Source organism: Hemiscyllium ocellatum, chromosome 15 (assembly GCF_020745735.1).
Source record: "Hemiscyllium ocellatum isolate sHemOce1 chromosome 15, sHemOce1.pat.X.cur, whole genome shotgun sequence".
NCBI classification, from domain to species: domain Eukaryota; kingdom Metazoa; phylum Chordata; class Chondrichthyes; order Orectolobiformes; family Hemiscylliidae; genus Hemiscyllium; species Hemiscyllium ocellatum.
Genome location: NC_083415.1, coordinates 54847153 through 54969048, shown reverse-complemented (window position 1 = coordinate 54969048; position 121896 = coordinate 54847153). Strand labels below are relative to the sequence as shown.

Below are 121896 nucleotides of genomic sequence, written 5' to 3'. Positions count from 1 at the left end.
AACTGCAGGAAAAGCTCAGCAGATCTGAAAGCATGTTTCTGGCTTACAACATCCGCAGTCCTTTTGGTTTTTATTCAGTATTCCTATAAAGTAATACAAGATTAAAATACTGCTGCAAAATCTGAAATCAGAACAAAAATTAACCCAGCGTGCCAGCCAGTAACAGTGGAGAGAAGCAGAGGTAACCATAAAACAGAAGAGCAGTAATAGGCTATTCGGCCCGTCCAATTTGCTTTGGCATTCAATGAGATCAAACTAATAATCCTCAAAAATCACAACGATGCTGAAAGTTTGAAACCAAAACAGAAATGGGATAAATTAGCAGGTCTGGCAGTATCTGAGGAGGAAACAAAAAGCAGAGTTAATGTTTCCAGCCCAGTGGTTCCTCTTCAGAACTGACAATCTTCAAATCCATTTCCTGCCTTTTCCCCATTACCTTGTTCCCTTTCCTGATTAAAGAAAAATCTCTCAGCCTTGAATATACTTAATGAGTCAGCCTCAACAAACCCCTATATTAAAGAATTCCGCTCTATAACCCTCAGAGAGAGAGAGAAAAAAAATCCTAATTTCTGTCTTAAATGTGCGCCCCTTTATTCTGAGATTATGCCCCTGTCGCCCTAGACTTGACCTGAACTCCAGGCGACTCCGCACTAAATATTGCAATTGGAGTTAAACTCTAAAAGGACTGGTACTTGTCCACGTTTTTATGTCCCGGAGTGGATCAGATAGGAAAGCACAACTTCTCTCTGTTTAAAACAGTCAGTGGGCGGAAAAATCCTAGCTGTTTTTGGATGAATTTAAACCAGCAGCCAATCGCGATGGGGCTGTTGTCAGAATCCGTTGAAGAGTAAAAGGGAGAGAGCTGAACTAACAGTGGGTGGGAGGTGCAGCCGGGAAACTGGTTAGACGGCTCTCGCTGTAACCAATCGCTTCTCGTCGGCTGTGGGTTTGAATAGTCTGTCGGTGAATTTCAATCGTGGAATGGAAGACCAGCGGCGAGCGAAGGAACGTGGCTGCTTTTGTTAAAAAAAAAGTACATTAGGACTCCTGCCTCTTCAAACCAGCAGAAGACTCCCCGTATCTGTGTGTGTGTGTGTGCACACCAGCAGAAGACTCCCCGTATCTGTATGTGTGTGTGCACACCAGCAGAAGACTCCCCGTATCTGTGTGTGTGTGCACACCAGCAGAAGACTCCCCGTATCTGTGTGTGTGTGCACACCAGCAGAAGACTCCCCGTATCTGTGTGTGCACACCAGCAGAAGACTCCCCGTATCTGTGTGTGTGTGCACACCAGCAGAAGACTCCCTGTCTCCGGAGTGAAAGGGGACGCTGATAGCAGACTCTGGGTCTGAAGTCTCCAGCCTGAGGTGGACCGTGACCATGAATGATTCCCAATGCCTGGATGACCTGCCGATCGTTTCCAGGTGGTGCGGTGCTCCCAGGCAGGAGCTGGGACTACGGGAGTTTTACAGCGAGACCCAGCGCCTGGCTTTGGAGGAACTGATCGCCGGCGGCGAGGGGGCTTACAGCGCCTTCCTGAAGAGGGAGAGAGCACAGGGCTTCCTCTCGGCCGATGAGATCGCCAGCATCCTGCAGTCCACCATCAGCCCCCCTGGGCTGGAGAGTCAGACACTGGAGCAGTCCTTCACTGGGTCCAATGACCTCTCCTCAGGGACCTACTTCCCCGATGCCTCGGACACTGAGGTGCCTGTTCTGGACATTGGGTGGCCAGTCTATCCGAGCAACTGGTACCGGGGGGTGACCCAGGTGGAGGTCTATTTCCAGCCCAGCTATGGGGAGCTCATCTATAGCTGCAAGGAGGCGATAAGGAAGCTAATCAGAAAGGCAGAGAAGGTATTGGAATGGGGGCATATGATGAACCTGGTATCTTCCCCACCCCCTTCCCTCTGTGCAGAATTTGTTTCATTTTGGACCTTTCATTTCAATCTAGAATCTTTCGTAAGTCGAAGCTTTAATATACGTTATATACTGAAGATGGAAACTTTTTTTTAAATATAGAGCTACATTTAAGAGACTTGATCTAGCCAGTGGAAGGAAAGGTTGACCGGAAACAGCCAGTGGTGTTGGTGGAATGCATAGAGTCCCCCAGAGTTCACTTTCAGCACTTTACTTGGTCCACTTTAGTTAGCAGGGTCTGGGTGTAAAAGCCATTATTTCAGGCACAGAATGAAATTCAAGCTCCCCAGTGCTCGAATGATTAGGATTTCTTGTTTTTGCCCACTACAGCCCGGGTGTGATTCTGGACCAGGGAACAATTCCCCACCATTTCCTCAAAGGTTTAGGTAATGCAGAACTTCCATACTGTGGAGAAATAGGTTCAAATCCCACCATGGCAACTGGGGCAATTCAAATTGAATGTCTAAATCTGAGAATATGAAATAATGTCTAATATAACGGTGGCCATCTAGTGTTGTAAAAATCTTTCTTGGTCAGGAATGCATCTGCCAACTTTGTCTATTTTGGCCAACGCGCACTATGGCTGGCTCTGAAATGGGTCAGCAAGCCATTCGCTTCAAGGGGAATTTATGATCCGTAAATAATACAAACCTTCATAATGGGTCCCGCATTCCCTTCAAAGATTAAAGGGGGAAAAATTTCCAAGACAATTAAAGCTAAATACCAGGAATAGCTCGGGCATAGTCTGAGAATTAGGCCAGACAGTTCAGGAGAGATGGTAGAAAGCACTTCCACACACGCACGGTGTTAGAGGTATGGAATTCTGTTCCACAAATGGCAGTGGATGCTGGATGCATTGTTAACTTTAAATCTAAGATAAATATGTTTTTGGTAAGCAAAGGGATATAGGCTAAATACATCATATGCAGTTCGGCCAGACATCAGCCATGATCTCATTGAATGCTGGAACGAGAATGGCCTACTCCTGTTCCTTTGTTCTGATGAGGGGTGGCACAGTGGCTCAGCGGTTAGCACTGCTGCCTCACGGTGCCAGGGACCTGGGTTCAATTCCAGCCTTGGTTGACTGTCAGTGCGGAGTTTGCACGTTCTCTCCGTGTCTGCGTGGCTTTCTGGGTGCTCCAGTTTCCTACATATTCCAAAGATGTGCTGGTTAGGTGGATTGGCATGCTAAATTGCCCCAGTGTCCCCAGGGATGTACAGGCTAGGTGGATTAGCCGTAGGAAATACAAGGTTACAGGGATAGTGTCATAGAGATGTACAGCATGGAAACGGCCCCTTTGGTCCAACCCGTCCATGCCGACCAGATATCCCAACCCAATCTAGTGCCACCTGTCGGCACCCGTCCATATCCCTTCAAACCCTTCCTATTCATATACCCATCCAAATGCCTTTTAAATGTTGCAATTGTACTAGCCCCCACCACTTCCTCTGGCAATCCCTTCCACACACGCACCACCCTCTGCGTGAAAATGTTGCCCCATAAATCTCTTTTATATCTTTCCCCTCTCACCCTAAACCTACACCCTCTAATTGTGGACTCCCCCACTTCAGGGAAAAGACCATGCCTATTAACCTATCCATGCCCCTTATGATTTTATAAACCTCTATAAGGTCACCCCTCAGTCTCCAACGCTCCAGGGAAAACAGCCCTAGCCTATTCAACCTCTCCCTATATCTCAACTCCTCCAATCCTGACAACATCCTTGTAAATGTTTTCTGAACCCTTTCAAGTTTCACAACATCTTTCTGATAGGAAGGACACCAGAATTCCAAAAGTGGCCTAACCAATGCCCTGTACAGCCGCAACATGATCTCCCAGCGTCTGTACTCATTGGATCAGTGTTTACTGTGGAAAAGCACATAGAAGATGTAGAATGTAGGAAAATAGATGGTGGCATCTTGAAAAGTATCCATATTACAGAAGAGGAAGTGCTGGATGCCTTGAAATGCATAAAAGTGGATGAATGCCAGGACCTGAAGAAGGGCTCATGCCTGAAATGTTGATTCTCCTGCTCCTTGGATGCTGCCTGACCTGCTGCACATTTCCAGCAACACATTTTCAGCTCTGATCAGGTGTACCCTAGAACTCTGGGAAACAAGGGAAGTGATTGCTGGTAAGAAAAGGTTTAAGCGGGATATGGGCCAAATGTAATTTGATTAATTTATGATATTGTGTCAGCATGGAGGAGTCAGATCAAAGAGTCTGTTTCCATGTTGTATATCTCTATGACTTTATAATCGCTTTAGGTTTTGTTTGAGTCACAGATGTTGACCAGGATATTAGGGAAGCAGCTGCAAATGTGTTGCTGGTCAAAGCACAGCAGGCCAGGCAGCATCTCAGGAATAGAGAATTCGACGTTTCGAGCATAAGCCCTTCATCAGGAATAAGAGAGAGAGAGCCAAGCAGGCTAAGATAAAAGGTAGGGAGGAGGGGCGATGGAGGTGGGATAGGTGGAAGGAGGTCAAGGTGAGGGTGATAGGCCGGAGTGGGGTGGGGGCGGAGAGGTCAGGAAGAGGATTGCAGGTTAGGAGGGCGGTGCTGAGTTGAGGGAACCGACTGAGACAAGGTGGGGGGAGGGGAAATGAGGAAACTGGAGAAATCTGAATTCATACCTTGTGGTTGGAGGGTTCCCAGGCAGAAGATGATGCGCTCCTCCTCCAGCCGTCGTGTAGTTGTGTTCTGCCGGTGGAGGAGTCCAAGGACCTGCATGTCCTCGGTGGAGTGGGAGGGAGAGTTAAAGTGTTGAGCCACGGGGTGATTGGGTTGGTTGGTCCGGGCGGCCCAGAGTTGTTCTCTGAAGCGTTCCGCAAGTAAGCGGCCTGTCTCACCAATATAGAGGAGGCCACATCGGGTGCAGCGGATACAATAGATGATGTGTGTGGAGGTACAGGTGAACTTGTGGCGGATATGGAAGGATCCCTTGGGGCCTTGGAGGGAAGTGAGTGTGGAGGTGTGGGCGCAAGTTTTACATTTCCTGCGGTTGCAGGGGAAGGTGCCGGGGGTGGAGGTTGGGTTGGTGGGGGGTGTGGATCTGACGAGGGAGTCACGAAGGGAGTGGTCCTTGCGGAACGCTGATAGGTGAGGGGAGCAGAACACCTCTGGGCCGCCCGGACCAACCAACCCAATCACCCCGTGGCTCAACACTTTAACTCTCCCTCCCACTCCACCGAGGACATGCAGGTCCTTGGACTCCTCCACCGGCAGAACACAACTACACGACGGCTGGAGGAGGAGCGCCTCATCTTCCGCCTGGGAACCCTCCAACCACAAGGTATGAATTCAGATTTCTCCAGTTTCCTCATTTCCCCTCCCCCCACCTTGTCTCAGTCGGTTCCCTCAACTCAGCACCGCCCTCCTAACCTGCAATCCTCTTCCTGACCTCTCCGCCCCCACCCCACTCCGGCCTATCACCCTCACCTTGACCTCCTTCCACCTATCCCACCTCCATCGCCCCTCCCCCTAGTCCCTCCTCCCTACCTTTTATCTTAGCCTGCTTGGCTCTCTCTCTCTTATTCCTGATGAAGGGCTTATGCTCGAAACGTCGAATTCTCTATTCCTGAGATGCTGCCTGGCCTGCTGTGCTTTGACCAGCAACACATTTGCAGCTGTGATCTCCAGCATCTGCAGACCTCATTTTTTACTCCAGGATATTAGGGAAGACTCATCTAGCTATTCTTAGAATATGCCTTGGGACCTTGTCCACTCATAGGGGCAGCTGTGTTAGAAGGCACTTCCTGCATATCCATTCCTCCCTTGGTATTGCACGGAGCATATCATCCTAGATTTTGCGCATTTATTTCTGGACCTGGGTTTGAACTCTCAGCTCTTTGACTCAGAGGTGAGGGGGCTGCCAATAGGTAACTTGCTTATTTCCTCTAAAAGGCACTATGTAACGTGTCATTATCTGCTTCCAGCATTTTCTGTTTTTGCTTGCTGGGCCTCTTGCTGAGATATTTGTATCATCGATAGTCACAGGTGAGGTGCTGGAAGACTGGAAGTTGGCTAACCTGGTGCCACTGTTTAAGAAGGGTAGTAAGCACAAGCCAGGGAACTATAGACCAGTGAGCCTGACCTCAGTGATGGGCAAGTTATTGGCGGGAATCCTGAGCGACAGGATGTACATGTATTTGGAAAGGCGAGGACTGATTGGGGATAGTCAACATGGCTTTGTGCATGGGAAATCATGTCTCACAAACTTGATTGAGTTTTTTGAGGAAGTAACAAAGAGGATTGATGAGGGCAGAGCAGTAGATGTGATCTATATGGACTTCAGTAATGTGTTTGACAAGCTTCCCATGAGAGACTGGTTAGCAAGGTTAGATCTCATGAAATACAGGGAGAACTAGCCATTTGGATACAGAACCTGCTCAAAGGTAGAAGACAGAGGGTGGTGGTGGAGGGTTGTTGTTCAGACTGGAGGCCTGTGACCAGTGGAGTGCCACAAGGATCGGTGCTGAGTCCATTACTTTTTGTCATTTATATAAATGATTTAGATGTGAGCTTAAACTTCGTTAGTAAGTTTGCAGATGACATCAAAATTGGAGGTGTAGTGGACAGTGAAGAAAGTTACCTCTGATTACAACGGGACCAGATGAGCCAGTTGGTTGAGTAGTGGCAAATGGTGTTTAATTTAGATAAATGCAAGGTGCTTCGTTTTGGGAAAACAAATCTTAGCAGGAGTTATCCACTTAATGGTAAGGTCCCAGGGTGTGTTGCTGAATAGAGAGATCTTGGAGTGCAGCTTCATAGCTCCTTGAAAATAGAGTAGGTAGATAAGATAGTGAAGAAGGTGTTTGGTATGCTTTCCTTTATTGGTCAGAGTATTGGGATAGGGTGTCTCTGGTGGGATGCTCTTTGAAGGGTTGGTGTGGACTCAATAGGCCGAATGGCCTGTTTCCACTTTGTAGGGATTCTACTTTTTTTAAAAAAGGTTTACACTGAATAGCATTCCAAGAGGTGCAGAATTAATCCTGAAATTTCAGAAGAGAAATATTTGGAAAATATATGTATTGATAATAGTGAATGTGAGGAATTTAATTGATGGAGCTAGAGCTGTTGTGGTTGGTAAATTAGTATATTGGATTTATAATGAGACAAGTAACCTACTCATACCAATCTGTTTTGTCACAAAACTGACAGATTTGTGCTCACGTAGCTCAGATACTGTGATACCCTTATCCTGCAAATGAATAATATTTTTTAAAAACTATCATCTGTGCATTTGGACATGGTAAGATTGCAGTTAAAACATGTTAAGTCAATGAAAGGCTGATTTGCTATTGTGTCCTGATTAATTGATGACCCTCTTGTGGCGCAATAGTAACGTTCCGTCCCCTGGACTGGAGGCCAGCTTCTAGTCCCACACTCCAAAAGTGTGCAATAATATCTCTGAACAGGTTGATTAGAAAAATAGGTTAATTGCCCAACAGAACCTGCTGTGCACAATAAGGTCAGAACGTCTTTAGCATAAATTTTGCAGGTGACGCAGAAGCTATTGTTCATTTAGTCATTTAACACCTGTAGTGGAAACAGATATGGCTCATGTTTCTTATTCAGTGTCAGCTTTGGTTGTTTTTCTAAACCGTGAGTTCTTATGAACCAAGCTGATGTCAGATATTTAAATGTTATTTGCATGGTTTTAAAACTGTGAAGTTAGTTATTCTGTGCCTCGGGCAAAATGTGTGGAGACAGATATTTTCTGCAAAACAAATGCAAAATACTAAAGATGCTGGAAATCAAAAGCAAAAACAGAAAATACTGGAAGCAGATGATGACACGTTACATAGTGCCTTTTAGAGGAAATAAGCAAGTTACCTATTGGCAGCCCCCTCACCTCTGAGTCAAAGAGCTGAGAGTTCAAACCCAGGTCCAGAAATAAATGCGCAAAATCTAGGATGATATGCTCCGTGCAATACCAAGGGAGGAATGGATATGCAGGAAGTGCCTTCTAACACAGCTGCCCCTATGAGTGGACAAGGTCCCAAGGCATATTCTAAGAATAGCTAGATGAGTCTTCCCTAATATCCTGGTCAACATCTGTGACTCAAACAAAACCTAAAGTGATTATAAAGTCATAGAGAAATACAACATGGAAACAGACTCTTTGGTCCGACTCCTCCATGCTGACACAATATCCTAAATTAATCAAATTACATTTGGCCCATATCCCTCTTAAACCTTTTGTATTCATATACCCATCCAAATGACTGTTAAATGTTGTAATTGTACCAGATTCACCACTTCTACAGCAGCTCATTGCATATATGCACCAACCTCTGGGTGAAAACGTTGCCCCATAGGTCCCTTTTTAAATCTTTCCCTTTTAAAAGTTATGTCACTTTTGGAATACTGTGTTCAATTCTGGTCTTCCAACTATAGGAAAAATGTCGTCAAATTTGAATGGGTTCAGAAAAGATTTACAAGGATGTTGCAAGTGTTGGAGGGTTTGAGCTATAGTGGAATAGGCTGGGGCTGTATTCCCTGGAGCAGAGTCTGCGGGGTGATCTTATAGAGGTTTATAAAATCATGAGATGTATGGATAGGATGAATAGTCAAGGTCTTTTCGCCAGGCTAGGGCAGTCCAAAACTACAGGGTACACATGTCAGGTGAAGGGGAAAGATTTTTCCATGATGCAGGATACTCTTAAATATGAAAGTAGGTAATTAGCTTGTTTGACTCTGAGTCAAATGTCTTGTCTTTAAAATTCTCACATTTGTTTTCACATCATTGCATGAATTTGCCCCCCTCTTTATCTCTGTCACCTGTTACAGCCCCACAACCCTCCAAGATGTTTGTGCTCTTCTAGCCTTTTGTACATTCCCAATGAACCTCCAATGCTTAGGCTCCAAGCTCAGGCATCCCTCCCCACACATGTCTGCCTCTGTATCTTGCTGTCCTCCTTTTAAGAAGTCCCTATAAAACCTACCCATTCAGTCAAGCTTTTGATCATCTGACCTGATAGCTTTTTTTGTGGCTCATGTCATAATTCTGTTTTATAATGCCTCTTGGGATGTTTCCATATATTGAAGACACTTTATATAAATTTTAAAGAACTTTTGGACATCCTGAAGTCATGAAAGGAATGTGGAAATGGCATTACATTCATTCTTTAGCATGAACAGAATCCTGTATGATGCCATAAAATGATCTTGATTCAAACTGCTCTAGAAGGTAAATTGACCCACTAATGTGAAAGGAAGGAGTGGAAATGCTAGCTGACTTGATGGCAGTAACAGGACAAAAAGCACAATGCCCTTAAGTTCCAGTTACTGGAATCTGCTATTGTTGCCAGGGAGACAGCAAGGTTGATCGTAATAATTAAGGAACATAGGGTTTGGGTGTGTGTGGTACAGAGGTGATTCTGTCTGTGGGAATACAGTGAGTGCAGTGATTCACTCTTGTGTAATAGATGCGCTAACGGACAAAGAGCAAAGCTTATAAGGTTTCCGTCATGTGAGCCTTCAAGATTGGATTTCTGCTCTCTCAAAACCATTGTAAAATATCAATGTACACATTGATCAGCTGCCTTAGAGAAATGGTGTACAATAACCTCAGGCTGGAATATCAGATTATTAATTTCCTTGGCTCTCTCCTGTACCTACACCATTAACAGTAGAGACAAGAGTTGGTTGTTCGGCCCATTGAACCTGATCCAACATTCAATAGGATCATGGCTGATTCTAAGTTCCTCACACCCATTTTTTTTACCCTCGCCTCATAACCCTTGATTCTCCAATGGCACATGTGACAATAAACTAATTCAATTCAATGAAGTAGATAAAGCACATGCTGCCATCCGTTTCCATTGCTAGTTTCTCCTGGAACAAGCTGTCACCAGTGTTACAGCTGGAGTTGAATCACTCCAGATCAAGTAAACTGTCAAGGAGACATTTTTCCCCTGCCTCTTGCCATCCACCATTGGCAGACCATTAGGATTAATATTGGCCATGTTATTGATGCACTCTCTGTCACCACCAAATCCTAGTGTGGGACTTGAATCTAGAGCTGCTAGCTCACAGCCAGTGCCACAGGAGCTCCTCATGTGGTTCTTTTAGGAAGGCGTTTTCCCACTGGTTTATTGGATATAAGAATTACTGGCAAATTGCCTTTGAGAAGGGGACGGTGAACAATGGTTCGGAATACTGCAGTGAGTAATTCAACTCCTCATCCCTTTGACGTATCACCAGCATTTACACGGCATAAAATAGGATGAAATATTATCTCTTGCTTCAATTAATTTGTTTCCAACAACATTCAAGAAGCTCAGAAACATCTGGGATAAAGCAACCTGTTTGGCAACACATCTAACACCCTCAACATTCACTCGTTCTACCACAGATGGTCAATAGCAGCATGTGTACCATCTTCACTGCAGCAACTCAGAGGCTCCTTTGACAGCACCTTCCAAATGTGTGATTTCTGCCACCTGGGACAAAGTCCTTCCATGTGTGAGATGCAACAATACCACTGTCTGCAAGTTCCACTCCAAGCCATTCATTGTCCAGACCTAGAACTGTATCACTGTTTTAAAATCTTGTTTTTGAAAGCTTGGGACTCTTCTTTTCTTAACCCCTGCCAACACTGAGTAGCTGGAACTACACCTTGAGGAGTGCAGCAGTTCACAAAAGATGAAAAACCACACTGTTCTTGGGGGTAGCTGGAGCTGGGTAATTAAATGCTGGCCCAGTCAGCAACGCCCACATCCAATAATTGATGTAATTCAAACTATAAAGTACTGCAGTCTGTGTGATGTTGAGGACTAAATTCCAGGATTTTGATCCCATAAGAATTATTTGTAACTTGGAAGGGAACTTGGTAAGGTCCGATGCTCATTTACACTTATTGTACTTCACGATGGTGAAGGTTGTGGATTAGGAAGTTGCTGCAGAAGAAGCTTTGAATTGCTGTAGTGCATCTTGGAGATTAATTCGCTGCTGGTGGTGGACAGAATGAATTCAAAGTGTAGTGCATTCAAACCAACTTTTCACTATGCAAGGTATTACTGCATTCACAATAGAACTCCACGAGCAGAAGTGGGAAGCAAAGGCTGATGGGTGAAAAAGAACAAATCCATGTACTTTCTTGATGGTATGAAGTTAAATACAGTGGATGTCCAAATAGACTTATGGGTTCAACTGCATGGATCGTTTAAAATACCACAATATAGGTGCAGAAAATAATCAAGGCTCCTAATGAAATACCAGCTTTTATATCAGAGGACGATAGTATAAAGATGCAGAAGTTATGCTGCAGTTATACAATATCCTGGTTAGACCCCACATGGAGTACTGTGAACTGATCTGGGTACTACACCTTGGGAAGGACATTTAGGCCTTGTTGTGGTTCTGTTCGCTGAGCTGGGAGTTTTTCTTGCAAACATTTCGTCCCCTTTCTAGGCCTTAGAGTAAAACATATGTTTCCAAGATTGTTAACTTAACCCCCAAAGTCCAGGGGTTATGAGGAGGCCCGTTTTCTTTAGAATTTACAAGTTTAAAAAGTGACCTGATTGAAGCCTTCAAGATATTAACGGGAAAAGATAGTTTATCATTATCTATTCTCTTTTCCCTTGAGGATTCAAGAACTAGGGGACATAATCTAACAATTAAGGCCAGACCATTCAGAAGAGATGATAGAAACCACTTCTACACTCAAAGCATGGTAGAGGTTTGGAGCACTCTTCTACAAATGTCAGTGGATGCTGGATCAGTTGTTAATTTTAAATAAGCAAAGATATTAAGGGATATGGGCCAAAGGCCACAGGGATATGGAGTTGAACCACAGATCAGCCATGAGACGTTGCTGAACAATGGAGCCCCTTTATGAAGGTGCTTTGTAAGTGCAAGCCCAACTATCCTTTGTATGAATGAACTGTTTATATTTTGGCTTGAGCTGGTACTCATCCATTCATAGAGTCATAGAATTCACTCTAAATAAATTCCCAATCTAGAATGAATGACCTTCTCTACTCTGACCTGTTGATTACAGGCCAGGTAAGTGATGGCCTCCACCCTCTGTACATCAGTTAGCTATGTGCTGGCTTGGGTTTAGCACTTTCACACCAAGGCCTAAGTTAGCTCAATATGAGTTAAGCCATCACCTTCTAATGGCCCACACAGTGAATAAAGTCTGGGTTTTCTCTTATCTTATGAAGGCTGAATGAGTTATGGCCTCTTTCTTAAAATATAATTTAAAAGATTGCACTCTTCAAACAACTGGGGTCAAACAAATAAGAGGTGATCAGAGTTTAGCTATCTGATCATCTTGTCTTTTTTTTCCCTCTTTTTGCAATAGTTTTTATTACACTTGCATAGTTTACAACCACATCTGTGTCCTGAGAGTGGCAAGTCACGTTGTAAGTTCAGGGAAGAAGAATGCACTGCTTCGTTCAGACTTTTTGAGTCTTTCTGGGGAGCGTGCTGGCTGGCAGAAAATATGTCTTGTATTTTATCAGCTAACTTTTAGCAGTGGTTCAAATTCTGAAACCTTTACTTGAATGAGGTAGCCTGTAGTATCCATGATAAATTATACAGGAGAGAAGACCTTCAGTAGTGATGTGCTGTGATGGTTCTTGCAGTAAATGCTACCCAAATCACCTTTCCTGCAGTCCCAGTTGCTACTCTCCCCATAAGGTAATGTGATGCACTCCTGGGCAATGTCAAACTTATTCTAGAGGAGTTATGGCTGTAGTTGGAATGGGCTTGGCTATTTCTGATTGCAAAAGTACATCTCCTTTATCTGTCTACCATCCACCCAAGCTAAACTCTGTACAAAAATTTGAAATATTAAATTCTAATATTGTCTTCCTCCTCTTTGGTCCTTTAGGTTATTGCCCTGGTAATGGACACCTTCACCGATATCGACATTCTCAAGGACCTCCATGAGGCTTGCCGGAGGAGACGTGTCCCCGTTTACATCCTGCTCGATCAATCCAGCTTCCCACTCTTTCAGAAAATGTGTCAGGATGCTGGTGTCCAGGTGGAGGAGGAGAGGGTTAGTCTCTGTTTAAATGGAGATGATATAGGATGCCACCTTTGTCAGAAAGCGTAGCCACTGTGCATCGAGAGCATGTGCAGGACTTCAAAAGGTTCAGGGCAAAGAGGAAAAGACGGGGAGATTTTTGAGAATCGTGGTTTTGTGCACCAAAGAATTATTATACTGTACATTTTCTACCGAAGCCCAGAGATGGAGAGGAACTAGACCAGAAACTGAACTTGACCAGTCACGTAAATAGCATGGCTAGAACAGCTGGCCAAAAGATAGAAATTCTAAGGTAACTAACACATCTCCTGATTCCCTAAAGCCTGTTCATCATCTTCATGGCCTAAGTCAGTGTGTGTGATGGCAAGTTTCCCACTTTCCTTGATATATCCAAGATTCTTTAATGCTTTAGAATAAAGCAGCCTGCTTGAACAGCATTGCAACAACATGCCAAGAGTTCACTGATACGACATTCCAATTCCAGGGCAAAGGCAGTGGGTGTATGGAAACACCATCATCAGCATGGGCCCCTCCCAGCCACTCACCATCTTGACTTAGCTATGTAAGAAATAGGAACAGAATTAGGCCATTTGGCCCCTCAAGCCTGCTGTGCCATTCAATAGGATCCTCTATCCCTCTTTCTTCACTGATATTAGATCAAAGTCCTGGAACTCCCTCCCTAATGGCACTCTGTAAGCACAGCATGGACTGCAACAGTTTTAGACATCAACTCCACCACCACAACAAGATAGCTTGGGAATGGGCAATAAATGTTAGTTTTGTCCACACAGTTCACATCCCATAAATAAATTTCCAAAAAGTTGTGGTCCTATGATAATTCCTTATGAACTGGCAAAGGATTGGCTTTTCACTATGGTCATTGTGACAAGTAGGAATTGGAGACTATATAGCTTCTGTTGTTTGTCTATTATAGTATTTTTAAAAAGCAGCTCTTTTCTTTTCTAACCACTGTTATTTTACTATATGTCTAACTGATTTGATTACTTTCCATTTGCTTCCATTGAAATCCTGCTTTCAGTTGCCTCCAATTGCTTGCTGCTTTGAAAAATTAACTTATTCTTTTCACGTCCTCTCCTGACATTATTTAAGATTTTGGCGTGTTAGAAGAATGAGCACAAAACCTGATCTCCCACAGACCAATGCAATACCAATGTGCTGTGCCTTATCTTCTGATGAAGAGTCACGGAACTTGAAACATTAACACTGCTTTTTCCCTACAGGTGCTGCCAGACCTGCTGAGTTTTGCCAGCAAATTCCTTTTCTTTTTGTTACTGTGTCTCTGTCTTCAATTTTAGCCGACCACAGAAAAATCAAACTTGCTTAAAACTTTAGATTTTTTATTTAATTAAAACAGAAACCACCAAAAATACTCAGTGACTTAGGGGGTGGTAGCCATGATGTGGAGGTGCTGGTGTTGGACTGGGGTGGACAAAGTTTAAAAACCACACAACACCAGGTTATAGTCCAACAGGTTTATTTGTAAGCTCTAGCTTTCGGACTGCTGCTTCTTCATCAGTGCTTGTACTTCCAAATAAGCCTCTTTCAACTTTAACCTGTTGATGTGTGATTTTTTTTTAAATAAAGGGGATGAGAAGGTTCACATTTTCAAATAAATGACTTTTTGCCAGAATTGGGGAAAAATTAGTGATGTCATAGGTTTGAAGCAAATGGAAGGGCTACGGGGAGAACGCTGGTAAGTGGAGTTGAAATGCCCATCAGCCATGATTGAATGGCGGAGTGGACTTGATGGGCCGAATGGCCTTACTTCCACTCCTGTGTCTTATGGTCTTATGGAAGGGATGGGAATGGATTTGCAAAAAAGCAAAAGGAAAGGTCTGTGATAGATGGGAAGAGATTTAAATAGCGAAAAAAGGTTGTGGTGTAATCAAAGGCAGTGGTAATGGGACAAAAGTTGGCCGGAGGTGGTGTGACTGGCAGAATGAAGGGGAGCTACTGTCTTGAAACAAAAACAAGAGGAGAAAAAGATAAACGTGAAACATGTGAAAAAAGGAGTGGGGAGGGAAAGATGGGACAGAGGTTGCAATATGAAATTGTTGATCAAAATGTTGAGATCAAAAGCCTGATGCAGGAGGCCAAGGAGAGAGTGGGAACCAGTTCTGGGATTGAACATTGGAGTCAAGTTTATGGAATGCATAAAGATGACCCACAAAGTGAACTCCCTGCAATTGAGGAGATGGTATTGTGAGCAGCAAGTACAGTATACTGAACTGAGAGAAATACAAGTTATTGTCAGAGAAAATGGGGTGATGCCAGTGGCTCAGTGGTTAAAATTACTGCCTCACAGTGCCAGGGACCCAGCTTCGATTCCAGCCTGTGTGGAGTTTCCACAGTCTCCCTGTGAGCGTGTGGGTTTCCTCCGGGTGCTGAGGTTTCCTCCCATAGTCCAAAGATGTGCAGGTCAAATGAATTGGCCATTGTGTTCAGGGATGTGTAGGCCAGGTGCATTAGTCAGGGGTAAATATAGAGTAATAGGGTAGGGGAATGCATCTGGGTGGGATACTATTCGGGGTGTTGGTGTGAATCTGTTGCCAAATGGCCTGTTTCCATACTGTAGGGATTCTACGAATTTGTTGGGGTTGCATACCCAGGGCAAATTCCACCAACTGGGCCCTTCGCCTGAGACCAATCATACTGTACAGTAGCATCTCGTCCCAGCTCCCAAAGCTCTCTAGCTTTTCCTTCTATTCTGTTAATGACTCATAAAGCTCCTTCAACAGCAAAAACAAAGCCATGGAGAAACCCAGCAGGTCTGGCACCATCAAAAAGCAGAGTTAACATTTCGAGTCCAATGACTCTTCTTCAAAACTGGATCGTAAAACTCCTTTGTGGTAATGATGCCTTGCAACTTCTGCACTGAACCAAAAATAAAACACAAGATGCCACCCTCATCTATTCAAGGTGACTCCTCCCCTTGATTTCCAGTTTTTACCAATGCTTGGGGCCTGAGGTTGTCACCCTGATTTTCCCTACCCTACCCTAGGGGCTGTTCTAGTCATTGCCTCCTGTAGAAGGATTGTCTTAGGGCTTGGAAGGTGAAACGCCAAGTCCTCAGCTAAGGAAAGAAGGAATATTCAAAATATTAGTCATGTGTTATTATAGATGTGCAGCAAAATCTGAGATGTTATTTGATTATGCTTAGGAGGAGAAACAGACTATTTTACCATTCCCAAATCCCAGGCATCAAGGTCTAATGATAGTGGCCTGTTGTTCTCTGGCTCATGTCCAGCATGACTCTGTACACAGTCTCTTATATCCCTATCGCATTGGATAATCACAAAAGTGTGTCTCTGTGGTTTGCTCATTTTGGCCTGGTATCAAATGCATTTGTTTGCTTTCCTTGCAGAAGATGAGAGTCCGCACAATAACGGGATGCACTTATTGCACAAGAACAGGAGCTAAGGTTATCGGCAGAGTTCATGAAAAATTCATGTTAATTGATTGTGATAAAGTAGCCACAGGCTCTTACAGGTGAAAATTAAATGTTATTTTTATTTTATTCTCTGTATAGTTTGCAGTCAGTCAAATAGCTGGTTCTGTTCTACTTTAGTTCCTTTTTATATTATTGTCTGATTAGCCTCCCAAAGGTGGTCGGCCATTAAAAGCTTTTTAATGGGTGAGGGTGATGAAAGAAAGATAGATTCTAGGAATGCTCTTTGTCTGGAAGTGTGAGTGATAGATATTCTGCATCCACACCCATATCTGCTGCTCGCTCTCTTTAGGTTTACTTCTCTCATGCAAGATTTTTTTTTTTACTCGTTCATTCAATATTATGTATAACTAAGTTGGTCATCTGATTGCAACATTGAACGCCACAGCTGACTTTCTGTTTCTTGAAACGGGAAGCAGGAAGTCAGGTTTGGATGTCTTCAGTGTGTATGATTCAATCTCAGTTAAGAGTAACCACTTGGAAGGGGCATCCAACAGCCAGTGGTATGAGCCTCAGAAAGAGTCATCTGCTCCTGGGCTAGATTTGGGACAGAGGAGCTGGAATTGCTTTGGAAATTGTTGGTTAGTTTTAAGGTTATTCTGCAACCAGTCCTTGGAACAATCATTGCATGTAACTTGTATAATCAGTGTTTGTCTTTTTTCTGACCTTATATGTTTTTCTGGCTGTTGTTTTCCTTCTGCAGTTTTACTTGGACTGATGGGAAGCTGAATCGCAGTAATTTGACTGTGCTCTCAGGACAGTTGTCTGAGTTTTACGATGAGGAGTTCCGAATCCTGTATGCCCAGTCGCAGCCAATACCAACCCAGTCAGCAGATTTCAGAAATTGTGCCATCTATGAAGAGATTGCAGCAAAAAGGTTGGTGTCTGGACAGCCCACTGCCAGCAATGCCTTCAACAGACAAATAGTGCCACGTTGTCCATTAAAGTGTAAACACGAGACTGTGGACCAAACAGCTGAGAAAAAGCCATGCTCACAAACATCTGTTGGCTCAGCAGATAGCCATGTGTCAGAAACATCTACTCTCAGTGACAAAGCCCCTCATAGAACCAAGGATGTGAAGAGTGTTTTTATACAGACTGACCTGGAGGCACAGCCAGGGACTGTCATGCACAGCACTTCCACACAAACCTGCATTGTGCTGAAGAATGTGGAAACCCAAACTGCACTCCTGTCGAAATCGAGCTCCACTCAGACCTACACTTGTACCAGAATTGGTGCACAGGCTGAAACTTTCACTGCTCCTGCTCCATTGTCAGTCACTGAGCAGTCAGATACAGATGGATGTTCAGCCATTGGAGAGTCAACTGACACTCCTGATCAGCCTCCTCCCTCCCCAACAGAGTCCAGTGATGGTTCAAGTCGTTCTTCATCTTCCACGACCTCTGAAGGTCAGCAGTGTCATAATTCTGCCAGCTATCATCACGCAGGTCTCCACAGCACCAACTCCACACTGAGGAACTGCTTCCAGAAACTCGCCAAAGAACGCCAGTTCCATTACATCACCATTCGTTCCAAACTGGACAGCATGGTTGCCATTCTCTCGAGGAGTCGACACTTGAACAAGTTCCATAGCCACGAGCTGGACTGGTACAATGTGAGAGGTAGCAGAGAGTTAATGAGCAGGAATAGAGTTTTGGGATTCAGGGAGGTATCTGCATTGGCTTCGCTGGCGCTGCGTAACTAAACATTATTTCAATTCGCATCTGATTTATTTTTCTCCATGTTGTGTGTGGATTATTTAGTGATTGATCAAACTTTGGTAGTCTTTAGCCAAGTTTTAACATCAGTAACCAGGATGTTTTTTTTCAAGAAGGATTTGTGATTCTATAGAATGTTCCGTTATCAAGTCAAACTATGATGTTTGTTCTTACTAGCATTGCTTTGTATGAAAGAGGAAGACTATTTCCACAGGTGACACTTTGAGCCCTCTAAAATAAAAGTTGTCGATTTTTATTTTTTTGAATAAACTACCTTTGTCACTGTTCTTCAGGTGGGTAGCAGTATAGCCTCTGAGTCCTGATTCAAGGCTCACTCAAGTCCTGAGTACAAAGTTTAGGATGATACTTTAATTCAGTATTAAGGGAGCATTGACTTAGTAACCTGCTAGTTAATGGAGAGTTATTAAAATGAAGGCTTGTCTGCCCGCTTGGGTGGATGCAGAAGTTGCTGTACAATGAGTTAAAGGCATTGAGGTCCTGAAGATATATAAATGCAAGCCTTTCTTTCCTTCTGAATCTACAGTACCTTGTTAATATTTTGATTTTCACAAATTATGGGTGTGATAAACGAGGACTGAAAAGTGACGATGCTAAAATATGAACCGAGAGAAGCAATCCTAAGAGCCAGTGATGGTAGATGCAGCAAGCCGAAAAGAAATTGGATTCATTCTGAGTTGGTTGTAAATTCAAATTTTGTATTTAAGGTGGTTCATTCTTAAAAAATAAAAAAAACCCTGTAAAGCTTAATATAAAACATGCATATGAAAATATTCAATGCGTTGTCTCATTAGCAATTGAAGATTACAGTTTTGATATTTAACTCTTCTCTTGTAACTTGATGTACTGAAATTGACCATATTGGTTGACTAAGTTTCCAATTTTTAAAGGAGAGGAATTTTCTTTAGTCACCACAACTGCATTTCGTTCCTAAATTCGGAAACGTACGTATGTAATTCCTCCAGTAGAAACCCGAAGGTGCTTCATATTTTATGTACAATAAATGACATGTTCATATCTCTCCATGTAGAATTTAGTGGACGGAACTGGCCGTTTGGTCCAACTGGCGTATGCTAGTGTGTGGCTCGTGAATCTCCTTACACATTACTTCTTCTGAACCTATTACTATATCCAGCAAATATAGCACCTAGTTTTCCCCTGAATGACCTGTGCTATTTGCTTCAACCAGTCTATGAAGTAGGTTCCACATTTTCATCACTGAATAAAGAATTTGATTTGTTGTTGACCATCTCATTTATAACCCCTTGCATTCAACAATCCCGCTAATGGAAATGCCTTTACCCTAACTTGCCCAATGTTTCTAATCAAATGGCCTTAACATTTTTCACTTATTGTGAATTTTATGTGCAAGTCATGGAAAATTTGGTTTTGGACACTTATTTCCAGTATCTGGTTAGGTAAAGGCTGAAATCCCAGTTAACATCAGGAACAAAACTGGATACGGCTTTTAGACAGCAATGGAAGAATTGCTATCCCATTTTCAAATTCCTGTTTGGATATTATATACCTGCTAGACTGCCCCAGTCACACAGTACAATCCTAACTTCTGCACTGTGAGAGAGATGTTTTATTTTGTCTCATGTCAACAATTCTGTAACTTTTTTCTAAGTTGAAGTAACAGTTCATGTGAATGTATAGAAGATTATTTTGTACATAGCCACGGGAAATGCCTTGAAGTGCCTTAATGTTTCATTAGCAGGTCCTTACTAATGAATTCTGAAATGGATGCTGGTGTCAAATGAGCTGCATGAGCTAGAAATTCCTGTCAAATTGTTCTGGCTCAGCATCAGCTTGTGATGGACTCAATCTTTTTTTAAATATATTCTCATTAACATTAAAAATGTAGCAATATTGATCAGTGGGAACATAATGTTCAGAGATTTTGAAGCACGATTTATAATGCCTTACATTAAAGTAGCCCCGAATCAGTGCATAATCCAAGCTGTCAAAGCAACCACAACAGATTGTTGCCCACTTGCCATACACTCACTCCTAGCATTATCATTTAAGGGGTTTGCTTATAAATAGTATAAAACTGAGAGTGCCTACAGTACCTTCCCTAATGTTTTAAACTTGTATGTCAATATCTTAAACATTTAAATTGGACTGATGATGTAAACTTAATATCCATTTAATTTGGTGGCTGGGATATCTGATGGTATTTGTACTTTTGTTTATTGACTGTATTATTATCTGCTTTTTGTATTGTCTTTTTAAATATACATCCTTATGCTGTAAAATTAAAGAATTGGTCTAAGTTCACTGCCACTCTGGGCTGCCAGACTGAATCTGGCCCTTGGTTTTTCAAATGATTGAATGAAATCCTTCATTTGAGGATTGTTGCTATGGGAAAATTATAGAAATGGTGTTAATATTTGATCTATAGACATTTGCAGCATTTATCTGCAGGTCGCAAGATTGGCTATTGTGGAATGCAATAAAAGATTTGTTTAAAAAAACTGATGACATTTTTAATTCAGAAGTGTTTTTAAATGGTGTACAGTACATCTTGTTTTAATTAGTAACTCTGAAGCTGAGAATTATTTCTCATGATTTCAGAATTCTGAAGCAGAAGAATATGCCACATAGCAATTGTATGGTTTTTTTTATTTCCATTTATATTAATGTACTTGAAGGTGGTGGATCAATTAACCATATAAATTGCCATACAGGCAGATTGTTAATTAAAAAAAACTTTATAGAAAAAGTGTCACTTGTAGTTTTTAATTTCTTTCCGTGATGTGAAATGCACTGAGTGTTAAGAATGAGAAACTGTTTTCACCACTAGAAAGCATGGAATTTGTTGTGAGAAACATCAAATAACTACAATACTGTAAGTAATTCTTTTGGTGATTGAAGTAAAAAGATATTCGTAATTCATGTATTGTGTTCTTGCATACATGGATTCCATGAAATAACATACTTAAAATATTTTTGTTACATTCAGGCCTTGAATCTTTCAAAATGATGTTTAGTGAACCAAACTGTGTAATTGATATTCTGTTGAGACACAATTCACTTTCTTCCCACCTTGTTCGAAACAGTTCAGATTATGATTGAGTGATTTAGACCCAGAAATCAATTTCTCTTTATATTTTAATAGGCAGATTGGTAAATGGAGTCCTGATCTATATGTTTGTCAATGGAGTTCTGGTTTGAATACCAGGCCTCTCGGACTTCCTGTGTGTGTGTCTTTGTTTGGCCGGTCCCAGGCTGACTGCATTGTTCTCACTACCACACAAAAGCAACTACTGATGAAGTGAAAGGACCCGATACCCACAGCCAACAGAACGAACATCAGATGCAAAATACCCTGCAACGACTGCAACAAACATTACATTGGACAAACCTGGCAGGAAACTAGCCACCAGGATACATGAGCATGAACTAGCTGCCAAAAGACATGACCAACTAAGAGCAACATCTGTTCTACTGGGACAGGCTAAACAAAGACAGTGGAATTCCAAGAGGCCTGACATTCAAACTGAAACATTCTTAACACACACATCGATCTGGACCCCATTTATCAAACTCTCAGAAACCGAACCAGAAATTATATCACCCACCACAACAAACCAAGACACACAAATAGCAAGCAGGGCAGAACACCAACGCTTCACTAGATGATGCCTAGCATGGTGACAAACCGTCTGAGAATGAACCTATCAGCTCAGAGAGCCAACTGATGACGTCAGCCACAACCTGAGCTACAAACCGTCTCCAAAGCCTCAAACGTCGGTAAACATTCATTATTTGCCAGTGATTTAAGTGATAAAATAAATCCCAAACTTAAAAATGAGTGGTATAGTCCGTAAATCTCAGATGGTAACATTTCCAATAGAAAGGAGACCAGAATTGCACACAATATTCCAACAGTGGCCTAACCAATAGCCTGTGCAGCCGCAACATGACCTCCTAACTCCTGTACTCAATACTCTGACCAATAAAGGAAAGCATACCAAACGCCACCTTCACTGTCCTATCGATCTGCGACTCCACTTTCAAGGAGCTATGAACCTGCACTCCAAGACTTCTTTGTTCATCAACACTCCCTCAGACCTTGCCATTAAATGTACAAGTCCTGCTAAGATTTGCTTTCCCAAAATGCAGTACCTCGCATTTATCTAAATTAAACTCCATCTGCCACTTCTTAGCCCATTGGCCCATCTGATCAAGATCCAGTTGTAATCTGAGGTAACCTTCTTCGCTGTGCACTACACCTCCAATTTTGGTGTCATCAGCAAACTTACTAACTATACCTCCTATGCTCACATTCAAATCATTTATATAAATGATGAAAAGTAGAGGATCCAGCACCAATCCTTGAGGCACTCCACTGGTCACAGGCCTCCAGTCTGAAAAACAACCCTTCACCAACACCCCCTGTCTTCTACCTTTGAGCCAGTTCTGTATCCAAATGGCTAGTTCTCCCTGTCGTCCATGAGATCTAATCTTGCTAATCAGTCTCCCATGGGGAACCTTGTCGAACGTCTTACTGAAGACAATATAGATCACATCTACCGGTCTGCCCTTGTCAGTCCTCTTTGTTACTTCCTCAAAAAACTCAATCAAGTTTGTGAGACATGATTTCTCATGCACAAAGTTGTGTTGACTTCCTAATCAGTCCTTGCCTTTCCAAATATATGTACATCCTGTCCCTCAGGATTCCCTCCAACAACTTGCCCACCACTGAGGTCAGGCTCACTGGTCTATAGTTCCCTGGCTTGTCCTTTCCACCTTTCTAAAACACTGGCACCACATTAGCCAAACTCCAGTCTTCCAATACCTCACCTGTGACTATCGATAATACACATATCTGGAGTGTCCAAGGCTGAGGGATGACCTTATAGAGATTTATAAAATCATGAACGGCATGGAAAGCATAAATACTCAAAGTCTTTTCCCTGGGGTGAGGGAGTCCAGAACTAGAGAGCTTAGGTTTAGGGTGAGAGGGGAAAGATACGAAAGAGAACTAAGGGGCAAACTTTTCCATGCAGAGGGTGATACATGTATGGAAAGAGCTGCCAAAGGAAGTGGTGAAGGCTGATACATTTACAACATTTAAGAGGCATTTGGATGGGTATATGAATAGGAAAGATTTGGAGGGATATGGGCCGGGTGCTGGCAGGTGGGACTAGATTGGGTTAGGATATCTGATTGGTATGGACGTATTGGACCAAATGGTCTGTTTCCATGCTATACATCTCTATGACTCTGTCTAAATAGTATTTGTGAATTAACCTTTGGTTTCATAGATACTTAATGTTATGTACTAAATCTGATATTCTCTTGCAAAATCCAGTGAAATAAATCATTGGTGGCTCCAATAGTAAAATTTTCTATCAGTCAGTAAATTGTGCAAGGTTATAACTTTTTAAATCCCAATTTCAGAAGAATTTGGAATTTGATTCTTGTTTTTTGATATTGCCAACACTACCTGCATTGTTCTGCTACATGTCTGTTATTAGTATTGCCAATTCCTACAATTATATCTGGAGAACGACCACATGTCAAGATTTTCATGTTAAACATTTTGTGTGATTAACACTGAACCTTCCTGAAGTGTTGATTTTGCCTCCTACCTTATCCAATGGTGGTTTCTCCATTGTCGATACCTTTTGTTTCTCAGATTCCTCCATCCTGCTTTTTCCCATCCCCACTCCCACCTACATCTTTAAGTAAACAGAGTCAGAGTCATACAGCATGAAAACAGACCCTTTGGTCCAACCAGTCCATGCTGAACATAATCCCAAACTAAATTAGTCCCACCCATCTGCTCCTGACACACATTCCTCCAAACCTTTCCTATTCATGTACTTATACAAATGTTTTTTAAACATTGTAATTGTACCCACATCCACCATTTCCTAAGGAAGTTCATTCCACACTGTGTGAAACAAATTTGCCTTTTTTAAAAAAAAATCTCCCTCATCTCACCTCATTGCTCCCCCCAATCTTGAAATCCCCCTCCTAGGGAAAAGACACCTACCATTAACTCTATCTGTACTCCTCCGGATTTTATAAACTTTATCAAGTCGCCTCTCGATCTCCTACGTTCCAGTGAAAAACGTCCAAGCCTATCCAACCTTTTTTTTAATAAGTCAAACCTTGCAAAGGTGGCAGCAACCTGGAAAATCTCTTCTGAACCTTCTGCAACTTAATAATACCCTTACTGTAACAAAGTGACCAGAACTGGACATAGTACTCCAGAAGAGGTCTCATCAATGCTCAGTGCAACCTCAACATGACTTCCCAACTCCTATACTCAAAGGATTAAGGAAGGAAGGCAAAATGGCCAAATGCCTTTTTAACCATCCTGTCTAGATGTGATGCAAGCTTCAAAGAATTAAGATCCTGTACCCCTAAGTTTCTCTGCTCTACAACACTATCCAAGGCCCTAATTATCTAACTTCTATCCCCTTTTGTTGTACCAAAATGCAGTACCAGAGTGAAATCCATCTGCCATTTTTCAGCCCATTAACCTATTTGATCAAGATTTCTTCATAGTCTCCAATACCTTCCTTCGCTGTCTACTATGTCACCAATTTTGGTGTTGTCTGCAATTACTAACCATGCCTTCTATATTCTCATCAAAATCATTTCTATAAATGACAAACAAAAGAGGACCCAGAACTGATCCCTGTGGAACACTGCTGGTGACAGGCCTCCAATCTGAAAAACAACACTCCACCATCATTCTGTACCCTGCTATTAAGCCAAATAATATCCAATTGGCAAGCTCATTCTGAATCCCATGTGACCTAACTTTACTAATTAGTCTGCCATGTGGAACCTTGTCGAAGGTTCTAAAGTCCATGTAAACAACGTTGCTGCTCTACAATCATCAATTGGTTTGATAGCTTCCTCAAAAGATTCAATCAAGTTGTGCAACATGATTTTCCTCACACTAAACCATGCTGACTATCCCTATTCAATGTTTACCTCTGCCTCTCTTAAATGTTCATAAACCCTATCTTTAAAAATCACCTCCAATAATTTACCCACAACTGAAGTTACATTCACAGGTCATAAAGATGTAAAGCACGGAATAGACCTTTCAGTCCAATCCGTACATTCCAACCAGATATCCCAACCCAATCCTGCCAGCATCTGGCCCATATCCCTCCAAACCCTTCCTAATCATATACACATTCAAATGCCTTTTAAATGTTGCAATTGTATCAGCATCCTACACTCTTCCTCTGGCAGCTCATTCCATACACATACCACCATCTGTGTGAAAAAGTTGTCCCTTAGGTCTCTTTTATATCTTTCCGCTCTCACCCTAAACCTATGCCCTCTAGTTCTGGACTCCCCCAACCCAGGCAAAACACTTTGTTTATTTATCCTATCCATTCCCCTCATAATTTTGTAAGCCTCTATAAGGTCACCCCTCAGCCTCCGATGCTCCAGGGAAAACAGCCCCAGCCTGTTCAGCCTCTCCATATAGCTCAAACCCTCCAGCCCTGGCAACATCCTTGTAAATCTTTTCTGAACCTTTTCAAGTTTCACAACATCTTTCCGATAGGAAGGAGACCAGATCATTTGTTTCCCGATTTCTCCTTACCACCCTTTTTAAAGTACAACATTAACCACCCTCTAGTCATTAGGTGCCTCACCCATACTTATAGATGATGCACATATTTCTGCAAAGGGTCTTGCAATTTCTTTCCTTACCTCTCACTTCTGGGATACATTCGATCAGTAAAACCTTATTTTTTAACTTAGCCAGTCATCTTGATGTCACAATGTAGTCAATTCTGTTTCTTAATCCAAGCAGATAAACAACTATACTGCATTCCAAATACTACACAAACTTTATTGGAACAGAATGTATAACTCAAGTACCTTTCAATAAATCTTTTAAGCACTCTTTGAACTTCCTTTCTGTAAATATCTCAAACTTAAGTATATTTTCTTCTTGAATCCACTTGAGAGATTTTCATTGTAGTCAACAGCTGAACATTTAATCTGCTAGTGATAACAAAGATGTTTTAGGTTATTGTCAACAATGTGAAAATGTGTACAGCAGCCTAGGATTCTTTACTCTTTTTGATCAGACTTGAGTTTATTTTGACTGCAAATTTGCATTGTACATCCCAATCTATGTTGTGGATTAAATGTCTTAAACATGAAGCATTATTACTGTAGTGTCGTAAATGTAAAGTATTCCTCATCACATTTTTTTTCTTGACAATATCTCATTCCTATAAAACAGTGAGTAGTTAAGGTCTGGAATGTAATGCCCAGAGACTCAGGTTAAAGCATTCAAGAATAAATTGGTTTGTTATCTGGAAAGAAAGAAGCTGCAGGATTACAGGGAGGATGTTGGGAATAGCACTTGATGTGTTGCTCGCCCCGAGGGCTAGCACAGACATAATGGCCTGAATGGTCTCCTTCTGTGCTGTGACAATCCTGTGATAAAAAGATGCTCTGACTTGTCATTAATATTCAGTTGAGGAGCTTTCATTTAATGTAATGAAAAGCTGAAGCACTATTCACAATCATCTAAGTTAAAAATCACACAACGCCAGATTATAGACCAACAGGCTTATTTGGACGTACAAGCTATACTATAAATTCTGTGTCCTATGATCCTGTCCCACCAGCTACCTGATGAATGAGCAGTGCTCTGAAAGCTTATACTTCCAAATAACCTGGTGTTGTGTGGTTTTTAACTTTGTCCAACACCAACTCCTCTACATCACATCATTGTCTAGGGATTCTTTCATCCCAAATTCTGATTTTTAACCTGATAACCCACTTCCAATCTGTACAGCAAGTAGTCCCTCATTCCATGGTTCTCTATTTAGACATTTCATATACGGTTCCTTATCAAATGCCTTTACAGGATTGATTTATATGTCAATCATTGATCCTTCTGCATCCAAATATATTATTGACTATCAAAGAAGCCCATTCAGTTAAATTTACCCTCTGGCTAGAAGACCAAACAGGCTCTTCTAATCCATTTGCACTTTCCAAGCACTCTCAGATTCTGTCCTTAGTGAAACAATTTAAGCAAATAGACACAATGATGTTGTTTGTCTCTCTTTTTAAATAAATAATTTGCCACCATATAATTTAGTTATTGAGAGTGTAAAGTACATTTTAAGATCAATATCTAATCATTTCCCTTTGACTATGTAATTTTATTAATTTCTATAATCTGTCTTTGTTTCTTTTTATCTCTCGCTTCTATGTACATTTACTATGACATTTTTCATCTTTAGTGAAGAATGAAGCAAGATAACTGTCGAGCAATCTACTTAGCATCTCTGACTTTTAATGATCAACTGACATTCATTTGGGGTTTTGTCATTGTGTGTGGAACTTCTTACTTCTGAGTCAGAACAGAAAAGCATTTGTGATACCTACTAATCCTTCCAACACTTTGCCACCAATCTCCGAAGAAAGAAAATGTGTGAGAAGATACAAAATGACAATTTACATTCAACTTTGTTTTAATTAGCCCACCTTTTTGTAACACCTTTTGCTGATGCATTTATTATCCTGACTATTAACCTTTATAAACATCTTTTCATTGGCCTTTATAGGTGATGATTGCTGTTCAACACCACTGTTCATCAGAACCAATAATTTATTTCAATATATTCCACTCCCTCGACTATTTAATTCCTTTGTTTATGACTTATTTTCTATTATTCAAACCTAATGGTGCATCAATTATTTTACTGTTCCCAATATGTTGTTAGTACACAAGAATGAATTCTTTCTAATGTCACTACAAGATAATTATGGTGATTCAGGGTTGTTTGGCCCATCTTAATTAATCATTCCAAGAACTCCAGTGTTTCTGACTTGAAATATCTAATTGTTTCTTAACTGATTCCAGAGCTTTTACATACACTCTTCCATCTGGGAGTCTTTTTCAAACATTTTGTCATAATTAAATCAGGTGCTTCTTGCTCCCCATGTTAAACGAATGGCTTGTGCTTTTGAAGGTTACTTTGAAAATATTTTGTACACATTCTGTTATTTCTGTCCAAATCAATGTGTAGATACGGCATTTCTCTTGCCACAAGCTTTCATGATTTGCAATACATTTCTCTTAAATTATTATTCAACTGCTGTATAAAACATTCACCAAAGTATTATGCACTCTTTGGTTTGACTGGAATGATTCCAGGGCTGACACTAATGCACATATGGATGATTTCACCATTCATAATGTCAATTATTATTAATATAATCGCTCCCTTCTTTCATTTCCTTTCTAAAATATCCTTTACATACCATCCGAACCCCATTTAAACTGCAACTGGGACCGTGCAATTTCCTGCCATGCCTTTCCTTGCTCCATTTTCTCCCTCCAATTCCACCCTTTGGCTGTAATACTGTAAGCTTTGTCACAAAGTTAATTTGTTTGGTTGGCCGCTTCCTCAGAACTATCGATGCAATCACTTCTAGTGACTTATCATCGTTACCTAAGGCATCTAATGTCTTAATCATCACTCTACCCTCTATGACCATTTTATATTTCAATTTGGTCCACCCCATCTTACTCGTTCAAATTCTTCTGCCAGTTCAAACGTTCTGGTCACACCTTTCTTGTTTAAAAACAAAAGTCACTTTCAGATATTTGTTTGGCAGTTTCAGTGTTTTCTTTTGTTTGAATCAGTAACCCAACATTTAATGTCATGAGATAAATCAGGACCTTCTATTTCTCCTCTTCTAATTGGTCTACTATGAAGCAAACCAACAAATGCAATGCGACCTTTATGTATATTATCCATTTTTATGTTTTTTTAAAAAAAAATACCAAGGTTGGGTTAACTGGGCTGACTGTGACCCAATGCAGCTCTGCAAAGAGGGAGCTTGGCCGTCCTTGAGTGACATCATGATGATTGACAGATCGCCCGGTGACCTTTCACACCAAGATGGCGGCCCCCATGTTAGTGCCGAAGTTTTGGAAACCAGGTAAAAAAATGAAATATTGAAAGGAATGAGTTAAAATCCGGAGCGGCGGCGGCGGGGGGACATTGCTGCGCAGCGGCAGGTAGCCCGTAGAGCCATAAATTAAAGAAAAACTTTCACATTTTAATACGGAGAGGACGGCTGTCAGCTGCTGCAGAATGGACGTTATTTCAATTTGGAAAAGGGACTATCGCAGGAAGGTGCCCGGGGAATTGGTTATGGTAACTTTGTCTCGACGTTTAAACACCCGACAGGGTTTCCTGGTCGTTCTCCGTCCCCAGTGTCCTTTTGTTGCCATGTTTATTCTTGCCCTGGCAGGATTGAGTCCCTGACTGACCCCTTCCTGGTCTGAAGGGCTTGTGATGGCATTACAATAAAATAAAAGAAAATCACTGCGAATGCTGGAGATCTGAAGTAAAAAGAGGAAATACTGGAGGCACTCGGCAGCATCTGTGGAGAGGATAACAGAGTTAATATATTAAGTTCGAAAATTCTCTGAAGATGCTGTTGAGTGCCTCCAGTATTTGCTCTTTATATTTCAGATCTCCAGCATCTGCAGTAATTTACTTTTTTTATGCAATTTCCTTATAGTGCGATCACAAACAACAGTTTGCAAATTGCTTTGCCTGGGGTCCATAACGAAATTATTCATATCAAATTTAAAATAAAACGCTGAAGGAACTCAGCAAGTCTGGCAGAATCATTTGGAGTGCTGAAGAAGAGGCACATTGAACTTGAAACATTAATTCTGTATCTCATTCCACAGATGCTGTCTGACTTGCTGAGTTTCTTCAGCACTTTTTTTGTTTTTAATATTTAAAATGAATTTATGGTTAAGAAACCTCAGGTACTGAGCAGTTTGTAAACAGTTGAATGATTAAAAACCCAATGGAGTTCAATATGTTTGTAACTTGCCTCTTCTGAGATTCTTATGTTGCAATGAAAGATGGAGTTTTCCTTTTCTGACTGACTTTAATTAAACATTTATGTCTAGGAGCAGCAGCAGTGGACTCACTGTGTTTCCTTTGTTCCATGTGACTTTCTGGAAATGCCCTAGTTCTCTTTTCCACCAGTGATGATTACATGACTGAGAGTGTGATTCCCATGGTTAATCTTAGATGGAGTTCCTGTCCTACTGTCATTGTATGTCTACCTAATATAAATTGGCTGTAATGTTTCAAGAAGGCAGCTTCTCAAAGGTTGCCATAAGTGCTGGCCCACATTCCATGAATGAATAAAAGCCCCCATCCTATTGCTTAGTGAAGCAATGTATTGGAGTATCATCATGTGGGGAATGAGAACATAGGGGCCATATTGTATGATGAGTATTTTAAAAGACCAAACTAACTTTGGAGACATGAATTGAAAAATCATGATGAAAATTAGGGAAATTAAATTCAATTAAGTTAATAAATCTGGAATTTAAAAATAGTATCAGTAATGGAGCTACTGGATTGTTGTAAAATTCCATCTCATTTACTAATATCCTTTTCGGAAGGAACTCTGCCTTCCTTAACTCGCCTGGCTAACATGTGACTCCAGGTCACTGCAAAGGACTGTAGTTTGCTGCTAACAGATTAGCCTAACACGCCATTTGGTTGTCTTCAAGATTCCAGCTCACCATGACCTTCCTAAGGGAAACTAGAGATGGACAATAAATGCTCTGTGAACAAATTGAAATAAAATATTTTGGTGAGTTTGGATTCCAAGCCACTTTGAAACATGAATCCTAGCAATCCAACTGAAATTTCCTTGGTTGGTTTTCTGTCTGGCAATAAAAATGAGTGTTGACAGTGGAAAGAATTTATATTTGTGAGATGACCTTCAAGAATGTCTGAAAATACCTTTATATCCAATCTAGACTTTTCAAGTCTAGTCGCTATTCTTATGTAGGAAACAGAGATTTCTCACTGGGCCTTGGTTTAAAAGCTCATCTAAAAGAGGCACCACTGACATTGCAGCACTCCCTGAATGTCACCCTAGATTTGTGTGCTCAGTTTTCTGGAGAATGAATTGAACCCACTTCCCTTTTGATTAAGCAACACAAATGATGAATTTAAACCAGGGCTGATGCTCTTAAAGAGATCAGGACTGGCTATAATTGTAGGATTATGCCTTTAGACTATAAAGGTATGAGGGGCCAAATGGTCTTTGTTCCTTTTTCTTATGGTTTGTAAGGTCCTATCTTCATTCAAATCTGGGACAGTGGAGGGGAAAGCCATATTTCTGACAGGTGACACGTTATGACCGTAGTGAATAATGGGTAAGACTGAAAAGTATCTTGTGATCAACTAATCAGTTAAATACCTCCTCTAATTGTTGAGGAAGTTCACAGGTTAAAACACATTCTTTGGCAGGAATGTGAGTTCTTCAAGAGGGAAATGAGAAGGATTACATTTTTATTTCAAAAAGAAAGGCTGATTTTAAAATTGGGTTTCACTGTATCCCATTTAGGTACCGAGGGACCTGGTGTGGGTTTATCTGAGGAGCGAGTGAGTTCTGCAGAATCAAGTGGCACTGCAGTGATTTACAATCGATATGCATCCCTCTCGATAGAACAACAGAGGCAAAAGCTTCCTATCTTTAAGGTATATTGATAATAATTTATATTTATTATGTCTGACATCCATTCTTAAGTTTACTTCTAAGAATGTAATTATTTCTGCTGGTTCTGTTTCTCTTTTCTCCCCACTGATGCAGCCATACCTGCTGAGTTTCTCCAACAATATGTATTTTTGTTTCAGATCTCCAACATCTGCAGTTTTTTGTCTTTTTGTATTATTTATGCGTGTTTGACAGATGAATTATTTTGGCTAGTTTTTATCTTTTCCTTAATAAAGGACAAGCAAGTCTTTTTTAGTTTTATTTTCTTGAGAGGAGGCTTTTTAAAAATGATAAATATTTCAGTTTTATCATATTTTCCACAAGGATGTAGCATTTAAATTATGGCAATAAACAGTAAGAAATATCTGACAGCTCCACGTAGCCAACTCAAACGTTTTGTTGTGTGCCATGGACAAAAGGGAAAGGGGGGTGAATTTAGTTTATGATTGCTTTTTCACTCTCAAACATGAGACAGCAAGCTGGTATTTAGTTGAGTCCTTTCAGTTTTTACTCATGTCCCTTATTGAGATAAGGCAAAGCATGTTCTGTAAACCAGTTTTTTTCGGAATCCAACTTTGAAATAAACCTAAGGCAAGGTCCTTTTAAGTTAAAATGAAATGTAAGGTTTATTAACAAAACATTAAAATTGCAAGGTATTGCTTAGCTATTTTATTCACAGAAAGCACGCAAGGTAGAAAGAAAGGGAAGGAATGACAACATATTGTTTATTTTTTAAAAAATAAATCAATGTTTGTGTTCATTTATATTAATTGGAGTCAAAGGACAAAAAGCCAACTATCAATGTTCTATGTTCCAACTGCATCGAACTAGCTGTAGACAGAGGGAAACATCATGACCCAAAATGCTAAAAAGAGCACTGATGCTTTTACAGTTACTTGGTCACTAAGAAATGGAAGTTAATTTCTTCCAATCGGGAGTCAGTTGGCTGATCTCAGAATAATTCTTTCCCTAGGAACTGGGATGCATTTGGATGGCACTTAAAGTTTTTTATTTATGCAATACAATCTTTGTATTTTCTTTCTTATACTTAGGGCGGCACAGTAGTTCAGTGGTTAGCACTGTTGCCTCACACCACTAGGGTCCCAGGTTCGATTCCCGCCTCGGGGAACTGTCTGTGTAGAGTTTGCACATTCTCTCTGTGTCTGCGTGGGTTTCCTCCGGGTGCTCCAGTTTCCTCCCATGATCCAAAGATGTGCAGATGAATTGGCCAAGTTAAACTGCCCATAGGTTAGGTGCATTAGTCAGAGGGAAATGGGTCTGGGTGGGTTACTCTTCGGAGGGTCGGTGTGGACTTGTTGGGCCAAAGGGCCTGTTTCCACATTGTAGGTAATCTAATCTAATCTAATCTAAAAGTAATCTAATCTAGTCCAGTTTGGCAGCAGGTATCTGAGACATTTTCTGATGCTTTTGAGAAAGAAAGATGAATGGAAGGCCTTTTAGCTGCTAAAGCCTGGAGCTGCTCTTCTCATGATGTTAAGACAAGATTTAGAATTCCAGGGTTGTATATTTAAGCAATTCAACAAGCTCTGATTTCAGTCATGTGACAAAAACATTTCATAGAACAGTTCAGCACAGTACAGGCCCTTCGGCCTTCGATGTTGTGTCGACCTTTTGTCCTACTCTAAGATCAGACTAAGCTACATAACCTTCATTGTACTATCTTCCACGTACCTATCTAAGAGTCGCTTAAATGTCCCTAATGTATCTGACTCTACCACCCCTGCTGGCAGTGCATTCCACACACCCACCACTCTCTGTAAAGAACTACCTCTGACATCTCCCCTGGGGCGGCATGGTGGTTCAGTGGTTAGCATGGTTGCCTCACCGCATCAGGGACCCGGGTTCAATTCCTGACTCAGGCGACTGTCTGTGTGGAGTTTGTACATTCTCCCCATGTCTGTGTGGGTTTCCTCCGGGTGCTCCAGTTTCCTCCCACAGTCCAAAGATGTGCAGGTTAGGTGGATTGGCCATTCTAAGTTGCCCATAGTGTTAGGTGCATTAATCAGAGGGAAATGGGTCTGGGTGGGTTACTCTTCAGAGGGTAGGTGTGGACTTGTTGGGCCAAAGGGCCTGTTTCCACTCTAGGGAATGTAATCTAATCTAATCTTCCTCCAATCACCTTAAAATTACGCCCCATCATGATAGCCATTTCTGCATGGGGGAGTCCAGAACTAGAGGGCATAGGTTTAGGGTGAGAGGGCAAAGATATAAAAGAGACCTAAGGGGCAACTTTTTCATGCAGAGGGTGGTATGTGTATGGAATGAGCTGCCAGAGGATGTGGTGGAGGCTGTTACAATTGCAAACATTTAAGAGCTATTTGAATGGGTATCTGAATAGGAAGGGTTTGGAGGGATATGGGCCGGGTGCTGGCAGGTGGAACTAGATTGGGTTGGGATACCTGATCGGCATGGACGGGTTGGACCAAAGAGTCTGTTTCCATGCTGTACATCTCTATTACTCTATGACAGAAGATGGTAGTAGATGGAAAGTATTCAGCCTGGAGCTTGGTGACCAGTGGTATTCTGCATGGATCAGTTCTGGGGCTCTTGCTCTTTGTGATTTTTATAAATGACTTGGATGAGGAAGTGAAAGGGTGGGTTAGTATATTTGCTGATGACACGAAGGTTGGTGGCTTGGTAGATAGTGTGGAAGACTGTTGGAGGTTGCAACAGAACATTGACAGGGTGCATAAGTGCCACAGGGAGTTCAACCTGGAAATGCTTGAAGTGATTCACTTTAGAAGGTCAAATTTGATGGCAGAATACAGGGTTAAAGGCACAATTATTGGCATTGTGGGGGAACAGAGGGATCTTGGGGTCCATGTCCATAGATTCCTCAAAGCTGCCACCCAAATTGATAGGATTGTCAAGAAGGCATATGGTGTGTTGGCTTTCATTAGCAGGAGGATTGAGTTTAAGAGCTACGAGGTTATGCTGCAGCTTTACAGAACCAAGGTTAGATCACACTTAGAATATTGTGAACAATTCTGGTCATTACAGGAAGGATGTGGAACCTTTAGAGAGGGTATAGAGGAGATTTACCAGGTTGCTGCCTGGACTGGAAGGCATGTCTTAAGAAGAAAGGTTGAGGGAGCTAGGGCATTTATCACTGGAACGAAGGAGGAGGAAGAGGTGACTTGATAGAGATGTACAAGATGATGAGAGACATAGATAGAGTGGATAGCCAGAGACATTTTCCCATGCACCATGCCCCTCATAATTTTGTAAACCACTATAAGGTCACCCCTCAGCCTCAGATGCTCCAGGGAAAACAGCCCAGGCCTATTCAGCCTCTCCCTGTAGCTCAGATTCTCCAACCCTGGCAACATCGTTGTAAATCTTTTCTGAACCCTTTCAAGTTTCACAACATCTTTCCAATAGGAAGGAGACCAGAATTGCACGCAATATTCCAACAGTGGCCTAACCAATGTCCTGTACAGCCGCAACATGACCTCCCAACTCTTGTACTCAATACTCTGACCAATAAAGCAAAGCATACCAAACGCCGTCTTCACTATCCTATCTACCTACGACTCCACTTTCAAGGAGCTATGAACCTGCACTCCAAGGTCTCTTTGTTCAGCAACACTCCCTAGGACCTTACCATTAAGTGTACAAGTCCTGCTAAGATTTGCTTTCACAAAATGCAGCACCTTGCATTTATCTGAATTAAACTCCATCTGTCACTTCTCAGCCCATTGGCCCATCTGGTCCAGATTCTGTTGTAATCTGAGGTAACCCTCTTCGCTGTCCACTACACCTGCAATTTTGGTGTCATCTGAAAACTTACTAACTGTACCTCTTATTTTCGCATCCAAATCATTTATGTAAATGACAAAAAGTAGAGGGCCCAGCACCGATCCTTGTGGCACTCCACTGGTCACAGGCCTCCAGTCTGAAAAACAACCCTCCATCACCACCCTCTGTCTTCTACCTTTGAGCCAGTTCTGTATCCAAATGGTTAGTTCTCCCTGTATTCCATGAGATCTAACCTTGCTAATCAGTCTCCCATGGGGAACCTTGTCGAACGCCTTACTGAAGTCCACATAGATCACATCTACCGCTCTGCCCTCATCAATCATCTTTGTTACTTCTTCAAAAACCTCAGTCAAGTTTGTGAGACATGATTTCCCACGCACAAAGCCATGTTGACTATCCCGAATCAGTCTTTGTCTTTCCAAATACATGTACATCCTGTCCCACAGGATTCCCTACAACAACTTGCCCACCACCAAGGTCAGGCTCACCGGTCTATAGTTCCCTGGCTTGTCTTTACCACCCTTCTTAAATAGTGGCACCACATTTGCCAATCTCCAGTCTTCCAGCATCTCACCTGTGACTATCGATGATACAAATATCTCAGCAAGAGGCCCAGCAATCACTTCTGTAGCTTCCCACAGAGTTCTCGGGTACACCTGATCAGGTCTTGGGGATTTATCCACTTTTATGCATTTCAAGGCATCCAGCACTTCCTCCTCTATAATCTGGACATTTTGCAAGATGTCACCATCTATTTCCCTACAGTCTATATCTTCCATATCCTTTTCCACAGTAAATACTGATGCAAAATATTCATTTAGTATCTCCCTCATTTTCTTTAGCTCCATATAAAGGCCGCCTTGCAGATCTTTGAGGGGCCCTATTCTCTCCCTAGTTACTCTTTTGTCCTTAATATATTTGTAAAAACCCTTTGGATTCTCCTTAATTGTATTTGCCAATGTTATCTCATGTCCCCGTTTTGCCCTCCTGATTTCCCTCTTAAGTATACTCCTACTTTCTTTATACTTTTCTAAGGATTCACTCAATCTATCCTGTCTATACCTGACATATGCTTCCTTCTTTTTCTTAACCAGACCCTCAATTTCTTTAGTTATCCAGCATTCTCTATACCTACCAGCCTTCCCTTTCACCCTGACAGGAATATACTTTCTCTGGATTCTTGTTATCTCATTTCTGAAGGTTTCCCATTTTCCAGCCGTCCCTTTACCTGCGAACATCTGCCTCCAATCAGCTTTTGAAAGTTCTTGCCTAATACCGTCAAAATTGGCCTTTCTCCAATTTAGAACTTCAACTTTTAGATCTGGTCTATCCTTTTCCATCACTATTTTAAAACGAATAGAATTATGGTCGCTGGCCCCAAAGTGCTCCCCCACTGACACCTCAGTCACCTGCCCTGCCTTATTACCCAAGAGTAGGTCAAGTTTTGCACCTTCTCTAGTAGGTACATCCACGTACTGAATCAGAAACTTGTCTTGTACACACTTAAGAAATTCCTCTCCATCTAAACCTTTAACACTATGGCAGTCCCAGTCGGTGTTTGGAAAGTTTAAAATCCCCTATCGAAACTACCCTATCATTCTTACAGATAGCTGCGATCTCCTTACAAGTTTGTTTCTCAATTTCCCTCTGACTATTGGGGAGTCTATAATACAATCTCAATAAGGTGATCATCCCTTTCTTATTTCTCAGTTCCACCCAATTAACTTCCCTGGATGTATTTCCAGGAATATCCTTCCTCAGCACAGCTGTAATGCTGTCCCATATCAAAAATGCCACTCCTCCTCCTCTCTTGCCTCCTTTTCTATCCTTCCTTTAGCATTTGTATCCTGGAACATTAAGCTGCCAATCCTGCCCATCCCTGAGCCATGTTTCTGTACTTGCTATGATATCCCAGTCCCATGTTCCTAACCATGCCCTGAGTTCATCTGCCTTCCCTGTTAGGCTCCTTGCATTGAAATAAATGCAATTTAATTTATTACTCCTACCTTGTCCCTGCCTGCCCTGACTGTTTGACTCACTTCTGTTCTCAGCTGTGCCCATCTTCTATGGGCCAGCCAATTCTATATCCAGACAGCCAGATTCCCTGTATCCCATACCTCCTTACTTTCTGAATGAACCCACCATAAAGAACCTTATCAAACGCCTTGCTAAAATCCATGAACTAACACATCCACTGCTCTACGTTCATCAATGTGTCATGTCACGTTCTCAAAGAATTCAAAAAGGCTTGTGAGGCATGACCTGCCCCTATTAAAACCATCTTGACTATCTCTAATCAACTATGGTTTTTCTATCTCTCTGAATTCTCTCCAATACTTTACCCACTACATATGTGAGACTGGTTGGTCTATAATTTCCAGGATTATCCCTATTCCCTTTCTTGAACAAGGGAATAACATTTGCCATCTTCCAGTCATTTAGCACAACTCTCTACTGGACAGTGAGGATGCAAAGATCATCGCCAAAGGTGCAGCAATCTCTTTCCTCACTTCCTGAAGTAACCTAGGGTATATCCCGTCTGGGCCAGGGGATTTATCTATCTGATTTTCAAAATATTCAGCACATCCTCCTCCTTAACATCAACTGTTAAGTATGAGTTTGAGTATATCAGTCTGTCTCACGCTGTCCTCAGAAACATTAAGGTGACTGTCAGTAGTGAATACTGAAGCAAAGTATTCATTAAGGACCTCCCCTATCTCCTCCGACTCCTGCCATAAGTTCCCTCCACTATCCCTGATTGGCTCTACTCTCACTCTGGCCATCCTTTTGTTCCTCACATAAATGTAGCATGTCTTACAGATTTCCTTAATCTGACCTGCGAAAGCTTTTTCATGCCCCGTTCTCGCTTTCCTAAATCCATTCTTCAGTTCCTTCCTGGATACCTTGTAACCCTCTAGAGCCTTGTCTCATCCTTGCTTCCTCAACCTTAAGTAAGCTTCCTTCTTCCTCTTGACTAGATGTTCCACAAGGTTTTTTCAACCTACCATTCCTTCCTGTCTCAGTGGGACAAACCTGTCCAGCACTATCAGCAGGTGCTTCCGAAACAACCTCCATATGCTGAGGATCCATCTCCCCAGGCTAAGAGAAGATTGTTAAGTTAATAATGTAATTTTGTCTCCCCCATTACAATTTCCATTGCAAGGTGAAAAACTGTAAAAGCATTAGTTTTTAAAAAGTATATTGGGTCTTGATGTTGCCCTTTGAGACAGTTAATTGGGGGCAGGTAGCTTGTCTTTGTAGGCAAAGGTGAGGACTGCAGATGCTGGAAACCAGAGTTTAGATCAGAGCGGTGCTGGAAAAGCACAGCAGTTCAGGCAGCATCCGAGGAGCAGGAAAATCGACGTTTCGAGCAAAAGCCCTTCATCAGGAAGAGAGGCAGGAAGCCTCCAGGGTGGAGAGATAAATGGGGGGTGGGGTGTGTGTGTGTGTGTGTGCTGGGGCTGGGAAGGAGGTAGTAAAGAGTACAATAGGTGAATGGGGGTAGGGATGGAGGTGATAGGTCAGGGTGGGGGGGAGGGGGGGCGTGCAGGGTGGAGTGGATAGGTAAGAGGGAAGATTGGCAGGTAGGACAGGTCATGAGGACAGTGCTGAGCCAGAAGGTTGGAACTGGGGTAAGGTGGGGGGAGGGGAATGAGGAAACTGGTGAAGTTCACATTGATGCCCTGGGGTTGAAGTGTGCCGAGGCGGAAGATGAGGCGTTCTTTCTCCAAGCGTTGGGTGGTGAGGGAGCGGCGGTGGAGAAGGCCCAGGACCTGTATGTCCTCGGCAGAGTGGAAGGGAAAGTTGAAATGTTAGGCCACTGGGCGGTGGGGGTTGATTGGTGCGGGTGTCCCGGAGATATTCCCCGAAGCGCTCTGCGAGGAGGCTTCCAGTCTCCTTTTCTTTGTGTCCTTTGTGTTTGCTTCAGTTGGAATGCCTACATTATACATGGGCTTCAGAAGCTTCTGGAAAAATGATGTGGTCAACATTGGTCATTTTCAGTCCAACAGAAACAAAACTTAAATCCAAAATATCAAAGAGAATACAATTTTCTTTGGTATTTTTCTTAATACCCTCAGCTGTGTCATGTGTGATTGCTGTTATTTGTGATGAAAGCAATTACACTAACTCCAATTGTACATACAAACACATATTTATATCATACTTGTAACATTATAAGATTGACTAAGTTGCTTTACAGGAATATTATGACAGGAAATTTGAGACTCAACTACTTAATGTGATATAAGGCAAATGACTGAAAGCTCAATCAAAAAGTCAGTTTTAAGGAGTAGAAAAAGTAGAGAAAAAAAAGATAGATAATTGGCGAGGTATAAGGAGGGAATTCTTGAGTTTTGGGTCTTGGCAGCTGATTATATGGCCATTGCTAGTGAATGGTTGAAATCACAACTTCTTGGGAAGCCAGCAATGATAATGTTGCTGATGACATGAACATCGGAAGAACTCCCTATTCTTTGAAAAAGATTACTGAGTCTTTTATATTCAGCGAAACAGAAATATGGGCCTCAACTTAACATCTGATCTGGCATCTCTGAATCTCTCAGTACTGTCAGTTTAGATTAGTTGTTCAGGTTCTGGGTAGGAGCTCAAATACATGATTTTTTTCAATTGCTACCACTGCGCCAAACTGACACTTTAGAATAGAAATACAGAGGTGGAACATTCAAGGGTTCAACGGTCTCTTATTTTTCAAAACCTTCGGGAAACCTGTGTTGAAATCCCCCCATTTTCAATGGGTACTGAGGCTGTTTGCGACAATGAATAAATACCTGTACTGGTTTTCTGATGGCTCTTGTGGTCAACTGTCAGTATTGCAGTACCAGAAAGCCTGAATATGAGAATGCTTTTACATTCTGTATTTTATGTTTTCTTACTGTCAAGGCAATGGTACATGATGTGGCAGCAACCACTTTGCTTCTGGTGGGTGCAATGTTGATGTCACAGCTAATCTCCATCTGAAATCTATGAAATTCATGACTTCTGTCAAATATAATGTCATTAGAAAAAAAGAGATTGAGGGGGGAGCCTGACTGAAGTCTACAAAATCATGAAGGGTATAGACAAGGTAGATAGAGATCAGCTTTTCCCCAGGGTGAAGGATTTAATAACAAGAGGTCACGCTTTCAAGGTGAGAGGTGAAGAGTTTAAGGGGGATACACGTGGCAAGTACTTTACACAGAGGGTGGCGGGTGCCTGGAACGTGTTGTCAGCAGAGGTAGTAGAGGCAGTCACAATAGATTCATTTAAGATGCATCTTGACAGATGCATGAGTAAGTGGGGAACAGAGGGATACAGATGCTTGGGAATTGGGCGACAGGTTTAGATAGTGGATTTAGATTGGCTCAGGCTTGGAGGGCTGAAGGGCCTCTTCCTGGGCTGTAAATTTTCTTTGTTCTCTATAATTAAATAACTAACGTTCTACATCTGGATGCTGGTGACCTGGGAAAATTGACCTCGTGAAGTTCCTGGCATTGTTCATTCCAATTAGCTCGCTCTATATGATATCGAGAAACAACTGAAGATTCTTGATACTGAAAATTTTAAAGATTCTCTCAACATCCCGACTTTGGTACTGAATACCTGTGCTCCTGAAAAAGTAAGCCCCAAGCAAGGTTGTTTCACTGCGGTTACAATCCTGGGTTTCTATCTGACAATGTAGAAAATTCCCAGTGTATATCCTGTTCTCACAAAGCAGGACATTTCCATTCTTGTCAATTATCACACCGTCAGATGCTGTCAGCATTTCTCAGTTTGGGTTCCACCAGGGCTGCTTGGCATCAGATCTCCCAGGACATCACTGTGGAAGTTCCTCAGGACAGAGTGCTCAGCCCAGACATCTTCAGTTCTTTCATCAATGATCATCCATCCATCTTCAGGTCACAAATGGGATATTAGCTGCTGATTTTGTGGTATTCAGCACCATTCATGACTCCTCAGATATTGAATCAGCTGGTATCTGCAAGATCTGAACACCAACCAGGGCCTTTGGTCATAAGTGACAGAATCTGACTGTCTCTGCTTGACCTTCAGTAGCATTACCATCTCAGAAAATTGCCATCAACATTGTTAAAAAATATAACTGGATCAGCCATATAATTACTGCGGCTACAAACACTGGGAATTTTGGGGTGAGTAGCCTGTGTCCTGACTCCAAATTTTTCTTCATTTGCCAGGGCATGGTCAGGAGTATGAAGGAATATTCCCACTTCCCCGGATGAATGTTCGAGTAATTTAATACTGCCCAGGAGAAAGCAGCTTGTTTTGCTTGAGACTTTAAGTATTTTCTCCCTCCGCCACCAGCATACAATGACAGCAGCATGAAGCATCTACACGATGCACTGGAGCAACTCACCAAGGGTCATTTGACAGCACATTCCAAACCTGTGATTTCCATCATCTCGAGGAAAACGGGTAGCAAGGGAATATCACCACTTGCAATTTCTTCTCCATGTCACACATTGTACTAACTCAAAACTGTACTACCATTCCCTCACTGCCTCTGGCTCAAACTCCTGTAAATTGCTTCCTAACTGCACCAGGGAGGAAAATACACCGTAAAGTCTAAAACCTATGCTTTGAAAAAAAACTACTTAAATTAATCCCACTCCTCTGCTCTGCCTTCATAACCCTGCTTACTGCATAACACAAAGCCATTTCATTCCTAGGCAGACAAGTAGCTGTTCTTGGTACTGTGAATTATATGGAACATGTCTGAATTATCTGGGACAATTCATTTCCTTACTTGGTTTTCATGTCTAAATATGCAGGTTGAGACAGAAAACTGGTCAAATTGGAGACTGTAAGAACGGAAGTGCATGGAGGCTAGTGTTTTGTTGACCAGATTCTATGATTTACACCATTTAGAAATTGAAGTTATAGTTTGTACTGATTAGTCAGTTTATATTGTTCATACTTGTGGTTTCTTGCCACTAATCCTCCTTTTCTCATGAAAACTGCAAGTCATTGCATTTACTAAAATTCTAAGAACTTCTAGCACGATTTGTAAACCCTGATAAGGGTGATAGCATTTTTAGTTATTTGTGGGTACGACTTTTATCTTAGAGTGGCAATTTGCAGTGAAGTTTTTCTTTTGTCTTTTAGCACAGGAATCACATCCTTTATTTGGTAGAAAACTATCAGACCGTGGTGATAGTTGGTGAAACTGGATGTGGAAAGAGTACTCAGATTCCACAGGTTGGTAACATTGATCTGAAACATATCTCTATCTCTCAGAACGAATTGTCACTCAGGCATTCGATGAGTTATCATGCAGGCTTGCTCAAAAACTACATTTGCACTGCCTTTAGGATATTTTATTAAAAATTATGGTACTTGTACAGTCAACAGTTGTGGGTATGCAGAGTTGAGGTTAAAATCAGAACAGGTTCAAAGGGCCCACTGTTCCTTTTTCATGTGTTTGTATGTAACACATATTATACAATAAATCGATAAAGAATTAAGGAAATTAAATCTGTACTTGAAAAGGAGACAATTGCAGGGCACTGGGGAAAGAGTAGGATAATTTGATAGCGCTTTCAAAGAAGTTGCATGGGCCTAATAGACAAAATGGCCTTTTTCTCTACTGCATTATTCTGATTGTAGAAGTTCCTGGGACTGTTGACTCACCATGGGCAGCTCAGTGGTTAGCACTGCTGCCTCTCAGTGCCAGGGTCGCTGGTTCGATTCCACTCTCGGTAAACTGTCTGTGTGGAGTTTGCACTTTCTCCCTGTGTCTGTGTGGGTTTCCATCAGGTGCTTCAATTTCCTCCCACAGTCCATAGATATGCAGGTTAGATGGATTGGCCATGTTAAATTACCCATAGTGTTCAGGGATGTGTAAGGTTGGGTGTGTTAGCCATGGGAAATGTAAGGTAAGGGGGGTGGACCTGGGTGGGACTCTTTTTGGAGGGTTGGTGGGGGCATCTTGGAACTGCTGAACCATGTTGCTTGCCCTAACATCTTCCGAAGTTTTTTCTTTTTTGCAGCCATTTTTGAAGACTGAAAGGAAACCCACAGATCAAATTGGAAGTGGGGTAGTTTATTTAACCTTTTAGTGCTCAATAGTATTGAGTTGCCATTAATGATTGAGCAAATTGGGAAGGAAGCTGTTTGAAGAACTAACGTTATTAGGAAATACTTCTGCATTAATGTGTCTTCCACAGCACCCCGTCATCAAATGTATAGTAGGAGAAATAACCAACAGGACTGATTGCTCTTCTTTCTTCCACCTCCAACCATTTATTGACAGTACCTGTTGGAAGCTGGCTGGACAGCAGAAGGCCGGGTGATCGGTGTGACACAGCCCCGGAGAGTGGCTGCAGTTTCAGTAAGTACCTAGCGTGCATTTTGCTTTACTCGGATAATTACGAAAGCTGTCAGTGCAGGAGTGGTTCTCTCACAGTGGACTTCCAAGTTAGACAAAAGTCTTATGAGATCGTTCAGGCTTGTGATTAGGGGCATGCCACTTCTCCAAGTGTTAAAGCTTTACAGGTCAGAACAAACAGTCGCCCAACCATATAATAGGTAAATTAACGGTTGTTCATCATTGATATGAGCAGTTTGGCATCGGACATCGTAAATATAATTTCATTGTTTGTAGATAATGCCGAACTGTGATGTATACCCTGAGGAAGACTGCAAACAAGAAGTTGTTGTGATCTGGATTGCACTGCCTGAAAGGGCAGTGGAAGCTGATTCAGTAATAACATTGAAAAAGGAATTGGATAAATACTCAAAAAGAAAATTTACTGGGCTATTATGGAAAGGGCAGGGGAGTGGAATTCATTGGATAACTCTTTCAAAGAGCTCGCATTGGGCACACATCGGTCAAGTAGACCACTTCTGTGCAGTATAGCTCTCTGTAAATGCACTTGTTGGTTTGACCAGGAAGAGAGGTTGTGATGAGAAATTGAACTATCACTGGGTAGAAATCTTGGAACTTCATCTCTATCGTTATGGATATACCTACACAGATGATCTGCAGAGGTTCAAGAAGACAACACACCACCAACTTCTGAATGGCAAGTATGTAGAAGATAAATACTGGCATTACCAGTGATACCGTCATCTCAAGAATGGAAAGTATTAGTTAATAGGAAGAACAGTAGTAGTTGTATTATAGGTGCCTCTCTCTTAAAGTAGAATTCATTGAAGTGACATCTCAATCTTTGTCTGATCCATGATTTCGTCATTATATATTCATTGTTCAATCCAATACAGCAAACATGAATTAAATTCAGCATTCACCCTTTCCAAAATCTTTCATATATATTGCATAAATTGTTTGCTTCAATTAGTAGCTAAAGCAAATTAATTGAGAGGATCTAAGTTCTTAACTACTGCTTGGTCTAAATCAATGTTATTGAATGTGCATATATACACAATGGGATATCTAATCAAACAGATCATTAATTTGAATGATGTTTGATCTGAAACAGTTCAAATTTAGAGCTTTGGACAGTAAATAAGAAGTCAGGGAACCTTCTTTAGTTATAACCATGACAGACTACCTTATAACAATGAGGTCAAGCAGAATGATAAATTGGATTATATGTTTCAAATTTAGATCATGAGCATTGACGTGATGTTTTTGTTTTGTAGTCTATGACAAGTGTTGGATGTTACACCATGAAAAATTCCTGAATTTAGTGCACTCAGTCCTGGTTGGCATTCCATGATTAGCAGTAACAAATCTGAGGTTCAGACTTAGCTATATAAACTTGAGGTGGATCCACAACTCTGTTACACATATCCTAACCTGCACTTAATTTATCAGCATCCTTTCTCCGCAACATTCCAACCCCCCCCCCCGCCCCCACTATTGCATAAATGCTGCCCCCTTCACACTTCACATCAGCTCTGATGAAGGGTCACCTAAACTTGAAACGCTTGCTTGCTCTCTCTCCACGGATGCTTCCACTGTGATTTCCTAGGCAAAAAAAATGAGTACTGCAGATGCTGGATATTAGAGTCAAAAGTGTGGTGCTGGAAAAGCACAGCAGGTCAGGCATTATCCAAGGAGCAGGAAAATTGAACCCAGCAGCACAGAAAAGATTTATCCAGGGCTGTAATCTAATCTGTGAAAATTCAAGAAGCCAAGATCTATTTAAAGTACAAATTAACAACTTTATTTCTTTAAGGTATAACAGAGAATAATTAACTAACAACTATTTACAGCTCCTTACTCTAACTTATCTTTTACCTTCCCCTTCTACAATACTAGTCCGATAAAATTCCCCCCAATTAATATTTACCAAAAATTAAAGTTTTCAAAACGAGCCAGACATCGAATCTTCTCTTCCTCGGTTTTCTTTTCCTCTTTGGGATTTCTGTTTCACAGGTCACTGATCGATAAAGGTATCTTTAAGAGAGCTATTCTCTGGGCAGTCTGCAGATGCTGGTGGCTTGGCAGTTCTCCCCCAATTGTTCAGGTTTTCCAGGTCTTATACCCCCAAGACATTGGATTGTGACATTGGCTTTTAAGATTGTCAATATACTAAATTCAAACTTGATTGGAGTTTGGTATTTTTGGAGTATAATTTAAACTGATTGGCCAAATTTGAATTGGTTTTGTCGTCTCCAGGCAACCCAGCTAATCTAGCTTCTGGCCGAGTGTTATATTGTTACCTTATTCAGAACACATGGTGCTATGTCAGGTAGTTCTGCTAGCTTTTAACTCTCTTCAAGGTACAGTACACCCACATCATCATAAAACTGAATAAGACTACATGACACGTGGAGGCCAGACCAGGTATGGATGGCAGTTTCCTTCCCTAAGGGGCATGAATGAACCAGATAGGCTTTTCCTGACAGTTGACAGTAGTTTCATGGTTATCATTAGACTCTCTTAATTCTAAATTTTTATTGAATTCAAAATCCATCTCTGCCATTGTATTGTTTGAACCCAGGTCCCCAGAATGTTTCTTAGGTCTCTGAATTAATAATCTTGTGATATTATCCCTATGCCAACACCACCTTCCTTAAAACTTGTCTCTCTAGCCAAGCATTTAATTACCCATCTTATTATTTTTTAGCTTGGCTTGGGGATTTAGGTTCCTTTGTTGTGTTACTGTGGGTAGTGCTGCTGTATATAGCCAAAGTTCAGTGGTTTTTCATGTTGGAGACACTATATTAATGACTACTTTGAATGATAGATCTTGGTGCAGGACATCCTTTCATAGGGAGGGATGGTGCTGCACTTGAGTATTGTGCGCAGTTCTGGGTCCCATATTTCAGGAATGTACTGGCCTTTGAGCGTGTTCAGAGGAGGTTCACGAGAATGGTCCCAGGAGTGAAAAGCTTAATGTATGAGGAACGTTTGAGGACTCTGGGTTTATACTCGATGGAGTTTAGAAGGATGAGAGGGGATCTAAGTGAGACATGCTGAATGCCTGGACAGAGTGGATGTTGGAAAAATGTGTCTATTGACAGGAGAGATGAGGCCCCGAGGGCACAGCCGTAGAATAAAGAGAAGACCTTTTAGAACAGAGATAAAGAGAATTGTCTTCAGCCAGAGAGTGGTGAATTTATGGAATACATTACCACAGAAGGCTGTGGCGGCCAGGTCATTGAGTACATTTATGATTGAGATAGATATCTTATTGGGGATCAAGGGTTACAGAGAGAAAGCAGGACAATGGCTTTGAAAAACTTATCAAACATAATTGAATGACAGAGCAGATGCGATGGGCTGAAATGCCTAATTTCTGTTTCTATCTCTTATGATCTTATGGAAAGGTTCTTCAAGCAGTCACTGTTACAATACACTTGAGTCCACTATTCAGAGTGGTCTCTTGGTAGCAGGTAATTTCTGAAACTAGTTTGGGTTCTGTAAACTGTTTTTTTCTTCTGTTGACAGGTGGCAGGACGAGTGGCAGAGGAACGTGGCGCAGCCTTGGGTCATGAAGTTGGCTACTCTATCCGTTTTGATGACTGCACTGATTTCTATGCAACAAGAATCAAGGTACGGTAACAATTGTCAGTATGCAAAGTTAAAAATCACACAACACCACGTTATAGACCAACAGGTCCAGCATCTGCAGTCATTGTTTTTACCAGGTTTATTTGGAAGCACTAGCTCTTGGCGCACTGCCCCTTCATCAGGTGGTTGTGGAGTATAAGATCGTAGGACGCAGAATTTATAGCAAAGGTTTATAGTGTGATGTGACTGAAATTATATGTTGAAAAAGACCTGGATTTTGTTAAGTTGTTGGTATGCGTCACCAAGAATCGAACAACTGGATAATGTCACTCAAACCATGAAATTCCCAAGGCAGTGTGCAAACAATTACTGTCAGCTGAAACTACAACCTTATCTGCTCTCATCCCATTACTCACTCCTTCCCTGCATCTCCTCACCTTGCTTTCTTCCACTGAGTTTTCACCTTTTATGTTTGTCTGTTTGTGTTATTAATAAACCAAAATATTTTAGATTAGATTCCCTGCAGTGTGGAAACAGGGCCTCTGGCCCAACAGGTCCACACCGACCCTCTGGAGAGTAACCCCTTTTTCCCTCTGACTAATGCACCTAATTGACAATTTAAGCATGGTCAATTCACCTAACCTGCACATGTTTGGACTGTGGGAGGAAACCGGAGCACTCGGAGGAAATCCACGCAGACACAGGGAGAATGTGCAAACACCACACACAGTCGTCAGAGGTTGAAATCTAACCTGGGACCCTGTGCCACTGTGCCGCCCCATTTGAGCAAAGACACAGTCTTACCATAGATAATTTGTTTACTGAAAAGTGTGTTGCTGGAAAAGCGCAGCAGGTCAGGCGGCCTCCAAGGAGCGGGGGGGTTGACGTTTCGGGCATGAACCCTTCGGAGGTGAGGAGGGTGTGCCAAGCAGGCTTATTGGCACACCCTCCTTATTCCTGAAGAGGGGCTTGTGCCCAGGGACTCGATTCTCCTGCTCCTTGGATGCTGCCTGACCTGCGCTCTTCCAGCAACACATTTTCAGCTCTGATCTCCAGCATCTGCAGTCCTCACTTTCCCCCTCAAAAATCAACATGGCAGCATATGTTTAACTGGTGACAATACAAATAATTCTTTGATTCATAAAACAGTGCAGACTTTTCTAAAATAATTACAAAAAAGTGATAATTCAGAACATTTTCTGCTAGATCAGAATAATTGTGACTACAGAGTTACATTTATATCAATCTAATTGTTGGAGGCTGTAACTGGTCATGGTTTTTTCTCTCCCCTATACTAATTAAATCTCTTTACCAGGCCTGGTAGAACAGCCAACTCGCACCAAATTATTCTGCCTCAAGTCCTCAGTGATCAATTGTTTGACTATCTGCAAATGCAGTAACTGAAATTAAACACTAATCTTGATTTCAATCACAATTTTACATGCCTTCAAGAACTTTGAGAAGGAACAAGACAGGATATACTCCCTTTTTCTTTCTCACCCTCTTCCACGTCTGTCAGTGTTGGAGAATGAGGTTTGACGCTGATCTAAGGGGAAGAAGATGCTTACACAAAATGTTGCTGCCACAAATTTCCATGTGAATGGATGCTGGCATGTTCACCACATTGGCTCCAGTCCCAAAGTCACATGGCTTTTCTGTTAAATGGGGATGAAAGTGGTGGCTGTCAACTAACGCGTTGCGTTGCTGTCTGAAATGTTAGTTGTTGTTTGCCTGTCCTGTTTTAGTTACTGACTCTCTAACAAATAACACACATCTAGAGATGTGTAGTATTGAACTTTTTATTGATTCCGATTTTAAATCCTGTTTTTATCCAACCATACCATGGAACCTTACTGATTTTAAGTTGTATGTTGCACTCTGTACTCCAAACCTGTGTGGTGAAATGTACATCTTACAATTTTGAATAAGCACCCACAAGCAGATCAAAAGGACAGGACAAATCGTTTTCCAATGTCTGCTGTATTAATTGTTTGTGGCTTTGAAGGATTTGCTTTCCTAGAGCTAGGAGAAAGAGCAGGTCCGTTTAGTCAGTAATTGTTCCAGCAGCTTTTCTTGTGGAACTTGGAGTATATCTGGTGAATGGCCAATCCATGAAAGGCACACACTTTGACAGACGGGCGTGGGCTGTGTACCAGCAGCCAATTACACCAATAGCATGCTATTAATATAGAAGTGTTTGAGTTAATCAAAATTTTGATACTGAGCCATAGTTTGATAGTTGATTAGATGGCCAAAAGTTTGATTAAGTTTATGGGACTGGGGGAAACAAGAGCTAACAAAATTTTGCAGAAAATCCTAGAGCAAAGGAACAACAAAACTAGCGGTGGGGACTTAAGTAAAGAGTGTGGAAGAGAAGATTGGTTTCAGACCTGAGGGTTTTCTGGCTGGGGGTGGTTAAAGGTAGGAGAAACCAATCCATTGAATGGTTTGAACTAGTGATGAATTCTTAAAGTTGAGAAATTGGTAGCTCAGTAGGCACAAGTAATGGATGAGCAAGGCTCAGTATGAGTTAGAATGTGGGCAGCAGAGTTTTGGATGAATGCCAGCTTACAAATTTGTGGCTAGCCAGAATATTGAGCCTTGTCTCCAAGGCACCAAGGGAACGGGATAAAATAGGCGCATCGTATTCTGTGAACACTATTTATGGAACTATGTTTTGTTTTTTTTCCTTTGGCATTTATAATCAAGTATTAACTTTGCAATTCTACTCTCATCCCAAGATCCAAAGGCTGTATGAATAATGTCTAAAACATGAGTTTTTGGCCTTGCATAACTTACTGTCCTGTAATGTCATGAAGATGGTGTGATGGGCAGGAGTACACATTCCAACTCTCCTCAACACTAGACACTTTGCATAAACTATTTCCAGAAGCAATTTATTGTGCAACTGCGAAACATTGAAGGAGAATTCCAGTGATGGCTTTATCTTCAAAAGTTTCAAATGAGACCAGAATGTAAGGCAGTTGCCGCCTTGTTTCCCTCAAACTCCAGTTAACTTTGTAGTACTGAAGCAAATGAATTCTGTAGACACAATTTTTTTTGATTAAAAAGGCATGAGGTCTCAGCAAATGGCCTATTTCTTGGTGGTTTGTTGTTGTGATGTTGCAAATGAAATGTTTGCTTTTCTGTTGTAAAATATGTACTGCAGTTAATTGCAGATGTAAAGCTACAGTAATGTTGAAACCCCGATAATTACCATATTTGGGGTATTATGCTATGCTGCTTTCAGCAGTCGCACTTAGCACAGCTTATCCAACTAGGAACCTTCAACGTGCTTCAAGTGACATTGAAACGGCATCTTGTCTGTAGAGCCCAGATAAATGCTACAGTTTGCATTTTTACTCTTCCTTTCTCTTCCTTTCTTTCCCTCTTTGTTGTGTTTTCTTATTTTTGTTTGGGACACTTGCGGAAGTAAAATTCCAGCCTACCTAGTGAGGCTAATCTTTAATTCTTGACTTTAGGTGTTGAAAAACTGTTTGTTTACTGGCACTTACAAATCTTGTTGAATTGAGTATATTGGAAGCAAATAACCTTTTAATGTGGCATTGAAAGCTCTTTAAGCCCACTGTCTTTAAACAAGAGTTCTGCAGTAAAGTTGAAGTTGTCTGCACTTCTGGAATGTCAACAGAAGCTATCATTCTTTATAAATGCTGCAAAACTAGTGATATTTTTGAAGCCTATTTATCACCATTCACCAATTTTTCATGCCTCTGCAAAATCAAATTCCCTGGATGATTTTAGAAGGGGGAATTTTCTCATCCTTCTCCAATGCATGTTGTTGCAAGTAAAAGGTTGGTTTGCATGCTTGAGTCCAAATAATTAAACTGTTGGATTATTGTATTCAAACCATACAAGACCTGATTCCATTTTTGTCCCAAATCTAATTTTGCTTGAAGAATAATTGAGTGTTGTAGTCTGCTTTGTGATTTAGATTTCAGAATTTTAAAACTGTTCATAAATTGAATCAACAAAAACTGTTATACTCCAGAATCAGCAATAACTCTATCTGGAATAGCCTATTAAAGGATAAGGATCTGGCAAAAGGAGTGGAGGCTACAGGAACCCTTGATAAACTGGATGGGCTATGCCACAAAGATGACCAGTCTATAGAAGAATTTTAAGGACTTAACTACAGGCAAGCTCATCTTTGAATAGACACTTGAGGCCAAGTGTAACTAGGAGCAAAAGTTACTTCAGATAAGAAGCTGCAGACTTATATAATTTGGCCAGAAGGGTGAAAATCTAGAATTGAACATTAGAACGTGGGCGGCACGGTGGCACAGTGGTTAGCACTGCTGCCTCACAGCGCCAGAGACCCAGGTTCAATTCCCACCTCAAGCGACTGACTGTGTGGAGTTTTCACATTCTCCCCGTGTCTGCGTGGGTTTCCTCCGGGTGCTCCGGTTTCCTCCCACAGTCCAAGAATGTGCAGGTTAGGTGAATTGACCACGCTAAATTGCCTGTAGTGTTAGGGGCAGGAGGAAATGTAGGGGAATGGGTCTGGGTGGGATGCGCTTCGGTGGGTCGGTGTAGACTTGTTGGGTCGAAGGGCCTGTTTCCACACTGTAAGTAATCTAATCTAATATTAATTAATAACTTATTAATTAATATTCCACTTTACTATCATGGCTTATAGTTCATGGTCATTAACAGGACACATCTTCTGCGGGTTGACACCCATCATTGCATATCCACTCCAATTCCCTCCTCCAACTCCATTCTCCATTTTTAAATTGTCCCTTTGAACTTGACTTCTTCAGAAATGCAGGGGGCACCTTCAGTTGAAAGGCTTCACCGTAATGCTTGAACGTCAGGGGAAAACCTCAATTCACCCCCTTTTTACGACACATTCTGCCATCAGGCAAGTTGAAATATCCAGCGTGGATAAGTGGATGAATGAGTGAATGAGCAGAGTGTGTAAGACAAGACAAGTCGGCGTAATGGCTAGTGGCTTGGTGCTTGTCAAATCAGGTTGTCTGGTGTGTCGGCATTGTAATTTAGTGGGGGCTAATGGGCAGGGTTGGAAGGGTGATTAAATGGTGGGGGGGTGCTTTTCAGGTCTGGTTGGGTTGAACATTTTGGGTAAGGATTATTCGGGGTGAGGGTGTTGTGTTGGGGTGGGGCTGTCTTGAGAGGGATTTGGGGCTAAGTTGTGTAGTTACCTGGGAGTTAGGAAGGGCACGTGTAGTCTACTCCGGTTAGCACAGTGGAACTGTCCGAAGTCGCTGATTATGTAACTTATTAATGTTAATTATGGAACTCCTAGTTGGACACTTTTCCTGGTGAGCGGAAGAATTGCTGATTGGAAAGTGAAACTTCCTGGAAAATTCCCACAGACGTCAAACACTAGGATTTTTGTGGCATCCCAGGGCATATCTTGGATTGTACATCTGGTCTCCTACAATTCAGAGACAGGATGATCTGGGCCAATATAGAGTCAGAGTCATACAGCATGGAAACAGCCTTCGGTCCAATTTGCCATGCTGATCAGACACCAATGTGACCTTGTCCCATTTGAAAGAATTTGGTCCATATCCCTCCAAACCCTTCCTATTCATGTACCCGTCCAGATTTCTATTAAATGTTGTAATTTAAATGCTTGCACCACTTCTTCTGGCAGCTCCATACGCACACCACCCTCTGCGTGAAAACTTTACCACTCAGGTCCTTTTCAAATCTTTCCCCTGTCACTTGAAATCTATGCTCTCTAGTTTTGGACTCCGCCACTTCATGGAAAAAAAAGACTTTGTCTATTTATCCTATCCATGCTCCTCATGATTTTATAAACCTATATAAGGTCACCCCTCAGCCTCCAGCACACTAGGGAAAACAGCCTTAGTCTATTCAATCTCTCCGTAGAACCCACTCTTCCAATCCCGGCAACATCTTTGTAAATCTTTTCTGAACCGTTTCAAGTGTAACAACATCCTTCTTTATAACAGGGTGACCAGAATTCTGCACAGTATTCTAAAAGTGGCCTCACCAATGTCACAGAGTCCATCACAACACAATGCCCCAACTTATATACTCAGTCATAGAGACGTACGGCACAGAAATGGGCCCATGCCGACCAGATATCCCAACCCAATCTAGTCCTACCTGCCAGCACCTGGCCCTTTTCCCTCCAAACCCTTCTTATTCACATACCCATCCAGATGCCTTTTAAATGTTGCAATTGTACCAGCCTCCACCACTTCCTCTGGCAGCTCATTTTATACATGTACCACCCTCTGTGTGAAAAAGTTGCCCCTTAGGTCTCTTTTATATCTTTCCCCTCTCACCCTAAAACTATGCCCTCTAGTTTTGGACTCCCCCACCCCAGGGAAAAGACTTTGTCTACTTATCCTATCCATGCCCCTCATGATTTTATAAACCTCTATAAGGTCGGCCCTCAGCCTCCGCACTCAAGTGAAAACAGCCCCAGCCTATTCAGCCTTTCCCTAGAACCCACCCTTCCAATACCAGCAACATCCTTGTAAATCTTTTCTGAGCCCTTTCAAGTTTCACAACATCTTTTTGATAGGAAGGAGACCAGAATTGCACGCAGTATTCCAACAGTGGCCTAACCAATGGCCTGTGCAGCTGCAATATGACCTCTCAACTCCTGTACTCAGTACTCTGACCAATAAAGGAAATCATTCCAAACGCCGCCTTCACTATCCTATCTACCTGTGACTCCACTTTCAAGGAGCTATGAACCTGCACTCCAAGGTCTCTTTGTTCAACAACACTCCCTGGGGCCTTACCATTAAGTGTATAACTCCTGCTAAGATCTGCTTTCCCAAAATGCAGCACCTCCCATCTGCCACTCCATCTGCCTTTTCTCAGCCCATTGGCCCATCTGATCAAGATCCGGTTGTAATCTAAGGAAACCTTCTTTGCTGTCCACTACTCTTCCAATTTTGGTGTCATCTGCAAGTTTACTAACTATACCTCTTATGCTTACATCCAAATCATTTATATAAATGACAAAAAGTAGAGGACCCAGCACCGATCCTTGTGGCACTCCGCTGATCACAGGCCTCCAGTCTGAAAAACAACCCTCCACCACCACCCTCTGTCTTCTACCTTTGAGCCAGTTCTGTATCCAAATGCCTAGTTCTCCCTGTATTCCATGAGATCTAACCTTGCTAATCAGTCTCCCATGGGGAACCTTGTCGAACACCTTACTCATGCCCATATAGATCACATCTACCACTCTGCCCTCATCAATCTTCTTTGTTACTTCTTCAAAAAACTCAGTCAAGTTTGTGAGACATGTTTTCTCACGCACAAAGCCATGTTGACTACTCCTAATCAGTCCTTGCTTTTCCAAATAAATATACATCCTGTCCCTCAGGATTCCCTCCAACAACTTGTCCATCACTAACATCAGGCTCACTGGCCTATAGTTCCCTGGCTTGTGCTTACCACTTTCTTAAATAGTGGCACCATGTTAGCCAACCTTCAGTCTTCCAACACCTCACCTGTGACTATCGATAATACAAATATCTCAGCAAGAGGCCCAGCAATCACTTCCCTAGCATCCCACAGAGCTCTCGGGTACAACTAATCAGGTCCTGGGGATTTGTCCACTTTTATTCATTTCAAGACATCCAGCACTTCCTTCTCTGTAATATGGACATTTTTCAACATGTCACCATCTATCTCCCTACAGTCTATATCTTCCATGTCCCTTTCCACAGTGTTCTGACCAAAGAAGGCAAGCACACCAAATGCCGCCTTCACTACCCTGTCTACCCACAACTCCACTTCCAAGGAACTATGCACCTGCACCCTTGGATCTCTTTATCTGGCAACACTCCCTTGGGCCCTTTCATTAACTGTATAAGTCCTGTCCAGGTTTGCCTTACTAAAATGCAACAACTCACATTGATGTAAATCATACTCCATTTTCCACTTCTCAACCAAGTAATCAAGATCTTGTTGTACTCCGAGATAATCTTCTTCACTGTCCATTGCACTACCTATTTTGGTGTCATCTGCTAACTTTACTAACCATTCCTCCTATATTCACAATCAAATCATTTCTGTAAATGTTGAAAAGCAGTGGACTCGGCACTGATCCTTTTGGCACACCATTGGTCACAGGCCAACAGTCGAAAAAGACCCTCTACCAACACCCTCTGTCTTCTACCTTCAACCCAATATGTTTTCTACAAATAATTGGATACTATCCTTCATAAACTGATATTCTACAATACCCTTTTCATATATTTCTTCCTGAATTTCCTGTCAAAAAATGATATTTTCAGTTAAGAAAGCTGTGCTGTATTTGATGGCGCATTCTGAGAAGTTGGGGTCCTGTAATTGATTAGTCAAATAATTGATCAAATCTGGAAACTGATGAATGCTTAATCAGGCTGTTTTACTTTGGGATCTGGTGATAATTACTGAGGTAAACTTGAGCTGACCTGTACACATCCATACCAAAACGATGGAGAAAATTGCATGCACAGCTGGATATGATTCAAGGCAGTTAGGGAATGGAACTGGGCAGTTTGTCGTCATGGAGACAATATTTTGACTTGTAAGGCTTTTATATTTCATTTCTTCAGTCTCTCTTGGCAATTTAAAGCAGCAGGCATGGAGGCTAGGACAGTTGCATGCTACTTTAGCAGGATGTGGGAGGTAAGGGTCACCGCTGGGGTCACTGCTGACTTCGCCTGCGAGAAGTGCATCCAATCCAGCTCCTCACAGGCTGCATTAGGGAAATGGAGCTGAAAGAGTGATAGAGAGGAGTTAAAGGGAGGTAGTCACACCTTAATTACAGGATGAAGGTACCTAGGTGACTGTCAGGAGAGGGAAGGGCAATAGGCAAACAGTGCAGGGACCCCCTGTGGCCGTTCCCCTCAATAATATGTATACCGTTTTGGATACTATTGGGGGAGGAGAGGGATTTGCTGGAGGTGACCTACCGGGAAAAGCCTCAGTGGCCAGGAAGGGGGGAGAATAGGAGAATGATACTGATAGGAAATTCAATGGTCAGAGGAACAGACAGGAGGTTTTGTATTGGCGAATGAGACTCCCAAATGTTATGTTGCCTCCCGGGTACCACGGTCAGGGTTGTCTCAGATTGAGTCTACAGGTTGCTTAAGGAGGAGGGAAAACATCCAGAAGTTGTGGTACACATCGGTACTGATGACGTAGGATGGGAACTGGATTGCTACTGGTGACATGGTCTAGTGAGGCTAGGAACAGAGAGTGAGTGCAGATGAACAAGTGGCTGCAGGGCTAGTGTAGAATGGAGGACTTCAGACATGTGAATCATTGGGATACCATCTGGGGAAGGTGGGACCTGTAACAAGAAGCACGGTTTGCACCTGAACTGAAGGGGCACCAACACCCTGGACAGGAAGTTTGTTAGAGTTCTTTGTGAGGGTTTAAACCAGATTGGCAGGGGAGTGGGAACCGGAGCTACAGATCGGATGATGGAGTAAAGAGTAAATAGCCATATACCGCATGCAGAGAATCTGTGAGGTGGGATAGACAGTTGATAGGGCAAAGGTGCAGTCAGTGTTATGGGTTGAAGTGTGTCAATTTTAACGCAACAAGTGTCAGCAATAAAGGTGACGAACATAGAGCGTGGATAAGTACTTGGAGCTATGATGTTGTGGCCATTATGGGGGCTTGGATATCACAGAAGCAGGAATGGTTGTTGGATGTTCCAGCATTTAGATGTTTCAAAGGAACAGTGCGGAAATAAAAGAGGTGGGGGATGGTATCACAGCTGCAGAAAAGGAGGTCGTCGAGGAGGGTTTATCTACAGAGTCAGTATGAGTGGAAGTCGGACTCTCAGTAGCAACAGAGACATGGAGAAGATTGGAAAGCAAGTTTTGTAAAGGTGCAGAAGGTGTTGTCATGGATGACTTTCACTTCTCTTATGTTGATTAGAATCTCCTTAGTTTGGATGGACAGTTTTCATCAGATGTGTCCAGGAAGGATTCCTGACTCAATATGTAAATAGGCTGACTAGAGGGGAGGCAATATTGGATTTGGTGGTTGGCAATGAACTATGTCAGGTGTCCGATCTCTCTGTGGGACAGCATTTCAGTGATAGTGATCACAGCTCCCTGACCTTTATTATAGCCGTGGAGAGGGATAGGAGCAGATGGTATGGGAAAGTAATTAACTGAGGGAAGGAGAATTACAATGCTGTTATGCAGGAACTAGGGTGCCTAAATTGGGAAGAAATGTTCTTGGGGGAAATGCATGACAGAAATGTGGAGGTTGTTTAGGGAGTACTTGCTGGTAGTGCTGGAAAGGTTTGTCCCACTGAGGCAAGGAAGGCATAGTAGGTTGAAAAAACAGTGGATGACAAGTGATGTGGAACATTGAGTGAAGAGGAAGAAGGAAGCTTACTTCAGGTTGAAGAGGCTCTAGAGGGTTACAACGTATCCAGGAAGGAACTGAAGAACATCAACTAGCCACAAAACGACATGACCCACTCTCACTAGTATCCTCACATATGGCTGAGAAAGGACACCACTTTGACTGGGACAACACATCCATCCTAGGGCAAGCCAAACAGAGACTTCCTAGAATTCCTAGAAGTATGACATTCCAACCGGAACTCTGTCAACAAACACATTGACTTGGACCCGAATTACCACCCCCCGAGAAAAACCAACCCAAAGAAACCCAAACATATAAATAAAAAGCAGGAATCATCAGCAATGCTTCGTCTTGAGGCTCACAGAAGGTGTTACCTAGTATGGTGATAAAACTTCTGAAAATGAACCTTCCAGCTCAGTGAGCAAACCTACACCCAGAAACTGAAGAATGGACTTAGGAAAGCTAGAACAGGGCATGAAAAAGCTTTACCGGGTAGGATTAAGGAAAACCCTAAGGCATTCTACACTTACATGAGGAACAAGGGTTTGGCCAAAGTGAAGGTAGGGCCAATCAGGACTAGTGGAGGTAACTTGTGCCAGGAGTCGGAGGAGGTATGGGAGGTCCTTAATGAATACTTTTTGCTTTGGTATTCACTACTGAGAGGGACCTTGACATTTGTGAGGACAACATGAACAGACTGATATACTCAAACAAGTTGATGTTAAGAAGGATGATATGCTGAAAACTTTGAAAACCATAAGGATAAATAAATTCCCTGGGCCAGAGAGGATATACCCTAGGTTATTACAGGAAGTGAGGGAATAGGTTGCTGTGTCTTTGGCAATGATCTTTGCATTCTCACTGTCCACTGGGGTAGTGCTAGATGAGTGGAGGACAGCAAATGTCATATCCTTGTTCAAGAAAGGGAATAGGAATAATCCTGGGAACTAGAGACCAATCAGTCTTACATCTATGATGGACAAATTATTGGAGAGGATTTTGAGAGACAGGTTTTATGATAACTTGGAAAACCATAGCTTGATTAGAACTAGTCGATATGGCTTTGTGAGGGGCAGGTCACAATTATTTGAAAATGTGACACACTGATGAAGGTAGAGCAGTGGATTTGGTGTACATGGATTTTAGCAAGGTGTTTGATAAAGTTCCCGACAGTAGGCTCATTCAGAAAGTAAGGAAGTATGGGATACAGGGAAATTTGGATGTCTGCATGCAGAATTGGTTGACCCATAGAAGACAGAGGTTGGTAGTGGACAGAAAGTATTCAGCTTGGAACTTGGTGACCAGTGGTGTTCCACAGATATCGGTTCTTTCTAATTTTTTAAAATGACTTGAGCGAGGAAGTGGAAGGAATGGTTAGTAAGTTTGCTGGTGCACAAAGGTTGTTGGAGTGGTTGATAATATGGAGGGCTGTTGTAGGTTGCAATGGGACATTGACAGGATGCAGAACTGGGCTGATGAGAGAGATGGAGTTCAACCTGGAAAAGTATGAAGTGATTCATTTTGAAAGGTTGAACCTGAATGCAGAATACAGGGTTAAAGGCAGAATACAGGGTTAAAGGCAGGATGCTTGACAGTGTGGAAGAATAGAGGGATTTTCGTGTCCATGTCCATAGATCCCTCAAAGTTGCCACCCAAGTTGATAGAGTTGTTGAGAAGGCATGTGGTGTGTTGGCTTTCATTAGCAGGGGAACTGAGTTTAAGAGTCGCGAGGTTATGTTGCAGCTCTAATGAGCCCTTATTAGACCACACTTGGAGTTCTGGTCTGGTTCAGTTCTGGTCATCTCATTATAGGAAGGATGTGAAACCTTTAGAGGGGTGCAGCGGAGATATACCAGGATGCTGCCTGGACTTGAGGGTATGTCTTATAAAGTAAGGTTCAGGGAGCTAGGGCTTTTCTCATTGGAATAAAAAAGGGTGAGAGGTGACTTGATAGAAGTGTACAAGATGATGAGATGCATAGATAGAGTGGATAGCCAGAGCCTTTTTCCCAGGGTGGAAATGGCTATCACGAGGGGATGTAATTTTAAAGTGATTGGAGGAAGGTTTAGGGGAGATGTCAGAGGTAGGCGTTCTTTACACTGAGAGTGGTGGGTGCATGGAATGCACTGCCAGCAGTGGTAATAGAGTCAGATACATTAGAGACATTTAAGCGACTCTTGCGTAGGTACGTGCAAGATAGTACAATGAAGGGTATGTAGGTTAATTTGAGGCACAACATCGAGGGCTGAAAGGCCTATACTGTGCTGTACTGTTCTATGTTTGTAAATTCTATTTTACAAAACAGAATTAACTTCATTAGCCTTTTTATAATGGTTCCATCTCTATTCATTGACCAATAAAGTGAGCATCCCACTGTCCATTTGGACAAGCCTATATTGAGCCACTTATTGTGGCATTGATTGATTAGACATTTTCCTGATCAGATGATCAAAACAAAATCCTACCACCATTCTGTTCATAGGCACAAGCCAGACACCTGAATCATCTGACTCTATTAGTGTGTCATTGTAATCTGTCAATGGCAGCATTACATTTGAAAGGGTAAACACCATGTTCTGCATTGAACTAAAAACAGAAAAATGCTGAAAATACTGGAGTTCAAGAAGCATTAATGGTCAGTTAATCTTTTATCTCAATGAGTTTTCATCATAACTGGGAAGGTTAAAAATATAATATGTTTCAAGCTTAGTGAAATTGTGGAGAGTGGGCAAAAGGTTATAAGAGAGAGTCTGTGATGAAGACTGGACATTAAATGACAAGAATTGAATGATTTGAGCCAAAGGGAGTAGTAATAGGCCAAGCAAAGAAATGAGAGATTTGTCTACCGTAGTTGTGATTGGAAAAATAAACAACAGTTGCTATTGAAATGCAAAAATGGGAGGACAACAAGATCAAGGCAAAAACATGCAAAGAAATGAGGTACTGACAGAGATTATGTTCTGAATTTGTTGAACTCTATGTTGAGTCCAGAAGGTTGCTAATTGCAGAATAAACTGATGAAGTGCTGCTCTTCCAGCTTCCATTGCACTTCATTAGAAACCTGCAGTCACATGAGAACTTCATAAATGAAACATAAATGAACACTGTACTGGTATGTCTTAGTTTCTTACAGATGGAATGCTTGTGCGGGAAATGATGGCTGATCCTTTATTGAAGAAATACAGGTAACTATTGAAACTTTTATTCAATTAACCTTACTGAGAATTATATTGACCTAAATATATTTTAGATCAAAACTCTCTATCATCAAATAGAACAGAATATTGAAACATCTATGAATAGAAATCAAAACAAAAGCATTCCAGATGTATTTTGTTCAACGTCCTGGTTTATTTTACAAGCTTGGTAGTAATTGAAAATGACTGACATAAAGGGTAAAACATGAGACCCAGAGCAAAGTGTTTTTCATTTCTTTGGTGTATATTGAAATGCTTTTGTTGCTGACAGCATTAATCATTTATAACTTTTATGGACCAATTATCCCCAGTATGAAACTTGTCACTTGATAAATATAGTTATGTCACAGCTGCTCATTCTTAAGTGTGAACATTGACACATATCAATGCAGTTACAGTCTTCAGAGTTTTACAACTGATGATATGAACTGAACGCGGACCAGAATCTCAATAACATTATGTCCCATTAAATGGGACAGTATTACAGAGGATAACAGGAGTGAGTTCAAGTCAGTTGTCTTGTGTCTGGCTTGATATCTATTGAGTTTCTCTCCTTTAAGCTATAACGCTATATGAACCTGAATGATGACTTATAATTTTGTCCCACTTCACTCTGAAGTGCCTATTGAAACATAATTAATCAACTTGCTTTATATGTTTTCTTGTAAATTTCCTTCCTTCCTTCCACTCTTTCTCCCTAAGGTTCCTTGCTGGGAGATTGGTTCCTCAGTCAAGTTGTGACTGTTCATGTTGTGAGATTTGATAGTGAGGTCTCAGGAAACCATTTTGACTGATGGTTGGGGATATCACTTTAGAACCTAAAGCTGCCTCCATTAAGATAACCACATAATTGCAATATGGTTGTCCGAAATGAGAATCCTCTTCGCTTTTATTTTCCCTCCGATAAACTAGAGAGGTTGAAGCCATTTGTTGCACCCACCTCCCTCCCTCCCCCCACTCCACTAATTCACAGAACTCAAGACAAACTGAGGACTGACCCTGTAATTCTCCTGGTCAATAGAGTTCATCTACACAATGAATAAATTTGCTGAATCATGAAGGTGGATTAAGAAGAATCAAGCATAAGATAAGAATAATTATCTAAATTCATTTTGCAGCAATCTAACTCTCCCGACTTAACTGCCTAGAATTTAACTGCCTTTACTGCTCTGTTTTACAGATTATCCTGATATTTTTTATCCTTTGCATTAAGCAAATCTTTCTTGTATGTAAAGTTACTTTTCAGTAGTTAATATTTGTGACTTCCCTTACTTTATTTTCAAGTAATTTATTGAACAATTTCCTTATCTTCCACGTTAATATATTTGTAGACATGCTCTGAAAATCCATATGTTCATCAATTTTGAGTCTTATTATTTTTGAATCTTATTATTTCTGTAATAATAAATGGAAACATTGAGAAAACTGAGAAGATATTCAGTCCATTTTATACCTGTAACCTAGATATTTTAATCCCAACATCAGCATATTTAAAATGTATGGGTTAATGCTGATATAAAAATTATATTAATCAATAAAACTAGGATTGTTATTTTCTATGGATGATATTCTTAATTTGAACGATACTGTGACCTTTCATTCATCTGAACCATTGACCTTGCTTACAGAATGACATACTCAAATGTGAGGAGGAAAAGAAATGGAAATAAATGCCACTAAATAGAGAAAACTATTGTAGATAGATGTGATATGGCAGTCTGGTTTCTTTATCCACAATGTCCCATCAAGAAATTTCCCAATCCTGACCAGGTCTTCTGATAAATGCTTCTCATTTAAAGATTGAAAACTGAATTAATCGAACTCAACCCCCGCCTTGTCCTCTTAAATCAAACTCGAAGTGTGACTCGCCGAACACCAAGAGTTGACAGATGGAGCACATTGTGTTCATGTGGTTATTTGTTAATTGGGAAGGAAAATCCAGGATGAGCAGTGGGGTTGAATTTCTATTAACTTCAGGACTTGACCACAAGAAACAGTGTGTGGCATTGAAGGAGTGTAGGACCAGTCATTAAATGCTATCTGCTTTGTCAACTAGATAAAAAAAATCTAGTGGCATTATTTTGAAGAAGTAGGATATCCCTACTTTCCTGGCCAATGTAAACCCCTCCAGCAATTTCTGTTTTTTGTTTTAGATTGCCTGCATTCACAGTTTTTTTGTTTTATGTTAACCCCTCCTTGACTGGCACATAATATGGACACCTGCTGTTCTCCAGGCAGCAGTTGAGATGTTCCATTAAATGATCATCTGTTATGTTTACTGTCTCTACAGGTGTGTTATTTTTATAGTTTGTCATACATAGGAAGAATTTTGCAAAATGTTCATTTTTTTCTTTTCTTGATTTGCAATATGCATTGCCATTTTGAAGCATTTTTAATTGATCTATTTTGAGTTGTGATAGCCACTCCTTTGTTCTTGTAGGAAGTGAACTTGTGCTAAGAGGTTTGATTAGTTCATGTGATTGACTTTGTAATGGATTCGTTAATTTTCTCTTAATTTAGCGTTCTACTGTTGGATGAAGCCCACGAGCGAACCTTGTACACAGACATAGCTATTGGCTTATTAAGAAAGGTCAGCAATCTGTAATGCGTTTGCATATGTTTGATGAATTTGAAATTACAGCATGTTTTATTCTTGGAAGATAAGATCTCAGACTGTAGAAGATTAGATCTTAGCTCTGCTGTCCTGCCACATCTAGTTAATTCACTGGCAAAGGAGGCTCTACGAATATCCCAATCCTCTATGGTTGGGGAACACAACACCCTCAGAGCAAAAGGTAAGGCTAGAACATTAGCAGCAATCGTCAGCCAGAAGAGCTGGTGGATGGTCCGTTTCAGTCTCCACCAGAGGCCCCCATCATCACAAAAGTCAGTCTTGAGTGAATTCAACGCACTCCATATGATAGCAAGAAATGGTTGGACGCATCGGATACTGCAAAGACAATGGGCCCCTGACAACATTCCACCAATGGTAATGAGAATTTGTCCTCCAGAACCTGCTACACCATGGCCAACATGTTCCAGTACAACCACAACATTGGCATTTATCTGACATTGTGGAAAAATGCTCAGGTTTGCCTTGCTCACAAAAAGCAGATTAAATCCAACCTAGCTGATTACTACCTCCTCAGTCTACTCTCGATCATCAGTAAAGTGATGGAAGGTGTCCCCAACAGTGCTATCAAACAGCATCTACTCAGCAATAACCTACTCGGTGATCCCCAGTTTGCATTCTGCCAGAGCCACTCAGCACCTGACCTGATTACTGCATTGATTCAAATGTGGACAAAAGAGCTCAATTCCAGAGGTGGGGTGAGACTGACTACTCTTGACATGGTGGCCACATTTGTCCGAGTGGAATCAAAAGAGCACTAACCACATAAATACAGTATCTAAAAGAGCAGGTATCTAAAAGTGAGTAACTCCCCTCCTGATTCCCCAAAGCCTGTCCATTATCTACAAACCACACATCAGGGATGTGAAGGACTACTCCCGAATTTCGTGGGTGGGCACAGCTCTAACAACACTCTAAGCTTGACACCATCCAGGAAGAAACATCCTGCTTGATTGGCATTGCATCCACGAACCACTGATGCTCAGTAGCAGCAGTGTGTGCTATCTACAAGATGCATTGCAGATATTAACCGAAGTTTCTTAGGCAACACTTTCCAAACCCAGGACCACTACTATCTAGAAGAACAAGGGCAGCACATACATAGGAATATTACCACTTGCAAGTTAGTCTCCAAGCCACTTATCATCCTGACTTGGAAACATATTGCCATTCCTTCAGTGTATTGTCAAATTCCTGGAATTCCCTCCAAATTAATATTCCATCCTTTTAACTTATCCAACAATGGTATTCTGTTCTCCATTAAATCCCCCCCCTCCTCGATCTCCCCTCGGTTGTAACATTTACATTGGACACACAGGGGTGAGGAGCCAATTAGACACCTCATCCTTTTGATTAACTCGCTGTATTTCCTTGCCCTCTATGTGATTAGCCCTATAAACAACCTCCACCTCCAAAACCCTCCATTCCTCGGCCTTGGTCGCCTTACAATTGTCCTTCCTACGATATCTATTAACAGGTATGTCTTGGCTCCTTACATCCTGATGCCTTTCCCTCCTCCTCCTTCTCTTTCAAGATCCTTGGAAGCAACTTATTTAAGTTTTTGGTCGTCTTCTGACATCTGCTTCTTTAGATTAGTGCCCATTTTCATTCTCATTATGCTTATGTGAAGCATCATAAAATTTGGTTAGTGGTGCCACATAAATGCAGATTATTATTGATAAACCTAAATGAGAGACTGGAAGATCAACCCCAATTCCCACTAGCGATCACCATCCTGTGACCAATAGAGGAATTATTTTGCCAGTTTCTTAGATGAGAGAAGGATCATCTCAATTATGTTATTCCCTGAGGTCTAAGGCTATTAAATATTTAACATCAAACCTCATAGTTGAATAATGAGTCACTTGGAAAATACATTGACACCTGTGAAGTCTAGGGCATGAGCCTTAACCCAGTGATAGCACCATTGACATTGAATCAAATCATCTGTGCATTTAAGTTAATTCCTGACGTGAGCACAATCCAAACTGATTTTTCAGAGATGAACTGAGAATGTGTTATACAGTATTGAGGAATTGTAAAATGATCTCACGACACTATTTCAAAGAAGCCCTTTGTGATGCCCAAATTAACTCAGTAACCAGCATCACTGTGTGGTGGGGGGCTTTCTGTGAGCAAACTGATTGTTGTGTTCCCTACAGTGGAGCAGTGATTACATTTCCAAAGTGCTTCATTAGCTGGTAAAAGGGCTATAAGACGTCTTGAAGGCGTGAAAGACGAAATACAAATGCAAGTCCTCTTTTATTTCCCAGTAAAGTGTCGGCAGATTTCAAATACAAGGGCAAGTAAATTCATGAGCAAGAGAGAAAAAAAGTAAAACAGAACAGAGTTTGTGCAAAAGATCTTGGGGAAAAAGTACATTAATTTTGTTGCCAAAGTGTGTTGGTCATCACATACCTTTTTCTTTCTCTCCAGATTCAGAAGAAAAGAGGCGATCTTCGACTTATCGTGTCCTCTGCTACACTAGATGCAGAGGTATGTCCTATCCATTACAATACTTGTACGAACCCAGAGTAGGCATATCTTTCCTCTCCCTATCTCGATAAACTCCTTCACCCCCAGAACCCTCAGATCTATTCTAACCTCCCACTTTTCCACAATTTTCTGTCCTTCACAATTAGTAGCTGCACTTTCAACTAATTTAGCCTAAGTTTTGGAATTTCCTCCCTAAACCTTCATATGTGTTAGCCTCTCCCTCTATCCTTGAGAAAATACCCTGATGCTAAATGTTTGATTGTTTAACTTATTATCTCCTGGCCAAATGTTGAATTGTGTTTGATTGTGCTCCAGTGAAGTGCCTTCGAGTGCTTTGTTTTGTTCAACACACTTTTTGAATATGAATTTACATTACACCTCACAGCCTAATCTTAAACCAGAATAACACTTATAGATACAATTGAGGTAGAGAGTTCAGTGATTGGAAGAACCGTAGCATATTTGTGTACTGTACTGTAAAACTGGGGACAATTATAGATTGTCCTCCAGTAATATACTACAATCAGCCAGTCCCCTGCAGGAATGTCCACATTAAAGTATTCCATTTCTGTGGAACATGAGAGGTTTCCTTTGTCTCTCATAATTCCAGTGGAACCTCCAGTGAAAAGCCACTTGTCTCCTATTTCTTGGCCTTCCACTGAGATGACCACAGAAAATTAAGCAAAAGACTCTGAAACAGGGTAGCATCAACACTTGATAAACAAGCTGCTCTTGGTACCACTGGGACCACATTTTTTTCTATCAGCTTTATCAGGTATGCTTTCTTTAAGGTTTACAATCATATGTGCCAATGTTCCACGACAGTGAAGGAAGGTTGCTGCTCTTATGAGTAGGAGGAAAAACCCTCCCCATATATTTAATGCATTCGTTCAGTGCCAGAGATAGTCATAGAGACATACAGCACAGAAACAGACCCTTTGGTCCAACATGTCCATGCTAACCAGATATCCTAGACTAATCTAGTTCCATTTGCCAACACTTGGCCCATATCCCTCTAAACGCTTCCTATTCATGTATCCTTCCAGATGCCTTATAAATATTTTAATTGTACCAGACTCCACCACTTTCTGTGGCAGCTGTTACCACACGTGCACCACACTCTGCGTGAAAAGGTTGCCCCTTAGGTCCCTTTTATGTCTTTCACCTCTCAACTTAAACCTATGCCCTCAGGTTTTGGACACCCCTACCCTGGCGAAAAGACCCTTGTCTATTTACTCTATCCATGCCCCTCATGATTTTATAAGCCTCTATAAGGTCACCCCTCAGACTTGGATGCTCCAGGGGAAATAGCCCCAGCCTATTCAGCCTCTCCCTGTGGCTCAAACCCTCCAACCCTTGCAACATCTTTGTAAATCTTTTCTGAGCCCTTTCAAGTTTTGCAAGCTCTTTCCTATGGCAGCGGAGACCAGAATTGCACAATATTTCAAAAGTGGCCTAAAACAATGTCATGTACAGCTGCAACACGAGCTCCCCAACTACTCGATGCAATGCACCGACCAATAAAGGCAAGTGCACTAGACGCTTCCTTCTTTGCTATCCCATTTACCTGTGACTCTGCTTTCAAGGTACTATAAACCTGCAGTCCGAGGTCTCTTTGTTCAGCAACCCTCCCCAGGTTTCAGCTGGGGCAATGAGTGAGCATTTGCAATTGATTGTATTACCCATGGGTTAATGAATCAAAATTTGTTGACGTGACTTCAGTAATGAGAAGTCTTTTGAGCAACTGGAAAGGATGTTAGTGATGTGAACCACTCCATCATTTCTTTCTTTTTGAGGGGGTTCCTCACTGCTTCAGTTTGCTTCTCAGTTTGTTTCCAGCCCCCAAATGTTGAACGTTTGACCTCTGACTTATACGTTTTAACAATAGTCAAAGTTTTTGGATAAAACTGCATAGCTGGTGTTCGTGCTTATGAAGACGATGGTCTTTATATTTTTAAAAATTTCTTTGTTGCAGAAATTTCGGAACTTTTTCAATATGAATGAGACCAAGGACCCCAGTAAGGACACATGTGCCATCCTGACTGTGGAGGGACGGACATTTCCAGTTGACATATTTTATACTTTAAGGTATAGTCCAGGGCTGTGGGAAAAGAACAAGAGTACGTGACCATTTGAATCATTCTCTTACAGCAGTGGTTCTTAAATGCCTTTGTCTCGGGACACTGAGGCAAGACAAAGGAGCCTGTATGCCACAATCACCAATCCCACACCCCCCACTCCCCACACCCATCCCCACCTAACTCTATCCTTCATTTTCGCAAACCATTACAGATCAAATTGGATTATTCTATGGGGAAAATGACATTGCTTTTGAGCAGACACTAGTGAGTGGTCCTCGGACATCCCTGCATAGTTCCTCAGACAGTATTTAAGGTTCAAACATCTTCAGCTGTTCCACCAAAGGTCAAACATCAGAATGATAGCTGATACTGCTAATGATATAGGAGTCAGCAGCATTATTGATTCCTCAAATAAAGAAGCACTCTGTGCCCATGTGCAGCACGACCTGGATAACATCCAATCTGATTCAGGAGAGGTGAACAATGCTATCATACTTGTCAAGAAAGTTCTGTTTGAGACCCTGACCAATCTTTATTCCTCAATCATGTTGTAAAAGCTGGAAGAGCTGTGGATGCTATAAATCAGAAACAAAACCTGAAATTGCTGGAAAAGCTCAGCAGGTCTTGCAGGAAGTGTGGAGAGAAATCAGAGTTAACATTTCAGGGTCGAGTGACCCTTCCCAGAACTGATGGCAGCTAGAAAATGTTAGTTTATATGCAGAAGATAGGATGTGGGGAGGAGGTGAGAAGTAAATGATAGATGGGGATAGAGTCCAAAAAGTACCTCATTTTCCACTTGGAGACCCTGCAGCCTTCTAGACTCAATATTGAATTCAACAACTTTAGGAGTTGAGTTCTGTCATCTCCTTACCCCCACCGCCACACAACAGGTCTTATTATCACGTGGTCTGATTTTCCACATAACCCACTGTGAGCAACTAACAATGCCCATTAATAGCTATTCACCCTCCCAGCCAGATCGCTATCCACTTCTTTGTCTGTCCAACTGTCCTTGTCTCTCTTTGGGTTCTATCCCCACCTACCATTTATTCCTACCCCCTGCCCCACCCCTATCTTCTCTGTATTAACTGACATTTTCCTTGTTCCCACCAGTTCTGAGGATGGGTCACTCGACCCTGAAATGTTAACTCTGATTTCTCTCCACAGATGCTGCCAGACCAGCTGAGCTTTTCCACCAAATGTGTTATCTGGTCACTTGCATCATCTTTGTTTGTGCATCATTCCTGCACCAAGTGTCATAAACTTGTTTCCTATAACCCCTCTTCAAAACTGCTTCACTAGCTTTGCAAGTGGAAGCGATTCTTAACATCCGATGATCGTCAAAGTTGTTATATAAATGCAAGTTGTTTCCAGATCTCATGCATTTATTCTCAATTTCCTCCCCTTTCCCCAATGTCAATGTGTCATTTGAGCATTTAAAAATGTATTTTCCTTGGATTATGCTGCATTTCTCTAATTCTACATAAATTTCCAACAAGTATTTTTGTTTTCCAACCAGCAGGAGGTACTGCAGACCAGCTGCTGCTAATTCATTCCCTATTTTAGTCTCACTGCTTCTTTCTAGGTTACAGCCAAAATCAGGATTTTGACATGGATGGGGATGTACAAAAGGTGTAGGGAAGGTTATTGGGACTATCACAGACACAATTAGTTTTTTTTTACATTCAATACTCAAATTCCATACAAAGCTTCTCCTTAACTGACTTTTTGTTTTCTTTTGGGTCCTCAGTCCAGTTCCTGATTATGTGAAAGCTACAGTGGACACAGTCACGAAAATCCACCAGAATGAGGGTGATGGGGATATCCTAGCATTTCTAACTGGCCAGGTACATTCTTTCCCTCTGTCTATGTAAATACTTTTTTTCTGGCTTATTAACTGGTTAGAGTGTGGATGTTAATGATGTTGAGGAAGAACTTTGGTCCCTGAGTTTTGTGGTCTCTCCAAAAATGGCAATATTGTAATAAAGGTTTACTAACCTCCTTAGCACACTGACTCTCTAAACCTGCACTGTTCCTCGAAATGTTTTTGGCCAGTGTCCTTGCCTCCTTATCCCTTCGAAAGATGCCATTGCTGGACTCTGTCATGTGATCACACTTCAAAGTTTTGATCAAGTAACTATTTTTGATGTTTGTGTGTGAGAGAACAGTTTTTTGGTTATTGCAGCTAAATCCAAACCTGTTCTCAGTTGCTTACTGGTACTTTCTGTTTGGACAGTGGACAGTGACAAGGAGCAGGAAATCTAGCCAGTCTCAAGTTCAGGTATTCATTCTCAGAATATGAATATCACAGGCAAAGATGGTATTTAGTGTCCATACCAAGTCTCTCTTGAGAAGGTGTTATTGAATTACAGCAGTCCAAGTGAGATTGGTGATTTCCAAAGTCAAGTTTAAGTGTGGAGCTTCAGGAATTTAACAAAATGATAATGAAGAACCAAAACCCATCTCTCCAATGGGGATGATTCGTAACTTGAAGGTGGAGATATACCCATGCATGTGCTGTGCTCATCCACCTATTATCAAGAAGATCACAAGTTTGGATTTGGTGCTGAAGAAATGTTGACCAGGTGCTATAGTACATCCTGTAGACAGTGCACACTGCAATCGCAGTACACTGATGTAGGGAGTGAAAGTTTAAGATGGTTATAGGGTGCCAATCAAATGGACTGCCTTGTAGCATGGATATTGCTAACAAGACTGTCATCAGTTCAGTTCTGTATATCTTAGCTACTAGTTGACCTCAGTGAACTATTAGGGAGCTGGTTTCCATTGGTAACTTGCACTGATCTATTGTAAACACCAGGTGAAAAGTGAGATGCTGTAGTTAGTCTGGCTTTTTGCAATATCTTGTGCGTGATCACAAATTCAATTGCTCAAAGAACCCAGAGTCTGCAGAGCCCATTGATTTTCAGTTGCGAAGGCTGTTAGGGGAAAGGTTGCTGACAGTATTGTTTGTTGCTAGGCAACCATGTGATATTTGCTGCCTCGAGGTCTCCATTGATGGAAAGAATGGAACCAGTGGCAAAAGCCAATGCTGCCTTAAAAAGGAAAGCATCTCTGTGAATTAAAATCATGACTGGCAGAATATTTTCCAGTAATGTCATTCCTGTAATGGCTTTAATCCAAAGAATATTTCTTCTAGGTGATCCTCTCTCCTTAACTTGCTTGGGTTAAAGCATTTAGTAACCATCTTGTTTTGTGGATCTAAATAATATAGAAATTGCAGGCATTGCATCAACAAACCTTTTTGATAAAAATAATGTTTTGTGTAATTACTCAGTGCCTGGATTTGATGCAATAAATTACTTGGATTTGAATTTGACAAAAGAATCTACATTACCTTTGACTGAAATACCGCATGTTACTGATAATGTACATTTCAATCTGCTGCCTGACTTTCTCCTCCATTTTCTCTATATTTGGGAATTGTTTAATAGATTTTGTAATGTCTTTGTTCCCTCAAAATAACGACCATTCTTCATGTGTGGGCTTTAACAGTGAGCTTTGGTATTCAGTTTGAAAGTGAGGTCATCATGGCTAAGCCCAAACTTGCTTTGCTTCATGTCAACACACAAGTATCTGTGACAGTAGTCGTTGAGACAGTTGTCTGAAAATGCTGTGGCCTCATCCTGGTCATGCACCTCCCCACCTCCAACCTTGTTTGAGGCACTCAATCTCTGCATCCACGCCAATTTCAGTTAGGTAATAGGGAATAATAGTCAGCACAAATGGAATGAGGAGTGTAAAAGTCTTATTGAATGTCCAGTTCCCAGTAGGCAACATGTGGAAGTTATGGATATCATCTGAGGACAGGACAATATTCAGCATCTGGAGAATGCTCCACGTCAAGCTTTACATGTGAGATTATGAACTTGGACTTGCATTAAGCAGTACTCCAATATAGATGAAGAATATATAGAGAGAAATAAATAAATGAGTGAAATTGGTTCTTTCCTCTAATTGAAAGGAATTTTGAAGATCTGTAAGGATATAAACATCAGTTTTAATATGCAATTTATAAACGCCAATAACGGCTGCTTTAATCATGTTGAAAAGTGTTTCTAGTGGGGAAGCTCTGTTTTTCATTACTATGGTATACTCATTTATCTTGAATCACATTCTCTTCATTTGTAGATCATTAGCACAGGCATTTCTGTGGTAAAATATGAGGCAATGGATGTATATTCTTAAGGCCATAAGGCTTTAATTCCCTCAGTGCACCATTTTTAACACATTGTTGACACAACTGTTTAAATGACTGTTAATGCACTTGTTGCCTTGTTTATTCTGAATGTGCTGAGATAGCCACTCGAAAAATATAACATAGGGAGAAGTTAAGATATTAGTGTTTGATGAATAGAGAAAAAGAGGCAATGAGAAATAACTGTTGGTGGAGATTGAGTTGGAGTAAACATAATAGCCACTATTTTAATATTGGTTCAAATTTTTTTTAGTGGCAGGGTTTAACGTGGTAGCACTAATAATTTCATTAAAATTCTTCCTCAGTCATATTTTCTTTTTGCAGGAGGAAGTGGAGATGGTGGTTTCCATGGTGATAGAGCAGGCCCGTGCTCTTTCTCGCAGCGGGATGAAAAAGCACCTCCGTGTTCTTCCAATGTATGCAGGGCTGCCTCCTGGCGAACAGATGAAAGTCTTTGAAAGAATGTCCCCTAACTGTAGGAAGGTGAGAATGCACATACAGATTTCTTGTTAGAAATGGCTTGCAGCTCCCAGTCACTCCAATATATTTACTTTGCCAAAATCTGTCCTGAGGCGACTGACATCAATCAGAGTGAGAGTTGGGCACTTTGCTGCTGGCCTCTGAGCAAGCAATGCAGTGTCAGCCAGGATTCCTTGGTGCTGTATAAGTCTGTGGGTATCAGGAGACGACAAAATAACTTGGTAGTAAAACTTTAGTCAAATAATCTGTATATACTCCAACCAGGATAATATCTGAAGAATGGCTGAGGTAATGAAAGATAGCCAGTGACCTTTATCCTGCAAAGGAGACAATGCCTTTAGAAAAAGAAAAATTACATTCATATTCAACATCCTTAGCTGGTTTAGTGCCAAATAGTTCCTATGTTACTGTTGTAACACAGTGAATCAAAGAGACAAAGTAAAGGTTTGATAGATGTAGAAAGATATGACAGGTTTGTGTAAGGTGGATAAAGGAAAGCTTTTTCTATTATGTGTTGATGCAAGGACAAGAGGACACAGATTTAATGTTTTGAGCAAGTGATGTAAGGAGAATGAGAGGAAGGATTTTTTTTTAATGTGGGGAGTATGAATGACCTGGAGCACATGACCTGTGAAGGTGATGGAAGTGGAGATGAGAAATGATTTCAAAGGAAAATTACATGGCACTTGAGGGAAATAAACCTGCAATTCTACAGGAGTAGAATAGGTGAGAAGTGCTGACCAGATCACTCTGCAGACTGTTCTACATGGACCCAATAGTGTTTTCTGTGCTGTTGTGATATTTTGAAATGCAACAACCAATTTGCACACAGTAATGTCCCACAAAGCAACAAGATAACAGTATCATAAGTTAGTGTGCCTTGGTAGTGTTGTTTAAGGAATAACTATTGGTCAATTTTTGAAAATTTTCCTGCTCCTTTTGCTAAGTGCATGGGATATTTCATGAACAAGTATGTAGAACTCAGTTCTAACATCTCAGAAAATTGCTACCTCTGACCTGAAATGTCCTGAAGAAGTGTTACACTCAAAATGTTGACTTCTCCATCTCCTGATGCTGCCTGCCTTGCTGTGTTCTTTTAGCCTCCTGCTTGTCTATCTCTGACCATGCAGCATTCCCAGAATTGCACTAAATTGTCAGACCATGTGCTCAAATCCTGAATTGGGGCTTGAATCCTGAAGTAAGAGTACTATACCACCACTCCACTGGTTTAACTTGCACACTTAGCAGGCAGTTAGGTGACAGAATTATTTAAAAGTCATACAATTTATGAATAATACCCCACCAGCGAGGAATTGGTGGCACTTGGGAAAGCAAGAGAGTAGAATGTTGAAGGAAATAATTAACGGATAACGAGCCAATGTATGAAAAAGATAATTTGCACTTTTTTAATGAAACAATTGATTATTAGCTCCCAAAAGTTCATCATGTACTCAGAGTACACAGTACTCTACAATGCAGTGCTTCACTGTGCCACCATATGGTGCTGTCTCTTTTAATCTTTTCCTCTTAGTGAGAAAAGCCAGCTTAAAATCATAATTGTACAATGCAGAAAGAGGTGTTCATCCTGTCATGTTTGTGCTAGCTCTTTGGAAAATGTTATCTAATTGCCCTGTTCCCCTTGCTCTTTCTTCAGAATTTTTTTTAATGGATATATCCAACTTCTTTTTGAAAGTTAACCATTGAACTGCTTTACCCCACCTTGTAGTAATTTTCTGCACAAAAACATTCTCCTTAACTCCTTTCTGATTCTTTTGGCAATTCCCTTAAATCTGCATTCTCTGGTTATCAACCTCTAAAACTTCTACTTCCACCATCTTTTCACGCAGTGAGTTACAAAGACTTCGGATCATCTAAGAGAATATTTTTGCTTCATCTCTGTTTTTGATCCCTGAGTTCGAGATTTTCATTTAAGAAGAAACATCTTTTCCACATTCTTCCCGTCAAAATACCTTTAGGATCTTGTCTAACTTCATTATTCTAATGCTCTATAAGTGTACAGCGCTGATTGTATATTGCTTCATTTTTCTCCGCAGATAGTGGTGGCCACAAACATTGCAGAAACCTCCATCACTATTAATGGGATTGTTTTTGTCATTGACTGTGGCTTTGTGAAGTTGAGAGCCTACAATCCCAGAACAGGTATTGAATCTCTCGTGGTCACTCCAGTCTCCCAGGCATCAGCAGCTCAGCGAGCAGGACGAGCGGGGCGAAATCGCTCTGGAAAGTGCTTCAGGCTATGCACAGGTGAGAGAATATTTGTAGGTAATGCTCGTTTCAAGCAATTCTGAGGCTCATCTGTGAAACTGGGCCTCTCAGACCAGGGGCAATGAAGGTAGCATTGTATTTTGCCTTCTAAGATAGAATTTGACATTGAGGCTCGTAAAGAGATGATAGAACATACGACCAATTCTTGATCAAAAAGCTGGGTTTCAGGAAACTTGTTAAAATGGGAGAGGATGATAGGAATGTGGAGTCTGGAAAACTGAAAGCCCAACTGCCAACAATGAGACAGAAGAAATTGGTGACACACAGAAGGCCAAAATCTGAGGGACGTAGAGCTCTTGGAGGATTGTGGTACTACAGGAGCTGGGAGAATTGGAATCATTGTGTCTGACAGCATTAAAAGCACGGTGAGGGTTTCAGCCCCAAATGAGATGAATGGAGAGAAGTTGGTTGATATTCTGGAGAGAAGCAAATGGTCCTATTGGTGGGGAGGTGATTGTAGATGTGCAATGAATGAGAATCATATCTGGCTTTACCGTTCTGCCTCCATGGTAAGATATCCCACTGATATTTGCTGTTTTCGCTTATGGATCAAATTTGATATTGAAAATGGGTAAGAGCTGGCACCTGTGGTATTGTGTAAAAAATGAGGTCTGCAGATGCTGGAGATCACAGCTGCAAATGTGTTGCTGGTCAAAGCACAGCAGGTTAGGCAGCATCTCAGGAATAGAGAATTCGACGTTTCGAGCATGAGCCCTTCATCAGGAATAAGAGAGAGAGAGCCAAGCAGGCTGAGATAAAAGGTAGGGAGGAGGGACTAGGGGGAGGGGCGATGGAGGTGGGATAGGTGGAAGGAGGTCAAGGCGAGGGTGATAGGCCGGAGTGGGGTGGGGGCGGAGAGGTCAGGAAGAGGATTGCAGGTTAGGAGGGCGGTGCTGAGTTGAGGGAACCGACTGAGACAAGGTGGGGGGAGGGGAAATGAGGAAGCTGGAGAAATCTGAATTCATACCTTGTGGTTGGAGGGTTCCCAGGCGGAGGAGCGCCTCATCTTCCGCCTAAAACTTGCGGAACGCTTCAGAGAACACCTCTGGGCCGCCCGAACCAACCAACCCAATCACCCCGTGGCTCAACACTTTAACTCCCCCTCCCACTCCACCGAGGACTTGCAGGTCCTTGGACTCCTCCACCGGCAGAACACAACTACACGACGGCTGGAGGAGGAGCGCCTCATCTTCCGCCTGGGAACCCTCCAACCACAAGGTATGAATTCAGATTTCTCCAGCTTCCTCATTTCCCCTCCCCCCACCTTGTCTCAGTCGGTTCCCTCAACTCAGCACCGCCCTCCTAACCTGCAATCCTCTTCCTGACCTCTCCGCCCCCACCCCACTCCGGCCTATCACCCTCGCCTTGACCTCCTTCCACCTATCCCACCTCCATCGCCCCTCCCCCTAGTCCCTCCTCCCTACCTTTTATCTCAGCCTGCTTGGCTCTCTCTCTCTTATTCCTGATGAAGGGCTCATGCTCGAAACGTCGAATTCTCTATTCCTGAGATGCTGCCTAACCTGCTGTGCTTTGACCAGCAACACATTTGCACCTGTGGTATTGTACCTCAGCATGGATTTACCCCACAGGTGGAAGGATTGTGGAGGTTCAGAGTGAATGAGTGCTTAATTCTGAATTGTAAACTATATACTTTAATTCCTGTGGTAACCTCTGGCAGTTTAAATGTGATGATCACGAATGAGATAACAAAAGAAGATATTTTAAATCTTTATTCTGACCATACTTTTTCACATTTTAAGAAAATTCCTTAAATAAAAGCCAAGCTCATAACTTGAGTATGAATTGAAAACCTAGCCAATCTACAAGATTTCACCACCATACTGGATAATTGTAATTAACAAACCTAGACAGCATCAGCAGCTCTGACTCCTGATGCCAAACTAATGGATTGTTCTTCAGTAGCAGGAGATCTCTGAGGATGTTCTGTAAGGCCAGCAATAATGTTTGCATATCTAGTTTTCTTCCTTTCTCAACATTCACTCTTCCTTGTCAGAATAATGACTCTTGTTAGGTTGCAGTGGCACAGGCACTGAGGGCACCCAGTACCTTAACTGGGTTTCTGTCCTTCAAATGCAAGCCTAGAAAGTGATTGTTGGCAGGCTATTCAACAAGAGGTGGATCACAGTTTAACCTCCACTTTCCAGATGCCACTGGCCAATAAGTGGAGGAAAACTGCTTGCTGATTTACTTTCCTTCCATTGGATTACTAAGCCCACTTACAGTACCAATAGTGTGCCTGCGATCAGAGTCATAGAGAAATGATGGAGGTGTTCCAAATGCTAGGATAGAGTACTTAAAGAGACACTGCTTTCACTGATAGAAGAGTCAACAGTCAGATTTGAGGTGATTGACAAGAGCACCAGATGTGCTGAGTGACCTCCTCCATGAAGCAGAAGTGGGTACTGCAAATGCTGGACATTAAAGCCAAGATTAAATGGTGCTGGAAACGTACAGCCAGTCAGGCAGAATCCGAGGAGCAGGAAAATTTGATGTTTTGGGCAAAAGCCCTTCAGGAAGGGCCTGATGAAGGGCTTTTGCCCAAAACGTTAATTTTCCTGCTCCTCAGATGCTGCCTGATCTGCTGTGATTTTCCAGCACCACTCTCATCTTGACCTCCTCCAAGGACTGACGACACATCAGTTAATTACTGTAGCCGTTACTCCCAATGTGGTCTCCTCTACACTGGGGAGACAGAACGTCTACTTGCACAGTGCTTCAGAGAACATCTCCAGGACACCAGCACAACCAACCGTCCCGTGGCTGAACACTTCAACTCCCTCTCCCACTCCGCCAAGGACATGCAAGTCCTGAGCCTCGTCCATTGTCACACCCTAACCACCTGATACCAGGAGGAGGAATGCCTCATCCTTCACCTCAGGACCCTCCACCTACACAGCATTAATGTGGATTTCACCAGTTTCCTCATTTCTCTCCCCCCCCCCCCGCCATTCCCACCTTATGCCAGATGCAACCTTCCAACTCCGCACCGCCGTCATGACCTGTCCACCTTCCTTCCCACCTATCTGCTCCACCCTCCTCTCCAACCTGTCACCATTACCCCCCACCTCCATCTACCTATCGTTCTCTCAGCTACCTTCTCTCCTACCCCACCCCCTCGGCTCACAAGCCTCATTCCTGAAAAGGGCTTTAGCCTGAAACGTCGATTCTCCTGCTCCTCAGATGCTGCCTGACCTGCTGTGCTTTTTCTGCACCAACCTCTGCACTACATTGAACAGTGAATGCACCCATCTATTTCCTGGCATAAAATTTTTAATACTTGTTATTCAAGTATCTTATTTTATGCATCCACATACTCTCACTCACCTTCCTTTATAGGAAGGGATCATTGGATAATGATGGAGGGAGTAAAACACGGAATGATTTCTCCCTGGCCTAGGGAAACGAATTGTAATAACCCTACTGCCTCCCAAGGCTCAGGGTAATATTTTTAGTGTCAGTTTGAAAGATGAGAAAACAAAGAAGACATGAGAAGTATTTCTTTCACTGTAATTCTTGCTTGAATCCACAAGAAAAATGGCTTGTTCCCAGCCAGGGAGCATCTACTGTAGAAGAGCTATGACATTTATATCATCCACTGTTAACTGTGTTGAATCTCAGTGCTGTTGCTTTCAGGTAAGACTTGTTGAATATTAGTTTATTAATATTTTTGTAAAGTGTAGAGTAGTTGAGCTTGCAGCATGGATAGGTACCTGGGACCTCCATGTTATGCTGAAAATGTGTTGCTGGAAAAGCGCAGCAGATCAGGCAGCATCCAAGGAGCAGGAGATTCGACGTTTCGGAATGAGGAAAGTGTGTCCACCAGGCTAAGATAAAAGGTAGGAAGGAGGGACTTGGGGAGGGGCATTGGAAATGCGATAGGTAGAAGGAGGTCAAGGTGAGGGTGATAGGCCAGAGTGGGAGTGGGAGCAGAGACGTCAGGAAGAAGATTGCAGGTTAGGAAGGCGGTGCTGAGTTCGAGGGATTTGACTGAGACAAGGTGGGAGGAGGAGAAATGAGGAAACTAGAGAAATTGGAGTTCATCCCTTGTGGTTGGAGAGAGTGACCATAATTCAGTTACATTTAGTTTAGCGATGGAAAAGGATAGGTACATGCCGCAGGTCAAGAGTTATCGAAGGAGCAAGGGCAATTATAATGCGATTAGGCAGGAATTAGGATGCATAGAATCAGGTAGCAAAATGCAGGGGGTGCAGACAATGGAAATGTGCCACTGGTTTAAGGAACAGGTATTGCGTGTCCTTGACAGATATGTCCCTGTCAGGCAGGGAGAAAATAATAAGGTAAGGGAACCGTGATTTACTACCGAAATTGTATCTCTTGTTAAGCAGAAGAAGGAGACTTATGTGTTGATGAGGCAAGATAGTTCAGATGAGGCGAAGGAGAGTTACAGATTGGCTAGGAAGGATTTAAAGAGAGAGTTAAGAAGAGCAAAGAGAAGACATGAGCAGTCTTTAGCAAATAGAATAAAGGAGAACCCTAAAGCTTTCTATAAGTATATGAGGAATATTCCTAGGGTAGGAATAGAGCTGAAAATGTGTTGCTGGAAAAGCTCAGCAGGTCAGGCAGCATCCAAGGAGGAGGAGAATCAACGTTTCGGGCATGAGCCCTTCTTCAGGAGCCCTTTCCGGCTCTGATCTCCAGCATCTGCAGTTCTCACTTTCTCCTAGGGTAGGAATAGGGCCAGTCAAAGACAGAAGTGGGAAGTTGAGTGTGGACGCTGTAGAGATCGGAGAGGTGTTAAACGAACATTTCTCATCTGTTTTTACTCAGGAAAAGGAGAATATTGTACAGGAGAAGAATGAGATAAAAGATAATAGACTAGAAAGGATCAAGGTTAGTTACGAACAGGTGTTATCAATTCCAGAAGGAGTGAAAGTAGACAAGTCCCCTGGGCCGGATGGGATTTATCCAAGGATTCTCTGGGACCTAGGGGGAAATAGCGGAGCCTTTGGCTTTGATATTTGCGTCGTTGTTGTCTACAGGTTTAGTACCAGAGGACTGGAGGATTGCAAATGTGCCCTTGTTCAAGAAGGGCAATAGAGATGACCCAGGTAATTATAGACCAGTGAGCCTTACTTCTGTTGTAGGGTAAAAAATGAGGTCTGCAGATGCTGGAGATCACAGCTGCAAATGTGTTGCTGGTCAAAGCACAGCAGGTTAGGCAGCATCTCAGGAATAGAGAATTCGACGTTTCGAGCATAAGCCCTTCATCAGGAATAAGAGAGAGAGAGCCAAGCCGGCTGAGATAAAAGGTAGGGAGGAGGGACTAGGGGGAGGGGCGATGGAGGTGGGATAGGTGGAAGGAGGTCAAGGTGAGGGTGATAGGCCGGAGTGGGGTGGGGGCGGAGAGGTCAGGAAGAGGATTGCAGGTTAGGAGGGCGGTGCTGAGTTGAGGGAACCGACTGAGACAAGGTGGGGGGAGGGGAAATGAGGAAGCTGGAGAAATCTGAATTCATACCTTGTGGTTGGAGGGTTCCCAGGCGGAAGATGAGGCGCTCCTCCTCCAGCCTGTTGTAGGAAAGATTTTGGAAAGGATTATAAGAGATAGGATTTGTAATCATCTAGCAAGCAACAATTTGATTTCAGATAGTCAACATGGTTTTGTCAAGGGCAGGTCGTGTCTCACAAACCTCACTGAGTTTTTTAAGAAGGTGACCAAGCATGTAGATGAGGGTAGGGCAGTTGACGTGGTATACATGGACTTCAGTAAAGCCCTTGATAAGGTTCCACATGGTAGGCTGTTGGAGAAAATGCAGAGGCATGGGATTGAGGGTGATTTAGCAGTTTGGATTAGAAACTGGTTTTCTGAAAGAAGGCAGCGAGTGGTGGTTGATGGAAAATGTTCAGCCTGGAGTCCAGTTAATAGTGGTGTGCCACAAGGATCTGTTTTGGGACCACTGCTGTTTGTCATTTTTATAAGTGACTTAGATGCAGGCATAGGTAGATGGGTTAGTAAATTTGCAGATGACACTAAAGTTGGTGGAGTAGCGGACAGTGAGGAAGAATGTTACAGGTTGCGGGGGGCTTGGATAAGCTGCAGAATTGGGCTGAGAGGTGGCAAGTGGAGTTCAATGCAGATAAATGTGAGGTGATTCACTTTGGGAAGAATAACAGGAAGGCAGAATACTGTATCATAGGAAAAATTCTTGGTATTGTGGACGTGCAGAGGGATCTTGGTGTCCATGTGCATAGATCCCTGAAAGTTGCCACCCAGGTTGGTAGTGCTGTTAAGAAGGCATACAGTGTGTTAGGTTTTATTGGTAGAGGGATTGAGTTCTGGAGCCGCAATGCCATGCTGCAACTATACCAGGATTTACCAGGATGTTGCCTGGTCTGGAGGGAAACTCTTATTAGGAAAGGCTGAGAGACTTGCGTCTGTTCTCATTGGAAAGAAGAAGACTAAGTGGGGATTTGATAGAGACATACAAGATGATCAGAGGATTAGATAGAGTAGACAGTGAAAGTCTTTTTCCTAGGATGATGACATCAGCTTGTACGAGGGGGCATAACTACAAATTGAGGGGTGATAGATTTAAGACAAATGTCAGAGGCAGGTTCTTTACACAGAGTGGTAAGGGCGTGGAATGCCCTACCTGCCAGTGTAGTTAACTCAGCCACATTAAGGAGATTTAAACAATCCTTGGATAAGCACATAGATGATGATGGGATTGTGTAGGGGGATGAGCTTAGAATAGTTCACAGCTTGGCGCAACGTCGAGGGCCGAAGGGCCTGTTCTGTGCTGTATTGTTCTATGTTCTTTGTTCTCTATTTTTTTCTGTTGCTTTTTCAATAAATGTGATAATCTATTTATTTTAAACTGATACCACTCATGTCAGTATGTGAAGAAATATCAATGAATGCTGAATGAGTTCATGTACTGACACTATGCCAACCTAAAGCATGAAAGGAACCCCCACAGCAAAATAGAGATTGTCAATCTAATTTATCTGGAAAAATGGTTTTTGTGTGCAGCCATTCAAATGCAGAGTTAACTATCACTTAATTGCACCTAGATTGATGGAAAGTATATTAAGCTGTTGAAATTGGTGGCTTACTTTGTCATATCCCAGTTTAATTACTCTATATCTGAAACAAGCATTGAGGATCAGAATATGTGAAACAGCACCCCCTTGTTACGGAGCTGGCCGTAGACTAGAAATGTAAAATTCTAATTTAGCTTTTTGAGGTTTCACTGTGCAATTTGGGCAGATTGGTGTGCACGCTTCTGAAGGTCACTTGAGCTTTCATTCTCTCCCTGTGCTACTTCAGAGGAAACTTTTGAGAAGCTGCCTGAATCCACAGTGCCAGAGATGCAGCGCAGTAACCTTGCTCCAGTCGTACTCCAGCTAAAAGCACTGGGCATTGACAATGTGCTGAGATTCCATTTTCTGTCTGTAAGTAATTACTGCATGTTTAGCTAATGTCTATTTATTATCAAGTGAATGTAATCCAGTGCATGAAGCCTGCAGAAGTGAAATGTGAAGCTTGTGGATTAAGTATTTTGATAGGAATTTCTCACAGCTCACAAAACTAGGCCAAGAGCAGTTTGTTATTTCTAGTCACCGATAGCAAATAGTTGTGACAGAGATTCTTAGAATCAAGAAATGTTTGAAGGAATAACTGCTCCCCTTCCAACATGGCGCCTGGCTCCCTTTTCGCATTCTTAAATTAATTGAAAATGATATAAAAAAACACAAGAAATCTGCAATAAAGTGATTGATTGTTTCAGCATTGGAAGAACCTTCTCTTCGGTTCCGACTGCCACAACTATGTGTTGACATCTTGCAGTGCTGGAGGGCTAGGGAGCATCTGAATAAAGTGCTTTGGCTGCATAGTTATGTATGCCTAGCTGACATCTTGCATTCTGAGGAGTTTGAATTGCTCTGCGTTAACAACTGTGTTATGTAACCCATAAAATAATTTTCATGCAAAGCATGTCAGTCATCACAGAAAAGTGCTGGAAAACATTTAGCAGACTGGGTAGTGTCTGTAGAGAAGGAAAGAGCTAAATGTTGAAAAATGCTCAGTTACATTCTGTTTCTATCTTCAGAGATGCTGCCTGACCTAGTAAATGTTTTCTATTTAAGCGAGACACAGCAGCCACTTCAGCACAATTACATTGCGCTGAAAATGACCCTGAAATCTCAGCCAGCAACGATAATCATTGAGTCGTATAATTAAAAGTGTGAAGCACATACACTAGAATGTTTTACTAAGGGTGTGGAACATATCAGAATGCACTGTAGTGAGGGTGTAGGCCAGATCATAAAGAGAAATGGGACACACCAGAGTGTTGAAAAGAGCTGATTGATATATCAGGGAAAGAGATGGAGCATATTTGAGTAAATATGTCAGGCATTTTGTAGAATTTTATAGTGAAAGTTTAGCGCATATCACAATATTACAGTGAGAGAGGTGGAGCATATCAAGAAGTTACTGAGACAAGTGATATAATGAGACAGTTGGGGCATATCAGGCGATGTTACAATGCAAAGAGTGGAACATATTGTGGTTCAGTGGGACATTAGTATTGGAGGAAGGTGCAACACGCAAAAAAAGACTTTTATTGTCTGCAGATGTTTGAAACTTGTTCTACCTTTTACAATAGACCTTGAGTATGGGAATGATATATGAACTATGGGGTTGTGATAGCCATGTTACAAGTCAAACTCATGCATACCATATTCTTTGTACTGTTCACAGCCTCCACCGGCCCAGTCAATGGTCCAGGCATTGGAACTCCTTTATGCACTAGGAGGTAAGCATAAGTTTTTGTTTCTCGAAATTCATGTTCCCTGTAAATGATGTTTCAAAAGATAACCATTTTCTAAAGGTGGGACATGTACCCAATGTAGAATTCAAGCACTTGCTTTTGTTTTGGTAATTAAATTCTGGCATCTGCTATCTGCCAATGAGAACTAAGTCTTGTTCTCATGTGTTATCTGATGGTCATTTATTAACTCACATTTGCAGACTCATAAGAACAGGTGGAGGCTGCAATGATACAAAGACATTTTGTTATCATTCCATTATCCATTGGTTTCCAGTCATAATACTTAGACTTGGCTAAGCTCTGTTATTGGTGGCTGCAATGTTTACCATTAGAGCTTGACTAATATTCACAACCCAAGGGTAAGGAGATACTTTGACAGTTCTGCAAATCCTTGATATCTGAATCTGCCCTGTAGGTAATTAAAATATTTGGCTATGATCTGTGAATCAAGCCATTCATTAAATTCCAAAGGCGCTCGTTGATTGATGTGGGGGTGGGGCAAGGTACAAAATGTGGAATTGGGAGGGGGTGGGGCAAGGTACAAAATGTGGAATTGGGAGGAAAGGGGGGTGGGGGAAGGCACGAAATGGTTTTGGGAGGGCAGGGCCAACATTCTTTGTATTCTAGTTGCTGCAAAGTTCTGGGACCAAAATTCTTCCAACTGTTGACTTAGAGCAGGCTTCCAGGCCCTGCTCATTAAACATATCTGAAATCAGCAGGGACACTGAGATATGTCCCTGCCACTGTTATCACATTTCATCAAGTGAATAATCATTGTTTAAAGATCAACATTATCTTGAGTAATAGATCAGGAGAAACAGCTATTTTCCTTTGTTGATTTGACGAGGAAAATGATGTTGGTAGTTATTTTTAAGTTTTAAAATCAGATTAATATTGAGTAAACCATTGCCTTATATTGTGAACTTGAACAGATAGACATACAACATCAGGAGCAGAAGAAGATCTTCAGGCAAATCGTGGTTGATCTGATTGTAACCTCAAATCCACACTCCCTGCTAGCCCTGATGATATTTCAATCACTTGCTTAACAAGAATCTATCTGCCTTTGTCTTAAAAATATGCAGGGATTCTGCTTCTACTACCTTTTCCGGGATAGGGTTCCAAAGACACTCAGCCCTCTGAGAGAAAATAATTCACCTAATCTTTTTTTTAAATATGCAACTCCCTAGTTCTAATTTCCTGGACAAAAGGAAACAGTCTTTCCACATTCACTCGTCAAGACCGCCCAGGATTTCATATCTTTCATTCAGGTCACCTTTTCTAAACTCCAGCAGACACAAGCCTAGCCTGTCCCGCCTTTACTCATAAGACAACTGAGCCGTTCCAGATAAATGTTTTCTGAACAGCTTCCAATTCACATAGATCCTTCCTTAAATCAGGTGACCAATACTATAGTTGTAAGTTTGCTTGCTGAGCTGCAAGGTTTGTTTTCAGACGTTTCATCACCATGCAAGATAACATCATCAGTGAGCCTCTGGTGAAGCGCTGGTGTTATGTCCGCTTTCTATTTATGTGTCTTGGTCTCCTAAGGTGGACGATATTTCCGGTTCTTTTTCTGATGAGATCGACTGTAAGAGATCGAAACACATAAATAGAAAGTGGGACATAACACCGGCGCTTCACCGGAGTTTCACTGATGATGTTACCTAGTATGGTGATGAAATGTCTGAAAACAAACCTTCCAGCTTAGCAAACAAACTTACAACCTGAACCTCAACCTGAGTTACCAAATCTTCTCAAAAATTGCAATGACTAATACAATGCACATTACTTTAGATGCAGTATCAACAATGTGCTGTATAATTGAAGCATAGCCTCCCTACTTTTGTATTCAGTTCCTTTCATGATAAATAATGTCATTCTACTGGCTTTCCTAGTTATGTGCTAGACCTGCATACTAATTTTTCCCAATTCATGCACGAGGAATCCCTTTGCATCTCAGAACTCTGCAATCTCTCATCATTTAGGTAATTTTTTTCTTCCTTATAAAATGGACAACTTCACATTTTCCCATATTGTACTCCATTTGATACATCTTTTATCACTCATTTAATCTATCAATATCTTTTCATAACCTCCATGTGTATCCTTCATAACTCACTTCTCTGTTATTGTTTGTGTTGTCAACAAATTTGACAACCATACTATGCATCCAGTCACTTTATGAACAATAAACAGCAAAGGTCCCAGTACTAATCCCTTTGTGTATGTCCCATACTGTGAAGGAAAGGGAGCTGTAGGATTATTCTGCAAACTGGAATACAGTGGCAAGGATTCACTTCTCAGTCCCTCAATATCGAATTAACTCCCAATGATGCCGTCCATCAGAGAAGCAATTCCTGAGATTGCCCTCAATTCATTTAATTTGTGAATTTTAAAGTAAAATATTTCCATTCAATCTGGACTTGATTGAACCTAGCATCCAGAAGTGAAGGGTACTGTAAAATGAGAGAGTCTCTGAAGATGACTGACATCTTTTTTGCTTACAAGCTTGCAAGGAAATGCTGGGTCTACTTTTAGTTTCAACGTTAGATTTTTTTAAGTTTGCAAACATGAATTATTAGAGAGAGTGATAGTCACACTGCCTTAGATGTGTTTATCTGCAGGTAAATCACATTATTAAATGTAAAATTTGTTTTGTGTGCCACATTCAGGTTTGAACGATCAGTGCTTCCTTACAGACCCTCTCGGCCTCCGCATGGCTGAATTTCCACTGAATCCCATGTTTGCTAAAATGCTGTTGGAATCAGGTAAGCATTAGAAACAGAATAGCAAAGTGTACTGGAATTGATAGCCCTGCTTGAGTTCAGCCTGAAACTCTGGAATTCCCTTCTTAAACCAACTATCTTTCTTTTTATCTTTCTCTCCTCCTTTCAAGCATTCCTTGTAAAACTATGTCTTTTACTAATTTTTTGGTTAACTGACATGAAGCCACTTTAGTGTATCTTAGCATCAAGTGTTGTGCAACAGTGCTCCTGGGAAGTGCTTTGGGGCACTTTACTTGGTAAAACAACCTTTCTGGAAGAACTGATTTTCTCTGTCTCAGAGAGAAGCCCCATCATGATTGACCTGTTTTGTGTCACTTCAGAAGGGGCAGTTGAGGTAGATTATTTAAGAAATAATACAAGTGAGTGTGTGTGGTGTAACCTAATTCAATTATGACTTTTGAAAGAGAAATGCTGAGCTATTTGAATAGAAGAAACATTACAGGGCTACTGGGGAAAGAAAAAGTGGAAGTGGTACAAGCTGTGGTTCTCTTGTAGAGACCTGCATGAACCTGATGGGCCAAATGGCCTCCTCCAGTGCTGAAACAATCCATCGCACTATTGATCAGCCGATCTGGAGGAAGAGAAAGAGAAAATCAACCTTTGTGAAAATAGTTAATTGCACAAATGCAGACAATATGGGACACATTTTAACCTAAAACATTGGGCAAGGAAATGATAGGGATCAGGTCAGCCATTGTAGAACTGATGGAAAGTTGAATGGAGTCACTCTGAACCTGACACTGCAAGTTGTGGATGCATCCTCTGATTTGTCCTTTTTCCATATGCTCTGTAATATAACCTGCTCGCACCAGGAGAGACACTATCTCTCAATAGGGAAGACATCTGTACAGTCTACCAAACCTGACACTGAATCTGTAACCTACTGAAGAGAGGAGACAGACCAAATAGGGGGCTTTGAGATTATGAAGGGGCTTGATAGGATAAACCCAGAAGAGATTTCTCTAATTTTTCAGGAGATCAGAACTGGGGACTCTAAATATAGGGTGGTGATGGATAAAGGAATTCAGCAACAATCTTCATTTATATAGCACCTTTGACATAGCAAAACATCTCCGGTTGCTTGACAGGAGGAACCTCTTCAGGCAAAGAGGGAGTAGAGTGTGAATCTTCCTACTGCATTGAGTATTTGAGCGAACACGTGCATTTAAGGAAAAGCTAGCTAAGTACACGAAGGGCAAACAAATAGAAGATTATGCTGACCAAGAAAAATGAAGCAGATGAATGAAGGCTCATGAGCATAAATGTTAGCACAAGCCAACTGGACCGACAGTCCTGTTTCTGCGCTGTAAATTCTTCATAAATGTTCTTAATAGCATGTGATCTTAATAACAGTGTTCTTATGTGTTAATAAGAACAGTGCAGGGGTGTCCTACCACAAGGATTGCTTATCTCCAGATCCATTTCCAAAAACATAATGGAGAGCACGTGATTATTTGAAAATACACGGTTGATACTTTTCTTAGCATGTCTAGCCAAAGGAATATTGCACAGAGCTAGTATTACATGTGGATTTCAGGCCTGATGACCTGTACAGCCCAAATGAATACATACACATCCTTCAGTTTGTGAGTTCTTGGTGAGACTGTGGTGGGGGGAGGGGATGCTTGAGGAAGGTGACATATGAAGATCAAACACTTCCTACCACAGCATAGTGTTCAGTAGCTAAGCTTGCAGAGTGAAATAACACTTGACATAGGCTTGTATTTTTTAATTTGGAAAAAAATGTATCAGTACTGCTTGGGATTTAGTAAATTTAAAACAGTACAAGTTAATAAGAACATCAGCATGAATCTAACTGATTTATTTACAGTGCCTGTATGCCAGTGGTCATGGGGTATACAAGAGGAGTTTATTGAAGTGTTCAGAACAGGCTGATTTTGACCAACAGCTACCTCGTCCAGGAAGTGGTACGCTGTGTGGTAGAGAGAAATCAGAATGTGCTGGAAAAGGGTATTTTTTTAAATAGACATGGTCACATTTACTTGTGACACTGTGACTAATACAGATGCACAATATGGGTGACAATTACTAATCTTTTCTTCCTTTTCTTCTTTTAATTTGAGGAAACTTTGGGTGCTCACAGGAGATTTTGAGTATAGCGGCCATGATGCAGATACAGAATGTGTTTGTGGTACCCCCAAACCAGAAAAGTGCAGCGGTAGGTTCAGAAGTTTTACAAAGTCTCACGTCCTGCTCTCCACCTTCTCTCTCCCCACCCCCCTCCCCCCACAATTGAATCTCCAGAAGTAGATTGGCCTCTGCGTTGTAACAAGCAGTAATCCAGCCTAGGGACCCCTAGATTTTCTCCAAGGGAATGAGTGTTGGATCTTCATAGAGAGAGCTGCAGTATTATTTAAGTGCACTTGTATAATAAAATGTTCTAAGTGCATGATATTTATTTATCGCAAATCAAATGATTTAGTGATAATGATTGAGTTACACTCTGTTATTTTTCCATAGATCACCAACTCTTGCATTTCTCACAATATGTACTTCATAATTATGATTTTATAAACCTAAACTTCATTTTAATTGCCAATTGCCATCCTCTCCATCACCACCTCTTCCATGAAGGGATTTAGTGCTTGCTGGGGTAGGGTTTTGCATGTATTAGCCTGCAACATCGTATCTGGCACGTGTGTGTCTATCTTGGCAGTGATTGTCTGCACTTTGTTTGACCGTAGAGGAAGTCACAGGCAAGTTTGATTCAGTCCTCACCCGATGTCTGTGCAGCACACTGGACAATTTGCCTCACCCTCAAGGGCAAATGAATGGCACTCTTATTTCAATCCCAGATTGGGATCAGCAGAATGGATTTCATGGACCCCAAAGTTCAGCTACTTATTTGATAAATGTAATCGAGACATCAGTGGGTCCCTTTAAATTATTCTGAAGTTGTTATGTAACATAAGAAGTTCAAATCACGTTGCAATCCACGAGGTGCATCTGCTTTAGAAATAGCATTTGGAGCTCACTGCCTTGTATTTACTGATTTTTATATTTCCATTAATTTGGCTTTCTTTCTCCTTGCTTAAAAAAGATGTTCTTTTTTATCCCTGTTTGCTGTATTTCATGGTAAATTTGTTTCTGAGGTTGAAGCAATGTGTTGTGAAAGCAGGCAGTTGAAGGATTGCAGCATCACGTGATACATCCTGTGGATTTGCACGGTTTCATTTTACAAGGGTGAACTGGTCTCTGTGCACTTCGTAGCACTATAAATTCTCTCCACTGTACCTAAGAAACATGATTGAAAGTTACCCTCCTTGAGCTTGAGGGGAAAAAAAATCACCTGGTCCACTGAGTTCTGCACACCTTTCATTTATTCCATTCGTTACATTAAAAAGGTAATTTAAAATTGTGCGATACCTTACCTGCTGATTGTTATTATGTTAAATTTCCCTGAATTCTCTCAAATAAATGCTTTCAAACAAAAATAGGAGCAAATTATAATTTCCATTTTGCAGGGAGGAAAAAAAACTGATGATGTTCCCTGGAATTGTGCTTTTCACAAATTTTATTTGGTTTCAGTTTTAATTAAAGAAGCAGAGATCGTCTTTTGTTCCTAGGTCAAGGTGATTTAGTTTTTTAAAATTGCTAATGGGCTTGTCGCTATATTAGCAGAGGCTTGTTGTAATGAACAAGGTGATTGTTTATTGTACAGAATTAAAATACTGTAAACCTGAGATCAAACAGAAAATGCTGGAGTTTGTTTACTGTGAATCTCTGGGAATGGGCAGTTCTGTAGATCCTAGCAAACAATCAGGTATTTCTTGTTACAGAAATATAAGTTTTTTTTGGAGTTCTGTACTTGTCTAAACATAATATGTATATTACTAAAATCAGTGCTTATAATCTTCATCAACAAAGACTTTTTTCAAAAGCAAAAACATCCCCTCAATGGATAATTAATTTATCTTTCTCAAGAAGTATTTTAATGGGTAAAAATGAAGACTACAGATGCTGGAAACCCAAGTCTAGATTAGAGTGGTGCTGGAAAGGCACAGCAGGTCAGGCAGCATCCAAGGAGCAGGAAAATTTGATGTTTTGGGCTATTCCTGATGAAGAGCTTTTGCCTGAAACATCAATTTTCCTGCTCCTTGGATGCTGCCTGACCTGCTGTGCCTTTCCAGCACCACTCTAATCCAGACAAAAGTATCTTTATGTCTAATTCTGTTAAGTATTTCTCAGACTTCTGACTTTCATATTTGCATCAAATTATGTATTTACTTCACCATGTAAAATCTCTTCAGAATTTAATGCTGCTGTTCTGAATTGAACTTGATAGTACCTCCATGAAATTCAGTGACCAGATTACTGCAAGTCTGGCAGTTGTTTATGCTGCAAATGCATTCAGAACACAGGACCTAGAGTAGGCCATTCTGCTTCAGGAGACTGTTCCATGGCTCAGTTAGATCTTGGCTCATCTGTATCTAACTGCATGAATCAGATGTTGGTAAAGATTCTGAATCCTAATGACACGGAAAATGTCCAAGAGAGTATGACAGTCTAAGATCTGAAATTGTGGCAGTTTCAAATAATCAGTGGCTGGAACTTGCAAATGGAAGACAATGAGTCTTTCTGTGAGTGAATGGGATATTGAGGGGAAGGGGCTGGTGGTGGTAGAGATATGAAGCATTTATTTGGTTGTATTTCACCTGAGCCATATAACTTTTTTTTAAATGAACTGCTTTTGTGAGTATCTCAGAGTTTTCCATTTAAATTTCCTTTCAAGGCAAGAGAGCACCGGAAGTTTGCTGTGGCTGAGGGAGACCACCTCACAATGCTGAACGTCTATGAGGCCTTTGTTAAGGTTTGGATAAGCTTTTCATGTCCAGGTTGCAATAGTTTCATAATTTGTAGCTTATAGAAGAATGGAATGTGGTCATAACCTATACTTAAGGAAAGTGCAAAATTCTACCATTATTAAACTTTGCCCTGAAGTACTGATTTCTTGGAAATATTCATTGATTTATAACTCCTTCTGTTGCCCTGAGAGTCAAAGCAAAGCTTGGTGTTGGACTAAGCATTGCATTTCAAGATGTTTTAGATTTAATTCAAGGTCTGTGCTGAGTTAACTGATCTCAGCTGAGGCTTCCAGGGTTCTTGTATTAGGCAAGGGTTTAAAAGAAAAACAACCAGTGTCCTAACTTCTGTTTATTGTACAGCAAAACCCTTTTTGAAATATGCATGCATATGGATGAGCTGTGGGGTAAAGATCAGACTTGAAGTCATGTTCCCCAGGCTTTAATAGCCTGCCAGAAATTAGTCTTGGTTCACAAACAAAGTCTGGCTACTCCATCAGTATCTGTGGAATTGTAATGTAGTAGTGAAGCCAATGCCTTCAGGAAAAGGGTGGGAAAATCTCTTGCTCTTCAAAGACATGTTGCTTATATGAAGTGGGTCCAAGCCTGTGTATTTACAGGTTTCTGCAGGTAGCTATGCTACAGTACTGTTTTAATTCAATGCCTTTTTATTTCAATGATTAGATAATTTTCATAATATTACCAATAAGTAGAGCTCAGAGTGGTTGCTTTCTTCTCTCTCTCTCTCTCTCTCTGTCTTTTGTTCAAGTGTTGGCAACCAAGCCTCAGCTGCTTGTGTCATAAGCTCTGGAATCCCCTCCCTGAAAGCTCTTGCTCTTTGCTTTTCTGTCCACCTTGAAAACAACTGCTTGCAACCTAACTGTTCAGGGTGGTAAAAACAAGGACTGCAGATGCTGGAAACCTGAGTCTAGATTAGAGTGGTGCTAGAAAAGCACAGCAGGTCAGGCAGCATCCGAGGAGCAGGAAAGTCGACGTTTCGGGCAAAAGCCCTTCATCAGGAATGGAGCTATTCCTGATGAAGGGCTTTTGCCCGAAACATTGATTTTCCTCCTCCTAGGATGCTGCCTGAACTGCTGTGCTTTTCCAGCACCACTCTAATCTAGACACCTAACTGTTCAGCCAAAGTATTGACCTATCATCGTCTTTGTAGCTCAGTATCAAATATTTGTTTGACCAAGTTCCTGTGTAGTATCTTGGGAAGCCTTTTGTGTTATCAACATTATAGAAATAAAACTTATTGTTGTATTTGAATCAACAAGGTTGTGAGTGAGCAGTATAAGGAAATTATTCGGTTCATTGAGTTGATGGCTTTCTGCAGAAAAATCCAAAGATGCCCATTTCCTCACTCTATCCCCATAGCCTTGTAAATTTATTTCCTTCAAGTTCTCATTCAGTTTCCTATTGAAGTTATTCATCATCTTCACTTCCACCAACCTTGGAGGCAATATGTTCTAGGTCATTACATCTCTTACTTAAAGAAGTTCTTTGGTAGTACAGGACTTTTTTCTAAACTCAGTCATGGGATGAGGGCATCACTAGCTGGGCTGTCTTTTATTGCTCATCCCAGAGAGCAGTTAAGAGTCAACCACATTGCATGGGTCTGGAGTCACATGTAGGTCACACCAGGTGAGGATGGCAGATTTCCTTCCTGACAGGACATTAGTAAACCACTTAGGTTCTTCCAACAATTGACAACTGATTAATGATCATCATTAGACTTTTAATTCCAGATCATTATTGAATTCAAATTCCACTATCTGCCATGGTGGGACTCGAACTCAGGTCCCCAGAACATTCCCTGAGTTTCTGGATTATCATTCTTGCGATAGTATCACTAGGCTGTCACCTCAAGGACTTGAGTATTGCTGAGTAAGTGAACACTTTGTTGAAGGTTTTTGTCTTGCACACATCAAGACAATATGCAAGAATACCAACGTAAAAAGAAAATAATAGAGCATTCCTCTCAGAATAATTCTCTAATTGATAGCAGGTGAATTTTGATTGGGAAACCCCAATTGAAATAAGATCTCTATGGGATGATCACCAATCCAGGAATGATGTTTGCTCATCTTATTAGCTTCCAACTGTAATACAAACACTTACAAATGTCATCTACCCTTCACTCTTAATCAAAATAAATTTAGCTCTGATCTAGTTATAATTAGAGAAAGAATTTTATAATATTGAAAAAAGAGACCTATTTTGTCAAAGCTTTTTAGTTTGCACTATTGTAACAAATGCCAAAGTAAAGGAGAGAGTTAATTGGCAGGCAAGTGAAATCTGATTGATAGAGATGTTGACAAGGACCAGGCAGATGATGACTGACAGTTTACTATCAAGTTTTGTTTAAACTTTCAACCAAACAGTTTCACTCTGATTCGTCAAGGTACACACTGAGCCCAACTAAAAATCCTAAACTGGTTGTTAATGGTTTTTTCCCCTAAGTTTGAGCTTGCAAAACTCAACACAATACCCAACATTAGATGTGATTCTGAAAATTGGATGACATTTTTGAAATAGTCCTGAGCGTGGCAAGCTTGTACATACTCGAAGCTGCATATATTAATGCGCAGGATTCTGTCCTTGCATACAGAAAGAACATACACTGTGCCTGTTTCAACTCAATCCAATTAGCTCTCTCCTTTCATACAATATAAATTTTGTTTATCCTTTACTTTGGTATTTGTGGATCGAGTCATAGAAATGTACAGCACGGAAACAGACCCTTGACTCCAACTCGTCCATGCCGAACAGATATCACAACCTAATCTCGTCCCACCTTTTTTGTGAGTTGTCCTCATTGTTGTGGTTCTGTTCGCCGAGCTGGAAGTTTTTGTTGCAAATGTTTCATCCCCTGGCTAGGAGACATCATCAGTGCTCTGGAGCCTCCTGCGAAGCGCTTCTTTGATGTTTCTTCCGGTATTTATAGTGGTCTTTCCTTGCCGCTTCCGGGTGTCCATTTCAGCTGTCCGCTGTAGTGGTTGGTATATTGGGTCCAGGTCGATGTGTTTGTTGATGGAGTTTGTGGATGAATGCCATGCCTCTAGGAATTCCCTGGCTGTTCTCTGTCTGGCTTGTCCTATGATAGTAATGTTTTCCCAGTCGAATTCATGTTGCTTGTTGTCTGAGTGTGTGGCTACTAGGGATAGCTGGTCGTGTCGTTTCGTGGCTAGTTGATGTTCATGTATGCGGATTGTTAGCTGTCTTCCTGTTTGTCCTATATAGTGTTTTGTGCAGTCCTTGCATGGTATTTTGTAAACTACATTAGTTTTGCTCATGTTGGGTATTGGCTCCTTTGTTCTAGTAAGTTGTTGTCTGAGCGAGGCTGTTGGTTTGTGTGCCGTTATGAGTCCTAAGGGTCGCAGTAGTCTGGCTGTCAGTTCTGAAACGCTCCTGATGTATGGTAGTGTGGCTAGTCCTTTTGGTTGTGGCATGTCCTCGTTCCGTGGTCTATCTCTTAGGCATCTGTTGATAAAGTTGCGCGGGTATCCGTTTTTGGCGAATACCTTGTATAGGTGTTCCTCTTCCTCTTTTCGCAGTTCTGGTGTACTGCAGTGTGTTGTAGCTCTTTTGAATAGTGTCCTGATGCAGCTTCGTTTGTGTGTGTTGGGGTGGTTACTTTCATAGTTTAGGACTTGGTCTGTGTGTGTTGTTTTCCTGTGTACCCTTGTGGTGAATTCTCCGTTCGATGTTCTCTGTACTATCACGTCTAGGAATGGGAGTTGGCTATCCTTTTCTTCTTCTCTCATGAATCGGATTCCTGTGAGTGTGGCGTTGATGATCCGGTGTGTTTTTTCTATTTCCGTGTTTTTGGTGATTACAAACGTGTCATCGACATATCTGACCCAGAGTTTGGGTTGAATTTGTGGTAGGGCTGTTTGTTGTAACAAGAAGCGCTTCACAGGAGGCTCCAGAGCACTGATGATGTCTCCTAGCCAGGGGACGAAACGTTTGCAACAAAAACTTCCAGCTCGGCGAACAGAACCACAACAACGAGCACCCGAGCTACAAATCTTCGCACAAACCTTGAGTTGTCCTCATGACTGAAAAATAAAAACTTCGACAAAATCTGTCCTACTTTTCAGCAATGCTACAAAGTTGTTTTTTGCATTATAACAGTTTGATTATACGTCGGTCAAAACTAAGTAAATTTGTTTTGATTTCGAGTGAAGGATAGAAAACAATTGTGAGTGTTTATATTAGAGCTGAGAGCTATGCCAGGTAAACAAAAATCATTCCCGGATTTGTGATGCATCCCATTTTAATGAGGATGTCCCAATCAGTAACTATTATTGCTGTAAAGGGATGTGCTATATTCTCCACCTGCAAAATCCCTCCTGTATTCTACACCCTGGAACCAATCTGCATGTTGCGGAAGCTGGGAGGAAGATATGGGTGTGGTACATAGATGGTGAAGTCTCAACAGGAAAATGTCGAGACGTTTGGTCCTGCAGAGTAAAGGAGTATTTTTTTTATTATTCATTCACAGGATGAAGGCATCGCTGGCTAGGGCAGCATTTATTGGCCATCCCTAATTGCCTATCACAGAGGGCAGTTAAGATTTAACCAAATTGCTGTGGTCTGGAGTCAGATGTAAGCCAGACCGGGTAAGAATGGCAGCCCCCTTCCCGAAAGGACATTAGTGATCCTGACAATCGACAATTGTTTCATGGACTCTTAATTCATGATTTGTTAATAGAATTCAAATTCCACCATCTATTGTGGTGGGATTTGAACCCACTACCCCAGGGCTCTAGATTAACAGTACAGTGATAATATCTCTAGGCCTCCCTGTTTGCAAGATGCAGTGAAAAATGGTCATGCTGAGTTGTTATGTTCTTAAGTTCTTTAATATTTTGGATCAATCTGTGACCGTGAATGATGAATTAGAGGTTGACACTGTCAGTATGTTTTTCTTTGTCTGTTGCAGCACAATAAAAACTCTCAGTGGTGCCAGAAGCATTTCTTAAACTACAAAGGACTTATTAGAGCCACTACAGTACGTGAACAACTGAAAAAGTTATTGTCCAAATTCAGAGTGCCGAAGAAGTCAAGTGAAGGTACCCACATGGAGTATTTGAAATTCCTTATATGGGGCAGAGTCATCAAAGGCCAACTATTGTGCTGTCCCTAGCTGTGTAAAGAAAATAGTTAATAACAACTGAAAGTGGCTGCTCATGTTTCTATGATGGTTATGTCAGTGTCTGATGTCTGCTGCCAGCAGGAGTTTGGTTCCCCACTGCTGATAGGTGGTGGGGAGTGTGTGCATCTGAATTTATTTATTCAGACTTCGTGGAACTGACCGCCTTTAGCCCAGTTTAGCAAGAAATCCCTCTTTCAGAGATAATTTTTGCTCTTATCAATATCACTCTGCAAAATATTAATAAGAAAAATCCAAGGTAGCAATTTTTAAAATTCTTGATGGAGTCAAATCCGGCTTCCATCTGCTTCCTCGCGCCCCCCCCCTCTTCATCTCAACTGCCAGACTATCAGATGGAGCTTGCTGTCTGCCACTGAAACACTCATTCATGCCTTCTTTTTAACTCTCAACTTGTCTATTCCAATGCACTCCTGGCTGGTTTTCCACATTCTGCTCTCTGTAGATTTGAGGTCATCCAAACTCGGTTCCCAGTGTTGCCACTTGCTGCCTTAACTTGCACCAACCCCTGTTCCCTTGTCACCCATGTGCTCGCCGATTTGTATTGCTCCCAATCAAACAACATCTTGATTATAAAATTCCAGTCGTTTTTTTAAAGATCCCTCATGGCCTCACCCATCCCTATCTCTTTTAATTTCTTCCATCCCCACAACCCTCCATGACATTAACATTCATCTAATTCTGGCCTCTGGAGCATCTCTGATTTTAACTGCTCTGCCATTGGTAGCTATGCCTTCAGTGGTTGAGGTGCTTGAATACCATTGCCTGATCTTGACTGCCCTCTGACACCTTTCTGAGTCTCTACCTCATTTCCTTCTTTTAAGACACTCCTTAAAACTATCCTCCTTGAGCAAACCTTGTGATTTTGTGTCACACTTTGTGAAGTGCTTTGGAGCATTTATAACATTGTAAGTGTTATATAAATATAATTTGCTGTGATTGCAGTGAATTACAGGCCTTACTCAATATTCTGTCTGTTTGCAGTGCAGTCAATGCTTGCACTACTGACCTGAAAGTTCCCTGGTTTAACTCATCAGTTCAAGGTCATGAACGTTTGTTATAATATCACATGGATGGACATAGAGATTCATAAAATGCAGGGAATGGATTTAGTGCTTATTTCATTATTGCTATTTCCTATTAGAATTGTGAGAGAATTATTTGTTTGGTCATTTCATTGTTTAACTCCTTACAATCTGATGCTGGAAAGTGGAGAAATGTCTCATCCACGTGAATGTTTTGTGTTTGATATGCATATTTTCAGTTCATATAATGCATGAATGGAACCTTGAAATGGTAATCGGCATTACGCTTGTGGAGTTTACATAGATTTTTATGAGATGTAATTCCCCAGACTCCGTTGTGTGACCACAGTGAAATTAGTGATTAAAAGCTGATGTCAGAACAATGGTGTAGCCCCACCATGGAACCAGCCAGGCCTTGGTATTCTCTAGTCCCACTCCTGTCTCAGTTCCAATCTCAGCCTACTCTACAGTCCCAGATTAGCCAAACCTGGGTAAAAAGTAGTCACTCTTACAACTACCTGAAATGAGAGCTGACCAACTCTACACTCTGTCTCCACAGGTGACCCGGATCCTATTCTGCGATGTATTGTCTCAGGCTTCTTTGCGAATGCTGCAAAGTTTCATTACTCTGGATTCTACAGGTAACAATGAGACAGTTTTACCGTCACATTTTTGATTTTTGTTTTCTCATGACCTTACAAATCTCTTTATTGAATCTAACATCCATCATTGTAAAGGAATTAGATATAACACATATCCTGTTTGATGTATTGCACACATTTTGTAATCACTCTCTTTGACAAGGACCATTCCAGACCCCTTTTGAAACATTCTGCTTACAGCTCTGTCTTTAATTTGTGCTGAGCTCTGATACCCTTGGGATTAAACAGTCTGCCTGTACCTACTGTCAAGACCCACACATAAATAATGACCACTTGGATGAGCAGAGTCAACGCCCATGGAAATAAAAAAAGAGAGATCTCGGGAGAAGAAATATTCTTTCTATGACCCTCTGTCACAATTTGATAATGAGATATCCATTTTACAACACTCCCCATTATTTTTTTTACAAAGAAACTGCACTCTGACATATCCTACACATTTTACTGTGACATTCTCCAGTACAGACTGCATGTATAAGCATATTTTTAAAATGTAATTTATATATAGGACCATTCGAGATGATTATGAACTTCATATTCATCCAACCTCTGTGTTATATGGAGAGAAGGAACCGCAATGGTAAGTTTGACTCAGTGATGAATGTCACATCATTTTTTTCTTGCATGTAATGTGTTGAAGTGTAGAATTGTTACAGCGTGAAGGAGGCCATTCGGTCCACTGTTCCGATGCCAGCTCTTTAAAAGCTATCCACTTTGTCCCATTCCCCATTGGTATACAGTTTTCTCTTCCCCTTTTGAGTACATACCCAGTTCCCTTTTGAAAATTATTCCGCATCAGTTTCCACCTGATTTCAAACCTCATAATATATCTCGGTTGCTAAATGCTTATTTGTGTGTGACTAGGGGTGACTTGTGTGTGTAAACTGTGAAATAACAGTTGTGAGTTTCTAAACCCGTCACTGTCACATTCCGTCTGTTACCAGGGTTGTGTATAACGAGATCATCCAGACGTCCAAGTACTTTATGAGAGATGTGACTGCAATCCAGTCTTCATGGTTGTTAGAGTTAGCCCCACACTTCTATCGAAGAAGAACTGTAAGTATCTACCTGCGTTGTGCTATGTTTGGGTTGAAGGGTTATGGACAGTGGACAGGAAAATGGAGCTCAACATGAGATGAGATCAATCATGATCGTATTCAATGGCAGAACAGGCTCGAGGGCTGAATTGCCTACTTCTGCTGCTGGTCCTTACGTTTGAAACTATCCCCTAATGTGTACAGAGGAACCTCGATTATCCAGCATTCGCTTACCTGAATATCCGATTATCCAGCAAGATCGCAAGGTCCCAATGTTCAGCTAAACTATGTTATCCAGCATTCGATTATCCGGAAATGGATTGACCGAATGAAATACTGCCCCCCTCCTTCTTCGGATAATCGAGATTCCTCGGTAAACCATCACTTGAAAATGGCTGGCAAGAGCAGAATAATGAAATGTAATACTTAATGCAATCAAGGAGTTACAGTTAGGAAGAGAGGATGATGATGCCAAGAAGATTATAATGCTGTGTCTGAACCTAGGAATAATGAAGCACAAAATTGGAATAAATATATCATCCTCCATGAGTTCCTAAGCACCTTGTATCTAAATAAACCACTTCTGCTGTATGGTCACTATTGCCCTTCAGGCAAGCACAGCAACCAACATGCACACAGCGAAACCCCACAAACAGAAGTTGCTACAAAGGGGCTAGTTGATCAAAATTAAGTTTTAATGGTTATGAGAAAAGTGTTGGCCTGTTTCCTTGTTAGGTTTGTTCCATTGTTCTCCTGAAGAAGTGGAAGAAAAAGAGGGAGCAAGTTACAAATGTCACTTCAGCACTCACCTATCTCCGTATGATAACATTTTATGATTCAAAGCATTGGACAATCTCCAGTATCTTCTGAAAATGGCCTTTTTTCCAAGAGCCTTGATAATAGGTGTTGATTGGCTGTTGAACCAATGGGGTCATTGTAGCTGAGCTCTATCCTGCAGAACATACGTCTAGTGTAAGAGTCCTGCCTTAGCCAGGTGCACGGAACTGGATATAGCACCCATTAGATTAGATTAGATTAGATTACTTACAGTGTGGAAACAGGCCCTTCGGCCCAACAAGTCCACACCGACCCGCCGAAGCACAACCCACCCATACCCCTACATATACCCCTTACCTAACACTACGGGCAATTTAGCATGGCCAATTCACCTGACCCGCACATCTTTGGACTGTGGGAGGAAACCGGAGCACCCGGAGGAAACCCACGCAGACACGGGGAGAACGTGTAAACTCCACACAGTCAGTCGCCTTGAGGCGGGAATTGAACCCAAGTCCCTGGCGCTGTGAGGCAGCAGTGCTAACCACTGTGCCACCGTGCCGCCCCATCTGAGAACACTGAAGTTAAACTCAGATTGGAGAAAGAATGTTTTCATGTTTAAAGATAGAATGGGCTCATTTGAGAAAGGAATGAAGTGACTCAGCCCCAACAAGCCCTGGTCTGATTCCCAGTCCATGGTTGCAAAGAAAGAACTGCATTATTTTTCAGATATCCCAAATTTTTTTATATATGAAGTGAACTGTTGGCCTTGGGGTCCTTTAACCAAGATGATGCAAATGATCCTTGATTTTGTACTCGGGAATGCATGGAGTGTCAGTGGCAATAGATTTGGACCTGGTGTTAACTCCCACTTTTGAGTAGCTCACTCATTTCATGCATGAAGAATTATTATTGGGGCAAGAAATCTCAAGATGCCATAGAACTGTCATCCAAATAGATGGGACTGCATCCACCTGGTTTCATTCTTATTCATCTCATCATGGACAGAGGATGGCTTGCAATGGCTATACCAATACCCCTTGTAAATCCAAGGACCTATTCTTGGTGCCCTCCTATTTTAAATCTGCATGCTACCCATTGGCACAATCATCTGCAAGCAAAGCAGTAGTTTTCACATCTACGCTGACAACACCCAGCACAATCTCATCACCATTTTCTTGCCTTCTGCAACATTGCTGAGTTCCCAGACTGCTTATTCAACATCCAATGCTGGATAAGCAGACATTTGTTCCAATTAAAAATTGGGAAGACTAAAGTCTTTTGAGTCTGTTGCAATCTGTGTTGTCGAGCTACCAGCACCATTCCTGATTCTTGTAACTATCAACCACTAAAGCAGACCGATGTGGAACATTGTACTGTATTGGACATAGAGATGAGCCTCTGCTATGAGTACCGATTTTCACTTCTGCAATATTGTTCAACGTTGTCTTGTCTCAGCCCATCTGCCGCGGAAACCATCGTCCAAGCTTTGGCCAATAACCCCATTAATTCCGACACTTTCAGAAATTCTACCCTCCCGAAGTTTGAGGTTGAGCAAATCACTGTTACCTGTACTGTAGCTCACGTCAAATATCTCTCACTTAGCACTCATGTCATGGTTAACCTACATTGTCTCTTGGTCAAGTCATGTCTTGATTTTAACATTCTCATCCCTTCTTGGCTGTGCTCCTCAGTGGTTCTCCTCAATTTTAATTTGTTCCCCTCTGCTGACAGCACTGTCCATTTGCAACACTCCAACTCTGAAATCCTTTGTCTGCTCTGAGCCTCCCTACCTCAGTTCCTCGGCATTTTTGCTGCCATTATATCGACCTCCAAGGTCAACGTGCAGCAGTGAAATCAAGGTCAAGACATTGGCATGCCAATTGGCATCTGCAGAAACCGATAGTGCACCGCCGTGAAGCTTAGAGGGAACATTGTTATCTATCTGATGTCCATCCGTGTTAACACTACAATCAAGAGAGCACAGCAGCACCTCTACTTCCTCAGAAGGCTAAGGAAATTCAGCATGTCCATTAAAAGCTCTTTAAAATTTTCATAGAATGCATCACAGAAAACATCCTGTTTGCTCTTCCCAACCCAGCAAGAAAGTAGAAAGTTGTGAACATAGACCAGTCCATCACACAAACCAGCCATCTATCCATTGACTTCATCTATATTCTCTGCTGCCTCGGGAAAGCAACCAACATAATCAAAGACCCCTCCCAGCCTGGTTATATTCTCTTCCACCCTCTTCTGTGGGACAGGAGATACAAAGTTTGAATGCACGTATGAACAGATTCAAGAACAGCTTCTTCGCCACTGTTAGCACACTTACAAACAAACCTCTCAAATATTAATTCTGGTCTCTGTTTGCACCTTCTTAGCAGCTGTAAGATTGTATCTTTCACTCTGCTGTTACCCTAATGCACTCGTATAGTACAATCTGCCTGTACAGCATGTAAGACAACATTTGTTCAGTGTATCTTGGTACACCTAATATTAGCTGAAAATGTGTTGCTGGAAAAGCGCAGCAGGTCAGGCAGCATCCAAGGAATGGGAGATTCGACGTTTCGGGCATAAGCCCTTCTTCAGGAATGAAAGAAGGGCTTATGCCCGAAACATCGATTCTCCTGGTCCTTGGATGCTGCCTGACCTGCTGCGCTTTTCCAGCAACACATTTTCAGCTCTGATCTCCAGCATCTGCAGACCTCACTTACACCTAATATTACCAAATCAAATCAAGTATCTCCCCTGAATGACAAGCAGCTTGAAACCATTGAGCAAGATTTTGGTCGTCATTGTCAGATTTTGTTTTACAATGCTGTTGTGAAGCATTTTGGGATATTTAGCTATGATAAAAGAACAATATAAATGTGATCTGCTGTTGTTTTCTAAAGTGGTAACATAACTATGAGTTTTTATTGTTATAGTCAGTTTGTTTTTCAGGAAGTAGGTCTTAGTTGTTAATTTTGCTTCTGTTTTTATTGTTTGTTTCAGTCCATTTCTCAGAGAGTAAAGAAAGCTCGAGTTACCTGATTGTTCATGCAAATCTCCTCACGCCTGCGAGTGATGGGTGAAACAGCTACTTGCAAAGCCAAATTCAGTTTGTTTTCTTCATCTGTTTGTGAATGAATTTCGCAGCTCACCCCATCAGATTAGTTATTGAATAAAATTACAAAGCGGCATTCATTTTGAGATGTCTAGTCCGCAGGCACAGAGCCCTGGTAATTGAGCCACCAAAGGCAAGGCATTCAGTTGCATTTACGCTTCTATCTCTAATTTGCTGGTTGGTCCTGTTTGATTTTCTTGGGTCTGCAGGTTTAGAGAGGGTTGTTTTCAGCACTGTTGCCTCACTTGAGCCTAAGTTCTAAATCATAATACCAAGATCTGCTTGTATCAGCAAAGTGAGATATATACAAATTAACTGGAAGCATGGATGTAAATTCTCTTGATATGTGGTCCCCAAGCTTCCATGGTGCACACTTAGTTAGTCAACAGGACAATAAACTTGTACATGCATTTTTAGATTAACCTATCTAATATACAATGTGCATAGTCTCAAACTGACGCCATCAGTGTCCAAGTTGTGGAGGTTAGAACATTATAGACTCCAGTGCAATGTACCTTACAAAAATATCTCTTATGGAATAATTATGCTCGGCTGCTGAAATCTGGGCTTCCAGAGTGATCGTGGGTGTTAACAGTCACAATAGATGCATACTTCCTTGTTCATTATTTAATCTTCACCTTCTTCTATGAAGAATAGTGCTTTCAACAACAGTTGTGAATGAGTATGCTGTCTTGGTACCTTCACATTGTAAGCATTTGTGGTGATGATGTGTTCCTTTCTAAAGTGTTTTTTTTTAATATAGCAAAATAAATCCATGCCTTAAATTCATAAGTGGGTCTGTGTCCTCTGTACAATTCATTAAGTGCTTTTTTGTTTAAGTGTACTCACACTATCCAGGAGTTCAAGGCCCATTTCCTTTAAGTCCATAAAAGTTTCCATTCTTGGTCAGGTTGGCAATAGAACTGCCCGTGTGGGTGTTTCCTAGTGTCCCAATATTGGCCTGTTCCCACACAAACTCCCCTTAAATCATAGTCCAGTTCCTTGTTTGACCTGTTTGTCTTTACTGTGCTAGGAGGTTCTGAAAGGGTTCTTTTTACAAAAAGTAAAATTGCCTTATTTTTGGACAAATGTTAAATCAGGACAACAGGGTCAGTTATATACAAAACATTTGAGATTGTGGTTTTAGAATTCAAAGTTCAATTTGAATTTATCCAAAACTGATATTCCCCTCCCATCCTGAACAAGACGGAATACCTATATCCATAAAAACCTAATTAAAGACAAAAATTTGTTCTCTCATTTCCAGAAATTTGCTATAGGGTTGAATTCATAGGAATCTAGACTGTTTGCCTCCCCTTTTGCCAAGGAATGTTACAGAAATTCAAGAACAAACTGCTGCTGTTCACATTGGATAGCTTCCAGTTACTGGATGGAGACAGGCCCTGCAGGCTAATATTGGGAAAGTTTCTGGAAGAGTCTGAGTATTCCCTCAAATCTGGTCCATTTGTTGCGGTCTGTTATATCTGTTATATTTGTTGTGGTTCTGTGAAGTTTGTCTGTAGTTGCTGATCGAGTATTTTAGTGCAAAGAACCACCCTGCTCTTGAATCTGACACGGTTCAAACACTGGAATTTCTGCTGTTAAGACATTCTTCCAACAATCTTATTACCCCGAAATGCGATCTCTTTCCTACAGAGCTTTAAATATAAACTTAATTCACTCACTTGACCCAAGGTGATTGGAGCATGGCTTCTGACAAGAATGGCTCCAGGATTTCCCCTTGACCGCCCCAGTTCAAATTCTCCTGTTTTTTTTGTTGTTGGCAGCCACTCCACCAAGCTCACTGCGTTTGGCACGCCTGGCCTGATTGAAGTTTCTCTTCGGACCAGTTTTTTTTAGATTAGATTACTTACAGTGTGGAAACAGGCCCTTCGGCCCAACAAGTCTACACCGACCCGCCGAAGCACAACCCACCCATACCCCTACATATACCCCTTACCTAACACTACGGGCAATTTAGCATGGCCAATTTACCTGACCTGCACATCTTTGGACTGTGGGAGGAAACCGGAGCACCCGGAGGAAACCCACGCAGACACGGGGAGAACGTGCAAACTCCACACTGTCAGTCGCCTGAGGCGGGAATTGAACCCAGGTCCCTGGCACTGTGAGGCAGCAGTGCTAACCACTGTGCCACCGTGCCGCCGTGTTTTCTTTTCTTCCTCCGGGTACCTAATGAAAGGTGTATCGTAACTGTTAGAAAACTAAATTAGAATCAGTAGTTGGCTCTCTGCTGTTTACTCTGTGACAGGTATAATTTCTTCACTTGCAGTAGCAGGTAGGAGTCGTGTTCCTTTTCAGCTTGGAAAGGAGAGTGGCTCTGGGAAAATCATTAAAGGAAATCAGTTGAATTCCAGAAAGGGTGCAATTAGTGCTGGAAATATACAAGGAAACAAACAAATGGTCATATGGGAATCTGTTAGCATCTGACATAAAGCTCGATAATGGGCAATGTTTTCCAGACTTGCCTGGAATGTTTTTTTAAAATACGGGGTTAGAGGTGGGAATCTTAATCAGTTAGGAAACAAAAAAATGAATGCCATGAATATGAATGTTCCCTCATAAACATACCAGCCCGCTGGGACGACATTCACGGGTGCTATCTTGTCAGCCAGAAATGGGGAAACACGTCTGTTCACAAACAGGACTATATACACGTGACGTGTACCTGATGTGGTAGTCATCTTTCAAGCTTCGGTGAGTACAAGCATCAAACATCACTTTGCTGCATAGTAACCAGAGTGTTTCTTTGTACGCATGCTTGCACAGCTCGGAGTGCAGACTCTTAATGTTGGTCTCAGTCGCACACTGTATAATGTGGCGGGATGATGCCTGACTGGGACAGGCAAGGTGTTCTCAACTCAAAAGGGGGTTCAACTCAAAAGGCCATCTTTTACAATTGTGTTCTTGTCCCAGGCAAGTCTTTGGACAGAAGCTGTCAGATGCATATGTTCTCCTTATTGTGATGAAAGGTCAGAGTCGTAACGGTGTATGAGCTGCTAAATGTTGTAGACCTTTTAAGATTTAAGTGTGCCAGTGGTGCCACATTGATAGCTGCACCGAAGCAATACTTTTTAAATTCGTTAGTGGGATATGGGTATGGCTGGCTAGGCAAGCATTTATGGTCCATTTGTAATTACCCTGGAGGAGGTGGGATGATCTAACTACTTGAACTGCTGCAGTTCCTGCTCTGTGGGATGCCCACAGTGCAGTTAGGAAGGGAGTTCCAGGATTTGGATCCAGCAACAGTGAAGGACTGGTATTGTCGTTCCAAGATAGCATTGTTACACTTTTGGAAGATCCTGTTGAAGGAGACTCGGTGAGTTATTGTAGTGAATCTTGACGATGGTGTGCACCACTGCCAATTTATATTGGTAGTAAATGTTAAAGGTGATGCATGGGATGTCAATCGAGTGGAATGCTTGGTCTTGGATGGTGTCAAGCCGCTTGAGTGTTGTTGGAGCTGTTCTCATCCATGGAGAATAATCCATCACGCTCCAGACTGATGCCTTGTCTATGGTGAACAAGCTTTGTGGTGGACAGACAAAAGGCGAGCTACTTACTGCAGGGTTCCTTGTGTCTAACCTATTGTAACCACCGTACTAATATTGCTGCTTCAGTTCAGTTTCTGCTCAGTGGTGATTCCAGGATGTTAATAGTAGGGGATTCAGCGATGGTAACACCATTGAATGCCAAAGGCATTGGTTAGATTCTGTTTTGTCGGAGATGTTCATTGTCTGATGCTTGAGTAACTCAAATGTTACATGCCATTTGTCAGCCCAAACTTGGATGTTGCCCAGCTCTTGCTGCACATTGGCACAGACACAAACATCCCCACTTCTGACCTTTATAATGGAAGGAAGATCATTGATGAAGCATTTGAAAATGGTTGGGCCAAGAACACTATCTTTAAGAAAGGGTTGAAAAGTGTGGTGCTGAAAAGTACAGCCGGTCAGGCAGCATCCGAGGAGCAGAAGAATCGACGTTTCGAGCATAAGCCCTTCATCAGAAATCTTTAAGAAAGCCTGTCGCTGAGGTGACTGATTTCCAACAGCATCACCCATTTTCCTTTGTGCCAAGTCTGATTCCAAGTAGTGGAAAGTGTTCCCCTTGATTCCTATGGACTCCAGTTGTGCCAGTGCTCCTTGATGCCAAATGTTTCCTTGATGTCAAAGGCAATCATTCTCTCCTCACCTCTGAAGCTCCATGCTTTGACCAAGGATTGTAATTAGGTCAATTGTTGTGGTTCTGTTCGCCGAGCTGGAAGTTTTTGCTGCAAATGTTTCGTTCCCTGTCTAGGGAACATCATCAGTGCTATTGGAGTCTCCTGTGAAGCGCTGCTTTGATGTTTCTTCCGGTATTTATAGTGGTTTGTTCTTGCCGCTTCCGGGTGTCAGTTTCAGCTGTAGTAGTTTGTATGTGGGGTCCAGGTCGATGTGTCTGTTGATGGATGTTCTTGCCGTTTCCGGGTGTCCGTTTCAGCTGTAGTGGTTTGTATATGGGGTCCAGGTCTATTGTCTGTTAATGGAGTTTGTGGGTGAATGCCATGCCTCTAGGAATTCCCTGGCTGTTCTCTGTCTGGCTTGTCCTATGATGGTAGTGTTTTCCCAGTCAAATTCATGTTCCTGGTTGTCTGAGTGTATGGCTACTAGGGATAGCTGGTCGTGTTGTTTTGTGGCTAGCTGATGTTCATGGATGCGTCAATAACTGAGTGGCTCGGCTGATCCCAAACTAAGCAGCAGTGAGCAGCTTATTTATTTTCAAGTGTTTGATAGCATCGTCAGTGGCCCCTTCCATCATTTTTACTGATGATTGAGAGTAGACTAGGATGGTAATTGGCTGGGTTGGAATTGTCCTATCTTCTGTGCACAGGACATACCTGGGGATTGTAGGGTAGATGCCAGTGTTGCTGCTGGACTGGAACAACTTGACTCGAGGTGTGGCTGGTTCTGGAACAAGTCTTCAGTGCCACTACTGGAATGTTGTCTGGGTCCATAGCCTTTACAGTGTCTTTAGTTGTTTCTTGATATCAAGTGGAACGAACAGAATTGGCTGATGATTGGCCTTGTGATGGTGGAGACTTTAAGAAGACCTATTATTTCTAGTGAGAGTCTCCCCCTCACCTCTGGCTGTAGGTGGCTACGTGTGGTTCGGCCTAGACATTTGTGTTGATGTGCTGGGCTATCCATCGTTAAGGATGGGGATATTTGTGATGCATCTACCTCCTATTATTTACTTGGCTGCTACCATTCATGACTGAATGTGGCAGGATTGCAGAGCTTTGATCTGATCTGCTGTTTGTGAGATCGCCGTTTCTGCTGTTCGAGATACAAGCAGCACTGTGTTATAGCTTCACCAGGCTGACCCCTCAATTTCAAGTGTGCCTGGTCCTGCTGCTGATGTGCCTTCCTACGCTCTTCATTTAACCTGAGTTTATCTCCCGACTTGATGGTAATGGCAGAATGAGGGGTATATGTGATTGAATACAATTCTGCTGACGTTCTAGGGTATTTAATGGCATTGCCAAGTCTGTTCAAAGTCTATCCAATTTATGTCAATAATAATGTCACACATCACGATAGATAATATCATCAGTGTGAAGGGTACAGTAGATCATTCATCTTCTTGCAGCGCTGGAGGCAGAGATCACTTGTGCTGTCCCTGGGTGCTGGCCTCCTCTGCACCTCTGTCCAGGCTGCCTTTTGTCAGTCAGGATGTCTTATTGTTGCCATCTTTATTATTGCCAGAGCTTCGCTTCAGGACAGCATTCAGGAGAACACCTAGGGAGACAACTTTGAAGCCTTCTGTTGTATTTTTGCCTAGTTTCTGACACCTCCCAGGTGTGAGCGAGGGTGTGGAGCAGACACTGAGCGACGTTCCTGGGTTTAGAGAGTGAAGTTCTATAGGAATGCATTTTAAATACAGCCCCCAGAAGTTGGAGTCTGGAAGATCCCAGAGAGCTTCAGATCTCGCTGCCAATAAACTTAACATTTTGCAAGAGTGTGCATATGTAATGAGCTGAGAAGAACATAATTGCACAGAAAACCCAACCTGTTCCTGAGAGGTACACAATTTTTTGGACCCATCTTGACACTCAGCGTCAGAAAATAACATTCTGTTCAATGTTCCACACAATCCTTCATCACAACATTAAATAAAAGTCTGTTATTTGGTTTAGAATTTGTTAAATTGAATTCTTTTTACTTGAAAAGAGGAACAAAGCATCACACTGAAAGAGACAGGTAATTGGAATGGGGCATCCAGCCTTTTCTGCTTACCCTGTTATTTTGATCTGTGTTCAAAATCACTTTAGGTTATATTTATCTCACTCTTGGCAGAAGAACAGGGCTGTATTCCAGTTGAATCTTGGCTCAACTAATTTATTTTCAAAGCATTTCTTCCAAGTATATTCTATATATTAACAGTTTCATAAATGAGAAGTTATACTTATGTTCAGTTTGAGGTTTCCTTTGTGTGTCATATACAGTACAGACCTGCCAGAGTGATATCAGGGCTAAAAGGATTAAATTATGAATACAATTGCGGAGATTAGGTTTGTATTTACTTGAGTATAGAAGATATTCAGCACCATTCGTGCCTCCTCAGATACTGAAGTGATCTATGTCTAAATGCAACAAGACCTGAACAATATCCAGGCTTAGACTGACAGGTGACAAGTAACATTCACACCACACAAATGCCAGGCAATGACCATCTCCAAGAAGACACAATCTAACCATTGCCCCTTGACATTCGATAGCATTACCATGACTGAATTCCTCACAATCAACATCCTCAGAGTCACCATTGATCAGAATCTCAACTGGACTCGCCATATAAATACAGTGGCTTTAAGAGAAGTTCAGAGTCAGAGTCATACAGCACAGAAACACCCTCAGTCCAACTAGTCTATGCCAGCCATGTTGCCAACGTAAACTAGCCCCAATTGCCTGCTTTTGACCTATATCCCTTCACACGTTTCCTATTCATGTATTCATCCAAATGTTATAATTGTACTTGCATCCATCCTATCCTCTGGAAGATCATCATTGCATGTAACTCACATCCAAACTCTCAAAGTCTGTCCATCCTGACACAGTTAGGAGTGTGATGGAATACACTCCACTTGCCTGGACGAGTGCAGCTGCAACAATAGTCAAGAAGATTGACACCATCCAGGACAAAGCAGCGTGCTCGATTGGCACCACATCCACAAGCATCCATTTCCTCACCATTGACACTCAGTCGCAGCAGTGTGTACAATCCACAAGATACACTACAGGAATTCAATAAAGATCCTTCGTGTCTTCCAAACCAATGACCACTTTCATATAGAAGGACAAGGGTAGCAGATACATGGGAGCATCACCATCTGCAAGCTCACCTCTAAGCCACTCACCATCCAAACTTGGAAATATATTCTTGATCCTTCAGTGTCACTGGGTGCAAATTCTGGAATTCCTTCTCTGAGGGCATTGTGGTTGACTTACAGAACATGGACTGCAGTGGTTCAAGAAGGCAGATCACCATCTCAAGGATAACTAGGGACATCCTCATCTGCAATAGGATAAAAAAAAGTAATCTGACTAAAATGTTTCATATGATAAAGGAGTTCACATTGGAGACAAAGAGAAATAGTTTTCTTCATTGGGAGAGCCCAGAACTAGAGGTGGAGAGTGCAACCTTAGAATGAAAGCTTGACCATTCAAGGGTGGTCTCAGGTTGCATTTACTTATGTAAACAGTAGTGGAACTTGCCCAACTTCAAAAGGTCATTCAGGCTGAGGGCTAAGTGAAAGTGAGATTGATAGATTCTGTTTAGGCAAGATAATAAACGATTGTGGAACCAAATAGATGGAATTCATCAACCATTTTCTAAACTCTCATCTGAAAATGTGTTGCTGGAAAAGCACAGTAGGTCAGGCAGCATCCAAGGAGCAGGAGAATCGACGTTTCGGGCATGAGCCCTTCTTCATGATTCCTGAAGAAGGGCTCATGCCCGAAACATCGATTCTCCTGCTCCATGGACGCTGCCTGACCTGCTGCGCTTTTCCAGCAACACATTTTCAGCTCTGATGTCCAGCATCTGCAGTCCTCACTTTCTCCTCTAAACTCTCATCACCACGTTCAGAATCCTAAAGTGTTGTGGTTGTGTATGATATTGATTCCTGAAGAAGGGCTTATGCCCGAAACGTCGATTCTCCTGCTCCTCGGATGCTGTCTGGCCTGCTGTGTTTTTCCAGCACCACACTTTTCAACTATAACATGAAATTCTGAAACATGTTTTTAAGGTAGGGCTATTACGGCCAAAAATGGTTGTGAAAATAAATTTTTCTCAAAGAGAGAGAAACCCAGAATGTCACAAGTACAGATGCCTTGCTTTATTGCGAGCAGCCTGCTGTGGGTTATGGCCTAGACTGGAGAATCATTTTGTGTTTCCCATTGAAGAGTACACAGGACAGGAGATGATATAAGCCAGTTTCAATTCTTTTGAAAAAAATGAAGGCTGGAGATCAGAGTCAAAAAGTGTAGCAGGTCAGGCAGCATCTGAGAGCAGGGGAATCGATGTTTTGAGCATAAGCTCTTCATCACAAGGTGGGTGTAGGGGAAGAGCCAAGGGGACGGAGAGATAAATGGGAGAGGGGTGGGGCTGGGGGGGAATGTAGCTGGGAAGGCGATAGATAGATGAAGGTGAGGGTTGATAAGTCAGAGCAGAGTGTGGAGCGGATAGGTGGGAAGGAAGATGGACAAGTAGGAAAGTTCAAGAGGACGGTGATGGGTTGGATCTGGGATAAGGTTGGGGAGGGAAGGTGTGGAAACTGGTGAAATCCACGTTGATCCCATGTGGTTGGGGGTCCCAAAGCGAAAAATAAGGCATTCTTCCTCCAGACGCCAGGTAGCTAGGATTTGGCAGGGGAGGAGTCCCAGGACTTACATGTCCTTGGCTGAGTGGGAGGAGGAGTTGAAATGGTGAGTTATAGTGCGGTTTAATGTCCCGAACATCTCTGGGACGCACACACACACTAAACAACCTCACCACCCTGTGACTAACCACTCCAACTTGGCGCCGCCCTCTTGAACTGTCCTACCTGTCCATTTTTATTCCCACCTTCCCCCCCCTTCCCTGCCCAACACACACACACATTCCTGATGAAGAGCTTATGCTCGAAACATCAACCCTTCAGCTTATTGGATGCTGTTTGACCAGCTGTGCTGTTCCAGCACCATTTTTTGACTCAAGTCTTTTGGAGACCACTAATGAAGTTGAATGTTCTTGTGTATTAGAGAGTGATTTCACATGTTAGGTTATGTATAACTATCCACCGCCTCCAACCTCATAGTCCCACAACCCCGCACCGCCCGTTTCTACCTCCTGCCCAAAATCCACAAACCTGACTGCCCCAGCCGACCCATTATTTCAGCCTGCTCCTGCCCCACCGAACTCATCTCCGCATACCTCGACACGGTTCTGTCCCCTTTAGTCCAAGAACTCCCACCTACGTTCGGGACACCACCCACGCCCTCCACCTCCTCCATGATTTTCGCTTCCCCGGTCCCCAACGCCTTATCTTCACGATGGACATCCAGTCCCTGTACACCTCCATCCCCCATCACGAAGGACTCAAAGCCCTCCGCTTCTTCCTTTCCTGCCGCACCAACCAGTATCCTTCCATTGACACCCTCCTTCGACTGACTGAACTGGTCCTCACCCTGAATAACTTCTCTTTCCAATCCTCCCACTTCCTCCAAACTAAAGGAGTTGCCATGGGCACCCGCATGGGCCCCAGCTATGCCTGTCTCTTTGTAGGATATGTGGAACAGTCCATCTTCCACAACTACACTGGCATCACCCCCCACCTTTTCCTCTGCTACATCGATGACTGTATCGGCGCTGCCTCGTGCTCCCACGAGGAGGTTGAACAGTTCATCAACTTTACCAACACCTTCCATCCCGACCTCAAATTCACCTGGACTGTCTCAGACTCCTCCCACCCCTTCCTAGACCTTTCCATTTCTATCTCGGGCAACCGACTCAACGCAGACATCTGCTGTAAACCGACTGACTCCCACAGCTACCTGGACTACACCTCCTCCCACCCTGCCCCCTGTAAAAATGCCATCCCGTATTCCCAATTCCTTCGTCTCCGCCGCATGTGCTCCCAGGAGGACCAGTTCCAATACCATACAGCCCAGATGGCCTCCTTCTTCAAGGACCGCAGATTCCCCCCAGACATGATCGACGATGCCCTCCACTGCATCTCCTCCACTTCCCGCTCCTCCGCCCTTGAGCCCCGCCCCTCCAACCGCCACCAAGACAGAACCCCACTGGTTCTCACCTACCACCCCACCAACCTCCGCATACAACGTATCATCCACCGTCATTTCTGCCACCTCCAAACGGACCCCACCACCAAGGATATATTTCCCTCCCCTCCCCTATCAGCGTTCCGAAAAGACCACTCCCTTCGTGACTCCCTCGTCAGGTCCACACCCCCCACCAACCCAACCTCCACTCCCGGCACCTTCCCCTGCAACCGCAGGAAATGCAAAACTTACGCCCACACCTCCTCCCTTACTTCTCTCCAAGGCCCCAAGGAATCCTTCCATATCCTCCACAAATTCACCTGCACCTCCACACACATCACCTATTGCATCCGCTGCACCCGATGTGGCCTCGTCTATATTGGGGAGACGGGCCGCCTACTTGCGGAACGCTTCAGGGAACACATCTGGGACGCCCGGACCAACCAACCCAACCACCCCGTGGCTCAACACTTTAACTCTCCCTCCCACTCCACCGAGGACATGCAGGTCGTTGGACTCCTCCTTCGCCAGAACATAACAACACGACGGTTGGAGGAAGAGCGCCTCATCTTCCGCCTGGGAACCCTCCAACCACAAGGGATGAACTCAGATTTCTCCAGTTTCCTCATTTCCCCTCCCCCCACCTTGTCTCAGTTGATTCCCTCGAACTCAGCACCGCCCTCCTAACCTGCAATCTTCTTCCTGACCTCTCTGACCCCACCCCATTCCGGCTTATCACCCTCACCTTGACCTCCTTCCACCTATCCCACCTCCATCGCCCCTCCCCCAAGTCCCTCCTCCCTACCTTTTATCTTAGCCTGCCTGGCACACTCTCCTCATTCCTGATGAAGGGCTTGTGCCCGAAACGTCGAATTTCCTGTTCCTTGGATGCTGCCTAACCTGCTGTGCTTTAACCAGCAACACATTTTCAGCTATGTATAACTATCCTCCTAGTTGCCAGTGTGATGCAGGTTATGGAAGATCTTTTGTCATTCCAAGTGCTGCAAATCAGCCAAAAGGAATCAGGATAACAAAAGGGCCCTCTCTCACTCTGAATGCTGGAATTCAATCACCATTAAAAGGAATCAAAACTACAGAGTGGCAACCCATCCTCAAAACCAAGGGCAGCGAAATTGACTGTCCACAACTATTCCTGAAGAAGGGCTCATGCCCGAAACGTCAATTCTCCTGCTCTTTGGATGCTGCCTGACCTGCTGCGCTTTTCCAGCAACACATTTTCAGCTCTGATCTCCAGCATCTGCCGTCCTCACTTTCTCCCCAATGTTAATATCACCCAGTAGATATACTGAAATGGCCACAACATTCTACAATTCAGAGACTGATAAGTTTTTTTAAAAAAGTATCGTTTTGGATTTATCTGTAATTCATGCGTATACGTGTTATGTTACTAATTCTTCTGGTGTTTAAAAGTTAATAAACTCATTCTTTGTTAACTCAAGAAAGCCTGGTTAAATTGGCTTCTTTAAAAACATAAGTTGAAAAATGTTAAATTTCTAATAAAAATATCTATAAAAAAAACATAAGTTGGTTTGGGTCTGGGGAAATGGTATTCACAAGGGACAGGATTGTTTTCAAATTAATGTTATCAAAAACCAACTGAGGGGCAGCTGAATAAAAATGGCCCAAAAGGCAGAAAACCCACAATTTTAAAAAGTGGCCATCAGTTTACGGGTGAAAGCTGAAGCTAATGAAAGGATTCAAGTAACAAAAGAGAGATTAAAATGAGAACAGCAGAGATTTGAATTCGAGAGAAAGAAAAGGAACAAGAAAGAGAGTAATGGGGAAGAGCATGGAGGAAAGAGAGAGAAGTTCAGAAAAAAGGAGTTTGAGCTAAAATGCTGAGGAGCAGGAACTTTACGAGATTGGAGGATGGTGACAAATCAGTTTACCCATTTAATTCCTAGGTTTGAGAACTCAAAGATAAAAGCTTTCTTTCTCTCTTTTGAGCAGGTGGCACTGTAGTTAAATGGCCAGTTGAATATTGGTCCTTTTTACTGTAGAGTAAGCTTTTGGGGAAAGCTCACAAAGTTTACTCCCTCTTGCCTGAGCCAAGTGCCTCTGATTACAAGTGAGTGAAAAAGGGCTAACTTTACTGCATAACAATTAGTACTGGGAGCGTACTGTTCTATATCCAATATTCCATTTTCCGAAACAGAGCTGACCAGAGGTACTTAGAATTAAAAGTCTTAAACACTGTACTTTTGACCATTGGGTATAAGCACTTAGGACAGAAACCATTTACAATAAGGCCTATGAAATCATTCTCTGCAAGGATTTAAAAACTCCCTCCAGTTCCCAAGAAGAAAATGCCAAAAGGAACAGAAAATGACTGGGTTACGGCAGGTCACCACACAGGCTGATGACTATAAGCCTTTGTTCTAATATTGCAGGCAGCACACAGGATTCCAACGGCTAGGCACATTGGTACATTGCAAAACCCAAGTCCACATCAGCCAGCAATTTTACTGGCTTCAGCTCCACAGGAATATAAAACACAAATAAATTGCAGGAGAAACTCACCTGGCAGATGCTGCTGGATCTGCTGAGTTTACCCAGCAATTTCTTGGTTTTCTTTTTAAGATTTCCAGCATCCCCAGTTCTCTTTTTGTTTCCACAAGGATATAGTAAAGTTTGCAGAATCTGCCAAATCTGACAGGTTGTGGGAGTGCTCCAACCCACAATAAGACCATTTTTTAATTCACTTATGGGATATGCCCATCCCTTTTTGGCCAGTATTTATAGCCTATCCCTAGTTGCGATTGAAAAGGAGGTGGTGTGTTGCTGCAGTCCATTTGATGTAGGTAGACCCACGATGCTATTAGGGAGGGAGTTCCACGATTTTGAGCCAGTGACACTGACAGAATGGGAATATTTCGAAGTCAGAATGGTGCATGGTTTAGAGGGGAACTTGCGGTTGGTGGTGTTTCCTTACATCTGCTGCCTGTGTCATTTCAGATGGCGGTGATTATGGGTTTGGAAGATGCTATCTAAAGACCCTTGGTGAATTTTTGTCGTGCAAATTGCAGCTAGCACACACTTCCTCCTGAGTTTCGGTGGTGGAGGGAGTGAATGTAGTTTGGTGCCAACCAAGCGGGCTGCTTTGTCCTGGATAGTGTCAATCATTTTGATTGTTGTTGGACTGTGCTCACTCGAGCAAATGGGGAGTATTTCATCACATTGCTGGTACATGCCTTCTAGATGGTGGACAGAGCCTGAGGAGTCAGGAGGTAAATTACTTAGAGTCACAGAATCATAGAGATGTACAGCACGGAAACAGACCCTTCGGTCCAACTCGTCCATGCCAACCAGATATCCCAACCCAATCTAATCCCACCTGTCAGCACCTGGCCCATTACCCTCCAATGCAGATCATCTGCAGTTCGTGTTTGTCGATTGGGGGATAAGTGTTGGCCAATATACCAGGAATAAACCCCCTTCTCTTCAAAATAATGCCACAAGATCTTTTACAACTAACACAGATGGCAGAACAGAATCACATCTAACAGATATATTGTTTCAGGCTTCGCAAATGAGTACTGGTTAAGGATGATCTACTTCTCTGTATACTGTGAACAATGAAAAGAACATGTGAAGTGATTTAATAAGCCAATTGCTTTAAACAACAAGGTGCACTGTCACTAAGATTCACAAGAGAGCTTCTGGCTACGTTGTGCTTCTGACATCACATCCCATTATACTTAGAGGTTGTTCATTTTCAAGCTATCGAGCACAAGTAGTGAGAATAATACTCATTTCATTTCAATTATATTCCCCACTCATCACTTTTGGTCATACTGTCTTATTATTCTTCACATTATGCCATCAACTTTAATTGAAACAAATTGAAAGAATTAATTTTCTAATTAAAGTTATCACAGTATCCTGGCAGCCCCACTGCCTCAGTAGTGTGTTGAGAGAACCTGGAATGAATAAAATGTAAATTGACATTGCTACATATACAAAGGACAGCTAACTGTGCAGGCAGTAGTTTGCAGGGTCACGATGGTCCATTCAACAGCCCAGTAGGGGAAATTAAAAGTTTCTCATCTAACAATTGAGGAACAGTGAGTACTGTCATAGCATTAAAATCCAAGTTAATGTTCTGATTCATATCAGTGAGTAATATGGCACTTTGCAAAGTTCTTTAATGTTATTCCATAATGACACTAATGATCATTCAGCAAACTGCAACAACGTTACAAAGTTACGGTGGATATGAAGAGGATTTCAATCATCGTGAGGCTCTTAGAAATTGAGATGAGCACTTGGAACAGTTGAACAGAAGAGAAACACAGGGAAGGGAAGGATTTAAAGGAATAACCAAAGTCAGACATACTGGAATTCCCAGTTTTAATTCCCTGTCTGTGCCAAGGTACCAGCTTTTAAATGTGCTCTACTGTCTGTGGAGGGGAGATACTCACCAGGATTACTGCTTATGATTCCTATTCAGTGAACCCAAGTGGAAAGCACATGTTTGATGAGGATCAGACTAATCGACACAGAGGGAAAATGGTGCAGATTCTGGAAATTAAAATAAAAGAAAAACATAGAAAATGCTGGAAATATCACAATAGGTCTGACAATATCTGCAAAGGGACAATTGAAATAAAGCATCAGGTTGGTGACTTTTTCAGAACAGGGCATGGTTAGGAACATGGGACTGGGATATCATAGAAACATGGCTCAGGGATGGGCAGGTCTGGCAGCTTAATGTTCCAGGATACAAATGCTACAGGAAGGATAGAAAGGGAGGCAAGAGAGGAGAAGGAGTGGCGTTTTTGATAAGGGATAGCATTACAGCTGTATTGAGGGAGGATGTTCCTGGAAATACATCCAGGGAAATTATTTGGGTGTAACTGAGAAATAAGAAAGGGATGATCACCTTATTGGGATTGTATTATAGACCCCCTAATAATCAGAGGGAAATTGAGAAACAAACTTGTAAGGAGATCTCAGCTATCTGTAAGAATAATAGGATGGTTATTGTAGGGGATTTTAACATTCCAAACATAGACTAGGACTGCCAGACTGATTAGATTAGATTAGATTACATACAGTGTGGAAACAGGCCCTTCAGCCCAACAACTCCACACCGACCCTCCGGAGAGTAACCAACCCAGACCCATTCCCCTACATTTACCCCTTCACCTAACACTACGGGCAATTTAGCATGGCCAATTCACCTAACTTGCACATTTTTGGACTGTGGGAGGAAATCGGAGAACCCGGAGGAAACCCACGCAGACACGGGGAGAATGTGCAAACTCCACACAGACAGTTAGATGGAGAGGAATTTGTTAAGTGTGTACAAGAAAATTTGCACCTACTGGAGAAGGTGTAAAACTTGACCTACTCTTGGGAAATAAGGCAGGGCAGGTGACTGAGGTGTCAGTGGGGGAGCACTTTAGGGCCAGCAACCATAAATCCATAAGATTTAAAATAATGATGGAAAAGGATAGACCAGTTCTAAAAGTTGAAGTTCTAAATTGGAGAAAGGCCAATTTTGACGGTATTAGGCAAGAATTTTCAAAAACTGATCAGGGCAGATGTTCGCAGGTAAAGGGTCGGCTGGAAAATGGGAAGCCTTCAGGAATAAGATAACGGGTGAAAGGAAAGGCTGGTAGGTATAGGGAATGCTGGATGACAAAAAATATTTGAGGGTTTGGTTAAGAATAAGAAGGAAGATGTGTAGGTATAGACAGGATAGATCGAGGGAATCCTTAGAAGAGGATAAAGGCAGTAGGAGTATACTTACGAGGGAAATCAGGAGGGCAAAAAGGGAACATGAGATATCTTTGGCAAATAGAATAAAGGAGAATCCAAAGGGATTTTACGAATACATTAAGGATAAAAGGGTAACTAGGGAGAGAATAGGCCCCTCAAAGATCAGCAAGGCGGCCTTTATATGGAGCTACAGAAAATGAGGGAGATACTAAATGAATATTTTGCATCAGTATTTACTGTGGAAAAGGATATGGAAGATATAGACTATAGGGAAATAGATGGTGACATCTTGTAAAATGTCCATATTACAGAGGAGAAAGTGCTGGATGTCTTGAAACGTGTAAAGATGGATAAATCCTCAGGACCTGATCAGGTGTACCCTAGAACTCTGTGGAAAGCTAGAGAAGTGATTGCTGGGCCTCTTGCTGAGATATTTATATCATTGATAGTCTCAGGTGAAGTTCCGGAACACTGGAGGTTGGCCAATGTGGTGCTACTGCAGTAGATGTGATCTATATGGACTTCAGTAAGGTGTTCAACAAGGTTCCCCATGGGAGACTGGTTAGCAAGGTTAGATCTCATGGAATACAGGGAGAGCTAGCCATTTGGATACAGAACTGGCTGAAAGGTAGAAGACAGAGGGTGGTGATGGAGGGCTGTTTTTCAGACTGGAGGTCTGTGACCAGCGGTGTGCCACAAGGATCAGTGCTGGGTCCGCTACTTTTTGCCATTTACATAAATGGTTTGGATGCGAGCATAAGAGGTGCAGTTAGTAAGTTTGCAGATGACACTAAAATTGGAGGTGTAGTGGACAGTGAAGAGGGTTACCTCAGATTACAACAGGATCTTGACCAGATGAGCCAATGGGCTGAGAAGTGGCAGATGGAGTTTAATTCAGATAAATGCAAGGTGCTGCATTTTGGGAAAGCAAATCCTAGCAGGACTTATACACTTAATGGTAAGGTCCTAGGGAGTGTTGCTGAACAAAGAGATCTTGGAGTGCAGGTTCATAGCTCCTTGAAAATGGAGTCACAGGTAGATAGGATAGTGAAGAAGGTGTTTGGAATGCTTTCTTTTATTGGTCAGGATATTGAGTACATGAGTTGGGAGGTCATGATGCGGCTGTATAGGACATTGGTTAGGCCACTGTTGGAATATTGCATGCAATTCTGGTCTCCTTCCTATTAGAAAGATGTTGTGAAATTTGAAAGGGTTCAGAAAAGATTTACAAGGATGTTGCCAGGGTTGGAGGATTTGAGCTACAGGGAGAGGCTGAACAGGCTGGGGCTGTTTTCCCTAGAGCGTCGGAGGTTGAGGGGTGACCTTATAGAGGTTTACAAAATAATGAGGGGCGTGGATAGGGTAAGTAGATAAAGCTTTTTCCCTGGGGTGCGGGAGTCCAGAACTAGAAGGCATAGGTTTAGGGTGAGAGGGAAAGATATAAAAGACACCTAAGAGGCAACTTTTTCACACAGAGGGTGATACATGTACGGAATGAGCTGCCAGAGGAAGTGGTGGAGGCTGACACAATTGCAACATTTAAAAGGCATGTTGATGGGTATATGGATAGGAAGGGTTTGGAGGGATGTGAGCCAGGTGCTGGCAAATGGGACTAGATTGGGTTGGGATATCTTGTTAACATGGACGGGTTGGACCGAAGGGTTTGTTTCCATGCTGTGAATCTCTATGACTCTATAAATGGAAAAAGCTGGTGTTATGACATGTATTTAGCAATTGCAGAGGCAGAGTAAAGATGGTGGAATTGTGGAGGGAGGAGAGGATAAATAGCAAAATAGACAATGGTAATGGGTTGAGGAATGGAACAAGGGGTGGATTTAAAGGAGATGCAAATGGTAATTGAAGAATCATGACTAACAAGTCCTCTCTGGAAAAAATGGTAACACTGATTATGACCAAAATAGTTGACTCTGGAAGTCTGGAAATGCAGAGTTACTTAGGACATATAACATTAACATGCCATTCAGCCCTATGAGTACATGCTATCATTTATGCTCTGCTTCAGCCTCCTCCCATCTTCCTGTCATTGGAACACACTTTCCCCTTCTCCCTCAAATGTATAAGTTCTTACTAAATGCACTGACAATATTCATTCCAACCATTCCATAAGAGACGGGGTTCCTCCTGATCAAAAGTTGAAGTCCTTTTCCTCAAGCCTATGTTGAACTTGTTAGTGCAGTCCAAAGCCTGAGGACATAGACAGCAAATGGCTGGAGAATTAAAATGACAGGAGACCAGAAGCACAGGATCATGCTTGGGAATTGAGTGAAGGTGACTACCAAAGTAATTGCCCAATCTGAGTTTGGTCACCTCCATGAAGAGGTTATATTATAAGTGATGAATGCGGTATACTGAATTTTAAAACGTATAGCTAAATGGCTATTTGCCTGGGAATATTGACGGTTTTGCATCTGTGGGCTTGGTTAGGAAGTTGCTTTAG

The 121896-nt window shown here is 42.0% G+C and overlaps 2 protein-coding genes across 3 annotated transcripts; both read left to right on the top strand.

Annotated features, from left to right (window-relative positions):
• The first annotated feature begins 900 nt into the window (after nt 1–900).
• fam83d (family with sequence similarity 83 member D) lies at nt 901–20724 on the top strand. Of its 2 annotated transcripts, none has more exons than XM_060836134.1 (4): nt 901–1704; nt 12762–12929; nt 16303–16427; nt 17090–20724. In XM_060836134.1, the coding sequence occupies exons 1-4, from the start codon at nt 1381–1383 to the stop codon at nt 18090–18092; spliced, it is 1620 nt and encodes a 539-aa protein (XP_060692117.1). In that variant the 5' UTR covers nt 901–1380; the 3' UTR covers nt 18093–20724. The 2 variants fall into 2 exon arrangements, with proteins under 2 accessions (XP_060692117.1, XP_060692116.1); XM_060836133.1 differs by having other exon boundaries at nt 901–1854.
• An 8308-nt stretch (nt 20725–29032) lies between these two features.
• dhx35 (DEAH-box helicase 35) lies at nt 29033–104135 on the top strand. The gene is made up of 22 exons (XM_060836131.1): nt 29033–29085; nt 31537–31670; nt 42589–42681; nt 43736–43813; nt 47345–47449; nt 60887–60948; nt 63481–63550; nt 66029–66088; nt 68064–68176; nt 69920–70016; nt 72713–72871; nt 74923–75133; nt 82464–82588; nt 83898–83952; nt 86643–86738; nt 88841–88935; nt 91510–91587; nt 96531–96660; nt 98343–98424; nt 98954–99025; nt 99390–99501; nt 103257–104135. Exons 1-22 carry the CDS (start codon nt 29046–29048, stop codon nt 103293–103295), a joined length of 2106 nt encoding a protein of 701 aa, XP_060692114.1. The 5' UTR covers nt 29033–29045; the 3' UTR covers nt 103296–104135.
• The last annotated feature ends 17761 nt before the right edge of the window (nt 104136–121896 follow it).

What these genes read in the sequence shown, in the direction of transcription:
- fam83d (XM_060836133.1), top strand. Translation starts at nt 1,381, where the DNA reads ATGAATGATTCCCAATGCCTGGATGACCTGCCGATCGTTTCCAGGTGG. An exon ending in TCCAGGTGGAGGAGGAGAGG is followed by an intron (nt 12,930 to 16,302) that starts GTTAGTCTCTGT and finishes CTTTCCTTGCAG; the next exon opens with AAGATGAGAGTCCGCACAAT. An exon ending in GTAGCCACAGGCTCTTACAG is followed by an intron (nt 16,428 to 17,089) that starts GTGAAAATTAAA and finishes TTCCTTCTGCAG; the next exon opens with TTTTACTTGGACTGATGGGA.
- dhx35 (XM_060836131.1), top strand. Translation starts at nt 29,046, where the DNA reads ATGGCGGCCCCCATGTTAGTGCCGAAGTTTTGGAAACCAG. An exon ending in TCTATGCAACAAGAATCAAG is followed by an intron (nt 47,450 to 60,886) that starts GTACGGTAACAA and finishes GGTATGTCTTAG; the next exon opens with TTTCTTACAGATGGAATGCT. An exon ending in GTGCTTCAGGCTATGCACAG is followed by an intron (nt 75,134 to 82,463) that starts GTGAGAGAATAT and finishes GTGCTACTTCAG; the next exon opens with AGGAAACTTTTGAGAAGCTG.